This window comes from Ceratotherium simum, chromosome 28 (genome assembly GCF_057802395.1).
Source record: "Ceratotherium simum simum isolate JZ-2026a chromosome 28, ASM5780239v1, whole genome shotgun sequence".
Taxonomy (NCBI): domain Eukaryota; kingdom Metazoa; phylum Chordata; class Mammalia; order Perissodactyla; family Rhinocerotidae; genus Ceratotherium; species Ceratotherium simum.
Window position 1 is genome coordinate 5,631,323 of NC_141927.1, and position 144,179 is coordinate 5,775,501.

Sequence of the window (144,179 nt, forward strand, 5' to 3'; positions counted from 1 at the left end):
TGAACAGACATTTTTCCAAAGAAGATACAGATGGCCAACAGACATATGAAAAGATGTTCAACATCACTAATTATTAGAGAAATGCAAATCAAAACTACAATGATACCACCTCACACCCATCAGAATGGCTATAATTAACAAGACAAGAAATAACAAGTGTTGGAGGGGATGTGGGAAAAAGGGAACCCTCATACACTGCTGGTGGGAATGCAAACTGGTGCAGCCACTGTGGAAAATAGTATGGAGATTTTTCGAAAATCTAAAAACAGCCATACCATACAATCAAGCTATTCCTCTACTGGCTATTTATCCAAAGAATATGAAATCAACAATTCAAAAAGATGTATGCACCGCTATGTTCCTTGCAGTGTTAGTCACATAGCTAAGACATAGAAGCAACCCAAGTGCTCATCAATGGATGAACGAATAAAGAAGATATGGTATATATACAATAGAATACTGGTCACCATAAAAAAGACAAAATTGTGCCATTTGCGACAACATGGATTGTCTTTGAAGATACTACGTTAAGAGAAATAAGTCAAACAGGGAAAGACAAATACTGTATGATTTCACTCACATGTGGAAGACAAACAAAAAACACATAGACAAGGAGAACAGATTAGTGGTTACTAGAGGAAAAGGGAGTGGGGGAAGGACGAAAGAGGTAAAGGGGCACATGTGTAAGGTGACGGATAAAAACCAGACTATTTGTGGTGAACATGATCCAATCTACGTGGAAACTGAAATATAATAATGTACATCTGAAATTTACACATTGTTAAAAGCCAATATGACCTCAATAAAATAAAAATAAATTTAAAAAAAGAAAATGTGGTACACTGTCATAATGGGATATTATTCAGCCTTTAAAAAGAAGAAAATCTCTCCATTTGTGACAACATGAATCAACCTGGAGGACATTATGCTAAGTAAAATAAACCAGACACAGAATGACAAATTCTACATGATCTCGCTTACATGTGGAATCTAAAAAAGTCAAACTCTTAGAATCAAAGTAGAACAGTGGTTACAAGGAGTTAAGGATAAGGGAAATGAGATGTTGGTCAAAGGGTACAAACTTTCAATTACAGAAGATGAATAAGTTCTGGAGACCTAATGTGCAACATGGTGACTATAGTTAATAGTAATGCATTATATACTTGAAATTTACTCAGGGAGTAGATCTCAAGTGTTCTCACCACAAAAAAAAAGGTCTATGTGAGGTTATTGCTATGTTAATTAGCTTGATTGTGGTAATCATTTCACAATACATACATATATCAAAACATCACATTGTACATCTTAAATATATACAATATTTCTTTGTCAATGATACTTCAATAAAACTGGGGGAGGGCCGGCCCTGTGGCTTGGTGGTTAAGTGCGCGCGCTGCGATGCTGGCGGCCCGGGTTCGGATCCCGGGCGCGCAGCGAGGCACCACTTCTCTGTCCAGCCTGAGGCCGAGTCCCACATACAGCAACTAGAAGGATGTGCAGCTGTGACATAACAACTATCTACTGGGGCTTTGGGGGCAAAAAATAAATAAAATCTTAAANAAAAAAAAAAAAAAAAAAAACTGGGGGAAAAAATGTGTGGCAGAGGCATAGGGAAACAGGCAGTCTTATATTTGCTAGTGGAAGTGTAAATTGGTGCAATCTCCATGGAGAGATAATTGACAATTTCGCAGCATGTGGAATGATGAACGTAAAAGACTATTCACTGCTGCATTGTTTGTAGGATCAAAAGATTAGAAACTATTTAAGTGTAGTTCAGTAAGGGAGTGACTAGGAAAATTGTGATTTCCAGAAAATGGAATACTATGCAGCCTTAAAAGGCAATTCTGCAATGATCTTAAAGCTATATTTATAAACAAAAAAGGAAAAGATGGAAAAAAATATATATTCTTTCATTTTCATAGATTATGTCAGCAATAAACAAACAACAACAAAAAAAACAAACAAAAGAAAAAAAAAGAATATCTCAGGAAGCTGATAACATGGGTAACAAGATAATGAGAAACAGAAAACTTGGGTTGCCAATTACACCAGGAATATAAATAGGTAGAAAATCACTTCACATATTTTGTAACTTTTTTGTAACTTATCAATTATTTTCTTAAAAAATGTAAAGAATTACAGATAGGTAAGTCCAATCAGTGATGATAATTTTCTAAGGAGAAAATTTTGAAACTGTTTGTCATCATTGCTGATGCTACTGATATTGTTATTATATTGTATCTTTAGGAAATGGCATCATTGAGGAACTGGTTATCAATACCATGTAGACATAAGCACTTTTTTCTTGCTTTGAGTTCTTTACTCTTTGTTCTGCCATCTTCTACTGTTTAGAAGCTTTGTACTTTTTAAAAAACAACTAATCTAACAGTCTATCAACTTTGTAGATCAAGTGTATATGTGGTTGTATATACACAGCCTCATTCCAAAAATATTTTGAAACAGTTTACAAGAATACACATAATATAACATAAGTTAGAGAAGACTAACAAAGTAAATCCACAAGTGTTTCCTTCTTTAGACTGAACAATATTCCACTGTTTGTAAATACCACACTTTCATATCCATTCATCCATTGATGGACATTTAGGTTGTTTGTACATCTTGGCTATTGTGAATAATGCTACAATGAACATGGGAGTGCAAATATCTCTTCAAGATCCTGATTTCAATTCTTTTGGGTACAACATGGGTGAACCTTGAGTACAAGGTAAAATTAAGTGAAAATACCAGTCACAGAAGGACAAACACTACATGATTCTATTTATATGAGGTATCTAAAATCATCAAAACTCATAGAAACAGAGTAGAATGGTGTCAGCCAGTGGCTGAGGGGAGGAGGAAATAGGGAGTTGTTCAAAGGATAAAAAGTTTCAGTCATGTAAAAATAAATAAGTTCTAGAGATCTTCTATACATTGTGTCTACAGTTAACAATACTGTTGTGCACTTAAAAATTTAAGAGGCTAGACCTCATGTTAAGTGTTCTTACCAAAATAAGGAAAAAAAATAAGACGTCCTGAGTGAATGAGTTTGATAGAGCTTAACATGCAAAGATTGACCCAAATAGCTTACCCAAAAGTCTTACCCTTCATTTCCAACAAACACGTACTTAAAAGATTTTTGAAGTTAGGATGTCCAAACTGAATCAAAACCTATGGAACACACGAGTCATGGACCTGCAAGTTTTCTTCAAGAATAAGGTATTTACTAAATAGGATTCAAGCACTTTGTCAAGCTATTGATTTAAGGTGGTAAAATTAAACCGATTGTCCAAATAATTAAAATATATAGAAGTAGTTTTGAAACTAGGAGGCACCATGTCAGTGTAAGATGTTTATATAAAGAGATATTACATCATCATTATCTGTGAGAAAATCGTCAAAGAACAATTTCTTTCAGAAGATGAAAAGATTGAGTTTAAATTTTTGTTTAAAATTTTTTGATCACAGAATTTTGGTCAAAAGATATATCCACCCAAACGGACATCAAATTTTATTTTTGCTAATTAAATGGATTGAGCTCCACTGGCATACAGTACACTCTCTGATGTAGACTGTAATATTTGCCATCACCTTTTAGGTAATTGTTCTTTTAAAACACATGAAAACGAGCACTTTTGTGAGCTTGAATTGCTTCGCCTTAGCTATCTTGAAAACAAATAAAAATATATCATAAACAAATAGGAAAATATCTCATAATATGAGTATGAGAGCTAAAAACCATTACCACAATAAATTAAACCTATAAAGACTATAATTACTCATCTACCACAAAAGTTAATATTAAGTGACTGGATGGTGAAAACTTTGAATGCTAATGGCTTTTTCCTGAATTACTTCACGATTATTACTAAATAATTAAAATGTAATAATCATTAAATTAATCATTATTATTCTCTATAACAGCACAGAACTACAGGAGATTAAATACAGGGAAACTCAATTCTTACATTAGTATAATTCATACTTCTAAAGAGGTAGATATAAAGTTTTATCTAATAAAATAAGATGAAAAATGGTAAGTGTAATTTGAATGTTTCAAATTTTATTGGAATTGAGAGGGGAAAAAGTTAACTTTGTATTGTTTATTAGGCATACATTTTTTAAATTGCTTATCTCTTTTTTCTCTTAAAAAAGAAAAACCTTACCTCACACCTGTTATGATGGCTATTACAAAAAAAAGACAAGGAGTGTCGGTTAGGACATAGAGAAATTGGAACCCTCCTTGAACACTGTTGGTGAGAAAGCAATATGGTCCAGCCTCTATGGAAAATAGTATAGAGGTTCCTCAAAAAAATTAAAGATAGAACTACCATATGATCCACACATTCTAATTCTGGGTATTTATTGGAAAGAGTTGAAATCAGGATCTCAAAGAGATATTAACATTCCCATGTTATTGCAGCATTATTCACAATAGCCATGATGTGGAAAAACCTAAAAGTCCATCAATGGATGAATGGATTTAAAAAAAGGCAGTATAGGGTGCTGGCCCTGTGGCTCAGTGGTTGGAGTTCCACGCACTCCGCTTTGGCGGCCTGGGTTCGTGGGTTCAGATCCTGGGCATGGACCTACTCCACTCATCAGCCAGGCTGTGGAGGCATCCCACATACAAAATAGAGGAAGACTGGCATAGATGTTAGCTCAGGGCAAATCTTCCTTACCAAAAAAAAAGAAAAGTGGTATATACATACAATGGAATATTATTCAGCCTTAAAAAAGAAGGAAATCTTGCAATATGTAACAATATAGATGAACCTTGAGGACATTATGCTAAGTGAACTAACCCAGTCACAGAAGGACAACCACTGCATGATTCCACTTATATCAGACATCTAAAATAGTCATACTTATAGAAACAGTGTGAAATGGTGGTTGCCAGGGCAGGAGGGGAGGGGTAACCGAGGAGTTGCTAATCAACAGGTGTAAAATTTCAGTCCTGAAAGATGAATAAGATTTAGAGATCTGTTGTATAACATTGTACCTATAGTTAGCATTACTGTATGGCACACATAAAAATCTGTTAAGAGAGTAGATCTCCTGTTAAGCAAATTAAATAAAAATTAAAAGTTACAAAAAAAATCTCATGGGATAGATATTATTATCTCAGTTTTAGAGATTCTAAAAGCTCAAGGCAGTTAACCAAAATCACTCAGCCGTTGAAGGTAACAGCTGAAAACCAAACCAAGTTTTATGTAACTCCAAAGCTGATATTTTTCCTCTACACAAGGGTCTATAAGCAAGAAATAAGACCAAGGTCTGGAAAAGGAACACTGTGACATGGTTGGTGGGCAGGATTCATATAAACAGAGAAGGTATTAATAGGTTTGTGTATTATATAAAAAATCGTAGGGCCGGTCCCGTGACGTAGCAGTTAAGTGTGCACGCTCCGCTGCTGGTGGCCCCGGGTTTGGATCCCGGGCGCGCACCAACGCACCACTTGTCCGGCCATGCTGTGGCGGCATCCCATATAAAGTGGAAGAAGATAGGCACGGATGTTAGCTCAGGGCCAGTCTTCCTCAGCAAAAAGAGGAGGATTGGCATGTTAGCTCAGGGCTGATCTTCCTCACAAAAAAATAATAATAATTGTAGAAAAAATACACTATCATGGCTAGATTAGAGTTTTTATATAAATGAATGTAGCTAATTAACATTGGACTAACAAACAGAAGGCAAATTACAGTACACTTGAACATCAGTATGAGTTCTTTTTGTTTTTTGCAGACAAATATTGGGATACAGAAATACGAAAATGAAGTGTACTCAGAAAGATATCATGTGTTTTCAGGCTAGAAGAGAAAGGAGTGAAACTGCAGAAAGTTGTGTGTGCCAGGAATTAGACCACGAAGGAATGTGCAACAGGAACTGAAAAGAAAGAAGAAATTTTATGAAAGAAAAATCACACATCCTTTATGACTTTTTGGAATCAAGTCAGTGCTAAGATCTGAAAAAGTCAAAGAGTTTGTTTCTGTTATAACTGCACAAAAAAAAAAAAACTTCGAAGATGTTATGAAAAGAAGTAAAAAATCAAACTAAATCATTAGGAATATCAGTAACATTGCTCAGTCACTGAATGGGTTTCATACGGACTCTTGTATGTACCCAGACCATATCCGGGAAATGATCCATTGCTGCTAACCTTGTCAAGTGACACAACAAGATTTGCTGAAACATAGAAAAAAATGAGCCTAGTCTGAATCATGTGGGACTGTCTGCTGGTTCTAGCAGAGAACAAAAAAATAAGGAATTCATAAAATCAGTATTTATAAAAGATAACTTTGTGAGAAAAAAATACTTTCCAAATAAGAAAATAACATTTTAGCTGCCAAGAGTCTGTGCTGAATTTAAGAAAGAGTTAGTAACTAATATGTAATACCATTGATATTTGCTTTGAAATCTGCTCCCAACACTGACTTAATATCTGGAAAAGATAACATACAAACCTATCTAAAACGTGGAATGGTTGTTGGCATCTCTTAATTTGTTGCCACTGAAGTGTGTTTGACGATACCATCCTACTTGAGATCCTGTCAGTGCAGGAAAAGAATTCTGCTCTAATGGACGTTAGCTCTGTTAGCCAAAATGTTAAAAACTTAAACAGATAATTAATGTCTGAATGATGCTAAGTGGAGTGTCTTGAGATGACAAATCAAGGAACAGTTTAACCTTTGACACTTCAGGAAACACAAATTTGTTGAAAAAAATTGTGAATGCTGACAAAATGCCAAAAAAATAAATAAATTTAAAGTGTGAATAGACTCATTATATATATATTTTTTTTGAAAGAAATGGTATATATATGATTTATAACATACATATAATATAACAATGTTATATAATGTTATATATACTTTCATATGTAAATATATCAAGTAAATAATCTCCAAATATTTTCGAAACAAAACTAGAGGAAAGAAAACAAAGCAAAAAATGTGATTTAAACATTTTCCAACATTCAGCTTTGGCATTTAATTAACTTTTGTCAGATTAGGGATGCTGACTAGGTCTTATAGTTAAGCTAACCCTTCTAGTCTGTGTTGGTCAGATGGAAGGTAACTTGTTACCTAGCAGAGCCCAGTAAGAGTTACTATTCTCTTCTGTGAAATAGTTTAGACAAAAAAAAAAAAAAAGGAGGGAGGGAAACAGGAAGCAAGGGAAGAAAAAAGACAGACCTCACTGGGAATAGTGGAGTAGTATAAACCTCCAAAGATTATCTCCCCCCTTAAAACAATGAGAACACTGGCAAAATTGTCAAAATCAACTTTATCAAAACTCTGGAAATTAACCAAAGGCTTGAAACAATGTTTCACATGAAAATATGTTCCACATTATTAGTTATATAGAAACTGTAAACCAAAGCCACAATGACATACCACTTCATGCCAAAATGGTGCAGTCACTTTGGAAAATAGATTGGAAATTATAACAAAAAGTTATAATGAGTTACCATATGCTCTAGCAATGCCACTCCTAGGTATGGAACCAAGAGAACTAAAAACGTATGTCCACCTATAAACTTGTACAGGAATGTTCATAGGAGCATTATTCATAATAGCCAAAAAGTAGAAACAAACCAAATGGCATGACAAATGAATAAACAAAAAAGTCTATGTGTACAATGGAATCATTGTATCTATTCAGCCATCAAAGGAATGCTACAATGTGGATAACCTTGAAAACATTATGCTAAGTGAGATAAGACAGACATAAAAGGCCACAAATTACATGATTTTGTTTATTTTAAATGTCCAGGATAGGCAAATCCATGAAGACAGAATGTAGATTAGTAATTACAAGGGGCTAGGTGAGGGGGAATGTGGAATGATTGTTAACGAGTACAAGGTTTCCTCTTGAGGTGATGAAAACTTTCTGGAATTAGATAATGGTGATTATTGCAAAATATTGTGAATATACTAAAAACTATCATAGTATATACTTTAAATGGGTTAATTTTATCATACGTGAATTATATTTCAATTAAAATAAAATCTTCAGCTGGTATTAATAAGTATACCAGCTATTACTTTACATTTGTTTTAAGAAAAAAGAAAAAGAAACACTGAGGTGAGAGGATGGAAGGACACTGGTAGCAGAGATAAAAGACCAGCAAGTTGTTCAAATAAAGAAAGAGGGCTTAAATTTGAAGATCAATAAACTTGTAAAACAATAACAGAGAATTTTTTTAAAAAATGGAAATTTTCACTAATTTAGTCGGGGGTGATTGCATGAGTGTATACATATACTTAAATATCATTGATCTGTCCCTCTAATATTTGTGCATTTTACTGCATATAAATTCTACCTCAATTAAAACAACAAAGAATAGATTTTTGCATCAAGACTTAGTACGCACATGTAGGTATCTACACACACACACACACACATACACCTAAAAATGTTTCAAGAAACATAATTACTATTATGTCTTAAGATATAGTCCAATCTATTCTAATCTTGTCTATTGATGCAAAGCAAAATCAAAAAACAGTAGTATCAAACACTTTAATTCATCTGAAAACTATCGCTCTAGGGTCATTCTGTTCTCTCTAACGAGTTATTTTATGCAAATATATATATATATTATGTAAATATACCTATAAAATTTAACACATTACTCTCTTACCTGAACAAACTTTAAATTTTACTTTTAATATAATATTTTCTTAAAATTCTTACCTCCCTATATCCCTTTATGAATCATCTTGATTAACAAAAGAAAGGCAAGAAATATCTTCCCTCAACAAATTTTCCAACACTTTTCTGTTTAATGTAGTTGTTGTCTTTTGAAATAATCACCACAGCTTCCAACAGTTTCTCCTTGGGAGTTACACCATCAATCATTTTTATTGCATAAGGCAACGTGATGTTTTTAAGTGCTTTAGGCACAAATTGCAGTCTTTATCCTCACCATCATAGACTCAGGGTTAAAATAAAGATCATCCAGGAGCAATTCACTATAGACACTGACCCCATTTAGGGTAAAGTTCAGCAAGGCAGTTCACAGTATTTTATGAACTAAAATAAACAGAGAGAGAACACAAGAGTGAGTATGGATGCCCTTATTACAGGCTGGGCACGTATGATGAACTAGTCTTTCTTATTCTCACATTAGATTGCCTCCTTCCAACTTCTGACCTTGGTTTAGCCTGCTGGAGTCCCCAGAAAAAGTTTCACCTCTGCCTCCAATAGCAGCCTTTTTTGCATTTGACCAATACCCTCTGACACTCTTAGAACGTCTTCATTCTTCTGCCAATACCCAAGTCTCCTCATCCTGTTGTGGGCAACTTTTACCCTGAATCCAGGTGTGGAACTGCATTTATTGCTGTAAAACATCATCTTGTTAAATTTGACTCTGTTTTTGTTTGGACATATATTTGGGATTCTAAATCTGTCAATATTTCTCCCTCGTGGCGTTGTATCTCCAAGTATATCTAATAAGTATGACGTCTACTAAGCAGAGGGATCCTTGAAGACAGAAATTATGTTTTACTTGGCTCTGAGCACCAGGGCCTAAGATGCAAGACCTGAGCTTCCACCCTTGATCAGCTGTCATTGCAATATTATTTTATTAGCTGCAAGTTGCATGCATGACCTTTCCTCATTGTTGTTCTTGTTCCAGGGACAGACATCTACATCTAAGGGGCAAATGAGGCCACATCTACATTTCAAAATAATTGGTAATTGTGAAATAGTTAAAATATAAAGTGCATCCAATAATTTAACAAAACTCATATAATCCCACCATATTTAACATAATGTTGTCATATTTGCTTAGAAGATTCTTAAAGTAATATAATAAATGCCATGAATATCCCTCTCTCTTGGATTTCCTTGATCCCATTCTCTTTCTTTACTTTCCAGAAGTGAAGAAAAAGAATTACCCTAGAGTTAGCATTTATTATGTACACCCATTTCCTTATAGTTTTATAGCATACATATGTGTGTATGGTATATAAGTACATCTTCATAACCCTAACAATATATAGAATCCTATTTATCCCTGTAGGATATAACCTTTTGCAACTAAAATTTTCACATAACTTTATATTTTCCTAGCAAGTCCTCCTTTTTTACGCATTTAGATCCAGTTTATGTATATTCACTGCTGTATGGTATTGAATTATGTAAATATGCCACAAATTCTCTACTTGTTCTTCTGTTAATGGATTTTTTGTTTTTCTATGGTTTGTTCTTGTTTCTGTATTTGTTTTATTGTTTTGTTTTTGCTTGCATTTATATATGTAATTGTTGGGGGATTTGGGGAGTTTTTTGTTGTTGTTGTTGTTTGTTTCTTTTGGTGAGGAAGATTGTTCCTGGGCTAACATCTACTGCCAATCTTCCTCTTTTTGATGAGGAAGATTAGCCCCGAGCTAACATCCATGCCCATCCTGCTCTATTTTTTATTTATTTATTTATTTTTGTATATGGGACACTGCCGCAGCATGGCTTGATGAGCGGTACATAGGTCCACGCCCAGGATCTGAACCTGCAAACCCCAGGCTGCTGAAGCAGAGCATGCAAACTTAACCACTATGCCACCAGGCAGGCCCCCTTTGTTATGCACTATCTTTGACCTGTCTCATTATGAACATAAGAAAGACTTTCTGTAGAATGTTACCTAAGTGGAACTGTTGAGTACTGAAGCATGTACTCATGAACTTTACTAAACGTTAAATATTACACTCTTATATTTTATCTACTATATTCCTTAAAATTACTCCTCATAGTCCAGACCCATTCTTAGGGAATTGTGGACTGAATGCTTCCATGTCTACTCACTATGTTTCCTCACGTCCAGAGACAAGTCAACACCCTTCCAAAGAAAGTTTCCTTAAACTAATCCACCACCCTCAGAGTTCAGTTCCAACAATCATGAAGCCCGAAGAGAAGACAGAGTATAACCCTCCTACCACAGTCTACAGGCTGCTTGCAGATACTGATTCCTGGCTTGGGGATCAACCTCTGTCCAGGATTGTTGAATGTGGAAGAGTGACTCTCACCTTGCTGTGTGACCTCAGCAAGATAGTTTATATATGTACTCTCTGTTTAGCATTAATTTCTTCCTCAAAGTCTGGGCTATTTAGACTGAAAAAATATCTGGAGATTAATAGTTCCTATCAGATCAAGCATATGCAGTCCCAGTAGAATCCCTTATTAGAGTCTTTCAGCGGGAGGAGGGAAAAAATCACAATGGTCCTTTTTGCAACATTGGTAGTCTTTACTCCTGTTCTTCTGGATATAACCATTGTAACAAAAATATAACACTTAAAAAGTAAAAATCAATAGCACACAGTAAAGCTTGAAATAATAATGATAAACTAAGTAACCCTAGCTTCCAATTCTACTTATGACAGTTTATCTGGTATCAGACATCCTTCCACCATAAACAACTGTTAAACCTAAATAAAATAGATGAAACAATTGTTTTCAGGATTTGGACAACAGCCAAGGGAGGGCTACAACCCTTGAAAAAGGGGAGGCACTTGAGGCGTGCCCACCTTGATTCAGACTTTCCCTGTGGGTAACTTTTCTAGGCCATGGTTCAAAGAAGTAGAGCTTAAGCATGGAGTGACAAGCTCACTGTGTGGACAAGGCAGAGTTCTCTGCAGAGAGAGTTAAGTATGGGGATACTAAAGCAGCTAGGGTTTAGGGGCAGGATTTCAGAAAGGGTAGAACCACAGAGAAGAGACCTTGGATATCTGCAGGGAAATTTCTCTTTAGTCTTTGGCTGACTCTTGGGCTACTCAAGTTTGGTGCAAGACTATAGAAAAACTATCACAGAGCAGCTTTTCAGGAGGCTGGTGAATGAGCTGTAACTATGGAATTTGAACAACGCTGGGGAGATATTGAAGTTTGGGTCAGGAAAAACCATAATGACATGGTATGCCTGTCATTACAACAATTTAAATAAAATTTCAGAATTTCTTGAAAAACATGACTTAGAAAACAAAATACAAAATTTTAATAGTTCTATACTTGTTAAATAAATTGAATCCACACTTAAAAATTCTTATCATAAAGAAAATTCTAGGACCCAAAGTTTTCATTGGGGAATTTTAACAAACATTTCAATAAAGAAACAACAAGCACACACAACTTCTTTCAGAAAATAGAAAAAAAAATAAAAGGAGACTACTTTCCAAATCATTTCATGGTCAAGGATAACTGTGCTATCAAAACCAGACAAGAGCACTACAAGAAAGGAGAATTATGTCAATAGTCTCATGAACATAAAATCAAAAATCTCAAAAATATAGCAAAAACAATCTAGCAACACACACACAGTCCCACATAGCATGGCCACGTGAGATTAATTCCAAGAATGCAAGTTATGTTTTACATTTGAAAATTGAATCAAAGTAATTGACCACATCAATAGAATATAAGACAAAAACCACACAATTACCTCAATAGATGCAAAAAAATAAGTATTTGAAAAATTCAACACTTATTTTTAATAAACACTTTAGCAAACAGAAGTAGAAGAAAACTCCTCTAATATGATAAAATTACTTTTAAAAAGAAAATCTAATGATAATATCTTAATGTTGAAGTAGTGAACTCTTTTCCTCTGAGATTGAGGAGAAAGCAAGGATATTTACCACCCACAAAACATAGTAATGGTGATCTTAGCTAGTGCAATAAGACAAGAAAAAATTAAGAGTGCAAAAAATTGGAAAGGAAGAAGGAAAATCATTTTTTCACAGATAGCATGATTGTGTACACAGATTATATGCCAATAACTTCATGAATATAAACTCAACTATCCCTCAAAAGATTCGTAAATATAATCTAGCAATATATCTTAAAAGATAAGACATCGTGACCATATGACATTTATTCAAAATGGCAAAATAAAAAAATCTACAAAAATTATTTGAATTAACAAATGAATTTAGAAAAATCTCTGGATACAACGTCTCTACAGAAATATCAATTGCATTTTTCTACAAGAGAGAGCAACATGTACAGCAACATGAAATTAAAAAGTGATACTTCCTGTAATAACATCACAAATATCTAATAGCTAGAGGGAAAAAAATCTAAGGCAAGATGTGAAAGACCTCTATACATAAATATAACACATTGCTGAGAAAAATTAAATAACTCAAACAAATGGAGACAGTCTCTGTTCATGGTTTAAAACCATAACATTGTTAAGATGTAAAGTCTCCCCAAGTTGGCCAATAAATGCAATGCAATTCCTGTCAGATTTCATCAAGTTTTTCATAGAGATTAACAAATTGATTCTAAAATTTACATAAAAATGCAAAGGACCTTGAATAGCTAAGAAAATCTTGAAGTAGAGGTACAATATCAGAAAATATACACCACTAGTTTGCATGATTTCCTGGAAAGCTATCTTCAAGACAGTATGAGTTTGGTACAAACAGTAAATAAATAGGTCAATGGAACCAGACAGAGTACAGAAATAAACACATTTGCATATTGTCACTTGATTTATAACAAGGACACAGTGCAATTCAGAGGGAAAAGAACGACCTATTCAATAACTGGTGCTTAAGAAATTGGATAATCTCCAAAAAAAAAAGAAAATGAACCTTGAATCTTACTTCATACATATGCAAAAATTAATATGAAATAAATCGTTAATCTAAATGTGAAGTTAAAATGTTCAGACTTTTAGAAGAAAGTTTTGGAGAATATCTTCAAGAACTTGGGGTAGGCTAAATTTCCTTAAAAAACAAAAACGTATTAACCACAAAGAAAAAAAATGATAAACAGGAATTTATTAAAATTAAGAATTTCTTATCATCAAAAGACAATATTATGATAAATAATAGGGAAAATATTGGAGAAAATATTCAGAATTCTTATATTTGAGAAAGAACACATCCAGAACAGATAAATACCATCTACCAATCAACAAGGAAAAGACAACACAATTTTTTAAATTGTCAAAAGACTTGAACAGGTGCTCAAAAAAAGAACATATCCAAATAACCACTTCACACGAAAGTTTCTCATCAGGTAAATTTAAATTAAAAACACAATGAGATGCTAGTGCAAACGCACCAGAACAACTGAAAAGACCAAAAACATCAAGTGTGGCAGGTATATAGAATAACTGGAGCTCTCATAGATTGCTGGCAGGAGTGTAACTTGATTTGAGAACTTTGCACAACTGTTTGGCAGTATCTACCCGGGCCAACCATATGTCCACCCAATGACCCAGCAATTCCACTCCTAGGTATACAGCTTAGAAAAATGAGTGCTGTGAACTCCGAAAGATATGGACAGGGATGTTCATAGCGACTTTATTCATCCACTGAATACATTCTATATAACCCCACCTACATGAAGTTCAGTAGGGCAAAACCATTCTATTGTGATAGAAATAGGAAAAGTGATTAACATGAGAAGGCTGGCTAACAAACGGGAGGAGACATGAGGGAGACTTCTAGATTGATGGGAATACTCCCTATCTTGATCTGGGTGATGCTTACATGAGTGTGTGGGGGGGGTAGTGTAAATTCATAAGCTATACACCTAATATTTGTATAAATTTTGTGTTTAAATTATATCTCAATGTTAAAAGAAGAAACCAAGTACCTCCTCCATTAATGTATATCTAAAATCATCAGTTATCTTTGCCTGTTCCACACCCCGGACTCGGGCTTGAACACTTCTGAAGTCTTAGGTAACAAACACAACTCCCGTCCTAAGTAACAGTTCCTATGAATTACTGGGGTATTCCTTTCATTGTTACCATTTCTTTTACTTTAGGATTTTTTTCAGTGTTCTACTCAATGTTCTTCATACCATTTGGTTTGCTGTTTGGATCATATTTATTTATCCTCTATTATCAGCTTTTTTTAAAATTTATTTTTGTGAGGAAGATCAGCCCTGAGCTAACATCCATGCCAATCCTCCTCTTTTTGCTGAGGAAGACTGGCTCTGAGCTAACATCTATTGCCAATCCTCCTCCTTTTTTTCCCCAAAGCCCCAGTAGATAGTTGTATGTCATAGTTGCACATCCTTCTAGTTGCTATATGTGGAATGCCGCCTCAGCATGGCCAGACAAGCGGTGCGTCGGTGGGCACCCAGGATCCGACCCCGGGCCGCCAGTAGCGGAGCGTGCGCAGCCAACCGCTAAGCCACTGGGCCGGTCTCCTCTATTATCAGTTTTAAAACCTTGATTAGATGTTCATCTTTCCTCATGAACATATTTTTTACCATTCTCCTAAGCCTAAACTCAGCATTCCAAGATCCTAAACCTCAGAAGACCAGATCTCAATTCTCATCATTTCCCAGAGTTGGGATGAGATGAAGTCAGAATACTACGATCTGCACCGTTAGGCACCAGACAGAGGTAATCAAACCCAAAAACTTGAAAAAATGGAGGTGGCTATATGAATGATGTGGAATAAAAAAGACAAGTAAACACAAATTAACTTCTTTGTAAAATATACTCTATTGAACAGACACTGCGTCTGATGCACTAGAGAACAGGAACGTTTCCAGGGCAAGTACAGAAATCTTCACTAATGTTCCTATCACCAATATCCAAGCACAACATTGTAAGTTGCCTAAAAATACAAACATTTTATGATGATTATCTGAAATTCTTATCTTTCAAGATTTCTCAGTGTGACTAAAAAAAAATAGCATTCTTCCCACGTGCTTTGAAAATGTGGCTCAAAGCGAACCCCTCTAACTGAGCCTAACGTTGTAAAAACCTATAAGCCATTAACTCTAGCCATGTTAAATCTATAAAAATCAATTCTAATGCCCTGTTCTTCTTCCCAAGTCCCATCCCACAATTGGAAATGTACAAGAAAATACTACCTGCTCCCCAATGTCCTTCAGATTTCTGTCTGATTTATTCTGGAAGTGTCAGTTGTGCCCACCTGTTTCAGGAAAATTAGGAAAGAGTCAGATGGGCTGATGGTCTTTGGCGTGTTCACTGTCGGGCTCTTAGTCCAGAGCCAGGCTCCACTCTCAGGTGGTCAGGCCAGGTGTCCACGGCAGTAGACCCACAGCCTCAGGGGAGAATCACCTGCTGTGACTGTTACTCTCCCAGCTGGTTCAATAACAGGCTTTGACTTGTCATCCAGTGTTTGTGTTCCTCCTTACACTCTGTGGAACAGGGGATGGTTTTACTTTTCCTGAAGGCTCCTGATAGACCCAATGATCAGAGCTGTACAGTTGAGGACAGCTTTCTCCCTTCCTCTTTCGATATGTATATTCTTATAGTTGGCAGGTATTTGATTCCAATATTAATGTGCTACTACATCCTCAAAGGTATACTTCTGTTTCTAGTTCTTCGTTCCGTGTGTCTCTAATTCCATTTATAAAAACTGAAATACAGAATCCTCCTTTGCTTTCTCAGTCTCTTTTTCTATTACAAACATTTTAACATTTGGATTTCCAAACAAATGTCAATTTAACGGCATCTTGTAAAGTTTGATATGTACAGCATTCAGTTATGCATATTTTCTAATTGCATATATGACATCTTTTTTCCCATAACTGAATGAGGTTTTATTTATGTGTGTCCCCAAAACTGTAGGAGATTTTGGGGTTGTTTGTAAATTATTTCTATAATTCTTCTCAGTTCCAGAACATGGTCTTTTACTATTGGTTCTTGGAGTTTATTGGGTCTTCATTATGGCTTAGTAGATAATCAATCATTGTAAATGTCCCTTGTGCTAGGAAATGGTTGTGCATACAGTAATTCCTGGGTGCAGCGATCCGGGTTTTCAAGAGGCAGTATAGCAAAATGGTTAAGACACAGACTAAATCCTAACCGCACATTTACCAGCTATGTAGTCTTGGATGAGTTACTTAACCTCTCTGTGCCTCACTTAACACATCTGTTAAATGCCTAGCTTATATTAGATGCTATAGAAGTGCTAGCTGTTACATTACAAATCTATGGAATCAGGTTCATCATTCAAATATTCTTTATCCTTACTAAGTGTTTTCTCTTTCATTTACCAGTTACTGAGAAAGGATTTTAAAATCCCTCTTTGTGGATGTTATCTTAGCCTTGTTTCTCCTTAAAAGCAAATTCCAAGACCAGGAAGTGGGTACAAGTGGTTTATTTGGGAAGGGATCCCAGGGCACATTTGAGGCAGTAGGACAGGGGGACAAGGGAGAGAGGACAACCGGTCAACTTGCATTAAGAAGAATATCGCTATTATTATAATAAATATACTACACTGGGATGAATAATGACCCCCAAAAGATATCCACACCCTAATCTCTGGAACCCGTGACTGTTACCTCACGCGGCAAAAAGAGGACTCAGCAAATGTGGTAAATTAAGGATTCGGGGATGAGGAGATTATCATGGACTATCTGGGTGGACCCGATGTATTCTTATAAGACAGAGGCAGAGGGAGACTTGGTACAGACAGAAGAGGAGAAGCAACATGACCGTGAAGGCAGAGACTGGAGTGATGTGACCAAGGCCAAGGACTTCCAGCAGCCCCCAGAAGCTGGAAGAGGAAGGAACAATTCTGCCCCAGAGCCCTTGAGTGGGCACAGCCCTGCCGATACCTTGGTTTCTGCCCAGGGAAACAGATTTTGGGCTTCTGGCCTCCAAACCTGTAAGAGAATAAGTTTCTATTGTTTCAAGCTACCAAATCTGAGGTAATTCGTTACAGCAGCCTCAGGAAACTGATACAGTCCCCTTTTGAGAAAAGCCATTTCTCAATGGCTTTGAGAACCCAGAATTGACGCACCGAGAGACAAAGAAGCTGGAGTGTCCATCCACCAACTCTTCCTCTTTGGTTAGAGGTAGTTCCGAGCTCACTAACTCCTCCTCATTTTCAGCCTGCCCCACCTTGGGCTCTGAACACTTTCAATGCCAGAGAAGACTCGCTGGCAGAGACACAAGAGGATATTGGCTCTATGGGGCTAAGTCCAGGGAATGTGGACAGGGTACCAACAGCATTTGCTACAGATGAAATGTTGTCAAGCTTTCTCAGTTTTCTAGTTTTATGTTTTGAGGCTATGTTAGTTAGCTGCATACAGGGCACTGGATAGTAACTCTTCTTTGTAGACTATTTCTTGTGTCATTTGATAATACCCCTCACCATCTACAACAATGCTCTTAGCCTTCAAATGTACGTTCCTTTTCTATACACCAGCTATCAAATAGTTGTATTCATCTAGAGTATCTATTTTTCATTTCTTTATTTTCAAATTTTCTGCGTTGTTGTGCTTAACGTGTCTCTTGTAAACAGCATATACCAGATTTTCTTTCTTTTAATTCAATCTAAGAATCTCTTTTCTTTTGTAATGTACATTACTTCACTTCCATTAGTCATGATTACAGTAATTACCATTTTATTATTGTTTTCTATTTATTCCCAGGGTTTTGCTTAATTCTTTATCCTTTCTCTTTTTCTCTCTTCCATTAGATGTATCTAGGTTCCCTGTTTACTAGAATAGAGAGTATATACTCTAAATCTATTGTTTTCATGGTTATTCTTAAATTTTTACCATAAATAAGTACATGGCTTATACTCTAAGTCAATATCTCCATTCACCTTTCCTTAAAAAAAAAATTTAGAATGTTCAAATTCTTTTTTTTTGGGGGGGTGGGGGGAGGAAGAGTAGCCCTAAGGTAACATCTATTGCCAATCCTCCTCCTCTTTTTGCTGAGGAAGATTGGCCCTGGGCAAACATCCATGCCCATCTTCCTCTACTTTATATGGGATTGCTTGACAAGCAGTGTGTTGATCTGTTCCCTGGACTCGAACTTGTGAACCCCGGGGCCACCACAGCAGAGCACATAAACTTAATTGTTATGCCACTGGTCCAGCCCCAAGAATGGTCAAATTCTAACCATGCTTTGCCCCTTTTCCTTGTGATTGTGGTGCACTATCTGTTTCACCTTGTTCTTGAAATCCAAAATCGGTGGGGTCTTTTACTCTCAATGACTTTTGATTCACAAAATCATTTGTTTATTTTACTGCTAATCATTAGACTTGAATTTCACTTCCTCCTTCTGGAGTCAATATTTTTCTTCTTCTTTTTCTTTTTTTTCCTGAGGAAGATCAGCCCTGAGCTAACATCCATGCTAATCCTCCTCTTTTTGCTGAGGAAGACCGGCTCTGAGCTAACATCTATTGCTAATCCTCCTCCTTTTCTTGCCCCAAAGCCCCAGCAGATAGTTGTACGTCATAGTTGCACATCCTTCTAGTTGCTGTATGTGGGACGCGGCCTCAGCATAGCCAGAGAAGTGGTGCGTCGGTGTATGCCCGGGATCCGAACCCGGGCCGCCAGTAGTGGAGCTCGTGCACTTAACCGCTAAGCCACGGTGCCCGCCCAATGTTTTTCTTCATTCAATACTTCTTACAGTGAGAGTTTTTGAGTGGTTGACTCTCAGTCTTTGAAAATATATTTGTGTTGTCCTCCTCCTTGAATAATATTTTAGCTGGTTAAAGAATTCTAGATTATTTTTTTTCCTTTTAGCGTTTTGAAAAAATAATCATCTGATCTAAATGATCTATGTGATCTATTGATGAGAAGTGTGCAGTCAGCCTCATTTGTATCAAGTGAGCTTTTATTCCTCTTTAAAGATGTTTTAAAGTTTCATAATATGTTTAGAGGTGGATTATATTGATTTATCCTACTAAGACTCAGATTTGAATACTTATTGTAGTATAGAAAATGATCAGTAGCAATATCTTCAATTATTCCCTTTGTTCCATTCATTCTATTATTTATTTTGGGAGCTCTTTTCAAATGGACTTTCTTTCTTTCAACTTTTGTTCATTTTCTCTCTCTCTCTCTATCCCCTGTAACACTCTGAGTAATATAGCCAGATCAATATTCTACTTAATCAATTCTCTCTTCATCTGAGTCTAACCTTTTAAACTCATAATTTTAATTTTAATAACTATGTTTTCCTGTTTCTAGGCATACTATTGGTTTCTTTTCCAAATCAGACTGCTTTTTATACTTTCTCATCATTTCAATATATTTTCTACTCTTTTATTGCTTTTGTTCTTTAGTTATTTTAGCCATAAATATTTTATAGTCTCTTACAATTTGTTTCATTATCTCATTTCTTGGGTTAATTCTCCTGTTTGCTGCCAACTCCATCTCATGATGAATTGTTTCTCTTTGAGCTTTGTCATTTTTCTTTGGTTTTGTTTACTCTTATGACTGTTCCTTGGTTCTTTGTACAGTGATGATTTCCATTTACTTGTGTCAGGGATATAGTAAATTTGTAGGTCTAGGACCAGGTCTTACATGAATTTCTCAGCTTAGAGTTCCCATACAATGCTAATAATGTAAATTTGGCCTCAAAATGATGCGTGGCACAGGCTTGGTGTTACATTTATTCTAAGGAAAACGTTTTTTACCTAGTTTTTTAGATATTCATGATGATTTCTTGATCTTTTTTATGCGATAGTGAATGAGGTTTTTCTAAATTATTTTGAATGGAAAGGGCATCATTTTGGGGGCCTCAGCTTTCCTACAAAAGTCTCGGTCTTAACTCTGCCTTTCTTCCGCGACCACACCCTCTGTTCCTGAGCACACATGAGTCCCCAATCATGAGACTCTAGGTTCTATACTCTGTCCACACCTGGATCTGAGGTGCTTATGCTTGGGGCTATGATCTTCCTTTCTTTCTAGCAAATGGATATTAGTATCTCCTTCCTTCAAATGCAGACATAATACATATAATTATATATATAAATGTAGATATATATAAAAAATTGAAATTTTATTGATGAAACTTAACAATGTGTTTGGAGCAGGACAGGAGATTATCCTAGCTCAATATGCCATATTTTCAGAATCTCACCTCAATCAAGAAACCAAGTTAGCTTTTGCCGCCTACATAATTCATTATTCCCTCTGGCAAAAGGCAACATTTTATGATTGCTGCAAGTCACTAAAACTGTCAGTTCAGTGCCTGAGACCAAGTTCCCCAGAAAACAGAGCTTGAGAGAAAAACGGTGTGTTAGTAGCTTATGCGACAGTGCAACACCAAAAAAGTAGGGGTGAGGGAAAAAGATTCACGCCAGATGAAGGAAAAGCAGATATAAGAACGCGTGTTGCCCAAGCTGGCAACAGCATTTGGACAAGCTGATTACACAGTCTCACTGGACGTGTTCAGAGAGGTCGTATAAAGCTGCTATGTTACTGTACCAACCATCTGAGGGAAGGAAATGAAAAGATATTATGCCCTGTCACCCATAAGTCACAGTTCACCCTGGAGAGTGCCATTTTACCAGTAGTTGCCCATTGAACACATGTGGCCTTGGTATCATAGAAAGATATTTGGTCTGTGTCCCCAGTTTCTGATGCAAGGCTCCTAAAACGCTTGGAATTTCCTGAGTGATAGGGGTGATAGGAGCATCTTTTGTTCTAATGTGGCAACTCTTGGCAGGCTCCTAGATAGCTTCAGGATGGTGGCTGGTTGCCAGAAAAACCAAGCATTAATTAGAAGCTTGGAAATTTCAGCCCCAAGCCCCAGAGAGAGGAGAGAGGCTGGAGATTAAGTCAATCACCAATGATTAAGTCAATGGCCAATGATTTAATCAATCATGCCTACATAATGAAACTTCCATAAAACACCCTAAATGATGGGGTTTGGAGAGCTCCTGGGTTGGTGAACACATGAAGGTACTGGAAAGGTGACTTGTCCTAAAACGGCATGGAAACTCCATATCTGCCTCCCCCTATACTTTGCCCTATGCATGTATTCCATTTGGCTGTTCCTGAATTGAATCTTTTTTTGTTTTTTAATTTTTTGTTTATTGCAGTAACATTGGTTTATAACATTGTATAAATTTCAGGTGTACATCATTATACTTCTACTTCTGCATAGATTACATCATGTTCACCACCCAAATACTAACTACAACCCATCACCAACACTTGTGCTGAATTATACCTTTTGCCCGCCTCCCTCCCCCCTCCCCCTCTGGTAACCACCAATCCAATCTCTGTCTCTATGTGTTTGTTTGTTGCTGTTATTATCTACTACTTAATGAGGGAAATCATATGGTATTTGACCTTATCCCTCTGACTTATTTCACTTTGCATAATACCCTCAATGTCCATCCATGTTGTCACAAATGGCTGGATTTCATCATTTCTTATGGCTGAGTAGTATTCCATTGTGTATATATACCGCATCTTCTTTATCCATTCGTCCCTTGATGGGCACTTAGGTTGCTTGCAAGTCTTGGCTATTGTGAATAACGCTGCAATGAACACAGGGGTGCATGTATCTTTACACATTGGTGTTTTCAAGTTCTTTGGGTAAATACCCAACAGTGGAATAGCTGGATCATATGGTAGTTCTATCCTTAATTTTTTGAGGAATCTCCATACTGTTTTCCAAAGTGGCTGCACCAGTTTGCTCTCCCATCAGCAGTGTATGAGAGTTCCCTTCTCTCCACATCCTCTCCAACACATGTTGTTTCCTGTCTTGTTAATCATAGCCATTGTGACGGGCGTGAGGTGATATCTCATTGTAGTTTTGATTTGCATTTCCCTGATAGTTAATGATTTTGAACATCTTTTCATGTGTCTGTTGGCCATCTGTATATCTTCTTTGGAGAAATGTCTGTTCGGGTCTTTTGCCCATTTTTTAATTGGGTTGTTTGTTAGTATTTTTGTTGTTGAGATGCATGTGTTCTTTATATATTTTGGAGATAAACCCCTTATCTGATGTATGGTTTGCAAATATCTTCTCCCAATTGTTAGGTTGTCTTTTCGTTTTGTTGATGGTTTCCTTTGCTGTGCAGAAGCTTTTCAGTTTAATGTAGTCCCATTTGTTTATTTTTTTCTATTGTTTCTCTTGCCTGGTCAGACATGATGCTTGAAAATATGTTGCTAAGACCAATGTCGAAGAGCGTAATGCCTATGTTTTCTTCTAGAAGTTTCATAGTTTCGGGTCTTACATTCAAGTCTTTAATCCATTTGGAGTTAATTTTTGTGTATGGTGTAAAGTAAGGGTCTACTTTCATTTTTTTGCATGTGGCTGTCCAGTTTTCCCAACACCTTTTGTTGAAGACACTTTCCTTTCTCCATTGTATGTTCTTGGCTCCTTTGTCAAAGATTAGCTGTCCATAGATGTGTGGGTTTATTTCTGGGGTTTCGATTCTATTCCGTTGATCTGTGTGTCTGTTTTTGTGCCAGTACCATGCTGTTTTGGCTACTATAGCTTTGTAGTATATTTTGAAATCAGGGAGTGTGATAACTCCAGCTTTGTTCTTTTTTCTCAGGATTCCATTAGCTATTCGGGGTCTTTTCTTGTTCCATATAAATTTTAGGATTCTTTGTTCTATTTCTGTGAAAAGTGTTGTTGGAAGTTTGATAGGGATTGCATTGAATCTATAGATTGCTTTAGGAAGTATGGACATCATGACTATGTTAATTCTTCCAATCCAAGAGCACGGAATATCTTTCCATTTCTTTGTGTCTTCTTCAATTTCTTTCAGCAGTGTTTTATAGTTTTTGGTGTACAGATCTTTCACCTCTTTGGTTAAGTTTGTTCCTAGGTATTTTATTCTTTTTGTTGCAATTGTAAATGGGATTGTATTCTTAAGTTCTCTTTCTGCTACTTCGTTGTTAGTGTACAGAAATGCAACTGATTTTTGTATGTTGATTTTGTATCCTGCAACTTTATCATATTCGTTTATTACTTCTAAAAGTTTTCTGGTGGATTCTTTAGGGTTTTCTATATATAAAATCATGTCATCTGCAAATAGTGACAGTTTCACTTCTTCCTTTACAATTTGGATCCCTTTTATTTCTTTTTCTTGCCTGATTGCTCTGGCTAGGACCTCCAGTACTATGTTAAACAGGAGTGGTGACAGTGGGCATCCTTTTCTGGTTCCTGTTCTTAGAAGGATAGCTTTCAGTCTTTCACCACTGACGATGATATTAGCTGTGGGTTTGTCATATATGGCCATTTTTATGTTGAGGTACTTTCCTTCTATACCCTTTTCATTCAGAGTTTTTATCATAAATGGATTCTGTATCTTGTCAAATTCTTTCTTTGCATCCTATTGAGATGATCATGTGATTTTTATTCTTCATTTTATTAATGTGCTGTATTACATTGATTGATTTGCAAATGCTGAACCATCCCTGCATACCTGGAATAAATCCCACTTGATCATGGTGTATAATCTTTTTAACGTATTGTTGTATGCGATTTGCTAGTATTTTGTTGAGGATTTTTGCATCGATGTTCATCAGTGATATTGGCCCGTAATTTTCTTTTTTTGTGTCGTCCTTGTCTGGTTTTGGTATCAGGGTAATGTCGGCTTCACAGAATGAGTTAGAGAGCTTCCCCCTCCCTCTTCAATTTTTTGGAAGAGTTTGAGAAGGATAGGTATTAAGTCTTCTTTGAATGTTTGGTAGAATTCACCAGGGAAGCCGTCTGGTCCTGGACTTTTATTTTTGGGAGGTTTTTGATTACTGTTTTGATCTCCTTACTGGTGATTGGTCTATTCAAATTCTCTATTTCTTCTTGATCCAGTTTTGGAAGGTTGTATGATTCTAAGAATTTATCCATTTCTTCCAGATTGTCGAATTGGTTGGCATGTAGCTTTTCATAGTATTCTCTTATAATCTTTTGTATTTCTGAGCTGTCTGTTGTAATTTCTCCTCTTTCATTTCTGATTTTACTTATTTGTGCCTTCTCTCTTTTTTTCTTGGTGAGTCTAGCTAAAGGTTTGTCAATTTTGTTGATCTTTTCAAAGAACCAGCTCTTGGTTTTATTGATTTTTTCTATTCTTTTTTAGTCTCTATTTCATTTATTTCTGCTCTGATTTTTATTATTTCCCTTCTTCTACTGATTTTGGGCTTTGTTTGTTCTTCTTTTTCCAGTTCCTTTAGGTGCATTGTTAGATTGTTTATTTGAGATTTTTCTTGTGTGTGAGATAGACCTGTATTCCTATAAACTTCCCTCTTAGAACCGCTTTTGCTGTATCCCATAAATTCTGGCATATCGTTTTTTCATTTTCATTTGTCTCCAGGTATTTTTTGATTTCTCCTTTGATTTCTTCATTGACCCAATCGTTGTTTGGTAGCATTTTGTTTAATCTTCATGTATTTGTGGCTTTTCTGATTTTCTTCCTATTGTTGATTTCTAGTTTCATACCATTGTGGTCAGAAAAGATGCTTTGTATTATTTCAATCTTCTTAAATTTATGGAGATTTATTTTGTGGCCTAACATGTGATCAATCCTGGTCAATGTTTCATGTGCATTTGAAAAGAATGTATATTCTTTGGTTTTTGGATGGTATGCTCTGTATATGTCTACCAGGTCCATCTGTTCTAGTGTGTCATTTAAGGCCAATGTTTCCTTATTGATCTTCTGTTTGGACGTTGGTGTAAGTGGAGTGTTAAAGTCCCCTTCTATTATTGTGTTACTGTCTATTTCTCTTTTTATGTCTGTTAATAATTGCTATATATATTTAGGTGTACCTACATTGGGTGTGTAGATATTTACAAGTGTTATGTTCTCTTGTTCGATTGTTCCCCTGATCATTATGTAATGCCCTTCTTTGTCTCTTTTTACAGTTTTTGTTTTGAAGTTTATTTTGTCTGATATGAGTACTGCTACCTCAGCTTTCTTTTCATTGCCGTTTGTGTGGAGTATCTTTTTCCATCCCTTCACTTTCAGTTTGTGAGTGTCTTTAGGTCTGAAGTGTGTCTCTTGTATGCAGCATATATATGGGTCTTGTTTTTTTATCCAATCAGCCACCCCATGCCTTTTAATTGGAGCATTTAGTCCATTGACGTTTAAAGTAGCTATTGATAAGTATGTACTTACTGCCATTTTTTAATATTTTTTTCTCAGTGTTTTAGTAGTCCTTCTCTGTTCCTTTCTCCCTCTATACAGAATTGATGGTCTCTTTAGTTTGACCTCTGTCTGAAAGCTCTAGTCTTTAATTCCCCTCCTCTCTCATTTTATGTTTTGATATCATATCTAAGCTCTTTTTTCTGCCTTTGTATCCATTACCCTCTTATCATGGAAATAGATAATTTTTCCTGTTTTTGGTCTTCTTTTTCCCCTTAAATCAGTCCCTTTAACATTTCTTGTAGGTCTAGTTTCTTGGTGACAAACTCCTTTAATTTTTGATTTTCTGAGAAATTTCTGACCTCTCCTTCCATTTTGAATGATAACCTTGCTGGGTATAGTATTCTTGGCTGGAAGTTTTTTCCTTTTACCACTTTAAATGTATCGTGCCACTCTCTTCTAGTCTGTAAGGTTTCTGCTGAGAAGTCAGCTGATAGCCTTATGGAGTTTCCTTTGTGTGTAACTTGACTTTCTCTTGCGGCTTTTAGGATTCTCTATCTTTAATTCTGGACATTTTGATTATGATGTGTCTTGGTGTGGGCCTCTTTGGGTTTATCTTGTTTGGGGCTCTCTGTGCCTCCTGTACCTGGATGTCTGTTTCCTTCCTTAGGTTAGGGAAGTTTTCATCTATTATTTCTTTAAATAGATTCTCTGCCCCTTTGTCTCGCTCTTCTCCTTCTGGGACACCTCTAACACGGATGTTAGTGCACTTGATGTTTTCCCAGAGGTCCCTTAGACTGTCCTCACTCTTTTTAATTCTCTTCTCTTTTACCTGTTCAGCTTGGGTAATTTCTTCTAGTCTTTCATCCAGCTCACAGATCTGTTCTTCTATACCCTCTACTCTGTTTTTGAGTCCCTCTAGTGAATTTTCCATTTCCCCTATTGTATTCTTCATTTCTGATTAGTTCTTTTTTATATCTTCCATTTCTTTGTTGACATTCTCACTGAGTTCATCTATTTTTCTCCCCAGATCAATGAGCCTCCTTAACACTCGTTGTTGGAACTCTCTGTCAGGTAGGTTGCTCATTTCTGTTTCACTTAGTTCCTTTTCTGGGTTTTGTCCTGTTCCCTTACTTGGAATGTATTCCTTTGCCTCCTCATTTTGCCTCTTTCCCTGTGCTTGTGTCTACGTATTAGATAGGTCAGTTACATCTCCTGCTCTTGGATAGGTGACCTTATATAAGTGATGCCTTAGGAGGTCTGCAGTGTGCTTCCCTCAGTTCTCAATGTTCCAGTGGTGACCCCTATGTGGGCTACGTGTGCCCTTCTGTTGTGGCCTTTTTGCTCTCTCTGTAGGCACCCAGGAAGGCCGAGTTATGCTCCTGGCCAGCTGTTGTAATGCTCAGCTGCTTGTAGTTGTTGTGGGACCTTCAGTCTCCTTATCAGGTGTAGGAAGCCCCAGCACAGTTGGCTGCAAGTTCTAATACCACATTTGTGTTGCAGTATTTCTTTTAAGTGAGTAGGCCTCCAGCGCAGCAGGTTTTTCGGCTCGGGGGCTTACAATTGTTATAAGCCTCCAGCCTTTAGGTCTCTTGTCAGCTCTCTGAGGATTGCATCTGGGTGTGGCTGGCCTCAGGCACAGGAGGGACCAATTGTTTCAGGCTTTGGAAGGTGGGGCAAACCCCACCTATGTGGATCTTTGAGAAGCACAAGTCTTCTGCAACTGACAAGCCCTGCCGCCCACAGGTCCACACACATAGTCAACACAGTCCTGCCCCGTGTGCATGCCCTGACCTCCTGAAGTGGAGCCAGTCTCTCCACGGCGGGAGCCCCACACACTCCACCACTGCCCCACACTCTCCACCTGCTCCTTGTGCACGCCCTGCCCACTGAAGTGGGCTCAGTTGCCAGGCTGCAGAGAATCCAGTCACCAATCTATGCAGGCCGACAAGTTGCCTGAGGGCTTGTTGTTGGGTGGGGCCAGTCTCTAAGGTGGGCTGCCTGCCCTGGCTGAGCTGGATTAAATCAGTGCTCTAGTGGGTGCGGCAGCCCTGGTCTAGCAGGCCCCAGGGAGAACTCCAATGGCGTCTATGTCAGCATGCCCACACCAGGCCACAACAATGGCCACCACCAATGTCCCAGTCCCTGGAGAGGTCTCACCTCTCACTGCAATGCACTCAGAGCCTATCAGGTGAGTCTCTTTTCACCAAAGCACTGTGCACCTTTCTTTCTGGTGATTTTAGGTTGCTTTCTGAAATGGGTGAGTTTGCATGTGGGCCCATAAGAGCCGGTTTTAATTTCTTTGTGAACCAGCTTTTTTGGGGATATTCCCCAATGTTTTAGTAGCAGGCAAAGTCAGATATGCCACTCATCTCAATTGTGCTGGGTCCACAAAATGCCCCCCAGTGGGGGCGCTCCCCAGCTCAGGGCCCCGCTCGTCCAGGGAGGGCTGCGTACATTTGGATTGCTCCCAGGCGGCCGTGAGGCATTGCAGCTTGTGAAGGCAGCTTTTTTTCTCTCCAGAAAGGAGTTTCTGCCTCTTCCACCTCAATTAGGATTGTCCTTTGTTGCAGGAGTTCCTCTTATCCAGCTTTCAATTCTGTCTCAGTGGTAATTTTTCCATGAGTAGTTGTTAATTGGCTGTGTCTGCAGGAGGAGGTGAGTTCAGAGTCTGCTTACGCCACCATGTTGACTTCTTCCTCTGAATTGAATCTTTTATAATAAACTGGTAAACATGAGTACAGTGACTTCATGAGTTCTGTGAGCTCTTCTAGCAAATTATTGAACCTGAGGAGAGGTGGTAGGAACCCCCAATTTATAGCTAGAGGTGAGAAGTACAGGTGGCCCAGGTCTTGTAACTGGCATCTGAAATGGGGACAGTCTTGTGGGACTGAACCCTTTAACTCGTGGGATCTGATGCCAACTCCAGAGAGTTAGTGTCAGAATTGAGTTGTAGGACACTTAGTTGGAGAATTTACTGGTGGGGGAAACCTTTACTCTTGCCCCAGAGCATGCCTCATGAAGTCTGGGTGCTCTGCAGCAACAGGAAGCCCTAGGGAGAGAGATGAGGAGCTCATGGTGTGGGCATGAGACAAGGTGCCACGGGGCAGGCCTGTGGGTGACCTGAGGGACCAGGAGCAGCTGCTACAGTGAGACCTACAGTAACCTGCCCCCACAACTGCAAGGACAGCCCAGGCATTTGCTGCAGCACCTTTCAAGAAAAGTAAGAATGCTCAGTATGTTCCCAGAATCTGGTTCACTCTGTTTGAATATTGATTGACAGGTTTAAGGCAGCTGTCTCCTCTTAGCACTCCCGTGTGGACCCACACTTTTCCATATATTTCTATGGAATACGATTTGATGAAGGTTTTTTAACATCTCACATAGTTGTCTCCCTTCATGTGGTGAATAACAAGTTTATAAACATCCAAGAATTACTTTGACTTCAAATCAAAGTGTTTTTATTAGAACTTCAAAATTCCTGAAGCAAAAGTGCACCAGAGAAGTAAAGCATTTCTTTTCAAGGACTAGTAGTCCCAGGAATAAAAGAGGAAAATCACCGCATGATAGAGAAAATGCTTGAGAGGAGATACGCTAAAGTTTATACACACAGTCCAATCGGTTGTGTTGGGACCGAACCATCCATCGATTGGTAAATGGAACAATCAAAGAGCAGAAAATATAATGCAATTCTGTACTTTAAAAATTGTTTAACAAAACAATTCAATATAGTTTAAAATATTTTAATGCAAAGTACATAGCAAAATTGTTTTAATAGTTCTATTTTCAAAGTATTTTATAACTAGCTAAGAATTCAATACTTTTTTGTTAAGCAAATTTTTCCTAGGGTGATGCAATGTGAGGGAAAATCTTTTCTTAAATTCTTATTTACATTAGGGACTGCCTAACAAAACAACAACTAAATGCTTTTCTACCAGGCAAGACAATCCTCAGTTGAAGACATTGTGTATGTGAAAGCAGTCATGTATAAAATTTAAGACTGTGAAATCAGACTTACTGGGTTTGAATTTACCATTTAACAGTTCAGTCATATTGGACAAGTTATATAAATTCAATAACCCTCAATCTCTTCATTAGTAAAATAGAGATAATAATAGTACTTAATGCATAGGATAGCTGTGGGGATTCAACAAGATAATAAATGTATAAAGTTTAGCACAGTTCCTGACATGCAGTTAACTCAAGCAAATGCTTTCTATTTTTATTCAGTTTATTTCTTTTATATATTTAAGAAGCCAATGGTCTAACAGAAAAGCTGGAGTTTGAATCACTCTCACATAAAGCAGGAAGTGGCAAGAGCCATAAAAGTATTATACACAATTTACAATGGAAGTTAGGTGGACAATAAAATGTCCTCATCCTGCGGAGGGAGAAGGAGGAATCCTAGAAAGATGAAGTGAAGAAGCGGCATTTGATGGGCTTTGAAGGATGAGTTGATTGGGAGCAAGAAGAACATCACATGCATAGGGCTCGTGCCTCGTACGTGGCTTGGCTGGAAGACCCTATGGGCTTGTGTGTGATAATGATGGATAAAGCCTAGGCTATCCAGTGTGCTATTTAAATTGATATTGCAAATACTATGATTTTCATAACCCTGAATATTTTTCATTCCTTTATCACCATGGATAAATTATGTACCTATTATTAACTGGAATCATAATAATTATTTATTCATTAGTATATTCAGAGCATAATGGTTATCTTTATTAATATCCATAACAGCCCTGCCAGGCAGACTGGACAATTAGCACCATCCACCCATAAAATAAAGTCAGCCAAGGCCAGGAAAACTGCCCACGGTCACACCACCCAGCTGACCACAGCTGACACACCAGACAACAGTACGGCCCTGCTTTTAGAAGCTGAGCTTCAGTCTTCCTAACAGAGTTACTATGAACAATCAAACCAAAATTCCCCAGAAGAGTCAACTGAGTGGCTTACATTACGAGAAAGGGAAGCCAAATATGATAGAATTCACTCCAAAGTGTTTGGAAATATTACATCTGAACCCACTAGTTCTCTCAAGGTCTTTGCAGGCAATGATGAGATTTGGAAATAAGGAGCAGCTGTTTGACAGCATTTGTGGAGAGATAACATGAACAAAGTAACAATTAAAACATGAAGTGAAGGATCCATTTTTATGTTCTACACAGAACCTTAGAATTCAACTGCACTTATTTTGTTCTAACAGCACAAAATTTTGTTTGTTCTAATACAGATACAGAGAAAGTTTAATGAAAAATCATAAATGAAATTTTAAGCTTTTAGCCTAAGTTACAAATAAAGAAGAGAATGAGGCTATATCCAGTAACATCAATCCAAAAAGATTTGCTAGTTACAGTATTTATAGGAGCCCTAATTAATCAGAGCATACACAGTTATAAAGATAAACTTGGAGCTAAAATCTACTAGACAGCTCACCCTGCAGGCAAACTCAGAGGATCACCTCCAAGTTAGAACAGGTAAGCCCTAAACCTGCACCTTGGTCAGCTTCAGCGTCTTACTCCCAGCCCATCCCAACCTCCAGGAGGTTTAAAAATATGTACAAGTAAAAATGCTTGAGGATCTCAGTGCTGCTGTGATTCAAATTATTTGTGGTGTAAATAGTCTTTGTCCTCGATATTAAGGAGTTAGTGCTCAGTTACTTATCTGAGAAGGTACTACCCACCCATCTTTATTAAGCCATGGATTTCTCCTTGATTTCTGGTATTGACATCAGTTTTCTTGAGCTAAGCGAACCTGCTAACCTCAGTGCCCAGGATGTGGAAGTTGCACTCCAGCTTTAGGCATGTAATCTGTCAAAGGAAAACAGTGTTTTTCTGCTAGAAGCTACATGACTCATTCAGGGATCTGCACTTCGTTAGTTCTGTGATTTAGCCAGCTGAGCAGATTGCTTCTGACCATATGTTCACAGACTGCAAACAAAAAGGAAAGAAATCTCTGGAACTCCTCTGCTCTCCTTTATTGCTTTCAGTCTGGATTTACTTACACCACGCAAGGGTGTAAATATTGGGTTCCTATCCAATATTTAAATTAATCAGGCAAAGGAGTTTGCCCAATCTCTCTTTTTGACAGGTTATGAAAGGACAGTCTGTGTTTATCCACATCCTTTCTTCCCATTTTAACTTCAGTCTGGGAAAGATATCAAGGGTTACCATAAAAATGAAAAGCAAAATGGGGAGTTTGCAATGGAAGAAATGAGAAGGAGACCTTGCGGTTTTCTCTATCAGTCATATATCAACTTTCCTTCCTCCTTTCCATTTTGCCCACATGGTACTGGGACAGTGAAATTACAGACATTTATTCATTGCTTTCTAAGTTTCAGGCCCTGTGTTGGGTGCTTGATTATTTTGTTTCATCTTCGTTGCTAATGAAGTGTATATGGTTATTCCTATTTTCCCAATGAGAAAACAGTCTCAGAGGAGGGTCAAAAGCAACACTTATTAAGCTTCAGGGGTGATATTTGAAAGTAGTTCTTTTTAACTCCATGGGAATGATACAACTGAAGACAGAAAATTAGGAGACAGGCTTCTAGGGTCTTCTCAGAGAAGCATATTGGATGCAATCTCTGAGATCACGTATCTCTGGATTCCTGGGGAGCGAAAGGAGCTGGGGTGGGTCCAAGAGGAGGCAGAGAGCTAAAAATAATATCTGGCTCTAAACTCTAAAATTTAGAACTGTGAGTTAAAGTCCTTTAGCCTTCTACCTAGATTCTTCCATTTAGTCTATCAGAGCAAAAGTTTAGACAAGATTACCAAAGATGGTGTGTTATAGAACAAAAAACATGCGTTTAGCAAGAGAGTCTCTATATTGTATCATGCAGAAAACTGGGGATAACTGAGAGAGAGAAAGAGTGAGAGAAAAAGAGAGAGAAAGAAGGAGAGGATGCAAACATTGAAGAAAGACTAACCTAAATACCTGCTCAACACATGGAAATTCCATTTCCAATCATATAAAGAATAATGTATAGCAAGCGAAAGGTCCACCTTACACGTAAAATGGTTAGGTAAGTTACAAAGGAAAATCAGATATTTAAGGTATCTGAGAGCTTCAGAACACATAAAAGGGACACAAAGTCCAGAGAAGGAAGAAATGTTAAAAGGTGAACTGAGCATGTGCAGACACCTTTCCCTGGGGGCATTTGCCAACACACTGAGAATTCAGGTTTGGCTTAGGCAGAAGCCACAGCTGGAGGCAGAAAAAAAGAGTAGAGATTTTGATCTTCACATGGAACTGGAATGTGAGAGACCTGTAGGAGTATCAACACAGCCAATCTCTCCCCTCGAGATGTTTGCCGACTTCTAAAGCAATACAAAGCAGGAGGCTAAGGCATTAAGTAAAAAGAAAACCTATAAAATAGTAGAAGAAAAATTCCCATAGGCTCTTTGTTTTGAGGAAACAGAGACCCACCAGGTTCTCAGTAGAAATGCCATCAAAGAAACTGAGGAGTAAACTAAGAAAAAAGATCCAGGAAACAAGAGCAAGAATGGATTCAACAGGGAGAGAGGTGAAGATGAACCCAGGACAAGAGGTGTGCAGCAATCCTGGAAAGCATCTGGCAAGACTGGAACAGAAAAATCTCTAGAAAGGCCTTTTCTGGGGGAAAATAATAGAACATCTATCTGGTACATTTGATTGCTGGAAAATATTCTTGACAGACATTTAGCAGATACGTTAGACCATTCCGAAAAATATTATTGATTGGAATATGGAAAACTCTACCAAAATTGAGGCAAATATTTACTCTAGGAAAAATTAAAAGGTGCATAAGCCCACTGCTTTGTTCAACCATGAACATTAATAAAATACTCGCTATTATTTCAAAAAACGTAATGTAGGCAAATTAAAAGCATGTAAAGAGAGAAGTTGTGATTGAGGAGAATGCATAGGAGCTAAATCTTCATCCATCATAGAAGGAAGCCAATAAGTAATATCTGAAATGGATTTTTTTTTTTTTGTATTTTATTTTTGTGTGTGTGAGGAAGATTGGCCCTGAGCTAACATCTGCCAATCCTCCTCTTTTTGCTGAGGAAGACTGGCCCTAGGCTAACATCCATGCCCGTCTTCCTCCACTTTATATGGGATGCCGCCACAGCATGGCCTGACAAGTGGTGTGTCAGTGTGCGTCCGGGGTCCGAACCAGCGAACCCCGGGCCGCCGCAGTGGAGCGCGTGCACTTAACCACTTGCGCCACCGGGCCGGCCCTGAAATGGATTTTTTTTAAAGCAGTAAAGCATAGTATTTACAGGTAAAGACACAATTAACCGCAGAAGAAAAATAATTGAAATTTATTGTTTAGGTGGCAATGAGGGAGGGATAGTGTAAGTGACTGATAGTTTTCATTACAAGACTTTTAACATTATTGACTTTAAATTATGCCAATGTACAAGCTTAATAAAAAATAAGAATTGGCATTTTTTTAAAAGTCATGAAATAATTTTATAGAGATTTCCATTGAAAATTATCAAAATAAATTTTTATTCCCAAAGAAGTAAACTTCTATTCTGTAAAAACTTTTGTTATGTAGAAGAGCTAAAAGGAATTTTAATATATGTGGTGTGTAACATGTGCATTCACCCAGCATCTGAGGATTGAAAACATTCCATCTCTTGAATCTCAGTTGTAATAATATCCAACTTGGGATTTCTGGAAAATAATTGCTTGCAAAACCAACAAACTGCCCAAGACACAAATGATGTTTAACAAACCCCTGCTTTTTAAATTGCACCAAATAACCACATAAGTCTTCAGTATAATGATAAAATTATCTTTCCATGAACTTTCATGCATTTCTTCAACGAATATCTATTGAGCACCTACTAATTGCAGGCACTCCCTAAATGCTTAGAGTCCGAAGATGAAGTGAAAAAGTAGGTCTTGCCTTCAGGAATCCCATGGAAGCTCATAAAGTCTCTCACGGTCTCCATTATCTCACACAGCAAAGATTCTAAACCTCCATATGCGGGACCTCGCAATTCAACCCAAAACCAAGTCAACATCGAATCTATGTCCTTAACAGAAAACCTCTTCAGGGACTTTTGTGTGGTGATTCCAATAGTATCAGCATAATTCTTAAACAACTCTAACCACTATCTAGAATTTCTAAAGCAACTAGGACATAAAGTCAATGGATAAAATCAGAGCCAAGTCACTTTGTGAAATGGAAACAAACGGGTTGCTCCAGCTGAAATAGAAAATATCAGTCCTTGTAACAACTGTAAAGTCACTCTCAAAATGTTTGTAAATACAGACTAAGACCATTCCCTTTTCTTCTAGAGCCAGGGGATAAATAGCCACCTCAATGATTTCTTGGTTACTGAATATACCACAACAGTTCATGTGCATGCAGCTATGAAGAAATGAGATGATTTTCCATAAGCCATATGTGAAAATCAGTGGAATAGCTTATGGTTTTATACAATTTAAGGCTGTGTTTTCTTTACTAAAAAAAAAAAAACCTAACAAGACTCATAAGAAGTAAAAATAAGCAAGCTCACTTCAAGTAGGACTGTGTATAATGCACTGTTACCAGTGGGGTGTTTTTCCATTTTGATAGAGGAAGACGATAAGGGGAAAAAAACCTATAAACTCATTTTATCTCATTCAAAATAATTCTAACTCTAAATTCTCTTCTGTGCGAGGATGAATAATAAGAACGTAGTGATGCATTGGTTACAAGTTCACTTTAGTATATTACTAAGAAAAGGAAAAAGTGGGTCAATAAAATGTCATTTGAGTCAATCTTTCTTTCTCTTTTAGGAAAATAAACCTGAATCTTATATTCAGTAATAGCTTGACTTCTGAACTGAGAAAGGGAAGCAACCAATTAAACCTTCCCTCATATACTAACAAGAGTTTATAGAAAAAACACAGAGCGATGCCCCAAGGAAATCTGTAATGATCAAGAATCAGTCTGTATCAGGACCTATTGACTTGTTTCCCGAGCACTTAGGATCAGAGAACAGTGAGTCTCTACAGTAAAAGGAGCCAGTGTGACTGGAAAAAGCGTGCTTTTTTCATATCAGTTTACAATTTATTCCTTTTAACAGACAATATTGCAAAGTGGTTAAGGGAGCTTAGAATTAGTCTGTGTTTGATTCCTGATTTTGCCATTTTGTCATCTGGAGAAGGTCACTTAATCTCTCTAAGATTTAATCAAGAAGGGATAATAAGAGCCAGTCTTATAGAGCTGTGCTGAAAATTATGAAAATATATATAGCAGGTGACCAGTAATTATTTAATTATCACTTTCATTATATTATAAAAGTTATTCATAATATGTTCTTATATTATTCTAAATCTCCAAATCTATAGTTACACTTTCTTTACATTTGTAACGTTATGTGTTTTCTCTTTTTTCGAATAGACTTGAAAAAACCATTCATCTATTTTGTTGGTATTTTCAAGGTGTGAGTTTATTTTTTTTAATTAATCTAGTATTATTTTATTTTCTAATTCACTAATTTTTGCTTCTGTATTTGTTGATTCCTCCCTTTTAATTCTTTGTTTATTGTGTTGTTTTTCTCAAATGGTGTTTAGTTGAATGTTTAATTCACGTATGGGAATTGCTACATTAAATGTTTTCCTTACATTTTTTCAGAATAGAATGTTAGAAGAATTTTTATCCATTTTTTATAACTAACGTACTCTTTTTCACAATAACAGAGAATCAAACCTTTACTGCCAACCTATATTAATTATACAAATGGCCTTGGTCACGTGTGCCTGGCCTCTGACAAACATACAATAGTAAAAATGAATGTGGAAAGCATGTGAGACAAAGGGAGTCATTCTCAACTCAGGATGCACTGAGGCTGCTTTTAAAGCATGTAATACAGCAACCCCACTCTGAGAGAGCCTGATTTGATTAGATCTGGGTGGGACCTTTTATAGAATTCTTCATATGCCCTTGCTGTCCATTTCTAACTCTATTACACTGTGGCTTGAGAATTTGGTCTATATGATTGCAAATTTTAGAATGTATTGAGATTTCTTTTCCAATTTTGTAATTGTTTTGTGTATTGTTCTTTTTATCTTTGCTAATTGTTTGTCTAGTGGACCTGACTATTTCTGAGACAGGTATATTTAATGTCTCCAATATTAATGTGGCTTTAGCATGTTCTGAATACATTAATATGTTCTGATGCCAAGATGTTCTGAAAATAAAAGTTATAGGACTTATACCTTTTCAATAAATTTTTTTCTCTTAAAAATAAAATAAAACATATAGGATTAAAATAAATATCAACAATTGTCTAATATATTCTTCTTACACCCCAATGGATCACTTTGAGCATTACTTTTTTAGTAATTATTAGATAAAGTTTTATGATTTCTTTGGTTCTTCATTAAAAACTAAATAGATAAATAAGGAAAATGCTTTGTTTAAACTTGAAACATGGGCAGAATATAATTTTTAGAAATTGTAAATGCTCTAGTTCTGCCATATAATATATATAGGTATGTAAACTAATTCAAATATACAAAAAGGTACAAAAATCATAAAGTGTTTAATGCCCTTGTACCCATCATCCAGGTTAATCACTTTGCCTCTCTGATCCTACATCCCCAACATCTCCACCCACTAATATCCTGAATTTAATGTATATGAATGACACTCATTTATTTGTCTTTTTCCTACATATATATGTAAATATATATGTCTGTATATACGTTTGGACATTTTTAACATTTGGAATATTATTGGGGATGATACTCTAAATATTTGGCAATCAGTGTGGTTTAGGCAATAGCTTTGACATCTCAGGCATTATTTCTTTAGCTGCCACAGCATCTGCAAGTCAGGGGAAAACCAGGAGAGTAGCCAGTGGAGCTGGCGTGGTAGGACTGTAGCATGCTCAGCACACATCACAGAGAAGCATTTCAATATGTAACAAGGAACACAGCTCTATCCTTGCACATCGACTTAATATCAGCTCTAGGAATCAAACCATGCGTGGTTTTCTGCAAATTCCTTTGTTTTCACTCAGCATTGTCTTAACATGTGTAGCTCCAAAGCATTCATTTCCTTTGCTCTACCACAATCCATTGTAAACTCTACCACAATTCGTTTACCCATTTTGCTGTTGATAGACACTTGTTTCTGCTTTTCTGCAATTACAAAGTTGTTCTGAACATTTTTGTAGCCATCTCTTTACCTAGGAGTTAAATCACTGTGCGGTAGCTTATTTGCATATTCAACTCTACTAGTTGAAAAATAAACTAGTTGCTCCAATTTATACTCCCACTAGCTAAATCTAAGTATTCTTGTTGCTTCAAGTCTCACCAACACTCGGTATTATTAGACTTCCAAATATTTGCCAATTTCCTGGGTGAATTACACTTTTGTATCACCTGTGAGCTTGACAACTTTCTCATGTCTATCAGCATTTGACTTCCCACATCTGTGAATTGCCTAGTTCTATTTTTCACCTACTTTTTATTGAATTAATCTTTCTCTTAATTGATTTATAGAAGTTCTTTATTCTGGTTACAAATATTTGTTAGGTACATGCACTACAGATATCTCTTTTCTGGTTGACACCTCTATTTTCACTTTCTTCTATTTCTTGATGAGTAAAAGTTAACAGGTTTGTTTTTTATTTTAATGTAGTCCAGTATATCAGTCTTTTCCCCTGATTGTGTTTTTTGCTTCTTATTTAAGAAATACTGATGAAAAAAGTTATTCCTTATTTGTTTCTTCCAAGTTTTGCTTGGAAGTCTTAAATCTACTTAAAATTGATTTGGGATAGGGCTTTAGGTTTTTTCCTGTGGCTGGTAAATTGTCCCAGACCGTTTTTCAGCAATGACACCTCCACATACATGTGAGTCTGTACTGAGTTCTCTATCCTGTTCCATTGGCCTATTTGTCTCTCTCTGTGTCTATCTCATGCTGTCTCAATAACTGTAATGTTATAACAGGTTTTGTCATCAGGTAAAGCAAAGCTCCACAAATTGCTCTTTTTCTTCTCAGTTGTGTTGGCTATTCCTAGCCTTCTGCTCTTCTATTTTAAAATCTCCTTGTCAAGTTACATTTAAAAATCTGTCAGGATTTTGGTTGGCATTGCATTCAATTTATGGAATAATTTGAGGAGAAATGACATATTTAGTATACAGTCTTTCTATCCGTGAAATGTCATATGTCTTCATTAGATTAACTCTTCAGGATCTTTTTGAAAAGTTTTGTAATTTTTCCATATATGGCTATGATGTACATGCATGTTTTATTTTATACATTTTCTAAACGTTGCTAGAAAGCAGAAATGTCATTGCTATTTGTAAATTGATCTTGTATCTAGCAACCTTGTTGAATCACAGATAATAAAATGTTTCTGTCAACACTGAGAAATTAATATCTAATTTCTCTATCAGAAGGGGAAAGGGAGGTGGAAGATGAATCTATGTCACTTCTTTTCCCTTCATTTTCTGACTGGCTTCTTGTTGCTCTGGGAATGCTACCTGTGCTGTAGGGGTTATTTCCAGGTTATTTTATTTATTATTTTCTTTTATTTTATTTTATTTCTTATTTGCTCTAAGAAAATTCACCAATGGGGTTGGCTTCTCTTTTCCCACTACACGTTGTTGGTCTGCAGTTGGGTTGAGTTTTGTCTCAGTTTCTTCCCCTCTGCTTTACATATTCCAGATTCTGATTCCAGTTGTAAATATTGCAATAAATATTTTTTTATTTCCAAAATACTAAGAATTTAGTGAAGGAAAAGACATAAATACTCCTGTTGGGTCAGCCATCTTTTACCACAATTCCAACACTTCTTTCTAAAAGCATTTTTTTAGTTTTAAAATTAGATACAAAGATATTTAAACCTAAATTTACAATCCAGAGTCCCATCAAGATGCTGTCTACAACTGCCAACAACTTTTCTCTTTCAAGATTATAATGTCTATTTACTTAGTTACATTGTAGAGCTAATGAGGACAGCGGAGTCTGGATGATGTTTCTTGCATTCCACATTATGTAGAGAAACTTCATCTGCTCTGTCATCTCTTCCTTACCCCCGGACAAATAACTAAAAGAACAAAAACAAACCTACTGCGTTAAGACCTCTTGAAACTTTCTATCTGATTGCTAGTTTCCCTGAGAGGTAAATTCTGGGGCTTCTTTCCTACCACTTTTTGTAGGGGAATGGGGAAGCTAGTGGATCACTGAGTAACTTTTTGTCAATCTATTTGTTAAATAACAATATTAAGGAGAAATACAAATAAAATTAATGGGTAAATAAGATGCATTATCATCATAACCTTGGGATAAGCAAAGATTTCTTAAACAGGATACAAAAAGTGTTAACCTGTAAAGGAAAAATTTGACCACATTAAAATTAAGGAATTCTAGTCATCAAAAAACACCTTCAACCACAATGACATAGCACCTCAATACCTGTTAGAATGGCTATTATCAAAATACAAGAGATAACAAGTGTTGGCAAGGATGTGGGGAAAAGGGAACACTTGTGCACTCTTGGTGGGAATGTAAATTGGTGCAGCCACTATGCAAAATATGGAGGTTCCTCAAAAAATAGAGCTACCTTATATATGATCCAGCAACACCACCTCTGGATATGTATTCAAAGGAAATGAAAATAGGATATTGAAGAGGTATCTGCACTCTTACGTTCATTGCAGCATTACTCACAATAGCAAAGATGCAGAAACAACCCAAGTGTCCATAAATAGATGAATGTATAAATTTGTAAGACACACACACACACACACCCCTACACACAGATGGAATATTATTCAGCCATGAGAAAGAAGAAAATCCTGCCTTTTGCAACAACATGGATGGACCTTGAGGGCATTATGCTAAGTGAAATAAGCCAGACAAAGAAAGACAAATACTGCATGATATCATTATGTGTGAAATCTAAAAATAAAAAGTCAAACTCATAGAAACACAGAGTAAAAATTTGTTTGCAGGGGCTGGGGGGTGGAGGAAATAGGGAGACGTCGGTAAAAGGATACAAACTTTCACTTATAAGACGACTTAAGTCTGAGGATCTAACGTATAACATGGTGACTATAGAGATAACACTGATTGTATAATTGAAAGAAGGAAAAAGACACCTTATGAAAATGAAAAGGTAAATCATAGATTGGAAAATATATTTGCAATACATATATTTGACAAAAGATATGCATCTGTGGTATACAAAGAGCTCCTATGAATCAATAAAATGGGGCAAACAATGAATAAGTTCTGGGCATCTAATGTACAGCAAGGTTATTAGAGTTAACCAGACTGTATTATGTATTTGAAAGTTGCTAAGAGAGCAGATCTTATGTATTCTCACCACAAAAAAGAAATGGTAATTATGTGACCTCATGGAGGTGTGAGCTAACACTACGATGGTAATCATTTTGCAGTATATAAGTGTAAAAACATCAACGCGTTGTACACCTTAAACTTACCCAATGTTATATGTCGCTTATATCTCAATAAAGCTGGGGGTAAAAAGGGCAAATACCCCAATAGAAAATGAGCAAAATATTTGACTAGGCAATTCACAGAAGATAATATAAACGCCCAACAAACATAAGAAAAAGTGCTTAATTTTGTTAGGTATCAGGAAAATGCAAATTGAAACCACAATGTGATACCACTACGTACCCAACGAAATGACTAAAAAGATGGACAATACCAAACGTTGTTCAGGATATGTATCAAATGAAACCTCCTACACTGATTGGTGGGAATATAGGCGGTAGAAGCCCTTTGGTAAATTGACAGCACCAATGAAAGCTGAAAATTTGCATGTCCTGTAACCCAGCACTTATATTCCTAGGTATATAGAAGTGTATACAAGAATGTGCCAATTCAGTTGTACAAGAATATACATTTGAGTACTCTAATTATAATTTAAAACTGGAAACAACTGATTGTCCATCAACAATAGAATGGACAAATAAATTGTGATATATTACCAATGGAATTTTATGTAGCAGAATTCAGCAATCTATGGCCCGTGGGCTAAATCTTGCCCATTGCCTGGTTTTGTAAATAAAGTTTGATAGGAATTCATTCACACCCTTTTGTTTACAAACTGTCTGGCTGCTTTCACACTATAGCAGCAGAGTTGAATAGTAATGACAGCAACCATATGGCTCACAAAGCCGAAAATATATACAATCTTGTGCTTTACAGAAAAAATTTGCCAATCTCTGTTACATCGTAATGAGTAAGAGCCAATTACAACCATAACAACGCGTGGGTCATACTCCCGAAATACTGATGAGCAAAAAAAGTCAGACACATACTGAGTTGTTGATTTATATAAAGTTCAAATACAGGCAAAGCCCATCTACAATGTTGGAATTCAGGATAGAAATTGCCTGAGTGGCAGGAATGTGACTAGAAGGAGACATGAGATGGCCAGTTTCAAAAACTGGCCATGTTCCAGTTTTTGATCTGAACACTGGTTACACTCATGTGTTCGCTTCATAAATTTGGTCAAATTACATATACATTTATGATTTGTGCACTTTTCCATATGTGTGTCCACATGTTTCTTCAGTAATAAGCATTTATTTTTAACTACACTGAAAAAAAAATTTACTAAGTATTGTCATGCTGTTACAGTGTTGTTACAAAGAGATAAGGTAATACCATCATAAGCAAAATAATGACATAATCCTGGAAGTAAAAGCCAGACCATAAAATAAAAACATGAACTTTGAATCTTTTCATTTCCTACAGCTAAAGATAATAAAGCTAATAGAAGTCATTAGATTTGCCCAAATTAATGCACCCATTTTGTATAAGAAGGTAAATTAAAACCAGTCTTCCGGTTAAAAAACTCCACTCTTTCCCGACCACACGACACTCTATTATTCTCCTCATCAAAATATAGAAAAGTAAAACAACCTATAAATGTAAGTTCTGTGACTTGTTATTACCAGTTATCACCTCTGTGAAATAACTGCATCATGAGTGATCATTGACCTTAAAGCAGCAAATATTTCAAAGAATCATTACCCTTAATATGTCTTTTTTGCAAATAGAACTATAGAAACAAAGACAAAAACATTGTGAATAAAGGGCATGTCAATAACAAGTTAGAAAACAGAATTTATTGGTTCTCCAAGCTGAGATAGTTTCCATCACCATGCTACAATGAACATAAAAATTCCAATTTAATTTTTTAAACATTTAATCATAAATATGCAGAAAATATGAAAATAATATAACAGGCACCATCTTAGAGTCTTAGAATCTTAGATTCATTAGTTATTAATATTTTTATCTACATATTTCTAATATTTTTACTGTTTTTTAATTTGGAAAAATGTAGATGGAGCCAATCACCCCACATACCTATCCTATTGCATTCCCTCACTCCCCAGAGGTAACCACTAACCTCAATTTAGTTTTTATGCATGCTTTTATGTATTATTTTATAAATTCTTGATGTACCTATATTACTATAAAATACTGTTTTATATATTTTAAATTATGTAAATGATTTTTCTAAATGCGTCTTCATTTCAGGATTATTTTAGATGGAAAATTCTAAATGGCTTATTTCAGAAAAATTTTTCATATGTTCCTAGGACAGAAATCACTTGACTTTTATCCTCAGAGTACCTCAAGAGGTAGACTATAATTGCAATATCCTATTCTGCCTGTCATATTTTATTTCTTAAGCTGCCTACGTGTGAGTTCAATCTGGTATCTATGTTTATAATTAGTTAGATCCCAAAATAGAAATGGCAGCAGAGAATAGAATTTTGTTGTTGTTGAAAGTGTCAGAATTGGCTAAGGTTTCTTGATATTTCCTTATAGCCTATGCAACCTTTTCCTGCTTACAAGAAATCACAATAAGAAAGAGAATTGCTTTCTATTTCCTGACTTCAACAAGAAGATCATTATTCTTTTATTGGGTAGCTTTACAGTAAACAGCTTTCATTCATAAAGTTTAATTATTTAGCTCTATTTTGGCTCTGCTCCACTGTTGGACAGGTGCATTTCTTCTCTGAATCATCCCTGACACCTCCCCTACCTCACCTCTCATATCCAATTCAGTCTCATCATATCCTAAGTCGCCCTGTCCATTAACACCTGTTCAACCTTCTCTATCATCATCTCTGCCTCCTCAAGCCAAGTCACCATCCAGTATCATCATGCTACATCAATTTAACTAAATCTGCTGTTGTGCCCTCTAATCTGTTCTCATTACAGCTGCTCCAAAGAAGAAACAGAAATCTCCAATTCTTAATATTCGTAAAAGCCCTTCATCATCGGGTTCCTGTCACGTCTCCAACCTCCTCTGAACTAGTTTTCTCTTAGACTCTACGCTTGAACCAAGATGTACTCTTTCAGTTGCTTGGATGTTCCATGCTTCTTCATCCCTTCCCAAAGCCTTGGCACAACCCATACCCTTTGCCCAGGGCTCTGTCCTCCACTCCACACACAGTCCTTTTCCTAAGAAAGCTCTCTCTGCCCTCATTACTCCATCTACAGTCCCTTGCTCTTTTCCTTCACAATCTTATCAATGAGTGAGTGTGTGTTGTGTGTGTATGTGTGTGTGTGTGTGTGTGTGTGTATGTATCAGTGTTTCTCTCCTTCACTAAATCACAAGCTCCATCAGAGCAGGGACCATATCTGTTTTATTCAACATTCAACACTGAACCCACAGCACTCAGCAAACCCTTGTCTTACAGCAGGTGTTTACCAAATAGTTGTTGAATTGTAAAAACTGGGTGTTTGCACCACCTAATGAATACGTGGGTGCCTGGGGGATAGTGTTCCCAACATCTCACAGTGTTTGTTTATGAAAAATGAGCTGAAATATATAAAGGTAGTACCAACCTTATCAACTAGAGCATCAGTAGCGGTCACCATAGCTCACCAATAGCTACTCTGTGGGATTGTCTGTGGGTGGAGTCTCCTCCAGGGCAGCTTGCCCCTCACCAGTGCAGCTCAGACATTCATTAGGTAGCACACCCAATATACCTTCATGGCTTAATTTTATCAGCCGAGTTAACCAGTGCTAAACGCAGGATCCATGGGGAAGTGAAAGAGCACATGTGAGCTGTAATCAGGAAGGAAATGGGAGCCTGGATGCTTAGGACTGTCACAAGCTCAGCAGGTAGCAATGGGGAGGGAGGTATGCAAGGAGGGAGCATTTAGCTGTTTTATCTCTACCTTAGCTAGTTATACTTCTGGTGGGAAAGTAAGGAGAGAGAAAATTGAGAAATAAAAGATGTAAATTGTGCAGCATTTTCATAGCTCTTTGCATCATCCCATACATTGCATTGCTTCCTTTCCACTCCTACACGCCATTATCCTCTCAAAATATGAAATTCCCTCCTTTCTTTATGCTTAGAACCACTGTTTTTTCCACATTTAATATATCTTAGACCATTTGTAACTAAAAAACTATTCTTAAGGAAATTGTTTTTCCTTATATACTTTTACTTTCAAAAGAAACAAAATAGGAAACATTTTTGTATTTAAATGACTGACTTACATCTATGAATACTAATGATTGCATCCATAATCATGTCTATTTAAAGACATGGCATAATAATTTTATTTGCCTTGGTATGTATTCTGTTTATTATTAAGGAGTCTAAGAAGCAGGAACCCCTAAACTATCTGAAAATATTTCTTTCTTAGGGTTTTAAGACAGTCCACATCTAAAGATAATAACAAAGCACTACTAGAGGCAACTTTGACACCTTTTGAAATTGAACAAATAGTAGTACGGTCGTTAGCTATGAAATTCACAGACAAATGAAATTCATTCTGGAGGTGAAACACTTCCAGCCTGGGGCAAAGATGTGTGAAAGCAGATTGTGCAAAGAATGTACACAGACCATGTAAAAGCCACAAAACAAAACAAAACACACTAAGACAAGTATATTATCACTGCTTTGGAATTCATATTTTTGTAATTCTCTAGGTCTACAAAGTATTATTCTGAATAAAAGTGAGCTGAGAATTATTATTCCAGCTCTCATAACTAATTATAAAGTTATGTTAACAAAAACAGTAAGCTTTAGGGACAGACAAATGGAACCAAACAGAGAGTCAAAAATAACCCAACATCCACTTAGGAACTTGGTGTATAACAGAGGTGCCGTTATAATTTAGAGAGATTTGTAAAAAAAAAGTTGTAGAACATTTAGCTATCGTTGTGGGGAAAATTTTTTGATTAGATCTGTGATAAATCATCAAACTCTTCGTTATCTTTCTTTTCTCTTCGTGAGCATATGGCTAGCAGACCTTTCTCAGCCTCTCTTGCATTTACATGCGACCATATGCCTGACCTCCGGCGGGTGGAAGACTGGCAGAATCAATGCACCTATTTCCAGACGGAACCGACTGAAGACTTTCCTGTACAATTGCATGGCTTTCCCATTTCTCTGACAACTTTGAAGCCAAGGCTAGACTAGCAGAACGACAACATAGAAGAAGCCCGGGCCCCTGAGGCATGTCTTAGAGGAGGGACACCTGCCAATCAGAAACACTGGTTTTGGACTTACTTGAGGGAGATGAATTTTTATTGGGTTAAACCACTGAGATTTGGGAGTTTATTTGGCAAAGCAACTAGCATTACCTTTCCTACTACAGATTTCCTCTTCATACCACGCACAACACGAGACCTATGTCACTAAAGATCTAAAGGTGAAAACCTTTGACAACCTCTAGACTAAAATACAGGAAAATATATTTGTGACACCGAGGTAGGAATGGAAAGCTTAAACAAGATGCAAAAGCAAAACAGCAATTCATAAAGGAAAAATTAGGCTACATTAAATTAAACAGAAATCTGTATTATAAAATACATTATAAGCATAATAATCAGAACAATGTGAGGCAGACGAGAAGATATTTATAATGCATATGACAGTGAATATATACCACTGTGGTTTAATTTGTATTTCTACAATTACTAGTAATTTGTAGTAATTTGACCATGTTTTCATATTTATATTGGCAATTCAGATTTCATCTCCTGTGAATGGCCTATTTGCATCCTTTGTTCATTTTCTCTACTGTGTTCTTTGTTTAAAAATATTTACAAGAATTTAAATTTTCTCTATGCTAATCTTTTGTCATAGGGACAGAGATTGGATTGGTGGTTACCAGAGGGGAAGGGGGGAGGGTGGAGGGTGAAAGGGATAATTCGGTACATGTGTGTGGTGATGGGTTATAATTAGTATTTTGGTGGTGAACATGATGTAATCTATGCAGAAATAGAAGTACAATGATGTACACCTGAAATTTTTGCAATGTTATAAACCAATGTTACTGCAATAAAAAAATAAAAAATAAAAAATAAAAATAAATACAAAAAAAAAAAAAAAAAAAAAGCACAGTGAAAAGTTTGACAAACATTTCAAAGCCTAGTAATATCACATGTTGACAAGGAGAAGAGGTTACACTGTACTGCCAGCAGGGCTGTGAGTTTGTACGGCCTCTTGAAGTGCAATTGGGAATATTTAGTTCAGTTGCATATGTGAACCTGCTACAATCCAACCAATTCCTCTCTTAGGCATAAGGCCCAACAAAGTTATCACACACACATATATACAAGAAAATTTACCATGGAGACATTTATAGTTGCAAAGACTTGGAAATAACCTTAAAAAGTCCATCAATAAAAACAAGTAAGTAAATTCTGGAAAGGTCATAAAATGGAATGCTATATAATTGTAAACATCAATAAACTAGATGCATATGATTTCAGCAGTCTAATATTGACAGAGAAGAAGCAAAATGAAGAATGGTAAATACAGTAAGAATAAATACTTATAAATTATCAGAACAGAGAACAATACTTTATTTTGCATATGGAGACATGCATTTGTTACTAAAGCTCAAAATCTTGCATGGGAAGGACGCAGAATCGCATTTGTAGAGAAGGAACACACGAGAAAGGAAGGCGGGAATGAGATGTGGGTCTGTGACTGTGGCTGTCTCTGTAACGTTTTGCATCTTTCAATAAAGGCATCTAAAACAAATATACCAAAAAAATTGTTAAAAATCTAGATCACATGTCTGTTGCATTATTTTCTATATGTTTACAATATTTTAAAATTAAAAATTAATTAGAAATGAATTAACAAATATGATAACCAAATTGCAAGAATAATTTGTCCTATATTCTTTGAATCAATGTCTTCTTATGAGTGTACACGAAAACCTTCACACACAGCCCCACAAAAAATAAATGAAAGAGAAAGGAGGGAAGGTAGGAGGAAGAACTAAAAGAAAGGGGAGAGAGGAAGGAACTGTTTAGTTTTAGAAAGATGTACTTTTTAATCCAAAAGAAAAGATGACAATCTACTGGGAAGAAAACCTTTGCTCAGAAAGCAAATTTTTCATATATTAACATGCTAGGGAACTAGAACTTTACCATTAAATGTTCTTGCCTTTGGCTGAGATGTCTTACCTCTTGATGGACCCAGCAGACATTTACAACACTGCAATCTTATTAATCATCTTATAGAATCCTCACAACAAGCCTATGAGGCAGTAAAATTGAGATTCAATGGACTAAGCTGCTCCTAGTCAAAAACTTAATATGGAGCGGGATCTGAATACGAACGAACCCAGGTCTTCTGACTCCTCGGATGCTTCTTACTCCGCTAGACCGCAGCTGTGTAGACAAGAGGCAAAGGCACAGAACCGGGAAGAAGGGACACAGCACAGGCTGCTTCTGTACTTCTAAGTACAGACATAATTCAAGTCACCTCTTTAGAGTAGCGGCTCATGTTTTTAACTTCAGATTTTCCCACAAAGAAATAAAAACACCAACCTCCCACTAGTAAATAACCTTTAAATTTTCAACCATTAAAAACAAGACAAGGGGCCGGCCAGGTGGCGCAAGCGGTTAAGTGCGCGCGCTCCGCTGCGGCGGCCTGGGGTTCGCTGGTTCGGATCCTGGGAGCGCACCGACGCACTGCTTGGCAAGCCATGCTGTGGCGGCGTCCCATATAAAGTGGAGGAAGATGGGCACAGATGTTAGCCCAGGGCCGTCTTCCTCAGCAAAAAAAAAAAAAAGAGGAGGATTGGCGGATGTTAGCACAGGGCTGATCTCCTCACAAAAAAAAAAAAAAAAAAAAACAAGACAATAGGCCCAAAATGGAGTCGCTTATGCTAAGGCTCACGTCACCAAACCCAGACTGACCTTAATCACAGTTCCTGCTCCCCGGGAAATGGAATCTTAAACCAGTCACTCAGGAATCTCCTGATCAGCACTAGTGAGGTAATCAACTGAGATACCCCTGGCATCCCCTGAAGGACAGTGACCTCATAAAAACCAACCTGCTTTCTGCCTAGTGTAACTTCCTCATCCCCACTCCCTTCTGTCTATTAAAGTCTTTCATTTTGTACAGCTCCCAGGAGCTCCTTTCTATCTGTTAGATTGAATGCTGCCCTATTAGAATTGATTTTTGCTCAAATAAACTCTTCAAGGTTTTCATATGCCTCAGTTTATCTTGTAACAGTTCTGGTGTCAGAAGAGAGAACTGGAGCAGACCCTCGCCGAGCAACGAATGACCAGGGGAAGCTACCTGTTGAGCCCTTGAGCTTGCAGCTTTCTTGCCAGCTTGGGAGGTGTGGTAAGTCCCTCTCAGATCCTAGCTCCTTTGCATTTATGAGCTTTCCGACTTCATCCGAGAATTTCTTTTTAGGACTGGGTGCAGAAACTGGCAGAAGAATGACTGTGTTTAACATGGAAACCCAACCGGGTCCAAAACCAGCTGGAGTCAGACCGGGTCCGACTTAAGCAGAACTGGGGCCAGTGTGAGGCCTCCAGTGAATAAAATTTTGCATTAAGGCTGAACAAGCAGGTTAACCTTACCAAAGATAATCTTGAATTACAGTGGCCACACTGGAGAACTTTTAACCCAGATAAGCTCATTCATTTAGCAGGTGCCCTGGAGAAAAGAGGTCTCAGTCAGGCACTCACCAGAAAGGGTAGAGGGAAATTATTTTTCCTCCTCTACAGTGTCTGGTGACCAGGATGAGACCCGCTTGAGCACCCCACTCCACCAGACCCTGCAGACGGGATCCTGGGAAAACTGGCAGAAGATGGCAAAGACTGGGAATTCTTACCAAAGTCAGCTCTCCCAGATCTCCATCTGTGGTGCCTGATTGAAAGGAAGGTAAAATTTCACATTGTCTCTTCCTTTCCAAATCCAGACTGGCAGGAAAAACATCTGTAAGAATTAGATCTTTGAACATGACTCGTGAATATGCTCTTAGGACCCACTGGTTGTCGATCCTTTCTCTCCTAGGGACAGCTATTGTCTTTTTGTTTGTCTCATTTTGTGTCCTGAAAGCTTGGCTTGGCAATCATCAGATTAGGGCCCCAAAATATGGCCCGACAGAAATGTGGGTTGCAATCCATTTGTGGCTCAGGTCCTACTGACTGGTGTGAGCTGTTAGGGTAATTGTCTGAGTCTCTTTCTTTGGGCTACCTTGGGGGTCATCTCTGGATCTTGGGAGGGCAGTATCTTTTGTACTCTTTTGGGTGCTGGTGATCCTGTACTTCTGCCCATCACAAACTTCTCCCTGATTTCCAATGCCTCAGTTTATCTTTTGACACAACTTATCTAAAGAGACTGCTAGGGAGTCAGTGAATCCTTTCCATTCAATATTTCCTGGTTTAGAAGAAGCAAACACAAGATAAATTGTTGAATACCACTCAAGACAGAGAGAGAATAAAATAACCTCCTGATATGGCTGGAACAACCAGAATTCGACTTTGAAAAATGGAAGGCATCACTTTTGGGCAGGTGTTGTCTTTCAATTAGCTTAAAACTTGGCTAAATCTGTGTGAAAACTGAATGATGTTTATGATTCAGACCATCAGATGGGCATTTGATTGTGGGCTGTAAACAGGATCCAAAGCTGAACTAAAGATGTTTAATGGCTTGGAACAAAGCCAGGGCTACAATACGCTGCAGGGCCTTGGGTGGCCTCAGTTGGCCTCTAATTTGCAACCTGCCCAACCTTCTCGGTCAACAGCGTGCACTGCAGTGACAGACAAAGAGCGTGTGCTTAACAGAGCTTTGTAACTCACTTTGCACAACTGTAAAATGGATGATCTCTCAGTCTTCTTTCAAGTTAGAAAATCTTCGGTGTCTTTGCCAGCAAGCAATCACCATCAAATACAAGAATTGTAGCCTCAAAGCACTGAGTCCTTTCAATGAAATGTCTTTCATTTTGTGAATGACTTGTTTTGAACATGATTATTTCAAACAAAATGCACATCAATCCTCATTCGTAACTCACACCCACTGGTGTGAATGCAATAATGTTCTCCTTGCTGCTGCACTAAACTTTGAGTGTCACTGTCACAAGCTCCCTGCAATCTTTTTTCTGGTTCATTTGAAGGAAAAAATCCGTACTTCACAAGTTTCCAAGTATTCCCCTGTAATCAACAGTGATCCTTGCTCAGAACACCCTAAAAAAATGCATGAGAAATGGCCTTCTGCGTGTTAGCTGTCATCTTCTGCAATCCACTTCTACTTTTATCAGTTTATTATGCTTCTTCTGACATTGGCCAGGACCCAGGCCTTAGGAATTGCCCAGCAAAAAGCACACTGGGGCAGCATACAGCTATATAAAGTTTATCTGTCACACCAATTATGCAAATCGAGTTGCTGGCAAGGATCATTTTTTAAATCAGAAAACCAAATAAGAGATTCTTTTTAAGGGACAAGGGGAAAATGCAAATTCAGAAGAGAAAACTGGTGGGAGGGAGTGGAGTGTGGGGTCAGCAGTTCAAAATTTTGAGAAGAAATCTCTCCTTTTTGCAAGTCCAAACCTCAAAAATAAGCCTGGCCAGAGAACACGACTGAAGATCCTTGGAAAGTGAATCAGTGGATCTAAAATCCTCATTAATCTAGCAGACTCCTCTTGGAGGATCACTACATTGCCTAAACGTCTTACCATTGCTTTGGTTTCTGTTCGTGTTAGGGGAAGGAAATTTTAGGAAAAGCTGAAGACAAATACAGTTAGTAACTTTAATATGATTTGTCAAGTAGGAAGCCTGATACTGGCTTTAAGTTTAGTGACCACAGAGAGAAGACCCTATCTCTATCCCTTTCCTTTTACATAGTGCTCTTTACTGTATCTAGCAGGAATATCCCATCACTCTTAATTTCTGGCCGCTTAAGAATGTTCAGGAGAAACACAGCATTTTTGATATACTATACCTAATGGCAAATGAAGCTATGGGATACTTAACAACAAGGAAATGATTGCTTCATATTAAGAGAGAAGAGCTGATTTTTTAAAAAAGTAGAAGGTATTAGTTGGAGAACTTTCGGTTTTGAGGTTTTCCCTTGAATGATTATAACAAATATTTGTTTTGCAGAAAGCGTTAATCCCACTTTGGCCAAGCCCAGAAAATAATCTGTATATTCTCAAGGACTTAAATTCCTTCTTCAGCTATTATATCTATATTAGTGTATATTACTAAAGACTTACTTAACATGTAGTAAAATATAATTTTTCCAGGCCCTAAGGCTCACTGCATTTTTTAAATTTGTTTTTTCGTGTAAAGCTCATTTACTTATCTTCACCTTATTCAAACGAGAGAGTGCTTAAGCTGTGGCTCTATTAAGTTCGTTTAGAAATGCTGTAATTATTGTAATAGCCATGAATCTCAGAAGTCGACTATCACTCCCAATGGTGTATCGTTGTAAGCCCCAAGCTCTCTTGCTGATAAGATACCAGGTAGCTCATCCTGATAACCCAAAAGTCCTGTGGTAGGCAAGAAAATTGTCTGAGCTGTGACCTCACAGCCCTGGAAAGCTGTTGGGAATTTGGAGTCGGTACTTGCCCTGAGGCAGGGTCTCTACAGTCACTACTGCAGCAGCAAGAGAATACAGGAGAGCAGTTTCCAGTTTATGGGTCATGACTAAGCTTGCAACAAGACGGCTGGAAGAGTGGAATAGATCTAGATAGGTGGAGGGGGCAAAGAACAGAAAGGAATGGAGCTGACAGAATAATCAAAGCAGAAAGGAGAGAATGGGTGTGGCACGGAGAGGGGTAGAAGTTTGTGCAATGGGTACTCCATGGAGAATGACACTAATACTGATGAATGGTAAAAATTCAGTTAGGTGGATAGAATGGGACTAGATTGCTGAGCATGAAAATGTGAAGAAACAATTATTTATTGTATGAGATAAAACCAAAAAAAAAGTAATAATGAATTATAGAGCAAGAATGTGACATAATAAAAGTCGTGTTGTAAAAATACTAACAAAATTGCTATAGAATGAATGTTTTGTGTCCCCCCCGAAAATTCATAGGTTGAAACCTAACCCCCAGTCTGGTGGTATTTGGAGGTGGGATTCTTGGGTGGCGACTAGGTCATGAGGGTGGAGCCCTTATGAATGGGATTAATGCCCTTATAAAAGAGACCCCACAGAGCTCCCTTGCCCCTTCTGTCACGTGAGGACACAGTGAGAAGATGCCATCTGTGAAGTAGGAAGTGGGCTCTCACCAGACACCAAATCTGCCAGGGCCTTGACCGTGGACTTCCCAGTCTCCAGAACTGTGAGAGATGTTTATTGTTTATAAGCCACCCAGTCTACGGTATTTTTGTTAAAGAAGCTCGAACTAAGACAAGAATCATCTAGAATGCATTGAAAGTGGAAGAACTTTCAGTAAGCCACTCACATAATTCAAACTTGAAAAATAGCACAGCTTGAATGGTGAAAGCAAGTGTGGAGAGAAGAGAATAAATCTAAGAGAAATTTTTAAAGAAGAGCTTTTCCAACTAATCTGTAATGAAATAAGTAAGAGAAAGAAAATTCTATCACCATTTAAGTTTGAGGGAAATTGCAAAGAACAGTTTTGAATTCATTACACCAATAATGGGAGAAAGTAGTATATCCTTATTTTTCTTGGCTGGCCAGCTGTGAGAACGAGACTATTCTTATAGCTCTTAATATTGCCTACAGGTTTAACGTTCCTGGCATTTTTAATATTGCACCAGAAATTCTCTAAGTTATATGTTACCCAGAAAAACAAGTTAATGTTTCTTTAGCTTATCTACCAACAATGAGCTTGTTGTATTTATATCTTCACTTATGCTTCATTTTCAAGAGATTGCATCTGAGTATGCATGACTATTTAATCAAAACAGGTGGATGGGTGGGAAATTTAATGTCATTTCATGAAACATTTGAGAATAGTATTCTCTCTCTTAAAATTTGAATAAACAGCATACAAGGACACCCAGCTCTGATTTTACATTCAAATTATAAACATGCTGCAATATGGATGTTATAAAAGAATACATCTTATTCTTCAAATATAGCTTATGTTATTTCTTTTTCTTCATTTCACACCATTCTTCCAATTCACAGATAGCCTTTGTATGACAACTTAGTAGAATCTTCAATTCCAAAGTCAATGGAAATGATCATACAAAATATTTCTGGCTGTAAAAATTGCTCTAAAATTTTCTCTGGTTATACTTGCTTCTGGCCAAGCACTCAGTTGAGAATGTGAACATCAGGTATATTAGCTTAATTAAGCATTTTAGCTTTATATAATATCTAGATGTGTGCAATAAATCATTAAGAAACATTTATTTTGTATCTCTGTTGTTCAAACAATATGTTAACAAATGAATTTGATTCCATCCCTGTTCTTGTCATGGGAAACATAGATGATGATAACAATAATGGCGGATAACATTTATGTATTTATTTATTTTCTAGCTTTATTGATATATAGTTGACATATAACGTTGTGTAAGTTTAAGAAGTACAATGTGATGATTTGATATATGTATAGATTGTGAAATGATTTCCATAGTAGGATTAGTTAACACCTCTATCACTTCACATAATTACCATTTCTTTTTTGTGATGAGAACATTTAAGATCTACTCTTAGCAACTTGTAAGTATATGAGACATATAACGTTGTGTAAGTTTAAGAAGTACAATGTGATGATTTGATATATGTATAGATTGTGAAATGATTTCCATAGTAGGATTAGTTGACACCTCTATCACTTCACATAATTACCATTTCTTTTTTGTGGTGAGAACATTTAAGATCTACTCTTAGCAACTTGTAAGTATATAAGACAGTATTGTTAACATAATCACCATGCCGTTCATTAGATCCCCAGAACTCATGCATCTTATAACTGGAAGTTTCTACTCTTTGACCAACATCTCCCCATTTCTCTCTGCTTAGCCCATGGCAACCATCATTCTATTCCCTCTTTCCATTAGTTTGGCTTTTTTAGATTCCACATATAAGTGAAATCATACAGCATTTATCTTTCTCTGCTTCACTTATCTCACTTAGCATAATGCCCTCAAGGTCCTTCCATATTATTACAAATGGCAAGATTTCCTGCTTTCTCACAGCTGCATAATATTTCAATGCATGTATACCACATCTTTACCCATTCATGCATAGATGGACACTCAGGTTGTTTCCATATCTTCACTATAGTGAATATTGCTGCAACGAACATGGAAGTGTAGATATCTCTTTGGGATAGTGATTTCGTATCCTTCGGATATATACCCAGAAGTGAGATTGCTAGATTACATGGTAGTTCTATTTTCAGTTTTTTGAGGAAACTCCACACTATTTTTCATAGTGGCTGCACCAAATTACATTCCCAATAACAGTGCAAAAAAGTTCCCTTTTCTCTACATCCTCACCAACAATTTATTATTTCTTTTCTTTTTGATAATAGCCATTTTAACAAGTGTGAGGTGATATCTTATTGTGGTTTTGATTTGCAAGTTCCTGATGATTAGTGATGTTGAGCATCTTTTCATGTATCTGTTGGCCATTTATATGTCTTCTCGGACTTTCTGTGGATACACACCTGCTCCATGCTTCTTGCTCCCTCTTGTAGGCCTCCTCTGGATCCTGCAATGCACCAGACTGGGTGCTGACAGCCTCCCTTGTGACACTAAAGCTCAAGTTTGTGGTCTCTCCCTGGCCTGCAGATTTTGAGCCAGCTTTCTGTGCATGCTCACTAGTCATCTGCCAAAGCTCGTTCTTGCTGCCACCACTGGGAGCATGCGGAGGGAGCCAGCCACAGGATGAAGGGTGGAGATGAAGTGTACAGAGTGTTGGGGTTGCCTGTGGCATTTGGGGAGATCATGGGTAAGGTATCCCCAGAGGCTCATGGGTGGACTTCTTGATGGAGTCCACGATGCATTTAGTAGGATCTGAGTCCCTTTAATGCCCTCCGAGGGGCTTATCTACTGCTCTCCAGCCTCTTCCCACCCCCTAGTCGTGCAGCTCGTGATTCATTGCTCTGGATGGGGTGAGAGAGAAATAGGTCTCTTTGTCAGCATCCCGCACAGCTGGGGAAGCTGGATGCTCACTCATGCTCTCAGTTTCCCACTCAGGAGAAATCACCAGTAAGCAGGTCTCTGAGCTGTGCTGCCTTAGGGGAGGAGTGACATGGGTAAAGTCACACTGTTCCTCTTACTCCCCAATGCATCCAAACCCACATTTTTTTGTTCCAACGGTGCACTGGATCTCTCCACTGGAAACCTGGACTTCCACCAAAGGCTTTCTCGTCTGTGGGTGATTTTCTGAGATGGTGTTCTCCAGGGGTTCTCAGACCATGGCCAAGTGGGATGGGAGCTATTTCATGGGCCACTGCAGGGTCCACAGCTAGGACTGAGGTCTGAATGCCTGTTACCAGGCACACAGCTGCATAAGACTCCTCCACCTCCCTGGGTGTATGGTGTTGGATCCCACAGATCCCACGAAGGCACTTTTGTTTGTAGATTGATGCCAAATTGTTGTTGTTGAGGGGGAGACACAGACAAGGGACATCTTATTCAGCCATGGTGTTGATGTCACCCCTAGAACCTCTTTTATTAATATTTACTTAGAGCTTATTTAGTGGCAGGAACTGAGCTAAGGACTTTACATGAGTTTTCTTATTTAATTTTCTAATAACACTATGAGGTGGGTAATATTTTTATTTATTTATTTATTCCTGGTAAAGATTCTCTCTGAGCTAATATCTGTTGCCAATCTTTCTCCTTTTGCTTGAGGAAAATTTGCCCTGAGCTAAAATCTGTGTCAATCTTCCTCTATTTTGTATGTGGGTCATTACCACAGCATGGCTGATAAGTGGTGTAGGGCCCTGCCTGGGAACCAAACTCAGGCCGCTGAAGCAGAGCACGATGAACTTAACCACTAGGCCATGGGGGCAGCCCTGACGTGGTTAATCATTTTAGCCCCATTTTACAGATAATAAACTGAAAAACAGAGTTTAAGTAACTGGCCCACGTTCACATGGCTAGCAAGCCACTATAAATCACTAATGAAAGTCCTGTAGGAGAGTTATAAGCAGTCTGCTTATGGAATGCGCTCTAATAGAGAACAAGGTAACCACGTACAGGAACACATCCCGGGGGCACTGACATTTGAGCTGAGTCTTAGTAGACTTTGAATTTCTAGGAAACGTAACAGTAGACCAAGTTTTTGCATTTAGAATCTTCATGTTCATACCCAAAGAAGAAATACACAACTTCCCTGACATACTGGATGAACAGTTGAGTTGTTAAGTCCGGGTATGCTTAAATGGATTCTCTCATGAGTGAAGTTCTGAAATCTCAATATCTTGAGCAAAATTTCTCTCTCTCTCTCTCTCTCCTCCTCTGCTGTCCCATGTCCAGAGAGGCTGCCACAAACTTCTTGGATCTTCAAGATCCCAAACTCCCACCCCTCTCCTTTCAGCAGCTTCCTTTGTCTCCTCATTCTCTGTGCACAGAAATGCCATCTACCTGGACGACCTACCTTGCTCCGCAGCCTGGGGAAGAGGAGGGAGGGGAAAAGCATCTGCAAGGACATCATTACAACCCAAGAAAATGAGTTCCATAAATTTACCATCCCTTCAGCAAGAAACATTTCCATCAATGTTTCCTGGTATTATATTTTCCATGCTTCAAGGACTAGCACATGGTTGTAGAACTCAGAAATTCCAGCAATTTTACAAAAACTGCAGATGTAAGATTTAAATTATATCCTTCATCACATTTTCAAAGTAAGGAATCCTAAATGTTAAATATGGCTTCCTATGCACCCCTCTCCCTCTACATAACACTTGCCTTTCCTATAAATACACTAAGCTCAGTTAAGCTTTTCTTAATAAGAATGTATGTGCAAAGATGTATATTTTCTGCTTTGTTCCAGTATCTCTCTTGAGTTAACATTTTTGACTCCTTAGTCACAGTCATAGGCTTTTACTTATGATCCTCTTTAAAAAAAAAAAATTTCCAGAGACCACTGTCCAAACTCAGCCTTCATTGCCACTACCTAAGCCAGTACAAGAGCTTCCTACTCTTATACATAGTATCTCTGCTTGCAGTCTGTTTGCCTCTAATCTCTTCCACATTGCCACCCAAGTTTCTCCCTAAAACATCACACTAATCATATTATTTTCCTGCTCAAAAACCTCTGATGGATCCTCTTTGTATATAGAACAAATTTTTAGCATAGCATTAAACACCTTCCATAACCTGGGCCTAATACACTTTCTCTGTTTCATGCCCTACTTCACTCTTAAGCTGTCTGTGCAATTCAGGTACCAGTTTGAACATACTAAACCACTCTTGCCTTTTTTATTTCATTTATCCAATTCCTTTCATCTAGCTTGTAGTCACTAGGTTGCCTACATAAATCCCACCACAGCTCATGACCCCATTCAGATTCTTCCTCCTCCATAGAGCCTGCTCTGAAGATTTTCCTTTCCCAAACGGATTTTCTCCTTACCTTTATGGTGGACCTCGTATTCTGAGTTGTATCACAGTTACTTGCACACAGGCCTATAAATCATAAAGAGTTTGAAAACGTGCCACACACCGTGCCTCACCCTTAGCATGCACTCAAGCAACATTTGTTGAATTTAATTCTTTCCAATGCTGAACTTCACACTTTTACTTTGGATAGTTTCAGGCATTTGTTGGCCAACTGAACTTCTCTGGTCAATGAGACTAGAGTCTTCGAGACAAAGTCCATCTATTGTCTTTTTGGCAAGATACATATCCAGCCCATCTGTGCCTGATGCCACAGACAGCTTGAATAACATCTGTTAGCCACAGACATTAATGAGACTCTATACCCACCTATCCATCAGAATCAGTAAGGCAATGAAACTAATTTAATATGTTACATTCTCTGTCCAAAGGCCCACTAACATGAAACCCAAAGATATATTATGCCCTCAGTTAATTCCTTTCAGTTGCTCTGAAACTTTGAAACAACCCATTCCAGTTGTCTCATAAAAGTAATCCATGCTATGCATGGAGATGGCTAACAATATATTTATTTTACCATGGCCCAAAACACTCATTCAGTCTTATCTTTAAATAGCTTTACAAATCTGTATACTTTGGCTATAATTCTGTTTCTTCTCCTCTAACAACTTATTTCTCTACCCCTGGGAAGAGTAATTTATTCCAAATATCTGAGATTATTTTACCCTGCAATTTCCAGGAGGAGGATTTCATCTTGATTATATTTTAGAAGAATTTATTCTAATTTTTAACTTTCATCCTCAGTTTGAACTACCACCTCATGTTGTTTTCATTGAAATGTTTACTGCACATTTTTCTATACTAGTTTTGAGAGAAGAATGCTGTTGGAGAAAACTTAATTTTATAATATATTTTGATTAACTAACATAATTCTCCACCACTAGCAGTATTCTATTGATAGATGGGATAATATTGCAGCCAGCAGTATATTGCATCTATCAATATATGAAATGGAAATCTAAACACTGGTCTAATATCTGAGACTGGACATCATTTGATGAGTTCATACATGTATGTATAGCTTTGGAATGAGGAATTTTTAGTAGGTGGATTCTTTTTGTAATAGATAATCCTCATAAAGTGACTCAAGCAGAAATGAGTAGTGATTTCATGAACTTTAATCAGTTTTTAATGTCTCTCATTATTATATGTTTGCTGTCTGCTTTGCAGATATACAGAATTTAATGAAGATACAGTACAGTAAGCAAAATTCAGCTGGAGAGTAATAGAGTATAACAAAACGAAAATTCAGGACAGAAGCTTAGCCTCACTTGAATGAATGAGCCGTGTACAGAGGCTATTCAAAGTCATTTAATATTTAAGCACCAATTAATTGAATGACTGGAAATTATAAATATTTAGAAAGGTCTAGAGGCCTATTGAGGCTAAAATATTAGAAAATGAAAAATAATATATGGTAGCTTCTTAAGCCCTGATATCTTGACCACTTCCACAAATTCAAAACGATCAAACTCATTGAGATAGTATCAAAATCAAAACTAGTTATCATAATATCCTGCCAAAAATGAGATTTAAATTAGTTTTGTTAAATACAATTGTACTTAGTTATTCCATTGGGATATGATGGTAGAATATAATTTTTCCTCAGATAGTCAATGATGAATCACTTACTTGTAAGCAAGAAATGGGAATAGTAGACATGCCCACTGATAGACGTGTCATCAAAGTGGCATGCTTCACTTGTTAATAAAAGCATATGTTACTATCTTTTAATGATTATCATTCCAAATGTTCTCAATGGAGGGTTTAAAATAATCCATGAGCTAACATGAAATCATTATTTAAAAGTAATATCATATTCATTTTTATAAGATCTAAAAATATGTCTCTAAAAAACTAGCAACCATGTTGGGTAGATTGAGTCCATGTAGTATATAAAAGACCTTCAATCTAAAAGTCAAGAATACTTGAAAGGAAATTGACATACAGCCAACTCTAGGTTGTATTTTGCGTAACACGTTAAGTTCCTTAAGTGCTATTTCCATACTGCTAATTGTCAATATGTATGAACTATACATTCTCATCCACCCAGAGTTCTCCAAATCTACCTACATTTTTGAAAATTGTTATCATTTCTCCTTTTACTGTCAACTATAGAGTCATAAAAATACAACGATTCTGTATCATCAGAATGGAAGTTGATTTTATATCCTTTCCAGAACTATTCTGTTAGACAGTAAAGGAGGAACCACGGTGGAATTTAAAGCTTTAAAAGATTTGCTGTGACAATTTGGCTTTTTCATTGTCTGCTATACCTCATTTTAAGTAAGAGACATGAGTTCCTTGAAGGTATTTACTCCCTGTGTGCCCTATTTTTTTTAAAGCATTTTCCATACTTTTCTTTCCGACTTTTGTAAGCAATCAAAATTGCCCTTTGGAAGCCAAAACTCACATTGCTCTTTTAAGCTATGAAAAAGGCTAGTGCCATCATGGGTGGAGTGAGACGGTGTGTCTTTAAACAGAGTGCTAAAACAACTCCCAAATCACGTGGGTCCCTTGTTTTTGTGAAAATCATTAGGGCAATCCTCCATGGTAATTTAATTCTAATGGTTATATTTCCACGGTTTCTGCGGACTGTGCATTCCTTTTGGTTAAACACACCTAAAATCAGAACTGAATATTGTGTCAAGGAATATGGAACCAGCAAGCCACCATGGTTTCAGAAAAAGCCAAGAATATAACATTTTAAAGCAGAAATATACATAGAAGAATATCTAATGAGTAATACGATAAACCGCCCTTTTTGCCAAAAAAAAAAATCTGACTATAAAAAATGTCTTTAGCTTGTGGCAAGGTCTTTAACTTGTCTGAATCTGTGCTCCATTATCTGAAAAACAGATGATTAGAGGAAGGAAGTAAGCTAGTTGTTAGTAGCAGAGCAGAAAGGGGAACCACTATTCTACTCTCCTATTAACTTCGGACACATTTTTAAGACTTCACATGCCGAAGCAGTCAATATGCCTCTTCCAGCTTCTAGTTGCTGCCATATTCTTTGGCTTGTGGCCACATCACTCCAATCTTCAAGGTCAGCAGGGCCTTCAATTCTCTATTCCATCTTCACATCCCCTTCTCTGTGTGTGTTAAATCTCCTCTGCCTCTCTCTTTGAGGACACGTGTGATGGTATTTAGGGGCCATCTGGATAGTCCAGGATAATCTCCCCATCTCAAGATCTTTAATTTAATCATATACACAAAAAACTTTTTCCAAACAATATAACATTTACGGATTGAGGGGATTAGGACCTAATATCTTTGGGGGGCATTAGTCTGCTGGCCCACTAACTAAGTAAATTAAATTTTTAGCCACGTGTAAAAACAAGTCAATCTTATATTGACTTGTCAACTTTTTATCCTGACATCATATGACAGATCTAAAATGACATGAGATGTATAAAGAGACCATAGCAAATAGTGACTGTTTTTGCCTGTCTGACCTCCATTTACTCTTTCATTATGTGACAGCAAAAGGCAGTTAGCTAAAAGCAGCCTGACTGCTTTGCACTGTCCTACGCACCAAAACACGTGATGCTGTAGTCTTCTTAGCCTTTGTGGAGCCTCTGTTCTTGCAGCAGGAGACTCGGTGTCTACTGAAGAGCTTTGTCAATGCATATAAATAGCACAATACGGTCACAGTCCCCTGCTTTGAGGATTGTGCACTCTTGCTGTACGTCAGAGTTTATTCAGAAAAAAGTCCACACGTGTTGCTTTCTCCTGTAATTGCATTTTCCAAAATTCTAAATATGAGCGGTACTTCCACTCTCATTAGCATGGTGAACATGGCAGTATTTTGGTTGCATAAATGGGGTTTCAGACAGGAAATCATTAAGGTTGTTTTAAGGGATATCAATTTTATGCTGCTTTCCAATCCTGGAAAAAAATCTATTCCAAAGTGTTTTTTCATGAGCTAAAAAGATAAAGGAATATTATTTTACCAGTAGCTACATGAAATGCTGATGGTTAGTATGGTATCAGTTTTAAAGGAACATATATTTGTTTCCTTGAACATTTATTCTATCTCTGGCTCTTCTATTATGAGCTGTTATTTGTTTGCATATATTTTTATACCTATTAGAAAATTTATCTCAAATAAACAAGCTAAAATTAAATAATATCACAGCCTCTATTTCTTCACCATTATTTACCTAGTAATGTTGTAGATAGTAAGTCATAACAGCATAGTATCTTTCAGACAGCTTGTATTTGATCAACAATTGCTTAGTAATTCTTAATGATAAGTTACTTAGTACACGGGATAAAAATCAGAAGTTCAAGGTAAGTTCACCCTCTGAAAGTTTATTAAAATCAATTCACATTAGATTAGATCAGCCATGTGTAGAAATCACTTTAAAAGTCGCTATGTCTCTCAGGTCAAAAGCAGAAAGGGCAGATCCAGCTACTAAATAAAGGCTTGACAATGAACATGACTCTTAGTATGAGGGTTGAATTGCAGTGTCCTTTTTTATTTTTTCTGAGAAAAGACAATACTAATCATTAGGCCATAATTAGCATGGAGTCTGGAAAAAGGATCAGCTGAGAGAAAAATAACTGGTCAGATTGTTTCCAATACCTTTAAAGGGAAGGACATCCCCATTGATCTGTCCAATTACCATGAACAGGTCAATTCCACATGGAAGAACAGCAAAGGCACACCTAATTGTACCACATTTCTAACAGATAAACGGATGATAAAGACAAGAAGGAAATCTTTCTCTCTTGCTCTCAAAAAAGCAGAAGTTGCTTAGACAGCAACCCAGAGTCTATGGACCATATTCAGCCAGCAGCTGAGTTGTATTTGTTGAGTAGAGTGTAAATGTTTTAAACAGAATTAGAGGACCTTTAAATTGCCTACCTCTCCCCAAGCTGACCTCAGGCCCCACCACTCCTTACTGTCTTGTGTGTCACCTACTTCAGCCATCCGCTTTACTTGCCTGGCTGCTGAGGCCTTTTGAGTTTACAGTCCACACTCAAGTGATTAGGCTGTATGAAGTATTAATCTAATTTACTGAGAGGAACCAAGCTGAACAGGAAAACAAAAGAAGTAATTATTAACCTTCCTTGGGTCTCAGAATCCTATGAAAACGTTTAAGCCTTTCCACCAGAAAACTGTGTGCATGTACACAAATGCACAGACACACAAACACATTTTTTTACACACAATTTCAGAAGAGTATACACAGCTTTTAAAAAGCATTTAAGAGACCCCGTTAAGAAACTCCAGAAATGAGCAAGTGAAGCCAGCTGAAGATGAAAGAGGAGGCAAGGAATCAGGAGGGCATGGCAGGTGGGTCACTCCAATGGAAATTTTCCCCGCAGAAGAGAGAGGGAGAGAAGCTGTAGCTGTGATGGGACCCCTAGTGACAAGTACCAGTGGCCTGCCTCAAGGCTGCTCTCCTTTATACATGGCCCAAAATTTCCCAGAACCCATTTTGAAAATTCCCTAATAGAAGAGAAGAGTTATGCCATTTATGTCTGTCCTCATAAATGTGTCAAGAAAGCTTATGCACCTTGGAAATATTTACTTGGGCTCTCTAATCCCACACAATCAGATTTTATATGCACCTAATGATGATGGACAGGTCTTCCAGGTGGAACAAAAGAGTAGCAACCAATCTGAGGATAAACTATTGCTCTTTTTTGCGAACTGGCTTCTGTCCGCTTTCAGCCATGCTGCCCTTATTGAGGGTTTAACTTCCTCAAAAGAAGTAAATTTATTTTTTTTTTGTCCTACACCTTTTTACTATCTTCAGTGTTCACTTCTTTTAGAAACAAAATTTAAAGAATTTCTCCAGTTTTCACACTACTTGTGTAAATGAATTTGTAGCAGTCATACTGCTGCTGAAAATATGAAGGTATGTCAAGTGTTAGCTTTTCTCAAGTGGCACAACCACAAGTACCAGGATTTTCTACTGAAAATCACCCTTTTGAGATTTCCAATGCAAGTTGGGCAAAAGATATTAATGAAAATATGTGTAATTATACCCAAATCATGAAATTCATCCCAAGTAAGAATGTCATTCATCTCAGAGCATTGAAACAGACACACACAAATGTGTGCTCAAATTGGACCGTTAAGTAGGCATGGTCAACTCTGTACTAAGTTATCTGGAACTTTAACCGCCCTTACTTCATTATCACATTTTAACTCACAATGCTGCCAATGGATGAAACACCATGCAAAACACAGTTCTATAAGACACAACATTGTCAAAAGTACTTCCAACAAGAGAAGACAAGCAAAGAAGCCAAACCCATAATCCACCAAAAGAGTTCCTTATAAAGGTACACATTTCTTTTCTATCACTAGAGGGATTTTCTATGGGCAGAAAAAAATTGAAATGGACCATCTGTCACTGGAGACTTCACTAAAGAAATACATTTTCAGCAACATCATAAGTTTTCAGAAATGGTTTCAAAGCAGCTTGGCATTAAGTGTTGGAACCAGAAGTATCTTATAGAACACAATGTGGAGTGAAGGACGGAAAGAAGATGTCAGCAAAGACCTAGCGAAGGAAAGAGTAATGTGCTGCCTCCAAGATATGGGACTGAGCAGAAAATTAATATGGAAATTTTGACAAGCCAGGAAGTGTATTTTAAAAGCAGCATTCCAAGGTAAAACAATTAAGAAGAAAGAGAGATGTATCAAAGATCCAGAGCATTATGCAGCAAAGGAAATTGAGAAGAGAGTTCATTTAGTGTGGTGCCAGGTGATCAATATTTATCCAGGATTCTCAGATCCTTGGTCATTGCAAAATAATATAATTTAGAAATTATCTACGTGCTTTGCTAAATACTGTGAATGAGACTTATGCAGACATCATCCCCCCGTTCCAAGGAAATGGCTGTGGATATTGAAAGAAGAGAACAATTTTGAAGAATGTGAAAGACCCGGCAAGAGGAATTAGCTAAAGCTGATCTACAGAGAATGGGGGAGATATGGGATTAAAAGTTACCGAACTCCAGCTTTCGGAAATAAGGGTGTATAATATCCTGAAGTCTATAAAGAAAGAATGAGACAGAGGCGTTAAGAGAAAATATGAAGATTTCATAGACAGGCGTCAGATCCCCACTTTGACAGTTAAATTTTCCCTTACAGAAGTGATTAAGAAAGTCCCATCAAGTGAGTGCACTTAGATGACACCACAGACAAGAGCAGCCCCTTTGAAGTTGCTCATCTGTTGTAGGAACCTGCCTACCTCACGCTCACCTGTGCCCAGGTGTAGCAGTCACAGGTGCCATGGTGACAGGGGCCTGGGGAGTGACAATGATGCAGGCATGCCGCAGCCTCTTGAGGTCACATCCACTGGAGCAGCCCAGCTGTTGGGACTGCTGCCAGGTCCCTCCTGACTCGTAGGGCAGAGCCAGCCTCTCACTCCAAGTCTCCTCATCCCAACATCTGGTTCACTCCACTAACCCTTGCTCGTCCACACCACAAAATCCAGACCAACAGCACTGCTGTGTACTGCCCACCGGGGCTTTCCTACTCCAGTGTAGAATTCTGTGACTGGTGATATTCAGCTGGGGAGGGAGAAGGTGCACTTTATTAACTTAGTAGTTCTCTTCCCTTCTATTTGTTTCTTCTCACAAATACTCGAGCACTTTCTCCACTAAAAAGTCATAAACTACTAACAAAATAGTGTGTTGGAAAGTAACTGTGGTCACATACAGCCCTTACATTTTAAGTGACAAAATGCTCGGGGGTCATAGAGCCGTGGGTGGATGAGTATCCAGGACCCCCATTGTCTGTCTCCTTTCACACCACCCAGTACGACATTGCTGAAAGAGTCTAGGTAACCTAAAACTAGGACCAGGATTAATGGCAGAAGGAGAAATACATCATTTATATTTTATATCTGTCTATCTATCTATCTATCTATCTATCTATCTATCTATCTATCTATCATCTATCTATCTATCTAGGGTAGCTCTCAAATCAACAGGAATTCATCAGAGAATGCAACTTGAAACCTCTAGGACATCTTTCTTTATTCCCCATGTTTAGGAAAACAGCTGAAACAATTCAGTTTCGGATAAAGATTAGAGAGACTTCTTTCCCAAGGTTAAAAGATAAAATGATACAGTTTTGCCACTTAAAAATGCTCTAAATGTCAGTAATATACTTTCTGAACGCTACCAGAAAATTTAGCATGAAACTTGAAATTACCACTGAGTCATAGCAGAGCATTACATTCTTGACACTGGATGCGGGCAGAACATAACCCCAAAAGAGCAGGGCGAGAGAGAAGAGAAACTCATGCCGCATTGTTTCAGTGGGATTGTCAATGCAAACCTTCGTCTCCTTCTGTGGGGATGGGATTCCAATTCTCCAGAGAGTTGTTAGAGTTACCTTCAAATGTTCATAATAAATCAGACCATGCTCAAAATAAGAGTTCTTCACTCTACTTTAAGGATTGGTTTTAAAAATAAAATAAACATGTATTTTCTTAGCAAGTTTCCTGAGAAGTTTAATCATACTCCTTTAATTTCCAATGGTAGTGTTTTAATAACATTTTAAAGCCAAATGCATTATAAATTCCAACATCTTCTTGACCCTCCTCTGAACCTTCCTCATGGTTAATTTTTTGAAGCCAAAGAAAAACGTTCTCCACACATAACTCTATATTTCTTGCTTTGAAATAGCAAACTCAGCACAGGTGTGTGAGGACTTGTCACCAGTTGGTGGAACATGTTTTGGTCTCATCAGGGCCCACAAGGGATTCAGGGAAGAGGTAGACCTGGCCAGACAGAGAAAGGAACCACAGGCACCTGTCTTCGCCCAGATGCCCCTCCTGTCTTCCTCCTTGTTATGTCTTGTGGAAGTCAGCAGCTCAGCAGGAAACAGATGGCAAATTCAAATTCCTATAAAATGAGGAATTTAATAAGAATGCTATTTACAGGGTGGGCAGGGTATAGAGTGCTCCCTTCCCAGCCCCAGTCCTGAAGGGAAGCAGGAAGGGAGTTACCAGAACATGAGAAGACAAAGCTGAGGGGACAGGGCAGAGGACATGTCCAGCCCATGGTGACCATCCACCCCAAGGAGCTTGAGGTGGAGGTGGGGGTGATAAATCCCCCAATCTCAAGTTCTTGCCCCCCTCTGTATCAGTCTCCTATTGCTGCTGTAACAAATTACCAAAAAACTTTAGGGGAGAATCTGTTCTTTGCTACTTTTTGCTTCTAGAGGTAACCCATCTTACTTGACTTATGGCAGCATCACTCCAATCTCTGCTTCCATCATCACATTACCTTCTCTGGCTTTAATCCTCCTGTCTCCCTCTTTTAGGACCCTTGTGATTACATTGGATCCACCTGGATAATTCAGGATAATGTGCTCCTCTCAAGATCTTTAGCTTAATTACCTTTGCAAAATCCCTTTTGCCACATAGGGTAACATTTGCAGGCTCCAGGGATTAGAATGTGCACACCTTTGAGGACGAGGGCATTATTCAGTCTACTCTTCTCTGATTTCCCACTGGTGCTCTCATCTGAACCCAACCAAGGCCAGAGGGCAAAGGAAGCTCTTGATGCAGTCCATGGAGGTCAGCAACCCAGAGCACAGACGAAGTCCAAGAAGGGGAGATGTGCTCTTGTAGGGCAAACAGAAGTCACCCAGTGCAGCTCTGTCACCCCAGTGTCTTCAGAACTAAAGCTACAGGTGTGTCTATCTGCTTGTAAATGCAACTTAGTAGACTCAGTACAGGTTAAAGGTGATCTCCTTTCCAATCCTGTTGGACCCCTAACCCAACCCAGGAGGAGGCTCTGTCTCCTAAACATAAAGTTTGAAAGAACAGGAAGCTCTATATTTCACAATGTAGACCCCATCAAGTGGTTTTCAATTCATTTCCATTTCAAAGGAAAAAGCAATGAAATTACTTTGTGAATATATTTCAAAAATTTGAAAGGTTAACATTAATTATAGCTTTCACAGAAATCTCATTTCATCTTAATAATCATTACCTTCCTAAAGTTCACGCATAGGCTCAGTTTGAATCAGCTAAATTTTTGTTGACAATGCACAACTCATCTTGTCGAAGGTATTTTTCAAATCAAATGAGTGTTATTGTTTACATTTGTTGGAGCTGAAGTTTGGTTTTCAGTATTTGATTGTGTATTTTCCCCAAATTAAAAATAGATGAATGGTTCAAAGTTCATTCATTGAGATAAAGCATAGAATTAATGATGAGAATGGTAACCCGAATTCTAAAATTCAGAATTACACATACATTGTTGTATTAGTATGCTGGAGCTGTCATAACAACGCAGCACATTCTAGCTTAAACAATAGAAATTATTTTCTCATAGTTCTGGAGGCCAGAAGTCCAAGACCAAGGTGTCACCAGGGTTGATTTCTGGTGAGATCTCTCTCCTTGGCCTGAAGATGGCCTTTTCTCTGTGTGTGAATGTGGAGAGAGAGAGAGATCTCTGGTGTTTCTTCCTTTTCTTATAAAGACACCAGTTCTATGAGATTAGGGCCTCACCCTATGACCTCCTTTAACCTTAACTACCTTTTTAAAGGCCTCACCTCCAAATACTCTCACATTGGGGGCTACAACTTCAACATATGAATCTATGGCGATGGGGGACACAATTTAGTCCACAACAATTGTGAACAGTACTTTTGTGGGGACATAGAAGTTGAGATTGTACATGTTGGGACCATTTCATCCAAAAGTGTTATTTCCTACAAAAAGCTGAAAAAGAGAGAATGAGAGAATAAAAAAAAATCCAATAATGATTATGTGAAAATTGAACTTGAGTGCACCAACTATCCATTTGTCCCATTTTCTCCCAGTGGATTAACAGTTGTGAACTGTTTCTAAAGAGCAGCATGAAGCTATCAAAGCCCTCCCATCATTTTCAAAGAAAGGATAAACTAGTCAATTTTTTCCAGAAAAAGTACAAAATAATGTCCTCCATCAAAAATTAGTTCTCCATCTAAAAAATGGTAAAAAAGAGACAAAACCTAAATGCAGTCCCAGGATTAAAATGACACAGTCTAGTGGCTGAGGAAGTCACGTAGGAACCCAATCCTGTTTCCTGAGCACCTACTATGTCACAGGTACTGGGAATAGAGCTGTCAGTCAATCCCCACACTTGCGGATCTCACATTCTTGTGAGAAAACACAGCAAACAAGGTCATCACAGACTGCAATAAAGTCTACAAAGAAAATAAACAGCATGATGAGACAGAGTGTAGCTGAGTGAGAGCACTCTAAAATGGCCGGTCAATCACGGACTCTCTGGGGAGGTGACATTTGGGGCGGAGACTAAAGATGAAAAAGAGCAGGTCTTGCAAAAGAGATAGGAAGGAAGAAGAAGTGAGAAGAACCCAAGTGTTCAAGGACCAGAAAGGAGCCAGTGTGGATGGAGATGCCAGGTGGGGGCCAAACTGGAAGGACCTTTTCTTCTCTATTTTCTTTTCTCATTGGAGAAAATATGATGACATATTATGGAACATCTTTTGCAATTACATTCCAAGGCGATAACTGAACATGCAAATATACTCTGTAGGCCCAAATGTAGCCACAATGTGAATTCAGGATTCATTCCCGCCATCTCCACGTTGAAACATTCAGCAGGCTTTGGAGAGTGATACATGCTCATGGATTTAGTATCTCAATTTTCTGGAGGCAGAAAATGCTCTATGACTTCTGGTGCTATGTTTGATAAAATATCCAAAACTGTATCACACACCCACAAAACAATCTCTGCCCTTCCCAACCACCTATAATTATGAGTAAGGATTTTTCATTCTGTAAAAATAAAAAGAAAAGAAACTGGATATTCAGGGAATCTGATCTTCCATCCATACTGTCTGCCTGAGAGGTTGGTTACAGATATTGCAGAGAAAGACTACAATCATTACTGCACCTTTCAATGATATAAAGCAATTGGAAGTATTATACTGTTGTTTCAAATATTGTTTTATTTTTGTTATTTTAAAAGGGCAATTTTTAAAATGAATGTACTTTAGACCACCTATTCTGATAGTTTGACAAACACTATTCTAAATATAAACATGATTTTCAATTAATTAGCAAATATTCTCTTACCTATCTTTTTGTCTCATACATACTAATTTGAGTCTCTTTAAGTTACCGGAAATTATATGTTTCATGTCACGTCTTATCACTTGTCAAAGACCAAACAGTGCTAATGAGGGGAATGATGCTACATTCCTTTAAGAAAACCAAGATGATATATGGCGTCTAAAACGTGTTTTGTCCGAAAATAAAAGGTCAGAGAAAAAGGCAAGCCCCTTTAAGAAGAGATTTGATGAGTGTTGAATACAGATAACACCTTCCAAACCAAACACTTTCACTCTTGCACAAAGTTTCAAAAGAGAGATAGGTGCTAACATAGAAAGAAAAGGCCTTTCAGAAATTTCTGATGAACCAGAAGACTGGAGGCATAAGGAGAGGAGAGCAACTATTTGCCTACAAATAAAAGGAAACAATTTAAGCTAGAGGAAGAAGAAAGGGCATATTTGTTTTAAAGATTCAGGGATGTCTCAGAGAAGCCAATGGAAGAGATACAGCCAGGACATAGGAACGTATGGGAACCAGCAGGACCACTACGTACAGTTGTGGAGATTGTGCACTGCACAAATGCACCTGGCCAAGGGAGCAACCGGAGGAGGAGGGGGTGCTGAAATCCAGCCCACTCTCCTTTCTAAAACCTGTGCACTCTTGCATGCAGCTACATTCACCTAAGTCGGTGGCTCTCATGGGCAGCAATTTTGCTGCCCAGGGGATATTTGTACTATCTGAACACATGTTTGATTGTCACAACAGGGAGTAGATGCTATTGGCATCTAGTGAGTAGAAGCCAGGAATGCTGCTATAAATGCCCTACACACGGGACAGCCCCCACAACAAAGAATCTTCTAGCCCAAAAGTCCACAATGCCAAGGTTGGGAATCTCCAACCTGAACGGGATGACATTATCTAATTTGTATCAGTGTGCAGCCCAGTGGCCAAGCCAAGTCCCCCCAGGGATGCAGCACCCCAGAAGTGGAAGCTTATTCTGATTCACACAAAGATCCTTATGAGCTAGTAGCAATCCTGGGATTGGAGATTCTGAATCCACTGTCTGATATTTCAGCTCTGCTTCTCCCCCTCTCCTCTTCTCCCTCATCCTCCCTCCTCCCACCTCTCCCTCTCCATTTCTCTCCCCCCACCCCACCTCTCTCCCTCCATCCTTCCATGTCTGCTCTCATTAATTGAGATTTCCAGAAATAGTCAGGAGTCCATCCCTGATCCAAGATGGTGGAGCCACATTTGAACAGCACCTGTTCCCTCCCTTCCCACCAAGGTGTGCAGAACAGACTCAAGATTGATCATCTGAGATGGGCAGATGATCCAGCATGTGCCTGCCACAAAACCCTTCCCTCTTGCATTTATGAGAACGTTACTAACCACCAGGCACCTGCTGTTCACTGTGCCAACAGGTAAGGAACTGAACAGGTCCCTACGCTCTAGGAATCAGGTATTTTACAGGACACTGATGAGTGCTCAATACACACATATCATAGGGTCATTGTGATTCCCTGGTGCAGTCTGAGCAGTGAATAAAATTGCAGAGAGAAGAGAGAAAAGGAACAAGCTGGAACTGGTTTGTTTATGAACAGAATAAGCTCTGGAAGGAGACATAACTGATTGTTTCCTCTGAAAAGACAAATACAGTGAGTGCAGTGCAATATCATTTTTCATTTTGTTATGTTACGAACCTGTAGCTGGGTTAAACTAAGAATCAAGTGTCCTAGGGCAAAAAGAAATGCAACACATCAAGTCCTTATATATATTGCAACAGCTTTGGGGTTCTGAAGACAAACAAGGAATAAAATATAAGCAGGAAACATCGTAGCCTAAACAAAATGTGTATAACTGAGATTAATTCCAATTGTGTGAGGGAGAAGCCATCCAACAGTGCCTAGGGGTTGGCGTTTCTTTATACTCTCATGTGTCACTGAATGACAGGGATACATTCTGAGAAATGCATTGTTAGGCGATTTCGTCGTCATGTGAACATCATAGAGTGTGCTTACACAAACCTAGATGGTACAGCCTACTGCACACTTAGGCTTTGTGGCATGAATCTGATGGAACCACCGTTGTCTACGTGGTCTGTCATTGATGAAAATGTCGTGATGTGGAGCATAACTGTAATTTGCTTCTAGTAGAAGTTTTGCTGTTTGTTTACCTGTAAATGGAAATTACCCATAATCAATAATATATACTTCTTTTGTTAAGGACATATTTAAGAGAACATCCAGAATGTTCCGAAGTGTGCCTATTCATTACAGGTCCTTAAGCACAACCACCTAAGACCGGCTTTGGGAATTGATAAGGCCTGAAGAAAACTACCAGTCTGAACTTGGGCACATGGTGCTACAGCCTGGGTCTCCGGAAAGCAGACTCTGAGCCTGAGGACGCAGGGGTTTACTGAGTAGAGGACAAGGGGAGAGGGACGCAGGAGTGGACAAAGCAGAAGTCCAGCTGGGGGACAGGCCCAGGACAGCCTCACTAACCCCTGGGAGCTCTGCGCCTGGACGGGCCCTCCCGGATGTCCCGGAGCATGTCCACTGCATCCATCAGCTGAACATGTGGCTGCCCGGGAAGGGCAGAGCCCGCAGCTGTGTGAGCACTGAAGGGGCTGAGGGCAGGAGACTGTGCACGGACCACTCTCCCAGCAGCTGGGGCAAGGAGTTCTTCCCTGAAGGGGTCTTGGCAATGCATCACAGCGTCCACCAGACCTGCTTCATCTAGCTTGACATGACAATTGGCAAACTGACACCTTTAAAATGTTAAAGTAATTGAGTGAACATTAATACTCTCATATCCACTTATTTGTTCATTCATAAGCATTTATTAAGCACTTAACTATGTGTCAGGTACTGTGTTAGGCACAGTTTTCCAGGAGGCAGACTTTATTCAGTGTCCGCTCTGCCCACTATCACCACTGTCTCAGTGAGCTCAGGCTGCTGTAATAAAAGACCACAGACTGGGAGCTTAACAACACACACTTGTTTCTCACAGTTCTGGAGACTGGAGGTCCGAGATGACAGTGCCGTAGATCCAGTGTCTGGTGAGAACCCACTTCTTGTCACGTAGATGGCTGTCTTCTCCCTGTGTCCTCACATGGCAGAGAACAGAGAGAAAGGAAGCCAGCTTTCCTCTGTCTCTTCTTATAGGGGTACTAACCCCATCATGAGGGCTCCACCCTCACGACCTAATCACCTCGAAAAGGGCCCATCTCCTAATAACATCACCTTGAGGGTTAGGGTTTCAACATATGAATTTGGGGGTACCCAAGCATGCAGTCCATAACATCCACCCTCCCTACGCACACCCAAAGAAATGCAAGTCCTTCCTGTTTAAAATATTCCAACAGCATGGTTAAGTTAGAACTTACTCACAATTAAAATATTTGGTTGCAAATTTAAGAACTGAGTAAGAGTCAAGAGAAGAAGTGGAGGGGAAATGAGAAAGAGGGAAGCCGTCGCTTATATGAACCTGCTTTATGGGAAGAGCTGGTAGGAAGACGGACTTGGTCCCCGTCGGACCTGAGTTCAAATTTCGTCTTTTCCACATACTGTCAGCAATGTGACCTAAACTTCTCTTAACTTTATTTTTTTGTAATACAATGAATGCCTACCTTACATGATTTTTGGGGAGAGTTGAAGAAGATATGTGCAGAGCAGGGGACCTAGCACTGAGCGGTCACACAGCCAGTGGCGCCCACATCATCCTCATTAGCATCATCGCCATCTTCACCACCTTTACCAAAGCTGTATGCCAGGTCGTAATAGGCACTTCCATGGCTCACACACCTGCAGGTATATATTAGTCAATCACAACTTTCCTAGAAGGTGGAGCCTATAGAATGGATTTAATATTACTCATTTATTATCAAAGAACCATGCTTCTGCACGAAAAAGACCCTTTTCAATTCCAATGTAACCTAAAATATACTCTACTGAAAATGAATTGAGGCATAGCCATGTCCCTGCACTGAATCGTGGGCAGAAATAGTGGCTTCAGGGCAAACACAACAGCCCTCATTGGAAGAAGGAACCCAATGCAGAAACACAGGGCAGAGCTCGGGTGGGATCGAGGTGCCCTCACTGCTAAGCAACCAGCAGTGCGGATTCCACAAGGCCTGTTAAAGGTGGCAAACCGTTTGAAATATGTTCAGAAAAACACGCTTAAAATCTCAACTTGGAGAAATTGTAGATGGCGGGAAGTTTCCGCCAATTGTAATAAGTGCCTTGAAGACAGAAAGCAGCGTTCCGGCCAAGAGCAGCCTGGGAACCAGAAATAAGACCAGCAGAAGTTCGAGGAGGAACACAGTGCTAGGCCCCCTAGACACACTTACCATGGGTGTTAACCTGGTGAGGCTGAACTGGGGATGAGGTACCCGTCACCGTGACCTGCTTGTCACAGCTAGGTATGTGGATGTGCGAGAATGTGTGTGTAATAGTTACTCTCAAGTTCACTGTGTATCGTTCTCTTTCCATAGCATAATTTTGGCCATTTTCAATGCATAGATTTCCTAACTTCATGAATATCTAAATTTGAAAAAACCCTGCAGGTGTTGTTACAGAGTGATGTCTGAGCACTGACTATTGCATTTGATGATTTTTGCGTACTCCAAGTGAAAAGTCACATACGAATCTCCCTCGTGCCTACCATGGGGAATGCTGCCTTAACAAGTCTCGGGCCTTGTTTTCACCACATTTTAAAACATTATGTCTCATTTGTCTTCACAACCACCACGTCTGGCAGGCCTCACTCCTCCTTCCATGTGAGCAGGCAATGTCATTAAGTAGAAGTAGGCTCACGGTGGCACAGCTGTGGCCGAGCTAGAATACCTCCCACAGCTGCCTGGCTCAAAGCCTACACTCGACTCGTCTGATTGTTTCCACTTCTTTAGCTATTTCTCCCTAAGAAACTTTTTCCATTAAAAGTTCTGGTTCAATTCCGTGAGGCTTTTCAATTTACATGGTCTTGAAGAGCTCACACGGACCGTCACGCCCATTTCTCCCTTTGCATGACTCAGCGATGCTGACGGACTTCTCATCTCCTCGCTGCCAATGGAAGGCCCCGTGAATGAGGGAACCCCATGGACTGTTCAAGCCCAAACAATGGGCCCCGTCAGACTGCAGGGCCCTGCAAGACTGAGCCTGGTTATCCATATGATGAACAATGTTCCAGTCTCAAATACGGTTTGTTCCTCTGTGCGAAAACCAAAATCTTTGAGTAAGCACCAATTGCTCCGCAAACTGTCTTCCAAGCTTTTGTCTGAGCAAGGAAACAGTTAACACAACAAAAGACTTAGAAGAACACCTAGGAGAATTAAACACGTTAAAAGAACAAATTGGTACTCAGAAGAATGTAACCGTTTTACACCCTAACTCTGGCAACCAAGGTAGACGTCAATAATGTGAAGAAATTGGGTGTGAGCATGACATTTTGGTGTCAGGATGCTCAGCATGAACCATCCTTTCAAAGGGACATAAATCCTTCTCCAGATTTCTTCAAGTATTTCTCTGTCATGAAGTAGCACATAAGAGTTTAAAAGAACTGCCCTTTAAAGTAAAATTTCCATTACAAAAGTCCAGATTTCACTATGCTTCCAATACCTGTCTTCGAAGATGTGCAGCGCTCATTTAGCATTTCAATCATGTTCAATAGATCCTTGCATTGTCTTCTTTTCAGTACATCAATTTTTTTCTCTAATTATATCGATTTTAGCAAATTGCAGTGTCCGTCTGAGCTGATTTTCGAATATGAACAGCAAAAACTTTCAATGAAAGGGAAGAATAAATCTATTGTGCTCCAGCAAGATGCATTATTCCCTCAAACTTTTTACAGGAGGACAACTGGCATTATAAGCAGAGTAAAAACTGCTTGATGAAATGAGGGGATTCTGAAAAATAAACAGCCACTTCAATTCCAGGCAATCATAGTTACACCCCTTAAATGTTCATTACTCTTCTTGCCTGAAAACTAGGTAAAAATCAAGGGTCGAATCTATATTTACAATTTCAAGTTTATGCTCAGAAGTGATCAGGCAGCAAATCAAAAACTAAGTGATGTTTTAAAATCAAACTCTTGACTCCTTTCATCAGCCGTAGAGAACAACAGCCTATGCACTCGACTTAGAATACCTACTTTCTTGTTAAAAACAGAATACATTTCTGCACATGTCTCACTGCTACCCTCAAACAGATCATCGACTTCCAACACTCAACTCCATACCACTAGTTCTTTTTCTCTCTCCAGCCAAGACATCAGTCTTGGGCTGCAGACCCATCATTCCAACAGTTAGCGTGATACAGCCACCCTAACATCGTTCATTCATGCATGCGTGCATTCATTTCTTTTAAATATTTAACAAATATTCATTGAGCACCAAATCTTTGCTGGGCACTAGAAACTGGATGATATGGTGAAGAGAACAGATATAGTCCCCATCCCCATGGAGCTTGGAGCCTCCTGAACTGGGGCTTTAAATGGACATGCCCGCAGTTACACGCTTTTCCTCCCTGACCCATTCCATTTCTATCTGTGATAGCCCTTTCTCTCAGACACACAGACAGGAGACCTGGAATGGATGTTGACTCTCTCCCCATGTCCCAGCAGTTGCCAAAGGCCCAGCCTCACAAGGTCTGGTCCCCCGCCGCCCTCCCCTAGAGTAATGCAGCGGCTCCCATGCTGGTTTCTCACTTCTTATCTTGTTCCACTGCCTTAATATCAGAGGAAGTATTGTCAAATGGAGCAGTAAGCACGTGGTCTTGGCTGTAAACTTTCCCTGGCTCTCTCTCTTACCATCACTGGTACACGGTTCCAGGTAACCTCCTTTCTACCCTCCTCCATGTTGGGTGAAGTGCATCTCTTTATACCAGGGGAAAGGGGACAAAAAGTCTAACATTCCTCTGAATAAGCTCTTTATGTCCAGCTCAGAACAGCCCAAGGCAGGTCCTCTACTGCAGCCAGTGGTCACACCTGTAGCTACCAGTTCACTTGCTTCTATGCTTTGAAATGTCACCCTTTAAAAATGTCACCTTTTTCTAAGGTGGCCATATATGACACCATAGAAATAGAGATATTTTACAGTTTTAAGCAAGAGATAACTCTTTGGATGGAATCTCACATGCACTTTTCCAGACCCTTGCATTTTCTAGACTATGGGGCCTGCCCACCACACACATTCTCACATGAACATACACACACACATACTCATATTCCCTGTTTCCTGCATTCTTTCTTTGGCAAGTCTTCTCCCAATCCTGAAACAATTCCCACAATAACACTCTCTAATTTCAGGCAGGGAAGTATCTACCGATGGTTGCAAGACGTTACTGATCACCTCTCCCAGCTCAGCATCCAGGTGAGCTGACGCTCGCTGATGGAGGAGGGCAAAAGACTTTCCTGATGCTCAGGAAAGTCTGCTCTGACCCCTTCTCCCTCCCACAGGGAGCTGACTGACTGTCACCACCAGGCTCACCTTCCCTTCTCGGGTGACACCTCCACTTACGCACTGGACTCTTCTTCTCACAGACCTAAAAAGACTGCTTCAGCAGCTCTCGCCCTCTCTCTCCTCTTCTCCTGACATCGACTGTTCCACTCTACCAGATTATTCCCATCAGTCTACAATAATGCCGTGTTTTCTCCCATCTTATAAAAGGTAGACAAAACAAAACCCATCACCTTCTTCCCTCCAGCTACAGCCCCACTTTTCTGTTCTCCTTACAGTAGAACTCCTGAAGAGTCATCAATTATCTCTGTCTGAAATTTCTCCTATTTTCTGTCAAACCCTTTCCCATCAGGCTTTCTCTTACATCACTCCCCAAAACTGTTCTCCTCATGATCCCCAACAATCCCACACGACTGCCTGAGGTCAGTGGTGATTTGTCAGCTCCCTGGCTGGACCAATGGTAGTTTTACACAGCTGATCCCCCTCCTCCTTGATACACCTTCTGACTTCAGCTTGTGGGACACCACCCTGCCCTGCTGTTCTTCAAAAGTGCCATACTATGGACTGAATGTTTGTGTCCCCCCAAATTCATATGATGACATCGTAACCCCCAATGTGATGATATTAGGATGTGAGGCCTTTTGGAGGTGATTAGGTCATAAGGGTGGAGCCCCATGATGGGATTAGTGCCCTTATAAAAGAGGCCCCAGAGAGCTCCTTGTCCCCCTCCCCCATGTGAGGACACAGTGAAAAGTCTGCAACCAGGAAGAGGGGCCTCACCCGATCATGCTGGCACCGACGGGCTGCCAGCCTCCAGAACTGAAAAGATAAAAATTTCTATTATTTATCAGCCACCCACTCTGTGATATTTTGTTATAGCAGCTCAAATGGACTGAGACTTGCCATATCCACATCCTTTACCAGCTTGTCTTCATCACCCCAAACTTTATTGTCAGAGAGCTCTCGGACACAGACTCGACCTATTTTCTGTTCTCTCTTGACTCCATCCCTTCTTACTGATGACTCCCAATCTCTTCTCTGAACTCAGACCCCTTTATCCAACCAACCGCTTGCCATCCCTAATTGGATATCTAATCGACATCTCAAACTTAACATGTCCAAATCCTGCTCCTTTCCTCTCCCTATCAATCATCTTCTCCCAAAGTCTTTCCTATTCAGTAAATTCTATTCACCAGAATTGCTCAAACCAGATAAACAATCACCAGAGCCATTCTCAACTCCCTTCTTTCTCTCCCACCTCACAGTCAATCCCTTAGGAAATCCTACTGACTCTACACTCAAAGCATGTCCAGAGTCTGCCCACTCCCCATCTCCATGGCTGCTGCCCTGCTGCTACACATGGGCACTGCCCTGTCCCCCCCGCTGCTGGCCTTACTCCGAACAGTCTAATCCGGACACTGTGAGATGCTGTCCATCTTCCACTCAGAATCCTCCCAGGGCTTCCCATCTCACATAGATTTAGAGCCAAAATTCTAATGCAAGCTGCAAGGTCCTCCCTAATCTGCAGCCCCACCTTACACATCATGGCCTCTTATCTCCTCTACTTCAGGCTGGTGCCGGGGCCAGGGCCTGAGGGCTCTCCCCACACCCTGCTCCTCTCTCTGACCTGGGAGCACTTCCAGAGGCTCTGTGCATCCACCACAGAAGCTGCGTGATAATACGCCTGCCTGGTCTCCCTCAGACTGAGAGAACAGTGACAACTCATCACCACTTGTCACCTCAACACATGAAGGATATTCCCTCCAAAGTCCTTTGTGTGGGTGTATTAACTAAACATTCTCCTCAATATCTTTCCCACTATTCTTCTGCCTCTTGATCAGCTGGAAAACAAAAAATAAAAATAGAGAATGTAAATCTTTGTGGTTTTTTTTACTTTTTTGCTCAATTTCAGAAAAGCTGTCACAAAACATATGAAAGGTAATCAAACATAAGTTTATATTCAAGGTTTGTGAACTGAAATGAGTTCGAGAGAACACAAGGCTGGGAAGAAAATATTCCTTGATTTCCTTATAGATACGCCCCTACTCATCTCTCGGAGGGCTATATTAGGACAGTAATACACTTGGCTGCCATCACATTTATTTTTTACCTTCTAAAAGGCTAACACTGATTATTACTGATGATTTATTACAATTCTCGTAATAGAATGCACCCAATCAAAATAATCCCCAAGCACTACCAACATCAGCAAAAATAGGAAGAATCCAGCCTGTTGAGAGGATATCATCACACTTGGATGCCTTCAGAGAGCTCTCCCTAATATTAAACCAGTTAAGTATATGTTTATGAATAAGCCATGAATTTGAACAAAAGTCATGGCTGGCCTCATTAGTAACATTTCCGGCAGAAATCCAGAGGCACCCTCTCCCTCCGCCATGAACAAGGGAAAATCAGGTTGTCCATCCTCCTGTTCCTGGTGGTTTTACAGATACAATCTGAGCTCTTCATCTTCAACAAACTCCTCTTACCTCAATTTCCCCTACCAGTTATGAAATTACAATAATGCTGCGGATCCTTGAAAATGATGCTCCTCACTCACAGAGGCCAGTTTGTGCCAAGAAGTTGTCTTGGCAGGCGGGTCAGGGGAGGGTCACCACATGCCTCTTATAAAGCTCTGTGGGAATCCTCTCCACCCCTGGAAGAGGGAAGAGACAGTGACTAAGGCTCTCATGTCAGCGAGCAAGAAAGATCCGTTAGCAAAGCTTTCTCATGTGATTGGAAAATGACAATTGCCTTAGGAGCACTAAGAATTGTTAGTTTATTATATTTCCTATGATTAAAAGCCACTGAGGTAAAACTATTAATCACCCAAGAGCATATGAAGTCAACTAGGAGATAAAGCCAAATGGAAAGTGCTGGGAGTCGAAATAAGCTGCACCCTGTCCCTGATGCCGACACACCTAATTAATCGTGTGCTTTAAAAAAAGGAGAAAATCATAAGAGAAAAGCGCCGAGGAATCCTCGGAGTGATTCTTGTTACGACTGGTGTCATGTATTGAAATGATTCTCTTCTCACCTGTTACTCTATAGGTGAAGGAGGTTTATTATTCCGGCAACCACTTTACTCAGTGTCACAGTCATGCTTCTCAGACATGGAGCAGTGCTACTTGATTAATCACTCTATATCTCATGCTGATTTTGGGGAAAAAAAATCATTGGTATGATTTATTTCATAGATATTCACAGCTGTTCCTTATATATTAACTCTGAAAAAGTTTTGACTGTCTTTCAAATCCATATATAAAACCCAGAGCAATCATTGTAACTTCAGCAGGAGTCAAAATTCCACATGCATGTTAAAGAGTCAGGATGCAGAAGGAAATGTGTGGCCCAGGCTGGGGAAAAGGCAGAGGGATTTGGGGGTGCTATGGCAGACAGGGAAGTGTGCTCTTCAACTAAAAGAATTCAAATATATATATATACATATTTTTTAACTATTATATAGGTGAAAAAATCATGTCTATGGAGTGATTCAACCTACCAGCCATCAATTTATAACTTCTCACCTAGAGTCATTAAAAGATACGTTTTACCCAAAAAGGATAGTGTTTATGTGCAAACAAATATTTTAGCATATGTGGAATGACAATATATTCCATTTACACCTGTTTTCTGGAATAATTATTAATAACATTCTCTTTCATTTTCAAGTGTTTGGATGATAATTAATATGATCACCATAAGCATGTGTAATACAGCATTTACTGCCTGGTGAAAAGCTTGGTGCCTCAAAAAACAGAAAAAAATCCTACACTAATAAAAGTTTACTATTTCTGAATTATGTTTATACTACACTTTTATTTGCAAAAAGCAGCTGTTAAGGAAGTTTTGTTTAAATCTAAAATGGTGACATTAACAATACATATGTCTTCATAGAAACATAAACTGATGAGTGAAAAAACCTAATTCAAAGGAAATAAAACTGCTGTGATGAGTAAGCATTACTCGTGGCATTAAAAAGCACTATTTTCTTCTTGTCTTCTATGTCCCTTTCATCTTTATTCTCCTGGAGTCATTTTCTCCTGGCCGGGATAACAGCTTCTGTAGATCTCATGGTTTCTGCTCAGCTGAGGCAGCTGGATAGATCTATGCTCATGATGAGCCTTGGCTCATTCACTCCTTAGAATGTCTGGTCCAAGATACTAATCCAACCCCGAGGGACAGGGCCATGGGCTTTATACACACTCTCCCTCTGACCTTACCCCCTCACAGGCATCAGTTTTGTTTCCGTTGAGGTTGAAGTTGGGGAGAAAGGGGAGCATCTAACTGGACGATCTCATCCTCTCTGGCCTGGAAGGTGGTCACAGCTTGTATCTTTGGTGGGTCTTTCAGAAGGTCCATGCTGTCTCTTTCTCATGGTGATGTTTTTGTGGCCTCTCTGGGGTCCCTTGGGGCCCCCTTTTCCCACAGTCACAATCCTTGCTTGGGGCTGATGCAACTCGACCTCTGATAATCTCTGGACGTGGGGTTCCTTCTACTGAGGTCTCTGTCCTCTCAGGTGGCCCTATGGCAGAGGCTCCGGATAACCCCATGTGGCCTGCATTTGGTCTACAGGAAACACTCATGCCCCGGTGCCTGGGACACTTGGGGAGTGACGACTAACCCCAGGAATGCCCCTAGACCCATTCTGCCCCAAAGCCAAGAAGGGTCAGCCCGTCCCTCCCTCTAGAATTCCTCAGTGGGATTCAGAGACCTCACCACCACTAACTTTGCTCTCCTTGGCAGGAGTCAGGTTCTCTGTGCCTCATAGGCAGACACCACATTTCTCAGCTCCCCATGTGGTCCTCCAGAAGCCCCCACACCAGGCTCGAGATTGGAGGACAGCTCGCTTCAACCCTTCCTAGGTAAAGGTTTGGGGTTCACAACACTGCTACACTCTCTCCAAAGAAGGCTCTCACCAACCTCCTCTCCCCATATTCTCTTTCCTGGAAGACCCATTTTATGTCCTCGATGTGTCTGAGGAGGCATGAACACTGAACACGTTCCAGAGGCATTTGCATTGCATTCCGACGTGCCTAGGAGAGGGACAGTCTCCACCTTTCTTTGAGCCTGGTATTAACATCAGTGCTCCTGGTACATTGAGACACAAGCAGAAAAGACAAACGCATTTCCTTGCAGAGCCAGCTCTGGTGGAGGGAAAGAGTGAGCTCCTGGCTCTCACCCTTATGCTCAGAACTACTCCCAGTTCCTACGACCAGCCAATCAAAATGCCTGTAATCATTTTCTCCCGAGGTTGTAAACAGGTTCCGGCAATTCAGAAACAACAAGATCCCACAGGCCATTCTATAACTGTGCTGACCTGGAACTCTTTCAAAAAGGACCGAGTGCTTTTAAGAGAAACAGAAAAAAACTGCACTGAGCATTGTGACCTAAAACTACAGAGAGCAGTGCAAACACGTGCTTCCTTGGCGCACCTGTAAACACACCACCCCCAGAGAGGGGGAGGACACCAGCGTCTACCATCTGATCCACCTTGTTCCCTCAGTTGTTTATCAATCCATCTGTCAGTATTGTTGAGATACTGCTCTGCACATAATCTCATGCAGAGCCTCAGGGGGACATGAGTAAATGTGGCACCATCCTGTCCTCAAGTATTGTACAGTTATAGTGGGGACGGGAGGGGGGCGGGGGGGAATGGAAAGTTAAATCAGAACAGCACGCTATTATCCAGCAACTGCAGATCTTTGTTTTTAGTACTATTCTCCAATTAAAAAATAAACAAACAACAGCAACAACAAAAACCAGGGCTCCTTGAAGAAATGGCTGAATCTGAGGTTGAGGCAGAAAATGCACAAGAAGAGATGGAATGAACTTAAAGTGCCGAAATGCAAGGAAGTGCTTAAAAATAAATAAATGCAAGGGATCAGGCACACCAAATGGACACAGGCAGCAGTCTGAAAGAGCCCTTAATGGCCAAGGCTGGAATAATTAGAACAACAAAATAAATAGTGTGGTGTTGGATTACAAACCAAAAGTATAAAATAAACATACATGAGTCCATGCTGTTCTGCTTGTGTGTGTACATGCAGATGTGTATGTACATGTACATGTGTATGTACATACATAAATAATCGAATAAATAAATAAATAGCAGAGAAGGGACAGATATTCCTTATAGAAGAATTCTAAACAATACACACAATATGCCCCCTCCAGGAGGTAGAACTCAATCCTCACCTCACCACTTTGGGTGATGCCTAGACTTTGTGACTCACATGAAATAAATAGAATTTGGAAAGGGGAGAAAATAGTAACGTTAGAAACATCAAGAAACCTTGATCATTGATCAAGGTTAACATCCCCAGAGATAAGTCATGTTGATGTCACTCATGACCTTCTGATGTGATGTGATGAGAAGGGAACTTCACCTCTGTGGCATCTTCTCAAAAACCTGTAGTCCCAGTCCAATCATGAATTTTTTTAAAAAAATCAGACAAATGAAAATTAGGGAGTATTCTACAGGATATCTGTCTTGTACTCCTCGAGGCTGTCGAGGTCATGGGAAACAAATACAGACTGCGAAACTGTCACCGATTTGAGGAGACATGATGACTGAATGCAATATGGTGTCCTGGATTGGGTCCTGGAATAGAAAAAGGACATTAGTGGGAAAACTGGTGAAAACCATGTAAAGTCTGACATTTCATTAGTAGTCATGTCCCAATGTTGGTATCTTAGTTGTGACAAGTGTAGCATGGAATTATTAGATGTTAATGTTAAGGGAAACTTGGTGAAGTATACATAAGAACTCTATTATCTCGGCAACTTTCCTGCAAATTCAAAATTACTTCAAAGGAAAAAATTTATTTAAAAAAAGAAGAAAAGAAAAAGGAAGGCTGCAAGTAATTGTGAGTAAAGGAGTAGGAGCTTTAAGTTGAGATGTTAGAACTATAGCTCTGGAGTCTAGGAGCTTCAAGAGGTCCAGCTTTAAGTTTGGCTGGCTTCTCCTGTGAAGCCACCACGAGCAGACCTATTCTAGGTAGGCATCTCCTCTTCCCTGGCCTCGGCAATACTCTTCCTCTTTTCCCACCCCTGGAGTGGGGGACATTGCAGTACCAGTTTCAGCCCTGATGCCCAAACTCAGGAAATGTTCCATGGCATCCCAGGAAATAGTGCAGATTCATTTTCCAGTCCCAGATTACACCATTAGTGTACACTATTATGATGTCTTTGGCTACTAAGAAAACGGAAAACTTCTGAGCCTCTCCAACCAAGTACAGATGGAGATGCACCACCTGTGTCCTGTAGTGAACTCTCACCAGGTCCCAACCAGCAGGAGGGAGGAACGGGAGCCAGTCATTTTAATTAGCAATACTCAGTTTGATATTAGTAGCTTCCTGCCCAAGAGACTTTCCTCTTTTCTCTTTAGGACATGAGTTAAGCAACAGAACCTCTTATAAGAAGCCATCTTCGAAGGCACCTGGAACCAGCTATTGCGGTGGGCTTTGAGCCTATTCCAAAGATCCACTTTTCCAGTCCCAATATATCATTTATATATGGCTGCATAACAAATTATCTCAAAATGTCCTATATTAAAACAACAAATATTTGTTATGGCACCATTTCTGGGGGTCAGGAAACTGAGAACAAAATCTTGCTAAGATTCAGGTGAGTCTAGAGATCAAAATAGACATTTACTTGCATAAGGGGCTCAGGGATCTCCAATAAACTAAACATTGAAGTCTCTTTGTGCATGCCTGGGAACCTAACACTTTTTATACCAATGTTTCTATAGGAAATTCATTCCGATTCTTAAAAAATAACTTGTAACAAATTTGCTTAACGATTTTACAGAATTTCAGCTGGAATTTGAGTATATACTAAGGCCAGAAGGTTACAACGAATCAGTCCAACATTTTGCCCTTCTGAGTTAGTTGGGAAGCAAACACACAGCTGTATCTGAAGTATCTCAACTCCCAGGAAAGGATGGAACTGAAGAGAGTGTGCAATTCAGCCACGCAATTCTCCAATAACTTTTTACTGAGGAACAAGGTGCCTTTCCCTTGTCATCCACAAGGGCCTTATCTTCCAAGGTGCTTGAGATGTAATAACGTTTTATCTCATTCAATTCTTATCAATTTAAAATCCTGACATTTCAGGATTGTACAATGAATTTCAGTAAGATTGATTTGAAATATAATTATAAGAATGTTCATTACTTGACCTTTTATTTTACTAAATAGAATTCAGGAGCTTGTGAATACTGTGTGTAAATTTTTGCAACACATGAGGATTAAAATTTTGGGGGTCATCAGTTTAAAGTCATTGTATTGCTGTGACAGGTATTTAGGTGTTGCTGTGACAGGTATTTAGGTGTGTTACTCAAAGGGCATCCTGTGTCCTCAAAAGCCAAGTAGAGCTTCATTTTCATACACTGTAGGCTTTCTATAAAGTAAGGAACCAACAGAATTTTTTTTAAGATACTTCTCATGTTTCACACAAAATAATAATAATGATCATCATCACATATTGAACATCTACACCAATCCTCATGACAAAGATATAGGTTATTTGTGATGTCCATTTGTAAAAGAGATTGAGGTTGGCCAGTGTAATAGAAAATCACAGGACCAGTATTTGAAACCAGGTTCATGACCTTCCTACAGTGTCATACATAATTCCTCTCTACCTCAAATAAATAGAGAACAGAATAAGAGAAACAAAACATAGGCAAAACTACCAAATTAGACAGATTAAGGTTTGCAATGTTAAAATAAATAAATAAACCCTACCACGGAAACTTTAATTTTAGTTTTACTTTCCAGTCGTAGGACCACTCTTCAAGTTTCCCATGACACTGCCATGTTCTGTTTATTTTTATTTTAATGTCTCTCATTTTTAGGTGCAGCCAAAGTAATCTTTCTTGGCCAAGGATTAGTTAATCTTTGTGTTTTGGGCCAGGAACCAATGATGAATCACATAGATTTCACAAGAAATTGTCTATTTCCATACATCAGACTTTTATATGAATTGGTAAATTTCATCTAAATGGCTTTTCTGGTCCTCTCAGCTTGACTAAACTTTTTGCAGGTGTCCTCTTGACTCTTCTCCCTGACCTCTCTTTTCTTAGAGCATTTCCTTTAGAAAACTTTCCATTGTGAATTCTTCCTCTGCCCTTTGAGATGTAAATCTTCTACAACCCAGGACTGTCTTTCTAAAGGACCTGGGAGCCATCCCTTTGAAATGTAATCCTCAGGATGTAGCGTCCCTATCTCCCAGACTCTGTGGGAGGACAGGAGCCAAACTTCTATAAGCCGCAGTAGGCAAAGATGGCCAAACCACAATGACAAACCTACCACCTGATGCCCTTCGGTGCTTTTCCACTATCTCACCCACTTAAAAACTCTCCCAACTTTTGTTTCAATTGAGTTGGGTTCAATCTCTTTCTCTTACTGCGATAGTCTCTTTTCTTTATTATGATAGTCTTGAATAAAGTCTTCCTTACTTGTTTAACTCCATCAATGCAATGTTTTCTTTGATGAGCTAAGGGAATCTAGATGTCATGAGATCCTAGCAGAGAATTGGATGTGGATGTGCCACAACGCTGGAGAAGCTACCAGAGGCCAGGTGCCTGCTGGCTCTGCACATATGTAAGATGCCCATATTTAAACTTTAGTCAAATGTTCTATCCTTTACTAAGTCATTTTTTGTAATAATAAACTTCTAAAATTCTCATCATTATAAATGTCAGTTCATTTGGGAAATAGATGAGCTCACTTTAAATCTGTCTACTTTATTTTCAAGCCACTACATAGGCCAAATATTTTAAGTCGTTTTGTTAGTAAACCTACACCACACATCACCAGAGGGGAAAAAATTTGGCACAGTTGCATTAGTAGCGTAAATTAAGAAAGAAAAAGGAAGTTCATAAATTATAACTAGGGAATAGCATACACAGAAAAAATAAAGAACAATATCAGAAACCCAGGGGAAAACAATGAAGTGAAGGGAAGGGGGAATAGATACATAAAGGGAAATGATGACATGTAAAAAATTTGACCTAGTCCCAAAATTATCCCCTTAGAGACAAAAAGGAAAATGCCAAAATAGGAGCGGTTTGCCTAGTCTTTCCCGGAGATAAATAAGAGAGTCCCTTCCCTCAAGGATCTTGCAGTTCCAAGACATACTGCCATATTACAGACAGCAGAAAGGTAAAAAGGAAAATAGGAAGGGAGGAGAAATGATGGTCATTCCCCCAAGGTGCCCAGGCAGTTAGGGATGAGGCTGGAACTATAAGTCGGTGCTCCTGATCTCCCCTCCAACATTTCACTCTGATCCAAGGCCGCTTTATGGCAATAGAGCTAATCACCGAGCGTGGTAATTACATTCTCCCTCCCTACAATTCAATTACATAAGGCGTCGTTCCTCCAAGTTAAGTTCTTGCTTATCATAAATAAAGCTCTTGCTGATGATAAATAAAACTCTTAATAATCTAGGCTTGAAGTGAGATGCAATCTCGTCCCCTTGTGACTTCAAGAGCCCTGGAGAGTCAATCTAATTCTCGTTGCTCTCCAGCATGGGGGTACGTCTGTACAGATAGGATACTGTGGCTTCCCCACTTGTGAACCTGTCCCTGGAGTGCCTTCTGAATAAATCTACAACTCTATGGGTTTAGGTTTTATTGTCATCATTTCAAAATACATCTATTACTGGCAGAAACTTGAGTCGATGTAGAACCAAAAAACTCAACTCAATGTAAAAGCAAATGAATAAAATTCTCCCCAAAGATGGGGTGGAATGACAGGCAGCGCAGAAATGTAGAGAGATTGAAAAGAATCCTAAGAGGTAAAGAAGATTAAAAACAGGGAAGGTTAGCTTGAAGAGATCTACGAAACCCACAGTGCTGTGGGAGAGAATTTCCATAGAATACCTGATTTCTTCAATTCCAATGGCACCAACTGGGACCCAGGGCTCATTCTGACCTTAACTGTCACTGTGGGGGAAAGGTGAGTTCTGTGGTTGCTATAGTAACCGTCCTTTTCAGCTTCGCCTCTCATTTTCTTCGATTCCTCTTCTGTGAGTTGCCAATCTCTCCTCTTTATCAAGTTACTAGCTCCTTTTCAATTATTTTTTAAATTTGAGTTGAAGTCCCCACTGTATTGTTAGGGGTTCTATATACATTAGTAAAATTAAATCACTTCCTGTCATAAACCACTGGCTCATTGTGATGAGCTTTATTAAATAGCTACCATCAAAGGCTCATTTTAATGATGAGTTACCATCCCCATGAAGACCCTGTGTGTGTGTGTGTGTGTGTGTGTGTGTGTGTGACAATGTTGGGGAAGGAGAATTCCAGTTGAAACTCTCATTTATCTGAATAGACTTGCCCTCCACAGTTCCACTAAAGAAACCTGACTTTCAGAGTTTCCACAAACTTTTCCTTTCTTGTATTTATCTCCTCGTGGATTTAAAGGAGGAAAGAATAAGAAGATAGAGGTCATCAGGTCAGAAGTAGGGATGCCACCCTCCCACTGATCAGCTATGTGATCCTGGGTAAACCAGTTCACCCCACGGGGCCTCAGTTTCCCATTTTATAAAGTGGAAAGAGTAATACCTATGTTATGTATGTCTCAAGGATGCTGTGAATGTTCAAAGAGAGAGTGCATATGAAACTGTTATACCAATGTAAGCTATTATTATGTAATTTAGATGTTTTCTACACCCATCAAAATTCATTTGAGAGTGCTGTTGGCTGCTCTTCAGGGACAGCCATGTGAGCGTTAGTGAGTAGAGTCTGGCAGTGAGCCATCCCACTTCCTGGATTAGCGAGTTTTTGTTTATGAATTTCCCGATGCTTAGAATTTTTTCTCCATACTTGCTCATTGGTCTTAAATGCTAGTAAAGAAAAAGCTGCTACTGACAGAGAATTAAAATTGCCTTCATGTCGTTCTTTTTGAAGCTTGTTTATCCTAAGCCAGGATGTATTTTTGTTCCACATTTTTAAAACTTTTTTTTTTATCATGTTAGGTGGTAGAAGTATCAAGAAAAACATGACTTGATGCTTAAGCTCTTTGTGCATTTTAAATTCCGTTAACAGTGTGTGTGTGTGAATGTGTGTGTGTGTATGTGTATGTATATATACGTATGTGTGTATGCGTATGTATGTGTGTGTGCATTTGTGTGTGCATGCATGCATGGATGCGCCTATGCGGGAGGATTTGACAACATTTTGGATGGCTTGAAGGCCTTTTTATATAGCCACGAAGGGAAGATTTGAGATGTATTAAGAACTTTACCACATAAGCTTAATTTGAAGTTTTGGTTCGCAAGTCGGCCCTTATATGTATACTGTACTTTCTCCAGGGTTTTATACAAATAAGGCATAACTGGCCTCTGCATTATGATCTTTGGGGTATGAAAAAAGTTACAGCCTCCCTAAGCATTGGTTTGCACATCTCTGCAAGCGAAGATATCACCCATCTCTAGGGTTGGTTGTGAAATCAAGAGCATAATGTAGAATGCTGGGCACACAGTAAGATCTCAGTAACCACATTACTGTGGGTAGAGCCAGCATCCTGGGGCAGTGCTGGTAAGACCTCTTTCCTATGCAGTCCTCTGGAGAGAAACGGAAACCAGAGCAGTATTAGCTCTGCCACTTTCTCACTGAACTTCAGCCGCCTCCACAGAAGAGAAGAGTGGAATTTCCACACTCCAGGCTGTGTCTCAGAGACCGTTTAGAACCTACCTCATCTTACCCTAAGCCTTGGTACCAATCTATCTACATTCAGCAGGATAACTCATCTCAATGTAAAGTCCTCTAGAGGAAAATAAAATGACAGTTCTTCTCTCTCTCTCTCTCATACACACACACACCCCCCCTACACTAGAGCCTTCAAAACCCAAATCTGTGGTGTGGAAACCCTGTTGCTTACTCTTACTGAAGACAAGAGAGTTTGAGACAAAGTTTTGCCATCAAGAAAACATTAACTGAAAAGCAGTTATCCAAATCAGTGGCTCTGGAGAAAGACACACAGAATTCATTAGAATCTCCTCTTCAAGTTAAAGAGACAGAGAGCTGCAGTGGAGCTGTAGGAGCATGGGCTCCATGGTCAGGGGCCCGACCTCTAATCCCAGGCCCACAATCGCTGGCGATGAGGCGTTGACCAAGTTGCTTAACCTCTCTCCCTCGGTTTCCCCAAAGTGGGACAGAAGGAGTTTACAAGAAAAATAGGATAATACACACAACGCACTTGGAACATCACATGGGGAGTAGCAAGCACTCAGCGAGTGTGAGCTGCTGTCGTCACCGAGATCATAACCGCATGGGCACCACAAAACCCTGGAGCAAGGACTCGTGGTGAGTAGAGACAGGTGAGAACAACATGTCTGGCTCCCGGGACACACTCTAAGGGGAGGAACAGAATATATAGCTCTGTCTGGGGGGGCCTGCGAAGATTGGAGCCACACTGCACATATATTGTCTGAACCAACATCACAACCAACCTGTCAGGCAGGTATTATCATCCCATTTTTACCCATCAAAGGCTTTAAGTTATTTGCCCCAAACTGCATGGCTAGTAAATGGTGGAGCAGGGGTTCAAACCCAAGTCTTCACTGAAATTAAGTGGGAAGGCTTAATGACTAACCCACGGTGAGAATAAATGCTTGCTCCAGGGAGCCCGGACTCTGGCCTCTTCCCACCCGTGTGGCCGAGGGGACCTCAGCAGAGCAGAAGACCTGTTTCACAAGAGTTCATTACTGCTTCGTGGTCAATAGCCCTAGGACCACAGTCACGTCAAACATGCCACCCTCATGCTTGGTCCCAGGTCTTTCTTTTTTTGTTGTTATTATTTGGCTTTCTTTAATTCCCAGTTCCCTCCCCTATGAAATGGGGACGACACTATCTTCCTGCCCCTGTACGCCAAGGTTTTTGTGTGGATTGAATCAGCTCCTTGGTAAGACACCTTTTTGTTAACGTTGGTGGCGGGTTTTTGTCTGTTTGTGTTTTGTTTTGTTTTTCCATGTAAACCTCTTAAGAGCCTCATATTCCAACTCTGCAAGCTCTTGATGGGAAAGTCGTTTCAGAGGCATTGCTCTGGGGCTGTTGGTAATCCTAGGACTTGAACATCCATCCATCCTCAGCTGACCGAATGGCTCTATGTAAGACGGAAGAGTTGAATGTATTCTCTGGTCCATGGTTTCACTCCATAAACAAGACAAAAGCACAATTATGGTCACTTTTGCCACACTATGGGTAAAACTAGCTTTGTATCTGAACTACAGCAAAAGAAGAAAACATGCCCTTGGCCAACTCCTTCCCAGTGATTCAGTCCCAAAGGAGAAAATTAAAGCTTTTTAAAATTAAACATAGACTCTTGAGAGTAGGGGCCTCAAGCAATTTATTCACTGAAGTATGTGTTCCCCTGGAAAAGTTTATTTCCGGGGTTGTGCCACCATCTCTGCTGGTGAGTAGGCTCTGAAAGCAAGAACATGGAGCTGATCAGGGAGTCAGTGTTGTCTAATCTTGACACCTTTACTTCAGTCAAGGTCATCTGAGGTCATCTGTTTGGCTTTTCCCGTTGAAACGTCTCACTAGCGTGCTTAAGGTACAGAATGAGGGAGAGCTCTGATCATTTTGATTTCGTTTTATGTCCATCTGATCTAGAATCCATCTTTGGTGGAATATTTTTCCAAGGTTTTCATAGCCATTTTAGAAGACATCCATTCTGTCGTTTTTTCTGTTTATACTGATCACCTATCTATCATTATCATTATATTAGCCTGCCAGGGCTACCATAACAAAATACCACAGACTGAATGGTATAAACAACAGGTATTTATTATCTCACAGTTCTGGAGGCTGGAAGTCCCAGATCAAGGTGTCTGCAGGGTTGGGCCTGAGGCCTATCTCCTTGACGTGTAGATGGCTATCTTCTCCCTGTGTCCTCACATGGTCGTCCCTCTGTGTGTGTGCACATCCTTCCTGTCTCTTTGTATATCCAAACTTTCTCGTCTTATAAAGACACCAGTCATATCAGATTAGGGGCCACCTATACGATCTCATTTAATCTTAGTCACCTCCTTAAAGGCCCTATCTCCAAATGCGGTCACATTGGGATTTGGGCTTCAACATACGGATTTTGGAAGGCCACCATGCAGTCCATAACAGTTAAGCAACATTTTACTTTCATATCATTGGGATGAAGTGCCGTAACTCCTTTGTCATTCTGCTTTTACTTCCCGGGAAGGTGAGGGCTGCCAGGTGTATCTTTAAGCAGGAGTCACTTGTGTGTGGAGGGAAATGGTCCTGGATATTTAGACCTGTTGATTGGAACAGACACATTTGGAGCCATGTCTGTGACTTTGAGAGTTTTTCATGCTGCCGTGAAAACCACATAAAATGAGAGGAACATTATCAATCTGGAGGTTTCAAGTGAACAACTCAAATGCTTAATGAGGGAAATGAAATGATCATTAAAAATATAGACAGACTCAGGAGCACATTTAACTAAGTTCTTATAACTAGAGGCAAGGAACCTTGGATAATTATTGTATGAACCTGAATGAAATACTATTTGTCTTTGGGGGAGTCTAATATCTACATGCAAGTGAATGTGATGAATATCTCATCTATCATACGTATATTAATAAATAGAAGTGAGACCCATTTCTCCATATTATTTTTGGCATCTCTGTATATTGCTTGATAACTACTGATGCTTTTCTTAAGGATTCTCGAATCATATGCTAAACCCATTTCCAGAGTTTTCTGAAAAACTGATGGAGAGAGAAATATTGAGAGAGAGAGAGGAAACAAACTCCATTAGAAGGAAAATGGCCTTCTCACTCTTAGTGACGTGCTACAGGCTTACTCAGGGCCTTTCCTCTGGATGTTTGACTCCAGAAGGCTTTCTCTCCAAGGACTCAGGTTCTTTCTTCTTTTCGAGGATGGCTGAGGCCAAAACTCTTCCACAAAATATCTAGTCCACAATAACCACCTTCTACCCTGAAATCCTATCCACCATTTGGACTTCTGACTTTGGTTCTCAATCTTACTGCTTTGTTTTCTTAACTATTAGATTTGTCTCTGGACAGGGGCAAGAGTTTAGGATTTCAGAGCAGGAGGGTACTCGTGAGATCCTGAGGAGTTCAGAGATTTGCTTAAAGTGATGCAGCTGAATGGCAGCCAGGGCAAGGATCCAGGTCTCTGGAGCCTCCAGCCAAGGTTCTTCCCACCCTACAAGCCTATGAGGGCAGAATCTCTTTTGTGCCCTGTTGCACCATGTACAGCCTTCCATATGGAGCCTGCACTTGGGGAGTTCCTGTAAATGCCAACCTTCCAGTCAAGACAAGTTAGTAATAAGGACAGGAAAATAAGAAGTTCTGTCACTCTCTTAAGAAACATAGGGCTCCTTCTTCTGACCTTAAGTAGTATTTTTGTACACTTCCTAGCCCACCTTTGCATTTGGTCAGAGATCTATGCCCAGTATCATCTACACATTGATTTGGTAAAATTGCTTTACATCTTACTAAAACATCCTCTGCCAGCTCACAAAATTTTATTGTGTTTGAGATATTGATGGCCAGAGGGAAGTTATTAAGAAGTGAGAGTTATTATCTGGACATGAGCACAGAAATGAGTTATTATCCACTGTGTTTTTCCAACAGTGTCACCGACAAATGAGACAAGCTGGTGGCAAGTTTCAGTTAGTTCACATCACACATTTCCCTCTCTGGAAATGTGAGGTCCGAGCAAGTTGGAAAACACATTTTTTGCCACGCAGCTTCCCAGTGGCTACCCAGAGATGTGGCCTCACCGAGGTCTGGTCCTGAATTAAATTTGTCCTCTCTATGGGTCGAGTCTGTTGATAACTGTGACAATGAAAGTTACATACACATGTCAGTAAGAAAGCAGGCACCCGTTCCAATTCTCTTACAGAGTGAACAAGGGGTAAAAATGAGCAGCAAGTAATTTTAAAAAATCACCCACCCGCACATGAACAATATCTTCTACCAATCAAGGGCTGGTTTTTAGCAAATTCTAAATTCTTGTGGTGGGTTTTACCCCTGGTCTGGCCCATTCTCCACCTCTTTATTCTCACTGGATCCACCTATGACCATTCCTCATCCATCCTACTCTAATGTCGCCAACACCGCACTAGAATCTTATTTCTCTCCTGTTCCACTCAAAGTGATTGATTTCAAATCCCCCCAAAAAGGCAACATGAAAATGTGTGCACAACTTGGAGTTAAAGCTCAGCTCTGTCAAAGTGTGTAATCGTGATTGACCATCTTTTCTATTGATTTCATTTATCTTCATCTATAAAATGGGAACGATAAAATTTACCTCATGGGGTTTTCATGAGGATGAGATGGATAACGTTGTAAGCACTTGGCATGGTGCTGGAACATGGAAGACTCATAGAATGGTGGCTATGACTACTATAAATAATAATATACTCCTTGACTTAACTCCCTTTACTTGTCTCTATCATCACCTTAGTCAATGTGCTACCTTGACTAAGAACCATAAAAGTTGTGTACAGAGTCATGTTCCTTAAGCATCTAATAATAAAATGTATGCTATTATGGTGAAGTGAGTCTTCAATTTACCACAGACCACAACCATAAATGGTTAAAACAGTTCGTTAAGTATTTATTGAGATGGGTGATAGGTCACTGAGAAGCCTGAAGTGAAGTATGAACTACAACCCCTGACATCAAAGTCCTTACAGCCCAATTGCCATGACATGAAACATAAGAATACAAGGTTTCTTAAAGGCAAGAGCTACATGGTGCATCTCTAGACACAAACATACACATTTAACCAAGCTCCTATGTATACAGACGTATAGTAAATAAATGGATGTAAGTTTAAGTGCACAATTAAGTAATAAAATGAAGATATGATACTGTGATTTATAAGAAATATTTATTTGGTCTTCATCCCATTCCCGGCACAGAGCTTCTAAAACACTTGGAATTTCCTAAGCAATAAGAACAACAGTGATGTCTCTTGTTATGTTAATGAAGGTACACTGGGAAAGCCCCTAGATCACATAAGGCCAACAGAGGGACCAACCAGGTGATTAGAGGGTTGGAACTTTTAGTCCCACCCCAGACCTCAGGGAGGGGACAGGGGCTGGAGATTGAGTTCAGTCAACAATGGCCAATCATTTAATCAATCATGCCTATGTAACAAAGCCTTCATAAAACTCCAAAAGCACAGGGTTTGGAGAGCTTCCCAGTTGCTGAACATGTGAAGACTGGGGAAGAGTTGCACCCTGGTGAGGGCACCGAAGCTCCACGCCCCTTCTGATATAACTTGCCCTATGCATCTCTCCCTTCTGGTGGTTCTTAAGTCGTATCCTTTTATAATAAACTGGTAATCTAGTAAGTAAAATGTTTCTCTGAGTTCTATGACCTGCTCTAGCAAATTAATCAAACCTGCAGAGGAAGCTGTTGGAACCTCCAATCTATAGCCAGTCGGTTAGAAGCACAGGTGATAACCTGGGCTTGCGGCTGGCATCTGAATGGAGGATAGTCTTGTAGGACTGAGCCCTTAACCTGTGGGATCTGACACTAAGTCCTGGTAGATCATGTCAGAATTGAGTTGATTGTAGGACGCTTGGCTGGTGTTGGAAAATTGCTTGGTGGTGTGAAAGAAAACACACGTGGGAACTGGAGTTAGACTCGCAGAAGGTAGGTATGACAACAGTTCTGAGGAGGGACAAGGAAAGGCTGGAGTAGCTGAGGGGACACTCAGAAGGGAGCAGAGAACTGAAGGATGGGTAAGACTTGAGACAGGGGAGAACTGTGGGCAGGTGCTTCAGACAAGGAGAAGGCATTTGCCCTTACAGGTGGGAATAAGAACATGCTAGAACATGATGAGGCACTGAGATGCCAAGGACCACTTCACAGCACCAAAGCCACCACCAAGGCCTCTTGTCCTGCCTCTTCAGTGGTTCTGAGCTCAACAAATATTCAATGATTTTTTTTTTAATCGTAAAATCTGCCTCCTTAAAAATTACCTGAGAGCTTTGTAAAAAGTCTGATGCCGAAGCCTATTCCCAGAGCTTCTGATCTAACTGAGCTAGAGAGCACTGCGGGTGATTCTGGTGACCCCATTAGCAGGCAGCACCTTGGAGACAGCAGATATGGGGGTGCACCAGATGCTCTAGGAATCCGGTAAGGGACATCCGTCATGTATGATGTGCTGTGATGCATACAAGCACAGGAAAAGTGGCAGACCGGGAGTGGATCAGAGCACTCAGCTGTCTAGAAGAGACAGCTTCATTTTCCAGGTTGGATCCCAAGTGAAGTAGGATCAGTGAGAGTAGCAGCAAGGGTGTTCACGTCTGGCAACACAGCAGCAGCACTTGAATGATGCCCCTAAAAACAGATACTTGTGAAAAAAATGCCCAAGCCCTCAGTCCACTGGAACACTGCATGCCCTTCAAGTTCAAATCCAACTTTCTGAGCCCACCCACAAATCATCCCCAGTTTCAGGTGAGATCACCAGTAATCTACGGTGGATGTCTGTGGCTTTGTAGCTGACCATCATCTGAACCCCTCTCCTAGCTGTGGAGAACTTCCTGTTGTAGAGTTCTGCCAGCCTCTCACTATGGAAACTGAAACCCAGACACTGGCTCTCCTGGCTGGAGGGCAGAACTACACAACCTTGCCCGGGCCACTCAGATGATCCCCCATGGGGCTGTGATTCTGTACTGAGTTTCTGGAAGGAACAGGGACCACAGAGGACTCGCCGAGGTGATGTCAGGGCAGCACCCTAAGAGCTTCAGTCCCAGCAGTCATGCCTGATGCCCATGAGCAGTGGGGCAGGGTTTTCCCCAGAATGCTCTTATGGAGCTGCCTGAGCTGTGGCCTCCATGCCTGGCTGCCTTTAGTGCCAGCCCATCATCAGAGCCTTGATAGCCAACCTTCCCTGTATCATCTCAATAATTCTCTTTTCTGCTTAAATAAACCAAAGCCCATTTTGGTAGTTTAGAACTATGAAGCCTTTTTCTCAAGCTGTTATCAAACTAGTTGTCTGGTGATCTATCTGATTGCGGAAAGCAGTGAACACTTCTATGCCCTCTCTTTGACCATATGACACCCCAATATGAGTTGTGTCCTAAAAACTAAATAACAGGAAGTCATTTCTTTTGCAAAACTATGCCCCCTTTACAAAATGCCTACAGTCTAGACTTAGTGATTTCCATGGGCACGCACCACGTTACACTATAGGTCATTCACCAAATTGCTTTTGATTTTTGAAATGTGCAGATTGCCTTTGTCGAAGGACCTGTTGGCATGAGAATGCATATTTAAGGATCATTAAGTATGCTAGTTATACAGGAGGGAATGAGGTAATTGCTCTGGCTGTACATGGAAGCATAGAGGTGAATTTGAATATAAGACTCCAGAGGAATCAGCCTGATTTCTTGCATACAGCGTATGACCTGAGGAATTAGCTTCCAACTCCATCTGCTTTTGAAAAAACCTCTTTATTAGTCCACAGTTAAATAACCCTCCCCTTACTGAAACTTATGCCCAGCAAGACTTGAAGCCATTCTGAATTGCCCTTTCCCGCCAGTTCACAGGAGGCGGGTGAAGCGGGCAATTTTTTGAGTCTTTTTCTTTAGCTGTTTGTACTGTGACCGTCTCAGATAAGAGAAACTAATTGGTGCAATTCTATAGTGAGATTTATGATGGATTTTCTGTTGCTAATAAATTTGCCGTCAAGCGACTTGGGCAGTTCTGTTTTCATTAAAGGTCATCCAGAAAGTGCACAGCGACAGCTATTGGCATGGGATGCTCAGCTATTTCCCATGGGGTTTGTACAGTGACACCTGGTGGCCGGGACACATCCCTGCACCAGACAGGCAAGTGAAGTGTGTGTGTGTGTGTGTGAAGGGGCAATGGAGACTGACTAAGAGAACCATGAAAGGCTCACGGCAGGTAAACTCCCGTAAACAGTCTATGTAACCAGCTTGGTTCACAATGTCTATTATCTTTTATTCCATGTGGCCCCCAAGCTGTGACCTTGACTGGTGGTCAGTAAATATGATTGGTTAACTGGCTAGTGTCCCCTTCTCCAATTATGCTTACGAGGAACCTGCTCTAAGAGATTATGTGAAGTACCATACTTATTTAGGATAAAATTTCATCAAAATATCTTCCACAAATGTACAATAGTATTTCAATCAATTTTGTGATTAAGATTTTATATTTTTAGAGCAGTTTTAAGTATACAACAAAATTGAGAGGAAGGAGCAGAATTTCCAATATACCTTCTGCCCCCACCCATGCATAGCCTTCCCCACCGTTATCAACACCCCCACCAGAGTGGTCCATTAGTTACAATTGATGAACCCACATTGACATGTCATTATCACCCAGAGTCCATAGATTACGTTAGGGTTCACCCTTGGTGTCGTACATTCTATGGGTTTGGACAAATGTGTAATGACTTGTTTCCATCATCATGGTATCACACAGAGTATTTTCACTACCCTGAAAATCCTTTGTGCTCCATCCAATCATCCATCCTCCTCCCTTCCAGTTCATTTTTTTTTTAAAAAAACAAACCTTTTCTCCATGAGTAAAAAGACAGAAATTCTCTGTATACCAGCTCAGAATATTAAAGAGAGAACTAAAACCTTTTCCCTTAATTTGAATGATGACACATTCTCTGGTGTTCATTCCATCACTGCTGCAAACTGCATCTTCGTCCCCTCACTAGGAATCAGTCAGTCAAATTCCATTTATTAAGCAACACGCTGTGCTTAGCGCTGGGCTTCACTGCAAAACAGAATAAGGGGAACTGACATGGCCAAGTGCCAGCTATTCGAAGCATGTTATTTCTCTTTCATCTCTGATAGATGCACTAGCTCCATTTTGCAGGTGGGTAAATGAGGATTCCTCAGGTTGGGGAGGTAAGCCCAGCACACATGAACCCATATTGATCACTGTAGGAAAGGAGAGAAGTGAGAAGTAAATCACAAGACACATTAAGCGTGTGGGAGAGAGACCACTGAGGAAACCACAGCAGCCAGGAGGGTGGGAGACAGAAGCTGAGCTGAGAAGGACCTTGGCAAATGTCAGTGAAGGCAAATAATGAGGAAAGTCCCCTCTACAGGGGTGAAGGGACATCTATGTGTGTGAAGGGACATCCATGTGTGTGAGGGGAGATCCGCATGTGTGAAGGGAGATTCGTATGTGAGGGGACATCCCTGTGTGTGAGGGGACATCCATGTGTGTGAAGGGACATCCGCATGTGTGAAGGGACATCCCTGTGTGTGAAGGGACATCCACGTGCATGAGGGGACATCCGTGTGTGTGAGAGGGGCCATCCGTGTGTGTGAAGGGACATCCGTCTGTGTGAGGGGACATCTGCATGTGTGAAAGGAGATCCATGTGTGAGGGGACATCCGCGTGTGTGAGGGGACATCTGCGTGTGTGAGGGGACATCCGTGTGTGTGAGGGGATATCCACGTGTGTGAGGGGACATCCGTCTGTATGAGGGGACATCCGCGTGTGTGAGGGGACATCCATCTGTGTGAGGGGACATCCGCGTGTGTGAGGGAACATCCCTGCATATGAGGGGACATCCATGCGCGTGAGGGGACATCCGTGTGCATGAGGGGACATCCGTGTGTGTGAGGGGAAATCTGTGTGCGTGAAGGGACATCTGTGAGAGAAGATAAACAGGTGTGAATCTGGCAAGTAAGTGGCCCAATAGGACCTCTCTAAAGTGTAAGTTGTATGTTAGGGAATAGTGAGAAATAAGTTCAAACAGAAGGAGAGGGAAGCTTCAGAAGCTTACTGTAGCTAAGAACCGCCTCCTAAATGGTTCCTTCTATGCTGTGACGTGGGCTGGGAGGGAGACACACAGCCTGCTGCGGTGATGGTAAGAGAGGTGGCAGGGGCTCATTCAGGTAAGGAGTCTGATAGCCTTGCTAAGAAGATTCCCATGGAGACATGGTGAGAAGGAGCTGGCCATGCAAAGAGCAGGAGGAAGAAGGTTCAAGAGAGAGGGTGTTTGGCAAGACTTGCTCCTGACCTACTGAAAACAAAAAAGGAAACTTCATCTTCATCTTTCAAAACCCAGCTCACATCCAGTCCTCAACACAGCACCCACTCCTAGAGACGTTATCATCGCTCCCTCTATGAGAAGGTTATCCATCATGGTGCTTTCTGCATTGTGTGTACTTGTTCACCTGTCCATCTCTCTACGAGATTCTGAACTCCACGAGAATGCGACCTTTTCTTCTTTAAATCAGCATTTGGCACTATAAATGTGTAATGAGTTGAGTTGGAATCCAAAATACCAGTGTAAGATGCTCATTGCCCCACCTCGGCCTCAAGCCCACGTCACAGATGCCCAAGTGTTGCCTACTCTGCTAAGATACAAACCTCTGAGAAAATTTTCAAATCTCCTCTTTTTTAACTTGCTTAAACTCCCTGGCTGAGGGTTCTAAAAAGGGGCAATATGCAATCCTAAGAAAGTAATTTGGAGAATCTGTAGAGGAAAACTACTAGAGGCAGTCAAATATTTATCCAGAAAAGTGCAGAGATATGGAGCAAAGTCTATTTATTTGTGCGTTTTTGTTTGTTAATGATCACCAAAAAGAACTATCTCCTAAGTGTGCAAAGGAAGCCTCTGGAGGGCAGAATTAATGTGTGATGGGAGTTTCAGGGTGGAAACTCTTTTAGTGTCCCAGAAGGAAATATCCATGTTCTTTGAGTTCATTCAGCTGATTCAATTTTGAATGAACAAATCAGGATCTTTTCACAGATAAGTCAAATGTAGCTATCCCTAGCACCACCACCCATGGGACGGAGCAGAGAAGCTGGCCACAGCTGAGGGAAATTGCCTTACCTTGGAGTTCTGTTAAAAGTAGGGAAGAACTGAAAATTAAGTTAAGTTAAGACCTGGTCTTAAATTAAGACCAGGTCTTAATTTAAACTGATAATGGATAGGCATCCACAATAAAGTTGCAAATAGAACCACCTTGAGGATTTCCTTTAAAACTTTCATTTAGGGTAGTCACCTTTGCTATAACCAAGAGGCCCATTCTTGAAAAGAAAAATAATGACTATAGAAGCATCCTACCGTATATAGCCCTTATGTTTGATTACAGCTGAAGGTTGCTTTCCTAGCACAGAGCAGATTCTGACATTTCGTGATCGCTTAATAAAAATGTGTGGGATGAAGGAATGAATGAGTGTATGAACAAATGACTGATGCAATTACTGAGACTCTGGTGGGAGCATAACTTCAGTGAAAATTACTTAAGAGCTCATACACTGGTTTCGACTGCAGAGCTTGAAATCTCTGCTCATAAAGAGCTAACCAACAAATCTTTATAACAAAGACCCAGAAACAGCACAGCCTAGCACAGCCAATTACCAATTTTCCTAAGGCACTCATCTGCCCCACAGTTCATCTTGCTTTTAATTTCTTACAAATCTAATGAAGCAGAATAGGAAAGAAAGGGCTTTGTTGTAATCACCCCGATCTTGGGTTTGCATTTCCTATTCCACGAATTCTTCAGTCCAACGGTGATCTTTGAAACACAAACACTTTGTTACCTAATTATCTCCTCTAAACCTGGAGATGTGTATGCTAGAAACCCAGTGGGAAGACACCAGAGGGAGAGGAGAGGAACGGGATTCTGCAGAACGTGCAGTTTTGCCTCAACCTGAAAGTTGACACTATTTCCTGGATCTCAGAAGCCAGGGAAAGTTTCAAATGATGAATAAATTAGACAGCGTTCACCTTCTTTTGAGTCAGATTTTCATAATGTAGCTTCATTATTTTTTCAAGATTATGTGCCCTCCCACAGTATTGCTGGGTAAGAGGGAGAATCTCCCCCGCCCTTTCCCTTAAGGTTCTTATGGCTGGCCAAATAATTAAAAAGACAGGTTAGCAGGAGAAAATAAAACAAGTTTTATAACATGTATACGTGAGAGAGACCATGAAAACTGAATAACTTGACAAAATGCTCATCTTAAATAGCATATTCAGGTAAAGACAAAGGAGGATGTTGGGGGTGGAGGGAGTCAGCTATGGGAGATTACCAGAAAAGCACAGTAAACAAGAAGTTAATATGCAGATTTAAGTCCTTGCCTTCTGCATCGATAAGAGTTTCTAGAGATAAAGTCATGCCCCCTTCTTACCCCTGCAGAGAGGGAGACACCTTTACAAATGGAGATTCCCTTATAAATTTAAATGTCTTTTACAAAGGATAACTTCTACTTTCACTTGGTTTTCAGAGATTTGAAAAGAATAGGCTTAGCAAGGACCCTTCCAGTCTATCCAACCCAGAGTTATCCATGGTGGTGACCTGTCTGGGGACAGGTATTCTATCTTAAATTCTTTTAGGCAGTTAGTGTGTGTGTGGGGGGGGGGAGTGATCAATGTGTCTTTCACAGAAAATAATCAAGGTAAAGAGACATATTTTGAGGTGGCCAATTCTGATCCCCCACAGTATCAATGTTACTCACAGTGCAATAAAAGCAAACAGAACTGTATTCACAAAGTATTTTAAGTCTCTGGGGATTTGCTTATCTTGATTGGGTATGTAGTGGCTTTATACTACTAGCACATATAATTCATTCATTTGATAACCACCTATATTTCTTTTTTAGTGAACAAATATTACATGAAAACTCTGAGCTAACAAAATACACTGTAATTAATTCTTTAACTGCAGATTGAAAAATATTTATATGTTCTAACCTAAGGAAAAAAGAGCTATTCATGTAACCTTAAGTGGAGAACAGAACTCTCTCTCTCTCTCCCTCTCTCTCTGGGAAATCAGCCTTCTCAGACCTACAGCTTCATGAGGTACTGCCACGAAGAGCTAAGGGAGAAAAGGAGAACTCACCCCATGTGCCCTAATAGCTGAATAAACCCTGACACTCAACAGAAGGACAGATATCTCAGGAGATTATACTCATCTTCCTATTCGGACACTGAGCTCCTGACTTAATGACAAACCATATGAGCCCCCAATGCTCCTAGAACTCCAAATGTATTTTGTTCCTTCTCTGAGCATTACAATAACCCATAAAATGGCTAGCTGAGGTCAGAAATACAGTCTGGACCCAGGGAAAATGTCAATCTCTCAGGACATACATGTAAATGGACTTCAGAGTCAGACAAACTCGGTTCGACCTTATACATGACATGTATGTGTTACTTAACCATATTTTATGGCCACATAAGCATGTGGGCTTTAATCTCGAGCACTGTCACTTTCTACATGTATGTGTCATTAAACTCTGAGGGGGCCTCAGATAAGAGACCTGGAAATGACAGCACCTGGGCTATGAGTGCAGATACGCACGGGAGCATGACCTCCCCCTGGGGCCTGATAGGTAAACCTTTGTAATTGCCTACCAGGCCTGAAAAACTGCATGTAGGTTTTTAAACAGGAGCCAGACTCCTCAAGTCTCAGCTTCCTCCTCTATAAAAATTCTTCCAAGAAGTTTGAAGCAGTCATCCTTGCAGACCACAATGAATTGTCACCATGTCACTGAGAGATTAGAAGCAATGACCTCCAAGCCAGGGTAACTCATTCTTGTGTCTGAAAGTCCTGAACATGTCTGCCTCAAGTCTCTTCCTGATCCAGCCCCTCTCTGATCCCTACAGGCTGCGTCCACTGCTCAGCTGGCTTCTGGCTGGATTTACCAGTGGAAAACATCTGCTCCATGCTCACTTCAGCAGCAGCATTTCCTCCATGGCTCAGCCCCATTGACAGGCCTCCCACCTTCCCTCCCACCTTCCACCCTGAGACTCACTCCAGGCTATGGGGTTGGCACCTCCTCAGTTTGTCTCCCCAGCCCAGCCTTCCTGCCGTTGGAAATCCCTAAGTCACCTTATGGCCCCACTTGGTTTCTTAGCTTTTCGTCATCTGTATAACAAATTCCCTACATTCAATTTCCTTCATTTCAAATATAATGATTTCTGTCTTCCTAGTTGGATTCTGACGTTTACTATGTGAATTACTATTGACTGTAAAACCCACACCTCATTCCCATACCTGGTCAGTCATCAATCAGAGTTTCCTAATACAATACCATTTACAGTGAACCAGGAAAGGAACTAGTATTTCCTGCAAGAGGAAACCGACAGGGAATAAAATAAAGGCAACATAAAATAATAGAATTAAATTTGAAGGGAGATGTGTTCAGCAAAGTACCACTATTGTACCCTGATGAAGGTTGGCTGACTGCTTTGGTGCATCTCCAAGAGTCATTGGGGTCACTGGGCCTCTTTCATTAACTGAAAAGGTGCTTTATCCAAAGGTGAATGTTGGTACTAATGATTCTGGAGTCATTGTAGATGGTCTGTTAATAGTGAAATGATGAGTTCAAAAAGAGAAAGATTTGATTATGAGACTTTCAGGAAAATAATTCGAACCTAATTGTGTCTTAGAATGATAGCTATCAGAATTGAAAAGCACCTTAAAAGAGTGTCTAATTCAGCCCCTTGTCATAGTATGACGTTGCTTATAAAGCAACTGAGATTTGGAGAGACTGTGATGCCAAACTCAGGCATCTACTGATGGAAGCACCACCTGCATTTGGATGAGCCCTGAGGGAATGCAACGGCGCTGCACCAGGAACACAGCACTGGGATGGGCTAGGGGAGTGTGGTCCACACCCTGAGTGGCCAAGGCTAGCATAACCAAAAGCAAGTTCAAATCAAACTCCAGGAAGTAAGAAAAAGACTGGAAAAAGGGAGGAAATGCCAAGTGTTAGGTCTAAGGGATGAGCTGGATCATAAAGGCTATCAAGGTAAACATCTGACCAAATATTTCCTTTACAAGCTAAATATCTCATTTAGTTTAGGTTACATTAGTGTAGTATAGTTAATTTAATTTAGGCATTTTTCGTCCCCCACTCTATAAATGTCCTGTTGCAGCTGTAACAAGTTACCACAAACTCAGAGGTCCAAAATAGAGTTCACTGGGCCAAAATCAAGGTGTCAGCAGGGCTGCACTCCCTCGAGAAGCTCTAGGGGAGAATGTGTTTCATGCTTTTTCCAGTTTCTAGAACAGTAGTCCTTGCATTCTTTGGCCAATACCCCCTTCACTCCAATCTCTGCTTCCATCATTTTATTGCCTTCTCCTCTTCTGTCCTAAAATCTCCTTCTACCTCCCTCTTATAATGACACTTGTTATTAACTTTAGGGCCTAGCCAGTCAATCCAGGATCATCTCCGCACCTAGAGATCCTTAATTTGATCAGGTCCATAAAGACTCTTTTTCCATGTAATGTAATAATCACAGGTCCCAGTGATGAGGACCTGGATGTCTTTGGGGGCTATTATTCAGCTTGGCACAACCACCTCATGAGTGAATTACATAACCTTAGATGTTAAATGGTTTCTTTTGAAAGTCAACTGGAATTTCTGACATGTTTGCTAACTGAGTGGTGATTCTCCATAACCCTTGAGATGGTCACATCAGCCTCTCCTGGCTCTGGCATCCTATTATCTAGACTCAAAGATGCAGCTTTTTTGAATGCCTTAAATTACATTGCGTGGTGGGTGACAGACAAAACTTTTCCATGTATGTCCAAGATGGAAAAGTTGTGGTAAATTGTGGATGCCTTAAGTTTTGAGAGAAGGATACACATATCAGTTGATTGTCACTTTACAATAAATTTTGAAAGTGATCACTCTTCCACCAAGAAATGTGTGCTTGCTATATTCCAAAAGTCTGTATTTTTGCTCTTTTGAATGTACAATAGCTTTTCATTCAGTGCTGCACCAAAGTGTGTCCTTTGCAAGTCATTTAAAGCAACAACCTGGAATCCTAATTTAAGTTAAAATTCAATTGCATGTGGTGCTACCAATGGGAATAAATGAATTGAGGTGACAATCAGATGAACAGATTCCTTCTGCAGTTGGTTAAGTTCCCGTATGCAGACTCAGTGACAATTTCTTCAAAACTTACTCCTCTGCTTGGGGCCAGTACATTTCTTTTGATTTTGATTGTAAAATGCCTTCCAATTGCAGAAACTATAAAATGTGAAACAATGATCTTAAAAGCAAAAACATGACCATTAGTTTGGGCAAGATTCCTCTCTGCTTTCACATTTGCATGACCTTGTAAAATCACGACTAACTTAACTAACCCATATTTCAAATTAAATTTGCATGACCTTTGCTGCTGGCTTGTGTTTTATGGCCCCTAAGTTAAGGGTGGCCTGATCTGATAGTAAATAAAGTTGCTCTGCCATAAAGTTATTTCCAAAAAATCTCACTAATTCTAAATTCCTATTCAAATCCATTTCTGTTCAGATATATTTTTCCTAGCCTTACATATTATAAAGTCAAAAATTCCCTTCAATCTGCATAGGACATTACCTTTGAACAATAAAAATGTCACAGTTTTCTCAGTAGCATAAATATCACAAGGTATTCAGCATTAAAATTCAACTCCATGATCTAGAGCTTAGACTCATATAGTTCATGTTACATAGGAAAACCGTTTTTATAGTCATTATTGGGGTTATTCTGTGATCCCAAGGAAAGAGTTTCATGATGATGTGACTTATATTCATTCATTTATTCATGCTTTCATTTTTCATTTAACAAACATCTGTTTAATAAGCATCTATTCCAAGCTACATGCTAGGGAAATGAGAGGTTAACAATTCAAGATAAATAAGAAATGAATTCTCAGTATAGTTGGGAAGAAAATGTGCAGTTAAGTGTTACCATAGAGATATATTCAAAGTCCTACGGGGGCACATAGGGCCAAGTGATTTACTCCATCTGGAAAAGTCATTGAAATGATTTAAAGGAAGAAATATTTTAACTGAGTCTGATAAAATGAATACAGAGGTATCAAATGGACAAAAGATAATATGCATGTACACGTATTGCATTTCTACTAGCAAGAGGCCACAGGGTAGTAAGGAGCAGCTTGGACCAGAAATCAGGTGACCTGAAATAAGCTGTCACTCTGCCATGCCACTGTATGTTCCTGAGCACTTCCTCTCTCTCTCTGGACCTCAGTGCTGGAAAGACCGATCAGGTGCGTTTCATGTCTAAAATTGTAGGAATCACATGCTCCAGTCAGACCCTATTCTCCCCAATACCATCATCACCATGACCCCTCCCCCACATGCATCACTTCTCCCAACACCCAGCTGATCATACACAGGAAGAATGACAAGCATTAAAGCTTTACTCAAGAGAGTGGTTATACTTTTTGCACCATATCATCTATGCCAGGGACATTCAGTGGACTGATCAGATTGATCACCATCCTGGGAACAACCTGGTCTATGATCATCAGTGCCCATAGCTGGAAAGCACTTTCAGCAGAGCAAGGGGTTGGCCTAGAACTCACCACTAGAGGTCCTTCTCTCAAGCTTGCCGCACTTCAAGTGGGATCTGACCATGGCTAGTCTATTCTGTCACAACATTGACATCTACAAGAGCCATGCAGTGAAAACGCCTTCCCCATATAAAATGCCCACTGGTTTTCTGGCATCTCTTTTACCTGCACTCCATAGTCTTCCTTTGTCTAATAATTTAAAGCTCCAACTTTTCTATCTGCTTTCAAGACTCTTCAAAAATATTCTCACTCACCACATCCAGTGCCCCAGCTGCATCATTCATTTGAGTTTTGATGGTTTATCTCATGCTCCTTTCTCTATCGTTCAAAATAATAAAGCCTCTCTCTGACCCAACCCTTAGCTCCATCAGATCTCATATCTCCCTCTTTTCAGTGTCTGCTAATATATGAGGCACTTTACACATAAAATGTTATTTTTTCTGTACAACAATCCTCTGGCAGTTTTTATAAGAAGCAAAAAGGAGCTGAAATGTTAAGGATCGCACCCAAGTTCTTACTGATAGTAATTGGCAAATTCAGAAAGTTGAACTGGCATCCACATGATTATGATATCAACAGTCTTTCCACTACAATGTTTTGATACTTTTAAAAAGTCTCTACAGAAAATTCTGTTATTCTTCATTTGTATTTCAGTAATATGTGTTCTCTTTTTCAGTTCCATTACTGTAAACTCCTTGAGGATAGAGACACTGCCATATTCATTTCTATCCCCCACAGGGCTTCACACAGCACTGGGCATATAGTGAATGCTTAATATTTGTTAAATTGAAATTATGTTCCAACTTCTAGTTCCTAAAGAGCCCGAGGTTTTCCATGTAGGAGGTTAATGGCCCTTGTTTTGCTTTTGTTTGGACTGGAAAAGGTAGCTCAGCCTTTGAGCTCATGCAGGCTGAGGCCGGAGAGCAGGTGACCACCCTCAGTGGATTACCCATCATCGTCACAGCTCTCCTTCTTCCGACAGCTACTGGCATCCTCCTGAATCTACTGTTGACACTTAGCATAAATTGCCTGAATCTTCTTCTAGTCCAATCTAATTCAAACCTTGCAAAGGGAAGCAAATAAGTGGCCTGTGCAGGAATCTGAAATAAAACCTAGTGTGGAGTTGCGTAAGTCTGATTGGTTCTGCTCCAAATATGAGTTATGTTCCTGAGTATATGCTGTGGATTGAATGTCTGTGTGCCCCCAAAATTCACATGATGAAGCTCAAATCCCCAATGTGATGGTATTTGGAGGTGCGACCTTTGGGACGTGATTATGTCATAAGGGTGGAGCCTTCATGACAGGGATTAATGCCCTTAGAAGAAGAGACATGACAGAGATGATCCCTCTCTCTGCCACACGAGGACACAGCAAGAAGGCAGCCATCTTTAAAACAGAAAGAGAGCCCTCACTGAGAACTGACCGTGCTGGCACCTTAATCTTGGACTCCCAGCCTCTAGATCTATGAGAAATAGAGGTTTGTTGTTTAAGCCACCCAGTCTGTGGTATTTTTTTATAGCAACTCAAACTAGTCAAGACAGTAAGAAACAATGTAGGAGTGTGAGGGTAAGAATGCAAGGCAGGAACTATCAACTGCACAAAAGACAAAGATGTTAAAAGCTCGAACATGGAGAATATATATCTCTGCAGATGCTCCACCCTTTCAAGGTAAGCTGGAACCTGAGAATTCTAAAATATAAACATAATATCTGAGACAAGTAAAAGTAAGGGGACTATATATAATGGGACTCAAGAGACTGCGTTCTAAGATGAGACCTGGTGTTAATTAGTCAAAAGGTAAGTAATCCTGGGCAAGATCTTTCTCCAAATGCCAAAGGAAAAAACTGGATCACTTGTTTTTAGGCTCACTCCAGCTCTTAGAGTTTGTAACTCCCTTCTCTGGCCAGATTATACTGAATGTTTATAATAAATGAAGTAGACCTTTCAGATCACCAAGAGGTAAAAACTGTTTAAAGATTTCACACACACTTGTATTTCCTATTAAATGTTATACTCAAACAGTACTTAGCTATACTACCAGAAATAATCTCATCTCTGTGCCCAAAAATGGGAAAATTCAATTGCCTCTGCTTATGCTGGAGATGAATGGCCAAGTGTCTCCAGTCTCAGTGTGGCCTCTGGGGAATGTGTAGGCGCCTTTCCAGCCCAGAGGAGGAGGTATGTCGATTCCTTCATTACTTTTCCCAGGGCAGAAATTAAGGCTATTGATTACATCTACCCACAGCCTCCCAGGGATTAATCCCTTTAGATTTTGCCCAAGCAAAGTCCACTAGGGGAATCCTATTAAACCTTAAACAAAGGGACAAGTATCCATATATAGGTTAAGGACGCTTACATCCAATAAGTGAACTCCCAGAATCTGGAAAAGGGATGAACTTCAAGCATAGAGATATGTTCTAAGAAACATGTGCAGAGTACTTTGGAATTTCTTGATTAAGAGTAATGGATTATACGTTAAATTTTCTATTTCTGAAAGAAGAAAAAAATGTTTCAATATTGGTGCTAAGTGCATTTTAGGCCCACCCAAAATCCACCTAGGAGATTTTTTGATGGATCTCCATAATACATCCTATGATTTTATTAGTATAAGAAACCACAATGAGTATGCATATGAAGTTGCACTGATTGAAAATTTATTCCATTTAACATATTTACAGAAAGATACTTAAAATCTATAATCATGAAAATGGAACATAAGCATCAACTGGGCATTGATAAGGGCTTTAGAGGAACATGTTACCAAATTTCCCTTTTCTGCAGATGCCTGAAAGATGACCTTCAACTCAAGCAGAGAATTGAAGACTGGCCATATCTTTCCAGTCTTACTCAGTAAGAATCCAATGCTTGTACATGCCTATAAATGAGTGGGTAACAATTACAGTTAATATCATCTACCATTTACCTGTAAGGGGGACAGAAACTTGAAATGTACTCAACCAGTGCATTTTTGCACTTTGAAACTTTTACGCTGCAATTTCTTGGCTGAGACTATTTTAGCTGTGAAGAATACATTTCGTTTTCTCATTTGGAAACATCACCTATTGAACAATATCTGAAGGAAAAAACTAGCTTTGTTGAAACTGATTGTTCTGCAGTGACATGTGTCAGGTTTAATTAATATAGATTCGGCCTGAGAGCACTTACTCTCTCTATAACATCGAATATACCTAAAGCCTAAAGAAAATGCCATTTGTTCCAACAGGAGAAAGCAGTATTATCTCTGTCAACAGTGAATCTCAAACTTTATTGACAGAAGAATCCCCTGGAGGAGTCATTAAAACACAGATTGTTGGACCCCTCTCTCAAAGTTTCTGATTCTGTAGCAACGGGAGCGGAGACTGGGAGTTTGCATTTCTAACTAGTTCTCAGGTGATGCTCTGCAGGTTGTCTAGGGACCACACTTTGAGAACCACCGATGGAGGGGATCCAACCCCACTTAGGATTCAGGAAGCCGAGGGTCTAGTCTTAAGTCATGCCACTCCCTAGCAACATGTTTCAAGTCCTATAACCTTTCTCAGCTGGGCATTTTTGTCCTCTTCCAAGTAGAGAGGACTCTTCAGCTCTCCTCAGACCTAAGATCTATGGCCCTTCAGCTGACTCATCCTATAAAATCTTTACCATATTAGGTGGAAATTATTAAGTATAATGCAAATACCCCATGAATAAGCCATCTGCTTTTCAAGTCCAAATAGTAAATGTTAGTAAGAAAAGTGTGCCAAATGGCTACCTAACTTTTACTTCTAGGTTTCCCAAGAATTATCAAAAATTATGTCTTTTCCTCCACCTGCTCACTCTTGTATTTCAATTGTCCTAGAAACTTCATATTGGGAATTTTAGCATATGCTTCAGTTTTTACATCAGAAACATTTCAGAGGTTTCCTGCTTCACCCACCCTCCCACCCCACTCCTTAACAGTCATTAGGTCTTAAATGGATTAAAAGTCGAATTTTGATTTACTCAAATTGTTCCCTCTTGGTATTTGGAAAATAACCAAGTAGTTCCAATGGTTAATCGATACCTTACCACCTTAGAACTGTTTACCAAGTCAAAACATATTTGTACATCTAAATTCTTCATTGGCAGAGAGCAGCTCGTACCCTTTCTATTGATTAGGTCTCTGTTATTATTGATTTTAAAAAAAAAAGCAAAAGAGTATCACATCTTTCAGGAGGTTAGGCAGAATGGTGTAGTCAACTCAGCATTCTAAATCAGATCAAGCAAAGTATCCAACCTACTGAATAGATACAAACTTTGGACTAGTGGCTGATGTCAAATTCAGTTTGGAGACCATTTTGTCAGAGTTCCCTGTGAGCCAAACTTAATAGCAAATAGAAAGACCAATTCACCAGCAATATGGTGCTGGAGGACAATCAACCCAGCAGCCACGGGGCTGTGCTTTCTGCAATTTAACTCTGCGAGCTGCTTCGTCGTCAAATTGAGTACAAGTGAGACAAACTGCTGACACACAACATATGCCCTAGGAGCTGACTGCTGGAATGAAAGGAACTGGGGCTGGACAGCTACAAAAATCAGGAAACAAGAGACGGCTCACTTTGCAACAAAGCTTCGTGCAGTTAGACCACATGTGGGACAAACCGATGCGTTTATTATTGTCCAGAGAATTGCTGAATTTTCCAGCTGCTAAGAACCTTAGCAATCATGACTGCTATTTTTCAGCCTTTTTTTACTGTTTCCTTTCAGACAAGTGTACCTTCAACTAGTTCTTTCTTTAGGGTCTGTCCTTAGCTCTTTATTCACTGGACATTCTCTCTGGATAACTTTATCACTTTTATATCGATGTCTCTCAAATTTTTGTTTTTACTCCTGACCTTGGTCCTGAGCTCCCGACTCAAACATTAAATGGCCTACGGACATGTCCCTATAGATGTCCCTGTAGTGCATTTAATTCAACATGGACAAGAGTGAGCTCACCCTCCTCCCCACTAAGCCACCTGCTCCGCTGCAGCTCATGATGTGATCTAATGACAGGTTGCAGTGTGCTTGCAGTCATCTGCACAGACCATCAGAGTCCCCTTCTGCCTGTCCTCCCTTCCTCTCAGTCCCTCTGCAATATTTCCCCAACACCCTCTCCTGTCCAAGGCCATGACCTGGATCATGGCCATAGTTACCCTCTGACACCTTCTATGGCCCGACCTCCTTTACACCCTGCACAGTGTGCTTTTCTAGGACACAGCTCAGATCTGATGTCATCACTCCTCTGGCTTCAAAACCTAATTATTTCTTCTTTGCTCTGTAGAACAAAGTCCAGATTTTTTAACACAACAATGACAGGTACCTATTATCTGATCTCAATCTTTCTGGCCTTTTCTCCCACTCCATACCCTACTTCTCTCCTCCCCTTGACCCACCAACTCTATACTACTTAGAGGTACCTAAATAAAGGAATCTGAACCAACAATTCACAGAAAAGGAAATACAAATCAATTTCACTGAAAATAATAGAAATGAAAATTAAAAATAAGCCAAGATTATAATCTTATTTCTTAAATTGCCAAAAATTGTACTATTGTACAATGTCGGTAAAATACACAGTATGCATTCAACAAATGAGAGCTATAATTATTATGTATTGCCAAAATACAGAATCAATTCTGATTCAAACTTTCTAAATGTTTAGGACATTATATATCTTAAATTTACAACTCACTCATCATCTTCTACTCCTACCCCTTAAGAAAATAAACCAGGAGAGAGGAAATGAAATAATTTTTCCCCTTCAGTAATCAAAAAGATGAATTACTGAGCACATAAAGTGAAAACACTTGACAAGAATGACTTGATCAGACAATAATTACCAACTTATTGATTATAGTTATACTGCATGGTTTTACTGCATTGTTTGAGAGAATTTAGTGTTTCTAAGTCTTGATCATTTATAAGCACAATATAAGACCAACATTACAGTAAAAGAAAGTTCTTGCAGGTTCTTAATAGCTTTAACAATGTCAAAAGGCATTGGAAACTCAGAAAAGGAGAAAAAAAGTCAAAAATCTTTTTTGACTATAATTTTTGCCATTTAAACCTGCATCATCAGTTTCATTTTGTGTCTTCTTGTTATCAAACGTTTCTGCTTTTGCTGATGATTCATTTTGTCCATGCTCAGAGACTTTGGAAGCCACATTTGTGAGCCTCAGTTGAATGACAGTGAATGCTCCTGTAGTATTCCCTGACTAGCTTATTTGTTCATGATATTCTTCCGGGCTACGGCATGCCTGGCACTGTGGTACACCCTGGGCACCAAAGAGGAAAAACCTCATTCTCTGCCCTTAGAGACCTCACCAAGTGGTGGGGGACTGAGTAACTATAATATAAGAAGGGTGATGGGTCAATGTGCCCTGTCAAAGGTCACCTGACCCAACGTGGAGGAATTAGGGAGCATTCTCTTTGATTTCTTGTAAGTGGAGTCTTTACAAACATAAACCAGGCCCATGTTTATGCCACAGAAGATGGGGAAATCTAAAATAAGGGAAAAACACAATAAAGCGGGTTGTGTTGTGCGTGCCTTGACGTTATTTTGTATTAGAGGTCTACTGGTTGGAAATGCCCCTAGAACCGCCCAGTGTCAGAAACACTTGAAAGTCCCTTTCCAGACCCCAGGGTCTAAGTTAATCCACTGCTGCATTGCCCTGTTTATCCTCCAGGTACAAGAGAAAAATCATGTTAGCAGAAAAAGTTGTACATAAAAACAATCCTTTTACACAATTCTGTTTAATGCAGACCTCCTGAAAATTGAAGCTCCTCGCCACTCCTAAAGCAGCCAGGAGACACAGTCCTCCAAAGGTCATGAGCCAGCTTACTGATGGAAAAATGAAACGAAATGGAAAGTGTGGCTGAGGCTTTCTTGGAAACAAAGCGAGTCTCTGGGAACAGGAAGCTTTAGACGCACAGTGATCTTTTTTTAACGTTTCCCATTGTGATGTTCAAACTTTCACACCTGTGGTGATGTGAAAAACCACGTTAAGCCTTCACTACACGTCAAGACTTGATCATTGATTTTTAAGATGGAGCAAGTCAAGTCAAGTCTTTAAATGTCTCAAATCTATCTCCACAGCCAGAAATACCCAGAAAAACAGAGGCCCTGTTGCAATGACCTTTAAAGGTGTTTGAGGCTGAGGTGAAGGAGAACACTAGTAAGAGAGGGGACGAGGGTTTCAGGGAGGAAAGGACTAAGGAAAATGTGGACATTACACCCTGAGGTAAGGACAAAGCGAAGGGTAAACCAGAATCATGGTTCTGCGCTAAGATGATGGCCGCCTTTACTGGACTCCTCTAGATGGTTTATAGGTATTAATTCAATTTATTTTCACCTGCTTAATGAAGTAGACACTGTCATTATCTCCTTCAGAGATGTGAAGCAGAGAAAGAGGCAACAGCTGGACAATGACTTACACAGCTTGTATAGCCAGGAGGAGGTACAGGAATTGAAGGCAAGGCAGCCTGGCTGCAGAGTCTGCATTTGTAATAACCATTATACTAACCATCCTCCCTCGCAAAAAGTAGCAATACACTGACCCAATTTATAAATTAACACTCGTAGCCGTATGTTATGTGCTTTATTCAGAATTGACTAAAAGATATAAATCCTAGTGGGAAACTTGAAGTAATATCTAAAACACACACACACAAATGGGGCGGGACATTGGGGCACACTTAACACTTGATTTAATCAACTGTATTCATCTGTCAGGACCAAGAAAGCCTACATCTCTTTCGTTTAATACCAATAATAATAATAATAGCAAACATTTCCTAGGTGTTTACATATTATTTGCTATGCTCTCCTCCAAGAACTGTCCATACATTAATTCATTTCATCCACAGAGTAGCCCTAGGCGATAGTGTATTGGTTAAAGTAATCCTGTAACAAACAAGCCCATAAAGATAGGGTGACTCAGACACAATGGAGGCTCATTGCTTGCTTTACATGTAACCCTTATCAGGTGTTCCCATAAGTGGGTGGCTCTCCTCCAAGCAGTGACTCAGGGACCCAGGCTCCTTCCCTCTTGTGGCCCTGCCATCTTCAAAATGTGGCTGCCACCTCATTGTCCTTTTCTGTGTTACATGGGTGGATCATGAAAGCATTAAAGATCACTTCCATTCATTTTACTTTGGCCATTACACGAAGCACATAGCCACATCTAACTACAAGGGAAGCCAGAAATGTGGTCTAGCTGTCTGCCCAGGGCAAAGAGTAATTGTTTGGGGGACCCCAACGCCAATCTTTGCCATAGGTAAGTACACCATCATCCTCATTTTATAGATTAGGAAAATGAGGCACAGAAGCTTAGTAATTTACCCAAGTCATATGGTGGGAAGTGGCAGAGCCAGGATTCAAATCTAGACAGTGTGGCTCAAGAGTCCTGCTCTTCACCACCATATTTTATTATTGCCTCTTGGAGATATGATGACTCGAATTACGCCCGTACAGGTACATTATGTCACATTTATCAGCAGGAGAAGCATGAAAGTAACTTACCGCCTTCTTTTCAAGTCTTCTCTATGCTATATGTATTCTTTTTTCCATTCCTTCACTGGCATTTAACTCATGGTTTAGTGGATTCTTGTGCAAGATTTCTATATCAAGAATTCCTAGCAATATTATGGAATAAAGATTTAGTGTTGGATTCTGACCTTCTAAAATCATATTACAGAATGAATTGAAGCAACAGTTACCATAGTACTCAAAAGACAGTACTTCAACCCAATAAATTCCTGCTACTCTGAAATAAAATGAATGGGCGAGAGCACTTTTACTGGAACTTGAAAGTGTAAAAGATATTTTTTCAATTATAAATCTCTTTTTCCTGGCTATGAAACAAAACGTGTTTAGATTTTGTAGGGGTTTTTTTTTTCCCATAAATGTTTGGGTCACATTCCTCTGGCATCTACTTGCTTTCACTTCTAAGGCTGGGACCCACATTGAGTTAATATTTTAAAATAATGACAAGTCTCACAAAGAAACCAAGTCTTACTTAAGGAAAAGCTGCTTGATTTCAACAACAAATCATGGTGGTTGGTAATAACTCTCCTCTCACAGGACACACTTGTTCAGGGCTTGTCAGTCGCCCTAAGCCCCCATCAGCTCCCCTGCAGGATGAATTCTGTCCAGTACCCCGCTGAGCCAGCCAGGGAGCAGCACATAGCACACCTGTGGCTCTAGGCCTCTCGTCAAGCAGAGCTTTGGTCTAGGTCCTCAGCATAACCCAGGCATCCTCTCTCCAGGGCCCGTGGACCCCAGCCCCAGTCACATACCCACACACCATGTCCATGTTGTAACTCTCTGCTCTACTTTCTCTTCAGCTCCCCCCTGGTATTCCTCAGTCTCATGCTGGTGCCTTTGGGAGGACACATTGCTTTATAGCAGGTCTGCAATGAGGTCTGGAACCTTTGTGCTTACAAACTTCAGCCTTATGCTAACCCTAATCATTTAACTAACATTTACTTGTCACTTGCTCTATGCCAAGCACTACTCCAGGTACAAGAATTCAACAGCAGGCATGACCATTTCTGCTTTGGAAGAGATCACAGTGAGGGGGAGGGGGGAGTCGAGTAAGCAGGCACTCCATGTAGCATGATTAGGTCCACAATAAGACCCAGCCAAGGTGGTATGGGCTCACAGAGGAGCGACGTCTAAGCCGCTGTGCCAACGCCATAGGAAGTAAGATCTGAACTGGCAGGTAACCCTAGTTCAAACATTGCATCTGCCACTGTTTAGGGCTAATCAGACTCAGCACGGCAAGCTGTGTGTGGCGGTGAGGCAAGTGGCAATGGCAGGGAGTGGAGAGCAAAAAGTGCAGGGCAGGTAAGGGATGCTCAGAGCAAAGGCTCAGAGGTTACGCACACCAGCTGCATTCTGGAAACCCAAGTGGTGCATGGTGACTGCAGGGCTGATAGTAAGAGTGGACTGGAAAGGCAGGGCCATGGAGGAAATGGCCAGACTTGAAGTTAGCAGGAATCAGAGCTCATATAGCCTCATTACGCATCTTCAGGAGGCACCTTCCCTGAGGGCATGAGGAGCCAAGTTGCAGTTAAGCAGAGAAGTGGTATGGACCGCAGACGATCAGTTATCACCCTCAGTCATCCTGGCCAGTCAGCCCCAGTTCCCCAGAGATAAACCTCCCTGAACCTTCAGCTCCCTCTGACTATAAATGTTGTCCCTGCTAAGATTTCTGTTGTGCCCTGCCTACCCATTCAGCTGACTCACAGTCCTGACTTGGTCACCATAGACATATTGCTGTCCTGCCAGCCCACCCAACACACCTTGGAGGAAAGTTGAGTAGCTCTACAGTCAGATCATTTTTCCTTTCATAAATATATCCAGTCCTTTCCTCCCAACCAACGTCTGTTGTTGAGTTCCCAGTATACCTCACAACATCCAGGACTTAGTATTGAGTCTTTGGATAACAATGGAAAAGGAATAAATAAGTTCAGATATCTAGATAAGTCGCATTTAGATTGTATTCACCAATAATCCCTCTTTCCTGGGCAAACAGCCAGACCACATTTCCTAGCCTCCCTTTTAGTTAGGTGTGACCATGTGCTTAAGTCAAAGAATAAGCAAATAGCCAAAGAAAACAGAATAGAAGTGATCTGTACTCCTCCAGCAATCCCACATGCTAATTCCTTTTCTGTCCATGTGATGCAAACAAGAACAGTGACCTGGAAGCCACATTTTGAAGATGGCAGGATCACAAGATGGGATGAGCCTGGGTCCCTGAGTTGCTGCTTAGAGGAGAGCCACCCACCCACGGGAACACCTGATAAGGGTTATATATGAGCAAGCAATGAGCCTCTGTTGTGTCTGAGTCATCCTATCTTTATGGGTTTGTTACAGCATTATTTTAACCAATGCGTTACCTCCTAGGGCTATGCTGGGGATGAAATGAGTTAATATATGTACTGTTCTTATAAGGGAGCTTAGCAAATAGTATGTAAACACCTAGGAAATGTCTGCTGTTGTTATTATTAAGAGATAAAGAAAAGTAGGGGTTCTCAGTCCAAAGAGATGAACATAATTGATTAGAACGAGTGTAAAACAGGATCTCAATACACTTCATTTGTTTTTCAGAGAATCGAGTTCCCCGCTAAGAAAGCCACAGGTGAAGGACACCAAGCATCATTCATTCAACAGTCAGCAAAACTGGAATGAGCACAAACTGTATGCCAAACCCTGGGGTTCCTGGATAATAAAGCCTTACCACTTGAAGTATGGTTCTCAGACAAGCAGTGTTGGCATCACCCAAATAATGTTAAAAATGACAGAATCTCAGACCCATGGAATCAGAATCTGCATTTTGACAAGATCTCCAGGTGACTCATACGCACAGTAAAGTTTCAAAAGCATTCTAACAAAAGGATATAGCCCCTGACATCAAGGCACTCTCCATCCATGGAAAGAAAGAGGAAAGACTAACTCTGGCAGAGAAAACTAGGAAAGACTACAGAGAAAGGGTTTTTTTAACCTGGATCTTAAGGGATAAGTAGGAGTTTATACCAGGTGGAAAAGTAGCTGCAGACCACTTCAGTAGAGGGACCAGAGGGTACAACGACAGAGCCGTGAAAGATCATGACCTTGTTCCATGGGCTGCAAAGGTCGTCTGTGGGCTGATCGTGAGGTCAGAACTAGAAAACATTTTCAAATTTAAGTACACAAGGAAGCTGGATCAAGAATCAAGTGCCCCAGAATCAGAGCTCTTCACATGTGATCTCTTGCTCACTAGACCCTAAGCATGGAACAGGAGCCATATCCTGCTCATAAATATTGCACGGGATGCTCCCAACTGCAGGTGGCACCACTCCATGGGGCACACGGTAAAGATGCCCTTGGAGATGCCCAACCCCTTTCGCCCTGTACCCATAGTCCCTGAGTCCTCTGCAGAAGAGAAAGAGACTGGTCGCTTTCCTAATGTCCTGTGTACCCTGAGTACAGAGGGAAAGTTTGTCTCAGCTGGGGCAGGGCCTGGTCCAAAGCACAGTGATGCTGAGTTCACCAGGCGAGGAAGGCAGTGACTGCACCTGTCTGGGAGGTCTGTGAGTCAGCGATGAAAATGGGTTCTTGTAGTTACTCAAGGCAAAACATGGCATCATCTTCCTAAGGCAAAAACAGATAAATGGATAACAATATCAAAATGATTTAATATAGTAATAGTAATTTAAAGCCGTACTCTGCAAGTGCTCAAAAATAAAATAAGCTTCAAGGTTGCAGGGCATCCCTATAGGATGGAGAGTCTTTTACTCTCCCACGGCACAGGTATCATGACACTAGTCTTCCCAGAGTCCTACAAAGTAGTTACTACCCTTAGTCCCACTTTCTAGATGAAGAAACAAAATTGGGGAATCCAACCTTACTCAAGGAAATGTGGGTCCCAATTGTCTACCCATCACGTACTATCTGATACCACACTCTGTCTAGAAAATACACTCATTCTGTATAAAGAAATATGATATACATATACACACTGAAATATTGTTCAGCCTTACAAAAGAAGGAAATCCTGCCATTTGCAACAAAACGGATGAACCTGGAGGGCATTATAAGTAAAGTAAGCCAGACACAGAACGACAAATACTTCATGATCTTACTTATACGTGAAATCTAAAAGAGTCAAACTCATGGAAACAGGGAGTAGAAGGGTGGTTGTCACAGGCAGGGGGAGGTGAGGGAAATAGGAAGATGTTGGTCAAAGGGTACAATGTGTCAGTTACGCAAGAGGAATGAGTTCTGGGGATCTAAACTATAGCATCGTGACTGATTATAATTAGCAAAACTTTGTTGTACACTTGAAATTTGCTAAGAGGATAGATCCTAAATTAAATCTTCTCAACACACACACACACACAATGGTAACTATGTAGAAGTGATGGATAAGTTATTTAGCTTGATTGTGGTCATCTCTTTACAATGTAAACATCTATCAAAACATCAGGTTGTGCACCTTAAATCTATAAAATGTTTATATGTAAAAGACATGTCAATAAAGTTGTTAAACAAAGAAAATATCCCAATTCCACTCCTGAGTCTGCCCAGCGGTTAACCCCACATCCATGTTGTATAAGTTCAGAGTTGACAGCATATACCTGATAGCTTTGTACTTTTTGGTACTGCCCATACCCTTAAATATGTGCACCATGGAAGTGGATCCTGGATAATGACAAGTCTGGAGAGTGAAACCATGCATTTTACTGTATTGGAAATTTTATACGGCTAGCAGTTAAATTTAGCTACCTAAGTAAGGAAGAGCTATATTGTGCTGCCACTGGAGGTGACAAGCCCTCCCTCTTCCCTCCTTGGGTCTGTAAATAGGCTCATCTCCTAATGAAAGGATTTGTGATTTAAAATTTCATTTAGCCTTTGCCTACAATACATCATTTCCACAAAAGCTCTGGGAATACAAAACCGGAAAGCAAGAGCCATCTTGATCATTCTCTCTCCAGCCGGCAAAGCTCTCCCTGGGAAGATTGTACCCTCCAGCACTCATCAAAGTAATTACCCAGGAGAGGGAACATGGCTTGGGAAAGTGAGACCATTTCTATTATTACTTTCCTGTATTAAATAATAAATATTTAACACGGTAAAGTTAAAGCATGCAAGATGACAGATGACAAAAAAACAAAAAGAAGAAAAAAGAAAAGAAAAACTGCCTGCTCCCCAGAGAGATGTTTCTAATAAAAACAAAGAAAGAAATAATTCCATTGTTCCTTTAGTGTTTTCTTTAAGCTTTTGTTGAGAATTGAATTCTCCCAATGGGTTTAACCTGAGACCTAGACTAAGGTAGAATCTAAGATGTTTGCCTTCACATAGACCATAAACTCACATAGGGAAGCCAAGGTTTACGAAGGAACGTGTGTAACCCCAAAGCATTTACAAGCTTTGATGAGCAAGTCCGGATTCTAATTCTTCTTAACACCCCAATTTTCTCCGCCATAAAAGGAATTCTTATTGTGGAGAGTAGGCATTCTACATACAGAAGTTATAAACAGAACAAAAACATAGTTCCTAGCAGGCAATTCCATGGAAAAAAGGATGCTAATCCAATAAGAAATGCTGAGCCTATTTTTAAAATGATTATCCTAAAACTTCCAAAATATTTCAGCGACTATTGTAATGAAGTTAGTGACAACTCTTTCTTTATGTCCAGGAATACAAGATAAATTTGGACCTTAAATCTGCTAGGGGAGCTTGCTACAAAAGCCTGCTTTCTGAATAGGTGAGTGGGCAGCTGTCTATAAGATATGATTCGAATCAATCTTCCCCAAATCAGTCTTCCAACTTTGTTGTCTGAAATCACACCATGAAAGTCCTTTTGGTCTCGGAGAGGAGTAGCCTGACGATTTGTAAGTCATTTAAAGGGGAAAGTGATGGAGAGTTTTATTTTTTTGAGCACTTACTTTGCCCCAGCAGTCTATATGGCGATTAATTATGTAATTTAATCTTCCAAACAGTCCAGTGAGGGATACTGAATTAATCTCATTTCCAGATGAGAAATCATCTCACAGAAAGGTGAAGTATGTTACCTGAGGTCCCACAGTTAAAGAGCAAAGGAGTTACTATTGTCAACAGTTTGGTCTTTGCTAGTGTCTGCTCTTACTTTCTACCATACTGTGCAACCCAGAATGGATACACTCTGAAGACTATCTGTCCAAACCTCGCCACAGATGAGTTGACATTTTTGTCAGATGGCTGGGTAGAGGATCAACCATCTCAGCCTGACACTTTTGCATTAAATCTAGCACATGAAAGGATAGAACCTGGGTTGAAACCTAAAGGCGACCCCCTTAACCTCCATCACGCTTATTTGAGTATCAGAATGACGAGGTGTCAGGACTGTGCCATTTGTACCCACAGCTCCTCCAATGGTGGTAAAAGTTGTTTTAATGCCTCCATGGTATCCTAAAAAAGCATACTGAAAAATGAGTATGTAAAAATGAGAAAAGATATGAATGCTACCATTTACTGTTAGCTCCTGGATAAATGTATTGGATGGTCCAGGACTGAGATTACTGACGAGTGCTTGGGTTCCCTAGATGTCCAACAAACTCCAGGAAAGCCCCCTGATCCTTTGCTAACTAAACTTTTACCTAGGCCCCTACAATAAATGGGCTGTTTGCAGGTTTTCACTGCCTAGTGCGATAATTTACTTAAGCATAGATTTTGGTGGAGTCTTAAGGGTCTTCATAAAACATCTAGAAAACTAATGAAAAGTTGATGTCTAGTACAGTTTGGGAAAACCCAAGACTTCCATTTGAGTGGATTAATGCCTCTAAATGTGCAGGGGTTAAGGAGGAAAGAAACCAACTGCCTCCACAGGCATTCTAATTATTCCAGAGTTTCTGGAGAAAGGGATTGCTGAGGAGTTGTAAATCTTTTCATTGTGCCACTAATTGCTACTGAAGAGAGGTTCTTATGCAGGCTGGGAATGCTTGGGGGGATAGGATTCTCTCTTGAATTCTCTGAGAGCAGGAGGTCCCTTTTGGCTGCGTAGTGCTATACATCCATAATTAAAAATCTAAAATTTTAAGACCCTTCCAATTACAAGACAATTTCTATCAAAGTGATGTTATGAAACCCTCAAGTTTCAGATGATAGGTTAGTGAGAGAGGGAAATTATATTTATTATCTACTCCATCTAGGTGCTTGGCTCTCTCTTTCAAGGCTTCAGTTTCCATGGAAACAGCCTGGGCGACAGTGTGTGGTTATTAGAAGGATTTTCTTTAACAACCTCTATTCCTCTCAAAGTACTTGCAACCGAAAGAAGTGTTTAAAATCTTAATCTTTACGATTAAATTAATATTTATTAAAAGCACTAACACCTCAATAGATAAATGGGGAAAACACATGAAGAGACAACAAACCTGTCATTCATTCATCCAATATAACTGAGTATACCACAGCTGCTAGGCATGGAGCCAGACCCTGAGGGTAAAAAGGAAAATAAGACACAGATTCTGCCCATCAGACCCTTACACTCTACAGACTGTGTAACTGAATACAAACATTGAGAAATGTCAGCCTCATTAGTAGTAAAAGAACAACAAATGTACAAAATAATAGAACACTATTCTTCAAGCTGCCAATGTGGGGGGATTGTGACAGAGCCAGTGTTTGTAAGAATAGGCAGGAAATCAGGGCTGGTGCTAGCTTTTTGGAAGGAATATGAATAATCCCTTAAGATCACCAAGTCCTTTAATCCAGTTACTCTACTTCTGAAAATGTGAAAATATTTTGTGAACAACTATGTATCTAGTAACATTATTTTTAATCATGGAATACTGGGAAAAAATAAACATTCAACAGTAAAGGAATGGTCAAATATACTTAGTTATATTCCACGATAGAACGCGACATAGTGACAAACACTCTCTCCTCGACCAAATTCTAGTCAGGCTCCTCTGAGCTCTTTTCTGACTTGGCCTCATCCTTGGACATGTCCTCAAGAGCCCAATTTTAGCAAGTCAGTTTAGCCATAATCCCCCACCCTCAATATCTGATCACCTCCTCAGCCCTCTCCATCTCCCAGGTGACATCTGATCACCCTGGCCAGCCTTCAGCAAGAATCCTCTTAGGTCAGTTTAACAAGAATAACCCTAACCTCTTAGGAATTTTCCATCCACCAAGCCCCCTACTCTGCTGCTTGGCTATAAATTTCCATTTTTTCTCATTGTACAAGAGTTGAGCCCAAGCTCTCTCCCCTACTGCAAAACCACATTGCAGTAATCCGTATACCTACTGCAATAATCCTGAATAAAATCTGCCTTACCATTTTAACAAGTGTCATGGACAGTTTTTTATTTAACAATAACCATTAAAGTAGCATTCATGAAGATTAGGAAAATAAATGTTAAATTCCTACTTACATCAAACCTAACAAGAAGAAACTCGTATGCACAGTTTGACAGTTACCATAGAAAGGTTTGCATGTAGATAAAGACTAAATATTAATATTCCAAGATATTAACAGTAGTCTTATTTTCACAGTAAAATCATGACATATTTTTTCTTCTTTCTATTTGTCTGTATTTTCAAATTTAATAAATGTATTATCACTTTTAATTGCCCCACAAGACAAGACTATAGAATTTCTGCCAACACATCTTTTCCCTTCTTATCCTTCAACGCAAAATGGCCAAAGAAAACATTAGATTTATAAAACATGAAACCTTGCTTCTGGAAGAAGAAACTAGAGGAAGAATATAAGTAAAATTTGTACAGTACAGACACAGCTCTTTTCAAAAAGGAAACGTAGCATTAACTTTTAAGTTGAGATAATCAAGAAGGGCCCAAGATCACCATGATCCCTGTAGCCCTGAAACAAGCCAAGATAAATCCAATAATAAGGAACCATTTGGATTTCAGATTCATATGAGGTTACAATAAGAACACCCGACCACTTAAGGTCATTTTGGAAAATTTCTTAGCAGGCAATGGCACCACTTCTGTGGAACAATCACCTAAGAAAGAGTTAGGAGACCTATTTTTCCTACAACCATAACTGACCAGCCAGACTTAGGGTTTACTTTTTCAGTGGCTTTGTTTCCTCATTATTTAAGTTGAGTTCTCCACTTTATTATATTATTTCCAGGATTTACTCAGCCACTGACAGTGAAGTTATCGTAGAATGTTCAATTGTTCATTCTTTTTGGTCATCCAGATTTTGAGCCCTTCTCTTAGGTTTGGAGAATCTCCTTCCTAATGAATCTTGGTGGGAAGAGGAAACTCCTCCTACTCTAGATGCAGAAAATCACAGTTACTTGCTTTCACTGCCTCCCTTGCAGCTAGGATGGAGGTGTCGACCTAGGCTATGCCATTCAGATGCATCTAGTCCAGATTTTGAATCAGGAGCAAGGGATGCAAAAACAGAAAGTGGAGAACAAGAACTTCTCTCTAGAGGGGCAGTGTGGCTGCAGCAAGATGGGTTGCCTGGACCAGCAGGAACCAGCAGCCCCATTGATAACTCTAGCTTCATGCACTAGTGCTCATGGTGGTTAAAAAAGGCTAGAATTGAAGCTTAGTTGGGACAGAGTGATACGTCCTTCAGAGCAATTCTATGGCATGATTTGGGGCATGTGTTCCTCAGCCTGAATCTACAACCTTCCTACACTCATGTAACCTACCCAATATTCTTATTAAAAACATTGCCCCTTTTTTTTTCCTAAAAATGCCAGAGTTGAGTGGTTGCCTGTAACCAAAAATGATGACTGATGCAAATGATAGATAAGTAGTGTTTTCCTTCAAAAATGCAATATTAGTAGATTAACCTTTTTTTTAAAATTCTTGCTTTCAACCTTTTGTACTTTCAAATACATGATTAGAAAGAGATTATATATAAAATATGAATTCAAGAGAGATTGCCACCGTGATTTCAACCTAAATTTATTTTCTAAGCTTCTTCACTAAACTATTTAAATATTTTGCTGGTATTAAAGAATTAGTAATAAATACAACTAATATTACTAGTTAATGAAAATTTGATTTTCATTTCAATTGAGGAAATTTTGAATGCTGTAGAATTTTTAACAGCATTGACTTTTTAAATGATAAAAGACAATTCTATTGACTAGATACTAAAAGCCTAGAATATTAATATATATGGTTAAGAAAAGTATGAGCCAATGTCCAAATTATTTCTGACATCCAACAAAATTCTAATAATAATGTTTTGGCAGAAAAGAAAAGTTTTTCAGTCTGTGAAGAACAAATGACTGTTCATATAATCTCTCTCATTGCCTAAGTCAGTAAATTGCCTAAATTATGCAAATTAAATAGTGTTAAATTTCCTGCTCAAACACGTCTTCTAGACTCATACTTCTGGGCTTTTAATGAGTCAGAAGATACCACTCAAAAAATAAATAAATAACTGCCAGGAATGTAAGAGGCACGTTACCACACCTGCAGGATAACCGAAATATGGAAAGAATGCTTTCTTAAAAAAGTCAAATCACAGTAAGCTGGAAAAGGTACAAAATAATGTAGGTTGAGGTAGCATGAATAGAATGGTATTTACAATGTAGTTTCAGAGTCTGGTGAAGGTAGTTTTTTTCGCTCCTAATATTGATTGAACTGTGGGTACAATTACCTGAACATATAAATACACACTGTGATATTGTGATTTATAATAAGAAATATATATTTGGTCTGCATTCCTGTTCTTGGCACAGAGCTCCTAAAACCCTTGGAATTTCTGTGATGAGACCTATAAACGTGAAAAGAGTTTTCTGTTATTCATAAGAAGGCCCTTTCAACCACACCTGAGTTTATGTTAATGGTTTTTGGAAAGCCCCTAGATAATCTCGGAATTCAGGTTTAGTTGCTAGGGGAACAAATCATGTGATTAGAGGGTTGGAACTTCCCGCCCCATCACTCCCACCTCCTAGGAGGGGAGAGGGACTGGAGATTGCATTAATCATCAGTGGTCAATGATTTAATCAATCATGCCTACATAATGAAGCTCTCTATAAAAATCCCTGAACTATGGGGTTTGGAGAACTTTCCGCTTGTTGAACATGTGCAGGTACTGGGAGGTTGGAATGCCAGGGGAGGGCATGAAAGCTTCACGTCTCTTCCCACATCGCTTGCCCTATGCATCTCTTCCATCTGGCTGTTCCTGAGTTACATCCTTTGTAATAAATTGGTGATCTAGTAAGTAAACTGTTTTCTTGAGTTCTGTGAGTTGCTCTAGCCAATTAATGAACCTCAAGGATGGGGGAGTATCTCAGGAACCTTTGATTTATAGCCAGTAGGTCAGAAGCACAGGTGATCTTCTGAACCTGTGATTGGCATCTGAAGTGAAGTGGGGGCAATTTTGTGAGACTGAACCCTTAACCTCTGGGATCTGATGCTATCTCCAGGTAGAGAGTGTCAGAATTGAATCAAATCATACGACATCCGGCTGGTGTTCCAGAATTGCTTGGTGTGTGGAAAAACCCACACATTTGAGATATAGAGTATTCTGTGAATAGACAGAAAACAGAGGAGTTTTCCCAGACATTTATCCACACAAACACTCACATACATACCACACCCCACATACACTTAGACAAATAAATAATTGGATTTGCAAGCTCTCTTAGCTGTTGAAGCCATACAAATACATTTAAAAAAAATAGACACCATTTTCATTCACATTGAGTCTCCAACAAAACAAACTTTAAAATGTATACATTCATTAACTAAAAAAAAAACGTCTTCTAGAGGTGACCTGCTCTACTTGCCAGCCTCCATATGGAACACATGACTATTTACACCAGAAAAATGTACACATTCTTCTTCATTATATACCCTCACCTTTACATTTTCACTAGATAAACAACAAAAATGCTGCATTTGATATATGATACACCTGTTTTAAAAGAAAATGTTAAGTCCTTTTGCTTGAATGTGGATATGAAAGTGAAATTTCAGAAATGCTATAATGACGATGTTTCAAGGTCGCTTTCCTCTCCACTGTGAAGTTTTTTACGTGTCAGCGAAGTCAGACCAGGTTGGCCACTGGAGCTCCGATCTCAGCCTTGGCTCTGGGAAGAGTTCAGTACCACCCATGATCTGCTGTGACGGAATTAGGGAAGAGAAAATACCGTGTCAGAGTAGACGAAGGAGTGCTGAATCTTTATTTCATTCTACACTCACACAGAAGAAAGAAGCTTAGAGCTTATTTAATTAAACTTGTTGTCCATCGTGACTGGGACAAAGTGCAATGTTTTATAATAAAAAAGTTGCCTGAAATTCCTGCTGCTCCTGCTGCAAAACTGATGGATTTGTGCCTCGGAGGCAAAGAAGATGTTTCAGCGCAGGAAAAAAGTTCTCTGTGTGTGTGTTCACATGTGAGCGCTTGCAGGCATTTGAGAATACAAAAAGTACTCTCGCCAAATGTATTTCCAGATTTGCTCTGAAAATATGTGGGCAGGAATGAGGGCATACAGTACCTCTGTGAGTGGACGAAAGAGAAGACGATTACTCCATTCTATAGTAATATCTCATGACCCATAGAGGTGGGAACCTCTTTACAGCTAATGACCCGAGTCTTCAAACCCCGGCCCTGTCAAACTGTGGTCCTTGCTGTTTAAGCTATCGTCCCACATAACCCCTGTTTGTACCCTCTATTTTCTACAGGACCACATAACCATTGATTCTTCTACTAAAGGTTGTGGTCATTTCTTAAAATTTTCTTGGCTTCTCACTTCTCCACCCTCATCTTTAGAGAGAACGACAAAACTTATCCCACAAATACTTGACAGGTACTAAGAAAAATGAATGTAATCCCTGACTGTGGCAGCTACAGGATCAAAACCAGTTTTCTTGCCCTTCTCAACCGCCTATTCTGCCCCTGAAATGGCCATATAGCTCTGCTGCTAGCCATTGATGCATCATAATTTTTTCTACTGAAACTTTGACCAGGATTCATGACCCACCACATTTTAACCTAAAACTCAGCCTCTGGACTATACCAGTGGTCCTCAAATGTAGTTTGGGAACTCCTAGAGATCCCCAAAACTTTTCAAGGGGTCTGCAAGGTCAAACCTATTCACACAGTAACACTAAGATGATATTTGCCTTTTTCACTTTTAATCTCTCACACATACTCAGTAGAGTTTTCCAGAGGCTGGAAATATGGCAGCAATATCATACCTGGCATATGATAGTACAAAATTTTGAATGCAGAAGCAGATAGGAAAATTCAGCTGATTTCTATTAAGCCAAATGTTAAAGAGACTTGCAAAAAAAAAGAAACAACATAAAACAAGCTACTCTTCTTACTGCATTTGTTTTTGTTTTGGAAAATACAGCTATTTTCATAAAAATGTGTTTTATGTTAACATGTAACAACTTATTACTGGTATTTTTGAATTAATTAATAAATAAATGTTTTTAAATGTCTGAGTCTTACTTTTGAATAAAAGTATCAGTAGTTATAAGCCACATAAACAAAAGCCCATTGAGGTCTTCAATAGTTTTTACCACGTCCTGAGATAAAACGTATGAAAGTGCTGAACTAGAATATACCACAGCCTCCACCACACTTCAATCAATATCACCCTCCACTGCCTGCAACAGAGCTTCCTTTGCTTCCTCAATAAAAAAAGGACTGAGCTCATCATGTAACCACGGAGAATCCAATGACTTCTGTGCCCAAAACACTGAATGACAGAGCAGGGTCAGGTGCAGGGCTGATTCATACTCCTTCTGTCACTCAGGGTTTGACTGAAGAAGCAGAACCACTGACAATGATGTGCAGTAAAAGACTTGTTGTAGAGACTGGAACTCAAGCAGTGGTGGGAGCTGGTTAAACAGTCTACGTGAGGAGCTTTTTTTTCTGGTGCTGGAGTCTGGCGTCATGAGGGCAGGCTGGCAGCGAGGAAAATAGACATGAAGTGAGGGAGCAAGGGCAATCTGGAACCCAGAGTGGACTGGACCATGCTTCAGTGTCTCACCAGGTCCATGCCTCCAACTTGATGATGCTTGATAGTGCCCTGCAGGAGAAGCTGGCACCCTTCATCATGGAGCTAAACATGCACCGGCCAGGAGTCAAAGGCCCTGGAGGAGGAGACCTGCAGGACCAGACTTGCTTCAGTTCAACTGCTGACCCACCCCAACAAGATGGGCCAAGAGATAAGCAACATGCTTGAGCCATGACATAACGACGTGCCCTTCACTGATCTTCCCAGCATAAAACATAAGACCAAGGCTTTACTTCACTTCCCAGATCTCATGTAAAATCTCTCCTTTGACCCATGCTAACCTGCAATTGTACAGAGAAAGTGACAGTGGGAAACGTAGTATCACCTTAGTGGACACAACATAAACCACCTCACTACTGCTGGTTGGCATCAGCGTCCTTCAACTCAGCATCCAAACACGCTAACCTTCCAGGAGGTCGTCAGACTCCAACAAGCAACTGAAAATCCATCTTAGACTATTCATCACTTTCAGTTCCTCTTAATGCTTCCAATACCTCTCCCTCCAGCATTTCTCCTGATAGTTGCTCTAGGGATATTTTTAAAGAAAACCAAAGCCAACCAGTGTGAGTGCTCCATGACACCAATATGGCCTCCCGATCCCACTATTCATCCTGCCCCCATCTTACTGCTTGGCATGTAGTAGAATCTCAATAAATAGGATTGAATGAATTAAATAATGGATCAATAGCAGTGTGGTCATCTGGATTCTCAAAGGCACCAATCCCTCTACCCATGTCAATTATCCCTCTCACCTTCGTTCAATCATCAACCCTCTCTTTGATTTCTTTAAACATATTAAACAGAATCATTTATATTGTTTTCAATAGTTGCTTTATCTGAAGTCTTCTGGGTTTGATTCTTGTGTCTGTTTTTTCTGCTCTTTCATAGTGACTGGTTTCTTTTATTTCTTTATTTTTATTTTTTTTTTACAGTGAGCTCGTATGCCTTGGAAATTTTTCTTTGGGAATTCATTGAGGTCAGAGTTGGAGATGTGCTCTCTACAGAGATTTTAATTTGCTTCTGCTGTGCACCTGGAGGCATATCAACCTAAGAGAAATCCAAGAGAAAATTGAGGTATAATGGACCACTGGTGTAGCATGATTGAGGGCTGCATAAACATGTAAGAGCTAGATTGTAGTTATAAATTCATCAGGGGGTAATCTTTCACTTCTATTGAAGAGCAAGATTTCAAACATGCAAAGTTCTTGCTCACCCTGGCACTGATGGTGGAGCCCTGCGTGAAGTCAATCAGTGGCCCCTATTCAGACTCTTTGTCTTGGGTGGGCCTAGGCTTTGGTTCCTGACCCAGGTGCCATGTTATCCCATCTGTAAAAGGAACAGCTCAGTCATCTGAATTTGGCAAATGTTCCCAGGACAAAAGTTGGCTTCACTGCTCTCAGGACAAAAGTTGATCTCTCTGAGTTCTCAATATTTTTTGCTTCTAGGATCCATTATTTCCCTGCTAGAACATAGATCTTTTTTTTTCCTATTTTACCCAACAATTTTAGTTGTTTTGAGTGAAAGGGTCAGTCAAGTCACCTAATTATCAGTATTGCTAGAAATATAAGTTTTCATTCATTCTTTTTTCAATAAAAATTTAAAACACCTATTATATGGAATGCAATTATAAGCACTGACATAGAAACATAAAGATGATATCTTATCCACCCCCAAGGAATGTAAAGAAGAATAAGAGGCATAAAATAGATCAATAATGCAATAATGAATAATACAATATCATATAATTGGTGATATACTGATATGAACATGGGGGCAAAGGGAGCACAAAGGAGGGGCACCTCCTTCATTTAGTTGGGAATGGGCACAGGGAAGGAATATCCATCAGCAAATGCCAAATATTGCAGTGATCTAAAACCATGAGCACTTATTTCTTACTCACACAGGTATAGATAGACTGGGTTCAGCTCAACTTGGCTGGGCTTGACTGAGCTTGGTTCTTGGCTTCTGGTTCTGTTTACATTTTCTCCACGTGTCTCTCAATTTTTCTAAGACCAGCAGCTACATGTCCTTCTCATGCCAGATGTTTGAACCTCTCGTAGCAGTGAGTGGAAATACACTATGCGTATGACCCGCCCATGCTCCAAACCCACACAGGCACTTCTGCCCACACTCTACAACCAAAGCAAGTCACATGGCCATGCTCACTATCAGTGGGATGAAGAAGGACACTCCTTCCATGGAAGAGAGGGGTAACGGTGGAAAGGACAGCATATCTGCTGCAGAACAATCTAATCTAACAAAGAAGGATTTGGGGATTAATATTTAAATTTAGTCTTAAAAGGAAGTGGAAGTTCAGAAGATAGTTAATTCAAGGAAAAAAGGACGAACACATGTAAAACAGATTTACGAGCAGGGTTAATAAAGTCGACATGGCTGTACCATGCTTTCACACCAGGGTAGAAGGAGATGATATTGGAGAAGTAGATAAGAGCCAAAGATGAGCGTTGTGTGTTTTAATAAGCTTTGTTCTCTATGTAGCAAGAAGCCTTTGAAAAGTTTTAAGCCAGAATGATATAATTAGATTAGAATTTTATTGAAATCTTGCAGACATCTCATTAGATAAGTTGATACTGCAGACAGGAGTGTGATAAAATGATCTAGAAAAAAAAGGATAAGAGGTTCCATGGGGTCTATGGTGGCAAGAATAATAAAGTAAAGCTGGAGTCAAGAGCTATTTAGAACATAGATCAATAAGTTAATAAAAGTGCTTAGCAGTGTTTGATACAAAAGAAGTTCTCACTAAACATTAGAAGCTACTATTAATAACAACAATAAGACTTGATAATTAATTGCGTGAGGAGGTGGGGCAGTAAAATGAGAACAAGAGAGGAATGTAAGATGCCTTCCAAGTATCTTGTTTGAATAACCAGATTAACTATGCCATTTACTGTCAAGTGGACCAGAAGAAGAAGAATAAGTTTGTAAAGAGAAAAATGACAAATTTGGTGTTAGACATGTTATAAACACAAAAGAAAAATCCCCAAAATGACTAGATAAATTTCAAATGAGCAACAATCAGACTGACAGATGACTTTTCAACCGGAGTAATGGAAATCAGAAAAAGACAATGGAATGTTATTTTCAAGATGCTAAAGAAAACCAATACCTGCCACCTGGAATTCTATACCCAGCAAAACTATACTTAAAGAATGCAGGCGAAATCAGAACCAGAAGACAGGTGCAATTATGTTCATACGTGCATTGCTCAAAATAGTCCAAAACTGAAACAACCAAAATATTTATTAATGATAGAATGAACAATTAAATTATGGTATATGCATATAATGGAATATTATACAGCCACGGTTCTAAAGTGAGGTGCCTAACAATAGTGTCAAGATCGCCTGGGATCTTATTAGAAAAATAAATTCTCAGGCCCCTCTCTAGAATTTACTAAATCAGACACTGGGGAGGTATGGCCAGCAATGTGTGACTTAACGAGTCTGAACAAGGACAAACTACAAATTCATATAACAACATGACTGAATACTCAAAGCATAATGTTGAAAAAAAGAATCCAGAATCATAGAATTCAAATTGTATACTCCATTTTTACAATGATAAAAAAAAAAAAGAGATGGAATTCAACTAAATTGTTTAGGGATTCTAAATTGAGAATAATACTATAATGAAAAGAAAGAAGTGTTTAATATAAAAGTTGAAATAATAATTATCTCTTGGGAAGAGAATAAGACACTTAGATTAGGAAAGAATACTTAGGAGGATTCTGGGTATTGACAATCTTCTATTTCTTGGCTTGAGTGGTGATTACATTGCTGTTACTTTACAATAATTTACAGTATATATAATTACATATATAATATATATATATTATGCACTTCTCTGTACATGTTTTGTATTTCATAGTAAAAAGAGCTTTACAAGAGAAAAAAAAGCTAATAGGAATGTTGATAACAAGTAGATGGATCACAGCTCTGAGAAATGAAGTGAAAGGAATAAGACATTAACAGTAAACTGCGTGTCAGAGATGGGTCTGTTTGTTCACATTGTATCCCTAGTGCCTACAACACTACTTGGCACATAGAAGGCACTCAGTAAACATTTGTTGAATGAATAGCTGAAAGCAGGTGTCCGACACCTGGCAGGAAATGAAACAGAAGTTTCCTCATAAAACAGAGGCAAGGTGTTTGGTGGAGAGGGAGAAAACCCAGATACCAAAACACCATGAGGAGAAAAGAGTCAAGGAAGCAAAGTGATTATCCTCTTGGTAGAAGATATGCCATCAATAATGACAGAAACGTGCTAGTGAGGTCCTCCAGCCCGCAGGCTCAGAGAACCAGAAAAGCATTTCCCACCTCACCTTCACTGCAGTGAGAGCTCTGGAACTTCCATAGACTCTGGGAGGGGCAGAACTTCTTGCACGAAGGCTGTGTACTCATTGTGAACTGCTGGGAAGAGAAAGCGGGGACTAAGGTAGACAGGAAGAAGGCATAGGATGAGCTCACGAAACAACTGAAGGTGAAATCAGGGAAACTCCATTATTTAAAGAGTGGATGGAGGGCCGGCCCCGTGGCTTGGTGGTTAAGTGAGCGCGCTCCACTGCTGGCGACCCGGGTTCGGATCCCGGGCTCGCACCGACGTGCTGCTTCTCTGGCCATGCTGGGGCCGCGTCCCACGTGCAGCAACTGGAAGGATGTGCAGCTGTGACACGCAACTATCTACTGGGGCTTTGGGGGGAAAAAATAAATAAATAAAATCTTTAAAAAAAAAAAAAAAAAAGAGTGGATGGAGAAAGTTGAGCATGAAAGACCCTCGCTCTTAGATTGTGCATCTTTAACTCTTCACTTTCCACCAGTCCCATGCTCTCAACAGTCACATTCCCAGATCACTCCCAGCATGGACTCATTTACGATCTCTAGCCAGAGCCCAACCTCCTTCCTTTTACAGCATGAAACTCTGAGAACTTCCTGATTCCTTTCCCTTTGATGTCCTACATTCTTTGGGGAAGCACATTTAATAAGATCCCCCAAAGACCCTTGTCCAATCAAATCCCAAGAACGCTTCTCCCTTGCACAATGACTTTGACATGTAAACGACTTTTATTTTCTTAGACTTGGCAGGTAGGATGCTTCATGCTTCTCTGATTGCCTTCTCATGGTCAAACCACTTCACTCAAGCAGCACAATACCCTAGAATTTGCGCTTCATTTAGAGTTCTGCCTCATCTGGCTGCACCCAAGGAGCCCCAGCTCTCCCCACTGAGTAGATGACAGGGAACCCCATATGTTGGCTCCAGAGTTCACTTCTCTGCAGCATGCTACCCACAAATTGTTCTGAACTGAATTCAACTCAAAATGAACATAGCAAGGATGGAGCAGATCAGTTTCTTTCCCAACCCTCTTCCATACACAGGTTCTTTTTTTTCATAGACTTGAGAAAACCTCATACATCTCCATTATATACATTCTGTGGTCCACCAGGATTAGCAAGGACTCTCAGGATACAGAGGTTTCTGTCAAAAGTGGTTGTGTGACCACAGTCAAAAGGGAATATATCTAACTACTTTACAGTGTCTCATTATTGGAAAATAAGAAAGTGGTTTCCTAGGATTCTTGCTTAGAAAGATCTCCTACTTTAAAAGGTTCTACTGACATTTAGATTTGTAATTCACCTTCTTTGGGGATTTTTTTTAGTTGAATTTGCTTCCCCAGACAAGCTGGAATGTTCCTATCTGAGCCAATAAATGGAACTTTTGGGCTCGTTAGGGCTGTTTAAAACATAAGAGAGAAGAAATATTAATTGCAAACATTCTCGTGCAACAACCCATGGCAGGTGGGCATCATGCTTCAGGCCTCATTGGAGAGCTGAAAGCCTCATTACAGCTCGTACTGTGCTTTACTCCTGTCATGAAGTCATATATTTATCTCCGGTGCATATGTCCCAAATTGTTAACTCAGGTAGAGTCCAGGCATAAAATGTTATGTGATTCTCTTTGTTGCATGGCCAAGCACTGAGCCAGAGAGAAGACAATGCTTCTGTAGAGAGTGGAAGGGAAGGGAAGGAAAGGAAAGGGTGGTGGGAGGAGGGAGAAAATGTTATGCCACCTATGTTCCAAAAGGGGGCAGCTGACCAATACCCAGCCCTCAACTGCTGTTTTTGACTCTCTTCGGTCTTCTCCCTTCCTTTCCAAACCTTCTCACCTCTCTTGTCCTGACTTTTTAATTCTGCAAGCCTCTTGAAGGGCCCCACTTTTAAGACCACCTTCCATGACATAGGTGCCTAGAGCTCTCAGCATTCATTGGTCCTGGAGAGCCTGGGCCACAGACAAGAAAGGAAAAATCAGAGACATTAATAAAAAGACACTTAGGAGGATTTCTCATTCCAATCCAAGCCCATCACTCAGACACCGGCAGCACACTTTGTCTGTGGTTTCCAAGGGTTTTCTGTGATTATTTTGGAGAAGCCACCTAAATATGTCCCCAGTTTAACTTGCATGAGCCTATTTTGTAGGGTACACATACAACACAACATAGTCACAGATGCCTCTTGCATCACCACTGTTTTTCAATCTTTCCACACCCAGGGGAGCTGTTCCAATGATAATAAAGGCCTTCAAAGTCTAAAGAAAATGGAAATTACCTGAACCATTTTTATCTTGGCTTGCCCAAGCAAACGAAATCTTTGACTTTTCTGTTATAATCACCATCAATGGTGCTACATCCCCAAACTGTGACACTGGCAACACTGCTCAAGGGTTCTAGGAGTTCAGCTAAGAAACCTCCGGAGCGGAACAGACTCAAGCGAGGAAGAAGTTGGTGTGATTCCATGAGGCCAGGCATCCCAGGCCAATTCGACTCTCTCGGTGATTGTGTTTAATTGCAGGTACAACCGTTGCCGCCCAGTTCCATAGCATCTCAGCCTGCAAACACAGCCCTGATGAAATAATGACAGCGATTTTATGTGTTTTATTGAGCTATGGAATTTCCCAGTGGATCAGTTACTGGTGTCTATTGTTTCATATTTTAACAGTCTTTCTACAGATTGGGAATCAGGAACCAAACATATTCATCCTGTGGTAATTTGCTTATCGCCCATGAATGGCACTTAAACAAGAGCAACAATGCATTTTTCACAGAAAAGCATTTGGTTTCAGCGTTTTGGCAAGAGCTTCAGAAAACCCTCATGCTTCATTCCCCAAATGTAAATCTCAATCCTGCAGTAAGGTGTTTCCATCAAATGAGGAGGAAAGAAGAAAGGAGCTGAGTTTCATTAACATATTGTATTTGGAAGGGTGATTTAGCTCTGTCCCTTCGTCGTTCTTTTTTCTCATTCGGCTGAAGCTGGTAATCAGTGGGAAAATGGCTCTAAAATGCAAATGGAGTGTCTGATAAAGGGGGACTGCTGTGGGGAAAATCTCTATTAGAAACACTGCCTTTGCTAAAATAGAGTAATTACAGTTTTTCAGAGGAGCGCCAGTGTTACGTCATTGCTCCCTTGAAAGATTCAGGACACACAGAACCAGTGTATCTTTGTTAGAATAACAGCTTGTTCAATGAAACCATTTGGCTTTAAATCAAGAATGACTTTAAAGCAAGATTGGATGGTCCCAAATGGAGTTGCTTAACAGTAAGTTGTGTAATAAACAAGAGCATGGAACAAGCCATCCAGGCAATGTTCCCATCAGCCAGACACTGGGTTTCTTTGAGAGACCGTTTCTTTGGAGTTAAGATCCCCATAAAGCAGATCAACTTGCCCTGAATTAACTCCACGCTCATTTTGAAATTCCATTGGTATTCATTGGAGGCAGGCTGAAGCTCAGGAAACATACATTTGGATCAAGAGTGTCCTCTGTGATCCATTGGCGTGTAATTCTCTGGTGTGTCTTCTTCATTCCCTTCCTTCTCTTCTCTCCCTTCTTTTCCTCCTTTGGTTTGTTGTCCACCATTGGTAACAGTAATTTATCAAGATGTGCTGGCACGGCCATGCTCTTTTCTCTCTCCATGGAATTCCTACTCATACTTCAGGATTCTGTCCTCAGTCCCCCTTCCACATGCAGCCTTCGAGTCTTCCCTTACACTGTGAATGACCTCCTAAACCAGGAATCCAAAACTGCAGCCAAGGGCTCACAGTAGGCTGATGTGTTAGTTATTGAGAGTTTAGGGGGAGCTTCCACTGTATACATCTAAAATTTGAATTAATTTGTCTCTCCAGCTACTCACATGCCACACAAGTGGCCATCCCCTTGACAAAAGGAACGAATTATCTAGAGATTTTGAGGAAAACACCAAGGATGTGAAACCAGCAGGTGGTAGATGGAAAGAGAAGAGGGAATGAACTTACAGACTCTCAAGGGGGTAGAACCACCAGGATGAGGTTCTCATTCCAATAAGTGAATGTTTGGGAGCATTTGGTTTTTGAGAAGGAAGAGGCCCAGGTTTTGGACCCGGGCAAATAGGTCCGTGGCACTATGATTCTCTGAGAAAAGGAACAGTTGAATAGGTTTGTGGGGGGAATAATGAGTTTTATTGTGTTCAAATTTGTTTGCTTTAATGGAATTCTACTTTCAATTCTCAGAACAATGAGCCTATAAATCACTTCTAAAATTAAAAATAACACTAAAGAGATGGTACCACTGTGTATGAAAGCAGTCATCATCTCTGACAGGCTGGAGAAGCCATTCTTCAAGAGGAGGTGCCTTATCTGACTCTAGGACAATGTCCATTCTCTGCCTCTAGCAGACTAGCCTCAGAAGGCAGAATGGAGATGCTGGTGGCAGAATGCTGCTTTGGAAATCTGCACTGTAGAAGCATTTCTTTTTCTACTCGTTTCCTTTGCTCTGGCTGTTACAGGTGCCAGGTGTTCTTCCAACGGTGCAACCTACTTTCTGAAACCACACAGATTAAAAAGAAGGACGCTGTGGCACATTCCAAGACTCATGTCAGCTCTTGTGAATGCAACTGCCCTTCAGTCATTCTTGATCTTGCCCCTCAAGTATTTCAGCGGGTCCTTCTGAAAATAATCACTCCCTCTGTTTCTCTCAGCTTGTAACGTCCCAAACTTGCTCTTTGGTTTGTTCTTTTGTGCTTGTCTTAAGGATCTGAGTTATGACCACTCTCAATCTATGGCCCCAAAGACAGCTGACAAGGGTGACTGCATTTCACACAGCTTTCTCCTAAAGGTGGCTGGCCAATCACAGCTAGCGTGAGTGTGCATGTAGCTTTTCCACCAGTCAACGCACATGGAAGGATCTCTCTTAAAATGCCCAACACAGAACTCATAGTGTGATGCCCAGGCTGTACTCCATGAAGTCACTGGATGTGGGAGAGGACAATGGTAGGTTTGCTTTAGTAGACTGGGTTTAAAAACTTGAACACTAAGGTCAGACACATCTAGACTTAAATCCCCAACTGCCCTGATAGGCAGTTGTGTCAGCTTGAGCAGGTAACTTATCTACATGTATTTTCTCACCTGAGAAATGGAGATTAATATTAGTACTGGTGCCATTTTTATTGTGGACTGAATGAAATGATGAGTGTAAAGAGCTTACACAGTGATTGGCATGTAATATGTGCTCTATTCACAACAGTTGTTAACCTAAATTCGTGAACCATAAACTGTCTCAAGATGAACTTCTAGAAAATTGCCATGGAAAACTCACTTCTACACGAAGAAATACGTCTTCAGAATGAAATACATTCTGATCCTCAGAATGTTAAAGCGCGTTTCACTTCATGATTGAATCGTGCCCTATTTGGAACATTTGAACCCCAGTTTGAAACTGCTAGCTAGGAGTGACTTAGATTAGTTGAGAATTTAGAGCTGGTAAACTACATATATATCAACAGAATGTTCTCAGATCATCCATGCTGCCTCTTCAACCTCTCTGAATTCTGTAGTACTGAGACCAGCATGGGCTGCGGAGAACAGGAAAATAAACCGGGGACGTGTACAAAGCACCTGACAGATGCGAGCAACCATTCTGGAGCTCTGAGCATCTGACGTCCCTGGACTGTGGTGCTTCACCCACAGAATTATCTCCAAGGTAACTCTAACACTTCAAGAAGACAGGCTTAATCTCAAATAGTAGGCACTGGTTCTCAAACTTTTGTTGGACATTTCATCTGAAGTGTTTGTTTCAATGCAAATTCCCAGACCCCATCCTCAAGAAACTCATCATCAGTTTGAAAATCAGTGAGGAGTCCATAAAGGATTGATGCCCATCTGTCCATAGTTCTTAGCACCTGAATGCATTCTTCCAGGTGCCTCCTGCTCACTTGTCACCTCTCACCCCCATGTTGCTGCTTCCCACTCTCTCATATGCATCTGCAACTGTCCTAGACGTGGCTTTTCTTTTTCCTTTTTTCTTCTCTTTTTACTTTTTTTGCAATTAGCTAAAATAATAAGCTACAAATTAGAAATAGGTGTGTTACTTCAACAAGTAATTATTTTCCTGAAAATGAAAGCTAGTGGGTCTATTTTAAGAGTTAATTAGCTGACAGAGGAACTAAATTCACCGTATAGTGCATTTCAACATGCATTTCAGAAAAGTAATAGGTAATAGCACGCCAGACTGCAGGGAATTGGTGAAAACGGGAGGGAGATGGGCAGCCATCTCGCATGGGCTATCATTATTCATCAGAGATTTGAGCAGATTTTCCTCATGCAGAGTATTAACAATAATTTTTTTAAAGATTTCCCTTCACTTAAGGACTATGTTAGATGATTTTTCTCTCATTGCCATAGTGCAAGTGGACAGTCAGCCACAGAGAATGACAGGCTCAAGGCTGGGGAGCTGCAGAATTTACACACGTTAATGAGGGAACTTGAAGCTATCATTTCCGGGGAGGAGTTGAGGGAGGTGATCTTGGAGCTGCAGTCTGGCAAAAGCCCAGATCTCGACATGTCATCATATTAGAAGCTACCTCTTGGGTTTTGGCCCTCCCAGGTGACATTCCGGCAGCTGCCCTGCTCCATGGCTGAAGGCTTTATTACTCCTTTCCATTGGGGAGGACTGAGGGTCTAGAGAGACTCTTAGCCTACCCACCCCCACACCCCCACTGAGGGGGTGAATGAACAGAACATCTTTAACGTGTGCTGAGGCATTATACAAGGGGGTTGAGGGCAGTCCATCCCTACCAGGTCATTCCAATCAAATGGGCCGCATCAGCAATTGCTGTCTCAACAACCAGCACCACCATGTATACAAACCTGCATAAGAACAGGCTTCTGCAATGATTTCATCAACAAGGTCCCAGCTGTCACTTGCCTCATCATAATGGTTTAGTTTTCTCTTTAAAATATAAATTCGTGAGTATCCACATTCTGACAGCCTCCCTCTTACCTGGGATCATACTCGGGTCTTCTGGTGGTCTTTAGCAAACTTTCAATCCTGGACTTTGCTCCATTTTACTACTTTTTTTATTAGAAGCATCTCTTTTGGCACTTTGTTAAATAATTTCTCACTAAGCATCAATGTAATTCTGAAAATGAATCTTGTGTGTGTCCCTAGCAGAAAGGAAGGTACCATATGGTCAGGTGGTTGGTCCGACTGCACAAATAACCATTCAGGCCTCATAGAGGGCAGAGCAGAGCTGAGCCTGAACCAAACCCAAGCACCCACCCCAACCTGGGCCTGCTCTGGCCAAGGTCAAATGCCATCAGCTCTCTAGATACACCAGCCAAGCACTGGAGACCTGGAGGGAAAAGTCACTCCCTCTCTGGGCCTCGATTTCCCCTTCTGTAAAAATCAGAGAATTGCTACTCACGTGTGATCTGTGGACCCGCAGCATCAGTGTTCACAGACCATCTTCAAATTCCTGCTCCACCCCTCAGGATGTTGTCCTCTCTGAGCTTCAGTTTCCTCATCTGTAAAATGGAGATAATGCCACTTCTTAGATTTGGGGTGAAAATCAGTGAGATAACACATGTTAAGTGCCTGGTAGAGTGAGTTTTAAATGCCCAGTAAATGGGACCAAATTTGCTAATCTAAAAGATCTTAATTTTAGAGTTTGGGTTTTATAGCATGTCATGAAATGGATCAACGATGGGATATGAATCCACAAATGTAGGGAACCTTCCCTTTGCCCTTTATACATCCCTGTCAAGAGGCTGGTTAGAGTGGGGTCTCTGTAATAGACAGAGGACTCCATCAAGGTTTGAGAAACTCACACATAATGAAGAAACTTTCTCTTTTTTCAGAGAATTGGACTTATTAAAGCCAACCATCTTCACCTCTCCCTGGGATGCCATTACTTATGCAGTGGGACTGACCGAGTAGGGGTCACTGTGGAGTGGCAGCAACCCCTGACGCACAGCCCGCCTTGAGGAGCTGTTCCGGGGTACCACGCCCAGCAGTTGCTCTGGATATTGCAGCCCAGTTCCTCATAGTAGCTCCATTAGGATCTCCAGGATCTGCCATTCCCCCTGCACTCCTGGGTTCCTGAAAGCCTCTGACCACCCTCCCAGCACTAACTTTGAAGAGCGGCTTCAAACCATGGCCTCCCTGAGCCCCCTAGGGGCAGCTGTGCTGCCGAGCCTCCTTCAAAGATGTACATGCAAAACCCTCTGGAGGGGCATTAGCAAAGCCAGCCTGGGGATGTCAAGCGATTTACACCCCTCGTTGCCCCTCAACAATCTTCCAAAAGGTTGACCACCTAAGGCCGATGCAGCTTTCCCTGAGATGGAACAGGTGCACTGATGCTCAGCTTGAGGTTCTCAAAGTTGTGAGAACTGCATGTGTGGTCCCCAGGCATCCTGCGCACATGGCAAAGCCCCAACTTTCTCACTTCACACTTTGAATATCACTGGTATCCCCAGAGGTGACGCAACAACTTGGAAAAGCGTAGCTTTGGCACCAGAAGCACTTAGATTTGAGTCCTGACTGGCCCACTAGACCAGTTACTTAATCACTCTGGGCCTCCATTTTCTCAGCTGTGAAAAAGGGATGGTAGTGCTAACCTCACAGGGTAATTATAATGATTAAGTGAGAAGATATTAGATATAGATGCATATAAAAATTATATAGGTGTACACTAGAATATAGAAATATCTGTAAACTAATATATGTATAATGTATAGAGCTATATATGTATTTTATATATTATATATAATAGGTACTATGTAATATTATGTAATATATAATATATGTAATATGTGTAAAATATATGTAATATATAATACTGTAATAATACTATGCAATATACAATATTTATTGAGAGTGAGAGAGCAAGATGGCATTTGGCCCTTGGAAAACACACAATCAATGATAGTGATTGCTATAATGGCATAG